The following is a 111,611-nucleotide window of genomic DNA, read 5'->3' as shown; positions in this document are numbered from 1 at the left end:
CTCTCTTGGTTAGCGTTCTTCGTTGACATGGGCGTACAATGAGATTTGTCTGATTTGAGCTTGGGGTACTTAGATTTGAAGTTCGTCATTTAGATCGTGAATTATGCCCCTGGTGATGTAAGCCGTACGGCCATCGGTGACATCATAAAGACGTCGTCGGTACTGATTAATGGTGTTGCTCGAGTTATCTATAGCTCGCGCATAATATGCACGGTACAATGCATGATCTTACGTGAGGTGGAGTGTAAAATGCGGTGAATAATATCATGATAAGTACTCTCAACCGAGCTGAGATCACAAGGCTGAAATTTTAACTCAGACGCATTGGGGATAATCTTGTGATAGAGGCAATACTTAATGAAACTTACGTGACTACAGAAGCGTGTCTTCGTAAATGTAGCCATGGCAAGTTCCAGCGAAGTCTCCATACAGCTGCAGGTGATGAAGTTGACAAGCTGTCTAACAATCGCCGGCGAAGGTGAAGCTTGGATATCAGATGGACCATATCCAATAGTGATTGACAAAATTCGCACCAGATATAATAGATCAGAGAAATATGAAAGGGCTGGTGATACTGTCGTGCAGGGTAGGCATCAGGAAAGCACCCATGAGCGCGGTGTTACGCTGCGGGAACCCGGTAGCCTGGTAGAAGAAGACTAGTGGAGTGGAACCGCCGTGGAGGCTGTTCATCTGGTTGTAACTCGGGAAGAGACGAGACTCTCCACTTCAGATCCCTCAGGTCAGCTACGAACTTCTAAGGTAGAGACTGAAAGTTTGGAAGACCGTCTGAAGGTAGCGCAGGTGGGGACCTCGTAGCGGTTCTCTCTTAAGATCTTGGTCTCTGCGGAGCCTACACCAGAGGGAGTGGCGTCCTGCTCGATGAATTGCGAATAAGAGTGAGTGTTGGGAACTGAAGTCGGCCCTCCCGAGGAGACTGCTTCTTCGAAGTAGACAAGGTACTCACTTGAAGGAGAATGAGTATCACTCCCCAAAATACGACAAAAAATGGAAGTTTGAGTCGAAGAAGAAGAATTAGAATTAGAAAAGCAATGGCAAATGGAACAAACAAGCCAAATTAAATCAACTTATTATGAGAAACAATCAATCAGCAATGCAATTAATGCAGAACGATCTCCCCTAAATTATCAAACAAATCAAGGCAACATACATGAGTACAAGGCAAAAAGTAACGAATCAATCAAAGTAACCAGTGCAGAAGGCAATTCAATCAAAATATTCCAAATAAAAAAAAAGTAGAATGACGGGTTAAACTGCAACTCAAGCCAATAAATACAGATTAAGCGTAGTTTAATCTGCTTTATGGAACGCGGTCCCCGAACTTGCGATCTGTAATTATGCAAGCAACGCGAGGCGGTGGCGCACGGTCATTGGCCGGTGAGTATCATGCCATGCCTGTCGATATGCGATGAGCGTGTATGTTGTTGGTGGAAAGTTTCGTTCATAAACAATACACGACAGGCGATGAGTTCAGTGCAGTGACAGCAGCACATTCGCCATTACATGCAGCCTTTCAGACAACAACGAAAATATCCCCCAACAACCCCCGAACGACCGCCCTTTTGTGGTTTTCTGTTCTTGGGGTCCCAGTATTCTCTAGGTAGTTGGGGAGGTATGTGGCCTAGTGGTTAGGGTTCGTAGCTTCTGATCATAGGGTCAGGGGCTCAAATCCAGCTGGTGGCAGCATTTTGCGATCCTGGATAAGTCACTTTACCCCTACGTGCCTCTCTCCAACCAGGAGTAAATGGCTAAGTGTGAGGGCGGACACGGTTATTTAGCCGTTTGCGCAGAAATGGCAGCACCGGGCCAGTATATTTCCCTGGGAGCTGAGATAGTTTCAGGAATGTTCAGATGATGTGTGAGGCCAGTGTGCAGGGATAATGATTCTACAGAGCCTCGGAATACAGTAGTTTGCTAGGTAGATGGCGCTTTACAGGTGCTTGTTGATATTATTATTATATATTATTGGGCAGACGTTTTAATATTTCCCCAGGACAGAGTATTACATTCAATCATTAAGATGTTTACTCCTAACTTGAATCTGATTGTTGTAACGACGGTGGAGTTGGAAGGGTTGAAACTTGTCAAGTTATTATAAGGCTTACCTGCACTTATATTTGGAGTTATTGTGATTATAGGTTAATAGCTAGCTCCATTTGTACATGATAAAGGGGAGTCGTGCAACTTCGCATGTCATTTTTCAAAAATTCTAAAACAGTGACATTGATCATGTAAAATACAAATTAGCACCTTAGCATTTCTGAAAATGATTATTCAGGGATAATTAGGCATAATATGTATTTTTTGGGACATTTGGTTGGCTACCAGTGCAAATCAAATGGAGTTGATTTCATTTACAGTTTTACATCAAAGTGTTTGCACCAGAGGACGTGATTTCAAAACGTCTTTCAACAAGGAGAATTCCGTATATTTTTTAGCTGATGTATTGTAAAGCATCTAAGGAATAATTTTAAAAAATAAGCCATGAAAAAGCACAAAATTGACGGAAAATGCTGACTAGTTTGGCTCTCTTCATTTTCTTGCTGTTTACAATCACTATTACTACACCACTTTATCTGCCAGGTTTTATACCTTTCAACCGCCAAAAATAATCATTACACACTTTTGGCTGCGTCAAAAGTGTACGGGTACGATCTTTCGTTTCCAATGTCATATTTGACGGAATTTTGATAACGTTCGGGAATTTTGCCCAAAATGCATGACGTTAGAGAATGCAGAAAACGCTGTCGGATGTAGTGCTTGAAAATTCCATGCACGATGTTCAATTTACCCCTCATTTTTGAAAATTAAATTAAAACTAAGAACTCTGAGCATTAAATTTTCATCATGAATCGTTTTTATGCCTTGGACGTCATTTTTTGCGAACATCATTCAGTAAGACAGATTTCTTTTATGACAGGCATCGATTTTGATTTTACTCGCTGTTTTTCCGACTTCGGGCCCTGATTACTTGTGAGAGTATTTTCAATTTCGTGATTATGGTTTTAATATGTGTGAATAGTATCACCTTTAGCCACATATAAATCTGTGTATAATTACCAAAGGGGTTATCATTCCCGGTAACTTTTATTGGCTAGGATTTCAAAAGGTTGTTCACGTCCGTCAATAATGCAGACAATCAAGACTTTAAACTCTAATTAATTTGAAAGGTGGGCATGGTCATTATTGCTCCAGGTATCAGCCATGACTTCCCTCATTACATCAGACCTCAGGAAAAATGAACCTCCAAAGTTGAACATTATCTAATGGTCCATATGTTGAGGAACCTGCCATATGTACAAGTGGATATAATTGTGCAAAATCAATGAATTATTAGATATTGAAAATATATTGAGAATAACAAATTTAGAAAACGGGTCAGCGGCATTCGGCAACTCGTAAGCATTCTAATATCGCTGACGTCACCTTTTCTGATTGGCCGATGGATTGTATCATAGAAGAAGAAATTTAAAATAATACAGGGTAACTTGGGTGAAACCACAAAATGATGGGGGGGTCTTTTTTCAGTCGCGCCACAATGACACCGGATTATATAGTGAATGTGTGTTTTTCGCTCTGTTTCGCTCTGCAATATTTTTTATATATTTATTTGTCTAGGGTGTATCGTTAATGGTTTATTGCACTGTGTTCTACTGATATTAAGTTCCTTCCTATCCCCGGATCTGATAAATTCAAGAACGCGATTCCTAAAAGCCAAATTATAAAATACACGACGAAATACCGTCAACTTATTCCAAAGACGACGGCCGTGGTTTTGCGGGTATCAATTTTCCAACGCCGTTGTCTCAAATTTCATGCATTGAAAAAGTAACATTACCATTAACGTGTTTGGATATGAATATCCGGAACCTGAAAAACAAGATCCCAAAGAAATTTTACCCGATCGTGGTTAATTTTTGTTATGAGGGTTTCAAAGAATTTTGTACTTTTAAAAGGACCAAAACTTCCTCACATAGACCTATTTTATATCGTGGGAGAAACAGACGTTCAACGTCACTATTGTTGGATCAAAGATAAATCGAAACTTTTAAGCACACAAATTAACCATCACGACGGTAAAAAGCACATTTGCGATCGTTGTAATTCACACTTTTAAATAAATGAACTATATATAAAAATAACAGTGTATAAAAAAAAACATGTCAAGTCAAGTCGATTGAAAAAATGAGAAAAAAATTCAAAACCTATATATAAATAGAGAAATGAACAACCCACAACACAGGCATCTATTATCGACCTTTAATCGGTTTAAGAAGGCGTTTTCAGAAGATTTTGTCAAGCAGTATAACATTCCATTGCCGTCACCCAAGCGTAAATTTCACACCAAACCTGAGCTCATTGAAGCCATCCGAACGGACCAAAGGCAATTCAGGTACCTCCCGCGTCAGTCATATCGCCTGCTGTTGAAAACGGTCCAAGAACACGGCATACCATTTACGCACAAGGGCAGGGTCGTCAAACAAGATCTGATTAAAGCGATTAAAGATTACACTCAACCCGAGAAAATTGCAGAAGTCGACATTAGAAACGTGAGGCGCTTTCAGGGTAACTATCGCAATTGGGAGTTGATACCCAGTTTCTTTGAATATGACCTCGTGCACTTTTTTGATTTTTACAAAACAAAGCGTTGGAGGAGTTAAAGGAAATTGGCTCTTCCAAATTACAAACCGCCCTCAAAGTGCAGTTTAGATTGGAAAAACCCGACCAAACCGACTTTGGTGTATTTACCTTCCCGAGCGAAAATAGATTAGTTGCAAATAAAGCCGACGAGGAGGAGGCTCATACACAACGTGGGTCGGGGTGGATCTTTGATAAAGTTGACACTTTTTACATCAACGTGGTTAAATATAACCCGGTGGGTGCCACGTATATTCCACTACCTGCGCAATTGGCGTATAAGAAAGCAATCATAAACGTCCAAAACAACGACCAGCAGTGTATCAGATGGGCACTGAGAGCAGCTTTAAAATTATATTCAGACTACGTCAAAAGTCAGTTGGAAACAAAACCAAATTACAAAATAAATAAAGAGCGCACCTCGACTTATACAGCAGCAGATGGTCTAATTTTTACAAACATAAGCTTTCCAACACCAATTTCACAAATCCCCGCGCATTGAATCGCAAAACAACTTAGCAATCAACGTGTTTGGTTACGACAAAAAAGACGGTCTTTAAATTTTTTACAAAAGTAAGCGCTTAGTTGAACCGATCAATTTACTTTATTTTGCCCAAGGTGCAAAGAGCCACTACTGCTGAATTAAAAACTTTTTCTCGGTTGACGGGGGATGTTGATAAGCACAACGGTAAGAAACACTGGTGCTTTAACTGCATGTCACATTTTCAAACAGAAGAACAGTTAACCGGACACAAAGAAGATTGCCAAGGGTTAGACGCGGTTCCCTGTAAAGTCGAATTACCCGCCGAAGGCAAAAACATTTTACAATTTGAAAACTATAAGAACAAACAAGATACACCTTTTGTCATTTACGCTGATTTTGAGTTAGTTTTAGAACACCTTTCAACGACTTCGTCTAACACGGTAAAAACCCAGATCCACAAACCCTGCGGCTACTCATACGCGGTCGGCAGATGCGACGGTAATTGCACTAGCCAAAAGACGTACAGAGGTCAAGACGCGGCAGTTAATTTTGTACAGTCGCTTTCAAGGGAAGTCGACATAATTAACAAAACATTTGCAAATCCAAAGCCACTTAATTGGTCTGAAAAATGACAAAATATTTATGAAAATTGTCACAGATGCTGGATATGTGAAAAGCTTATCGGCAAGACAAAAGAATCTCAGTGTCAGTGCTCAATTCCAAATGAACCAAAACAAAGAACGAAAAAGCTGCTTACAGTTCTGCAAAGAAAGCTGGGTTCAGAGAATTGCTATGTGTGACGTGTACAAAGCCCACCAACAAGTTTAGAAAGGTTAGAGATAACTGTCACGTGAGGGGTAAGTATCGAGGCCCCGCGCACGCCAGTTGTAATCTCAGGTTAAGAGTCGTCCCCTATCAAACGCTCATTCCGGTGATTTTACACAACTTGGAGAAATACGATGCGCACTGAATTATGCAAGGTGCTCACGATGGGGAAGAAATCAAATTAATTGCTTTCATTTGGCCAACTCAGGTTCTTAGACTCCTTTCATTTTATGGCGGCTTCGCTAGATCGGTTGGTTAAAAATTGTTCACCCGATGATTTTAACTTACTTCGAGAAAGATTTCCAGAAAACACGGATTTATTGTTGGAAAAGGGAATTTACCCTTACAAGTATATCGACTCCTTTGATCAATTCCAAGAGATTAGCCTACCCCCTAGAGACGCGTTTTATAGCACTTCGAGACAGTCCACCGTGGCCGATAAAGAACACGCACGAGCAGAAAATATGGCAAACGTTTAACTGCAAAAACCTAGGTGACTACCACGACCTATATGTGGAAACGGACGTGTTATTGCTAGCGGGTGTATTTGAGAACTCCCGCAAAGTCTGTAAACAGAACTACGGCCTTGACCCAGCTAACTATTACCCGTCACCGGGCCTATCGTGGGATGCATTGTTAAAGCACACGGGCGTACAATTGGAACTATTGACAAATATAGATAAGCATTTATTTTTTGAACGGCCAAAAGAGGCGGCATTTCTGGCGTGGGTGCAAAGTGTTATGCCAAGGCAAACAATACGAGTTTACCAGACTACGACCCCAATAAGCCAGAGTCTCATATCATGTATTTAGACGCAATAATTCATATGGTTGGGCCATGAGTCAATCGTTACCAGTGGATGAGTTTCAGTGGCTTAAAAACTTAGACAACTTTACCCCTGAGTTTACTCATTAAATTCCACCAAATGACACGCGTGGGTACATGTTTGAAGTGACTTCAGACTATCTGCAAGACTTGCACGACAAACACAACGACTTCCCACTAGCGCCTGAAAATATATCAATTCCCAAATGAATGGTTTTCAAGCTACCAGCAAAAATTAATTGACAACGGCGAGCTTCTATCACAAGTAGACAAACTCGTGGTCACTTTAGGTATAATATATAAATACGTAGTTCACTGTCGTAAGTTGCAAAAGTACCTGGAACTCGGCATCCAGTTAAAAGAGGTACACCGCGTCATGTCGTTTAAACAGTGGCCTTGGATGAAGAGCTATATCGATAAAAATACTGAGTCACGCAAATTGGCCAAGTCTGATTTTAAGAAAGACTTTTTTAAATTGATGAACAACTCGGTAAGACTCGTCTTTGGTAAGACGATGGAGAACGTCCGGTATCGTATGGACGGTCATTTATTGAGGAACTTACAAGACGCCGCAAAATACAAATCGACGGTACCATTTAAAGAGTGCGATCTTTCATTCGTGAAAATGTATCGGGTAAAGACCAAGCTAAACAAGCGTATTCATTTCGGTCTTAGTGTGCTCGACGTATCCAAAACTTTAATGTACGATTTCTATTTCAACGAACTAAAATCAAATTTTGGTGATAAAGTAAATTTACTTCACACGGATACGGATAGTTTACTCGTCGAAATCCAAACTAACGATTTAAACGGCTACTTGAGTAAAAAAGCGTGAACTATTCGACTTTAGCAATTACCCGCCCGATCATCAATTTTACGATTCAAAAAATGAAAAGGTCATAGGCAAGATGAAAGACGAATTTGGTGGTCAAACAATTTCAGAGGTCGTTTGTATACGCCAAAAATGTATTCAATCTTAACTACCGATCAAAATTTAAAGAAGGCAAAAGAGCCTGTCACCTTTAGACACTAAGCGTTACATATTACTAAATGGAGTTGACACGTTGGCTTACGGGCACTGTAAATTGAGGATTAGAGGATTTAAAGCAACTGACCTCGAGCGAGCTAAGCAATCTGTTAAGCCAAAAGAACAACGCGAATCGTTCATCTATCAAATTTTAAAGACAAAGAAAAGGCTCTCAATTCTGTTTTTGCGCAGTTAAGACTCGGGCAGTAATTCTGTATTCTTGGGTACGACTTGAAGTTCCTCTCTGACGAAACTCCTATTTGGTCCGTTTAATAAATAATAAAAAGTGGGACCCGTTTCTACCCGCCGAGAATTAACTCGTTTAAATTGGCTGGTTCGTTTTTCAATTTGATAGACGTCCGCGGACCAAACCGGATCGGTCGCTCTTCTGACGGTACCTCCTTCTCGCTCACCCGGGTAATAGAGGTACCGAACGACCAAGCTTGGAGGTAATTCTCGCTTGCTAACTCTTGGAGGTGCTCTAGGTGTTTGCTTCACTCGGTCTAATTTGATAGCTTCTGCGGGCTCTTTGTCGATTAAACGCGTTTTTTCCTCGTTTAACGATTTTACAACTTGAGGCAAATGTGCTTACCCATTCCACGTTTCGCTCACCCACGTTTAACATTTCTTGAGCGTATTGTGACCGAATAACCTTTCAGCTAAAGTACGGTTAAACGTTTCCACGATCCTCTGCGATCTGTGAACGCCCCGCTCTCCCACTTAAATTTCTACTTTATTTTTCGTCATTAACTTTTTAAACTCGCAGGGTAAATATAATACATCCATTTGATGCACGAATTAGGTTTGACCGACGTAATTTATCGCGGGTAAACATATTCGCCAAATTGCCTACTTTTTTAGCCAGTTTCTAATAACTGATTTGCCTGCATCCGTCTTTTTCTGTAGATGATCGACGGCAATTTCACCCCGCCAATAACCCTGTGGGCTGTAAAATAATTTTGAAAATTCTCGCTCCATTTAAAATAAAGTTACACAAATTGATAAGCTAAGAAACCAACTAAAGCCGTCCTGGATATAATCCATCCGGCGGCAGCGGCATTATATTTTTACCAGTCAAATTCGCTGTAGGCTCGAAACGCTTCGTCCACGTTTACAAACGTTTGCTGACTCGCGCGTTCTTGTCGCATTTGTTCGTTTAAAAAAATCTAACATATGAAACGCGGTTTTGCTCCCAAGATTCTTTCGCTTGCGCCAGTTGCTCTAGGGCTAAATTGTGACGCTTTCACCCCTCTTCGACTTTACTTTTTGATAAACTTCTAAATAAAAAATGTGAACCCGTGAACGCTAGTGCATTCACTATAGCTCCTCCAACCATCATCAAAGCACTAGCCATTTTTAGAATATATAATTTAAAAATGTGAATAGCGAAATTAAAGACAAAACGTTTAATTTGCTTTATTTTAAAAATGGAAAAAAGGAAGAAGAAATTAAAGACAAGTTGATAGACCTACAAACTGACCTAAGCAACATCGAGCAAATGCTGGGCGACATACGCGCAGATATCGATCACATTATTGATATCCAAAGTGAAACGTTTAGAAAGCAAAATAAATTAATGGAATACTGCCGGCATATCCTTTATTGCGTTTCCTTTCCTCTTTAAAATTTTTACGTAAATTAAAAATCATATATATTAAGAATATGTTCCATCAATACACGAGAAAACTAAATCCGAGTCGATTAAGGGTGAAAGACGGGAGGTAACCATCACCCATTATCCGAGTACCATAGCTGAGGGTCGTTAAACGTAAAATTTCCCCCTTTAGGCACCGACGACGTAATAGTACCCGGCACCGCCAAACTGGCTTTTGAACTCGATCTAGACGGAGCTACCTCTGTCGTAAACGAAAAATCTGGCGTACTTTGGTTTGGAAAGGGAAAACGTCGCAAAGTTACGACTCGGGGCAGGTGATAAAAACGCTGCAAACAACGGTAAAGATAAAGCAATTGCCGACGCTTTCAAAACTCGTTACGCGATTCCTTTAGATACGCCGATGTTGACGGATCACGGGCCTTTCTATCTGTCGGGGTTTAAAGAGCCTTCGACTTACCAGTTGACTTTTAACTCCTTAGATACCGTGGCTGAACATGCATTTTCGGATTTGACTTTAGAATATAGGTCGTTTCGAACCGAGACCTGGCGCAAGCCCTGCAGGCCAAACATAGAGGCCCGGTCTATTACCTATTCGACCGGATACACTCGTGGTAGAAGCAGGCGGTCAATAAGTCGGATACGTTATTGAATATTAACATCGACCAAACGATCAAGAGCTTGAAAGGCGTTTTGATTTTGTTCAGAGATCCCGCCGTTAAAAAATCCTCAACGATTTCATAACCCACATATTACTAAAACAGTAGTCACGGTCGAAGGTAAGCCAAATCAACTTTATTCTCAAGGGCTATTCGAATGTCAACATCGGTCAGAAATTAACAAGTATTTCGGCGAATCGGGCACGGAATTGGCCCGTGCGGTGGTGAAAGATCTATAACGATAACTCTCGAGGCAGAGACCGCGGGCCGTTAACAATGTACGTCTTTCTTTTTATGGACACGCAACTGACGGTTGGAGATGGAAATTTTAAACGTCTGGTTTATTAAGCAGCGTTTAAAGTAAATGAACCAGACGTTTAAAAGTCCTCACTGTAACTTGATTGTAGGCAATACTGGGAGCGGTAAGACTCAGTGGGTTTTAGATCTTCTAGAAACAGAGTATAAATTTATATTTGAGGCAATCGTGATCATCTGTCATACATTATTTAAAAATAAAACGTATTTAGAACGACTGTAGATTTATACCGGTGACGACGTTTATTTATGCGACCTTGATCGTGTGAAAAGTTGGAGTTAAAGGAGGCAAACAATTTGTACCAGAAATTATTTGACGGTGTAAATACATTATTTATTATTGACGATTGTGCCTCGGATCAAATTATAAAGTATCGTAAAAGATCAAAAGGGAGTAACTGTCACACCAGGGGTCCGACTTTCCCCTCAGTGGACCAAAAAAATAACTAACCAGTATGGTAGTAGGTACACAAGTTTTTGGAGGTCAAACAATCATACTTCAAAATCGATCCACCGTTTTTTTTTTTCCTAAGACAAGGAACATTTACTCTACCAACCTCCCCTACCAAAAAAAAAAAACACTTGTACCCAAAACCAGTTTCTAATCGAATTAGTAAAACATGTAAATACCTAATTATATCCCCCCTACGGCCGTTTCGTGAAAATAAATAAACAAATCTTTACCACTAATTAGTTAATTATTCAAGCCCCACCAGGCCACCTTCATAACAGTCAACAGTTTGCATGGGTGGAAGAATGCCCACGCCCGTGTACCATGCAGTTATCTACAATATGTCTGCCAGCTCCTTGGAGTAAAGCTGTCTCCAGGTGGGTGCAAGGATGAACATCAACGCCTGGGCTGATCTTCCAGGAAGGTCGAAGGATGGTTCTCCCTGCTGGCCTGATGGTCGGCCTTAAACCTCTCTGTACTGTTTCACCTCGAGCTGGGTGGGGTGGCTAGTTCACTAAGAACTGTGGAGCGATACTGGTGCTCGTTTATTCATAAAGATGTTTGTTCACTCAGAACAAATATAATGATCCCTTCGGAGTGACGGTTGTTCACTCAGAACAAATGACTCCCTCAGAATGAAGGTGGTTCACTCCGAACAAATGGTTCACTCAGAACCAGCAAGGTTTTAAGTTCCCCTCAGGGAAAACCCTTTGAAAAAGAATCCAAATAACCTTCAATAATTTTTGGCCATTTAAACACATCTTTTAAATGAGCTTACAATTATCTTATACAAAATAAGCATAAACATAAATAGAAACCAAGTAAAATTAACTTTCAGTTTGATTTCCAAACTGGCTTTTCTTCAGGGCCACGCCCTATGTACAGTACATGCATGACATGTACCTCACCACACAGGTGGACTACCCTTCCATACACCACTAAGGCTGCATTGGTAGTGCCTAATAGCACACACACAGGGGAGTGCCTTGGACTAAAGTTACTCAAGCATGATTAATTTGCATAACATTCCTTGCCACTATGTATTCTCTGACAAATTTGGTTTTGAATAGCCATCTACACTCTGCAGTAGGTGTGTGGGGACAAACTCAAATCTGAAAGTAACTCTTAGCCCAATAATTTTTCTTTCTACCAATATTTATATAACCACGGTTTTCACACATTTCCCAACTTGTGATGTTAATGTAATATAAACATGATTTATAAACTTCTCACATTGTGACAGTAACACCTGTTCGTTATCTAAAATGGCCTTTAGCGGTAGACATTATAATCATAGTTGTTTTGACTCCTCACGCAGAAGTATAACTCGGTTTTAAAAGACTTTGGGAGCAATACGGCATGGGTGGCCATTTTCTATTGTAAAGATAAGTCCTCATTTGATCAAATGTTGGATGAAAATGTCGTGGTGCCATATGACAAGCGCGATCGATTGAAGAAGCATTTACGAATTTTTAAGTTCAGTAAATTGGTCGTTAATACTCGACCACCTGTGAATTATGTACTTCGATAGCTACCTGATGAACTAGCTTGAAGTTTGCTTACCCGTACTCGATAGCTACATGATGAACTAGCTTGAATTACTTAACGTTTGCTTACATTTGCTTGAACTGGACTGTTTAGTTACACCCAATTTTAAGTTATAATCAAAGAACAGCAATGCTACAATTCATTCACGTAGTTACCCAGCTAGTTATTGCGATCAATTTAACGTACTATACAATTGAGTACCTACGCCTAAAGTAAACGTTCAACAATTTTAAAACGTATATATTAAAATGAAAGACATCAAATCTATACTCACCGATTCAAAAAGCGAATCAACCGAATCCAAACCAAACGTCAAAGATCGCCTTTGCTCGAGAGTGGCATCAGGCGAATCAAAGAAGTACCTAGGCAAGGAATTTTCTGTAAAAGACATCGAGTCACTTAGCCCCGCAGAACAAGAAAAGTTTTTTAACCTGTATGAAATTAGATTTGGTAAAGAAATTGTAAAAACTTTAGGCCACTCGATTTGCAGCTTATACGCACGTTTACTCGGATTAGTTACCCCGGTCGAACTCTTGGGCTTCAACCTCAATTAACATCTGAAGAAGCGCTGAAGAAACGACGACTCGATTATAAGTCAAACGATGAGGCATTTTTAAGCGAGAATTTTCATAACTACGGCGTGTACCTATCACCCCAGATAGCAACGTCAATAACGACTAAACATTTGGAGTTTAACAAAAGTTCTCTTATATTAAAAGAAGATGTCAACAGAAGAAGTAACTCCAACCCCAGCGAACAGCCCGGCAAAGACGCAGGTACAGACAGTAACTAAAGTAAAAAATTCGAAACGCGTAGAACAAGGTAAGAAATTAGCCGAGCATAACGAAAAGATGAAGCAACAGCTCGCAAAGATGAAATTAGGCGAGACGAGCGAAGCTAGTGAAAGTAAAGTTTATGCAAACTTAAAAGACAACAAGTACTTGATCCTAGGCGGGTTAGTCATCGGGGGAATTTTACTCGCGTTTTACCTGAAAAGAAAAGCTAACGAACCAACCCAAACAAAAGCCCCCGTAGCAACTCCAAAAGCACCTGCGCAAGTAGTTTTAGATATGGAATAAATTTAAAGATACTATATAATAAAAATGACTTACGCTAAATCAATCGACGTAAACGGAATCGCCAATACGGTTTACCACGGTGCCGTAGTCTCAGGAATTTCCATAGGTTATGCTATACTGTCGAGTATGCTATTCAAATTAAACCGCCAGATCTAAATAAATTTACAATCGAAGACGCGTTAAAATTGACCGCGCTGTCTAACGGTGCATTGGCTACCCAGGGTTGGTTAGTGGCGCAAGGGATATTGCCCGCGAGCCTACCGACCGCTTAAAAAACATAAAGTTGTTTTTGCATATAGTAACCACAGTTTAAATCGTTAAAGTAAAATGGCCGAAGGAGGATTTGATTTTTGGAAAATACCACTAGAGAGCAAAGAAGAAACCGATCAAGACTTTAAATCGGCTTGGGAAGACTTAATACTTAACTCGACGCAAACAGAAACGTCCTTTACTGGCTATCATGAAACGTCATTGTTAGAAGACCCTGATTTTACACATCCTATGACCATTGGGCCAGACGAAGAAGAAGGAATATATAGTGGTTTTGAGATCGAAAAGCGATATAATGAATTAGGTAAGACGTCGATCATGTACACGAAACGGAACTAGAAAGACAAGTCAACTTAATGGAGCTTAGGCAATTGTTACGCGAACGTAAAGTGAATAGCTATTAAAGAAGAATCTGGTTACGAAACTGAAATTAAAGACCCAAATATTTTTAATTTAGATAGTGAAGATGGCCTGTACGTAAAGTTCAAAGGCAAAAACGTTCTCTCAACCCGCGAAAACAATAGTGAAGTATTTCTTAACCTAAATACTATTAAGCAAAAATCAAATACCGATTTTATAAGATGCGTCCTAGGCTTACGCGACTACGTTTCTGGTAAAACAAAAGAAGAAGCCGCCCGGGTGTCTCGTAAACTCGCGGAACTTCACCCCGAGAGCATGGAATTAGTAGAACTGCCTCAAGAAGCAGATCTAGCGACCGACATCGTAGAAGACCAGACGTAGATTAGACGACTTACAAGTCGAAAGACGGGGTAGCTTAGAGGTCATCGATAGAAACACCAATTAATCAAGGAGCCAAATTAATTGCATTAAGGAAATGAATGAAAAGGCCATATATTCGGATTGGACATTGCGTAATAAGATTCGAACGATATTTACAGAGCAAGGGGTCACGATAGTAAGCATTTTAACGGTTTTTTCACTAGCCGTAAGTACGATCGTAAGTAGTATATCGTAGCTAGCGTCAGGGTTGCTGGAACGCCTACGCCAGAACCCGCGTCAAAACCTCCCAAACCACGGAATAAGGTTGACATAATCGATAGGATCAAAAGGCAATTGCGAAATTTGGCAAACGTATTGAAGAAACTCGGGTTGAAAGCTTTAGGCGCTTTCCACGGAATCATCGGCTGTTCAACGTGGCGAGTAAAGCGGTTGGATGGATCACAGATCACGTGTGGACTTTGTCTTTAGCGGTCGGTTATGTAGTTTTGTCTTTTGTACAAAAAACGTAAATCCGTTTTATAATAGTTTTAACTTAGGCAAAAAATTTAAACACTTGTTTTCCACGTGGAGAACAAGCGTTTTTTAATGCCTTTTACTTTTTCGTCTACTCTAAGTTAACTCTTAGTTATACAACATAAAACCGAGACCACCTATGGCGATAGCTCCCATAATTAAAGATAACTTCTCTTCGTTATGGATGTCTAATGGTTTTTTTTTCTGGTACTGGTTGCTTTGGTTGAGTGGGTATAAGTTCTGGTTGCTTTGGTTTGCTCGCTTCATCATTAAAATCATCTACAACCTTTGGTCCCAAACTTAAACTCGGTACTTAACCAGTTCTCATATCCGCAGTCGCGATTTGTGAATTATTGTTGTAACCGTCAAAAGTGCCGATGCGCAAGTCCATATTCGAGGGCACCAAATATAACTGCTGCAACACAACGAAATTTAAAGGCATTTTTGCGTATTGCAACGAATCTTGAAAATGGTCAATCGACTGTTCGAGATCGGGGGGTTGAATTAATTAAAGATTCCACGATCGTAATAAATTGCCGTTGCGCGTCTAATCTGGTGTCAGTGGTCAAAACGCTAGTCTTTGTTTGTGCATGTGCACAGAGTAACGCGTATACCTAAGCTCTAATAGATTCGTTTACCTTAGTGATTCCCACATCCGTCAAGCCACTCTTTTTAGGAATGAAATCCCACCAAGCTAAAGTGACCGCGTCCGACAGTGAAATCCAAATGACCGTGTAAGTACTCGCGTGACCCGAGCCTTTAGGTGGATCAGCCCAGCCAAAGCCCATAAAAGTAGATCCCGCGTATTTAGCATTGGTGACGTGTAAGTCGTGTGCATCGTAATTTTTATTAGGGACAGGTACACATAACCGTTGTTGTAATAATAGGCAGTGCCTAATCCGTTTGATACCTTATCGCGAGTTTGTTTTTTTTTTGTTTAAGCGATTTACTCGGATCAAACTCCGTATAAAAGACACGTGTCGGTAAACTTCCGATGATCGTAATTATTGTGTAACACGTCAAATACGTCGTTGCTCGGAATGGGCATTATGCAGTCGTAAAATTTATATGTATAATAATAATAATAATAATACGTATACGGTATAATATACGTGAAAATTGAATAAAGCCGACACGTATGGATTGGGGTCAGACAGCAAATAAAAACCAGGCCGTCGTGGCGCAATAGACCGCAAAATTAAATTGATTTTGATAAAACAAAATCGGTTCGGTCACCCAGCGATTGACGGCTTCGCCGTGGTGACTTTTGGTAATTTAGACGCGTGCTTAAATTTGGAACCTCGGCTAAAAATGAGTTTTCTTTGTTGACTATTATTGATAAATGACTAAAGTTGGCTCCCATTTATTTTATACGTTTTTATTTTTAATGCGCTACGCTTTTAAAGCACGTGCCGTCGGTTTGCTCGCTTGATAAGCAGGTGGTTGTTCCTGATACTTAACAAACTTTGTAAAACTTAATCGCCAAGTTTTTTCATAAGATCTTTTTTAAAAACCGCCGCCCATACATTGGCCAGCACTTCTGCTCTCTCGTTTACTTGACGTTCAAATTCCTCTTTACTCGTTGACTTGGTTTCCTGTAATTTTGTAGACGTACTTGACCTTATTTTTTCTTTCATTTCATTAAATTTTTTCAGCTCGGATAAAATCAGTACAAATTCCTCTTGTGATATATCACCGTCTTCAATCGCGTGAGATGCGTATTCCTCGATGGTGTTTAGCTTGGAGTCTGCCAACATTCGAATTTGATCGTGCTTTTTGGTTTTGTGAGTTAATCGGCGAGTGGCGTACTTTAGCACCGCGTAGGCACCGAACGCACCGATGGCAATGCCTTCCATCACAAGTCCGACGGGTCTGGTAACGACACCTAAAATAGCGGGAATTCCAACGGCTGCCGAGGTAGCGCCCAACGATTCCACACCGTTCTCTACGTAATCGAGTGCAGTATGTGTACGTTTGATCTTTTGTAGGTAGTTTCCCGCGCGTCGCATTCTCTTTGAATTTGGGATTTAATTTCTTCGATCTTTCTGAGTCTGTAAATTTAGTCTCCGCTTGTTCGGCCGAGTTTAAAGTCAAATATGGGTAAATATTAGTCGTCATCTTTTTTATTATATACGCGTTTTAAAAATGTCTAACTCGATTAAAATTTTGCCGATATTATTCAAGAGCTCACCTCGATCGTTTTTAACAGAAAAAGTCAATTCACTGATGTTTGTGTGTGTTAACTTTTTAGGCGTTTTACACGTCACGGGTGTTGTGGTGCAAGGCTCGGTAGCTATCATGTCAAATGTATTTAATTGTTTGCGATGAATAAACGCTAGTTTGAAGGTGGTTTAAATCATACTTGCCTTCATAAATAACGTTGGGTAAAAGTTTTATTTTGGGTAAGTTTAATAGCTTAGGTACTTCTTTATTTAGTCGCAACTTCAGATTGGGGTCCGTAATGGCCAAAGTCACCCTTTTAGATTCTGAGTGAACCTTAAAAGAAACGCCTGGGATCGAGTTTAACAAAAAGTCAAACCAGTCCATGTTATAATAACCGAGAGATACTACGATGCTTCCTCTTTGACCCTCGGGTAATGGTTGAGATGAGCTTCTAGAATGAAGTCTATCGTATATAGGTTCCCTTAGCCCCGTCAAAAAAGTCTTTTAGTTAATTCTATTTTGGGTCTCGTGGGTTGTACGGGGGAGTTTGTGGTAGGTCCAGTTGGGGATTCCCTTCATAAATTTCATCCAAGGCTTGTCTCCGCCTCTCGAGCAATGAAACTGATTTGACTTTTTTATCGTCAATATCATAAGCTAAACGAGCACGCGTTTCTAAAGGTTGTCTTGGGTTTAACTGCTCTTCTAAAGTTGCAATTTCTTGGTTTAGCTGCTCAATTTCCTCAGCAATGATTCTGATTTCTTCTGCTAAAGTGCCTTTTTTATTTTCTCGTATTAATCTGGGTTCAGCTGTTTGTACTAATTCTGAATTGGAAGATACTTCCGTTCTTTCCTTTGAAGGTATTCCAGGCGGTCGTTCGCCATGGGCCCACGTGCCTACCGTCCAAGTTTGTATCCCACTCAATTTCAGTCGCGTTTGTTACGTTAAAATATCCAGCTTCAAACTGAATATTCTTTACTCGGACCACTTTGTCGCCTTTGGTGTTTTTAATGACATCTTTCAATTCGAACGTCTGCTCGCTCTCGGTTAAGTAAAACGTGTGAGTCTCCATTTTATTATATACGTTTTCTTGAACAATCTTGTTTGGTCAATCTATACGTTTTGAGAAATCTTGTCTAGCAATCTATACGTTTTTGGAAATCTTGTTTTGCGGGGTTTAATTTTTCGACGGCGTTTTTCCAATACTTATCTGAAACTTGGAACAAATCTTTTACTTTTATATCGCCCTGCGCGGTTGCCTCTTGATAACATACCGCGATTAAAGCCCTCAACGGTCTTCCTCTGGATATCTTACCATCTAAAACTCGATTTAACACGTATTCGATGCGGCTCGATTGTTCACTGGGCAATTCAATGTTAAGTTCTCTCAAAGTATTCTCTGATTTTCGTGTGGGTTTTTTTTCCAAACGTGGTGATGGTAATATCTATCTCCAATCTCTTTAGGGGTGTATGAAGGAACCCACCCAAAAATTAGACCGCAATGTCGGCATACATATCCTTAGTCCATTTCAAATATGTCGTGTTCACACGTTTTTTCTGGTCGTGGTGCTGGGGTTGGCCATTTAGGTTCGTAACCGAGTAGGTGGCAAATCTCTGCGTATGTCATTTTTATTTATATGTTGTTTATTTATTTAAGGAACGAGTGACGAAAAACAACCTCAGTTATTCCGAAGAATAACCCAGGTTCAATCGACTTTTATTTACACGAGAAATTCAAATTCAGATGTACCAAACCAAAGATCAATTGATTCGTAATTTAATCGGCTTTCAATTTCACGGGAGATTCATATATGCTAAACGCTCGCAAAGCGGACTTATTTGAAATTAGCCCGTCGTTTCTAATTTTCAACATTGCCGCTGTCACTACATACCTAACGCTGGCGCCGCAAGACAGTGAACCTTGGGTACCGTAGTATACGTCTTTTGGACAAATAAATGATTGCGCAGGGTGCCTAAGCTTTTTATGCTACCGTCTACGAGCACCACGTGATCCATTCCTTCCAACTCGACACAATTTAAGCAGCAGGTGCAATATGTACAACCAAAACATTCGATACTATTGCTGCACTCGTAACAATCCTCGCAACTGTCCAAGGCATTTGAATTTTGACAGTTGTATAAATTAAAACAAACCACACAATTTATACATCTACCGCAATCGTCGCAAGTGGAGCAGTTATTACATCTGGCGCAGTCGTTACATTTGTGGCAATCGTGGCATTACAATCGGTACATTGAAACAAACGGTCGGAATTTAAACAACGAACGCAATCGTACGGATCTACCAAATCGATCGAATTTCTCGTGTCTTTGCAGAAATAACAATTAACGTTTGTTTTATGGTCTACCATATCCTTTTACATAATTTCTATTTATTTTTTCTCGTTTTTTTCTAACGATTTGACTTGACATGTTTTTTTATATATTGTTATTTTTATATATAGTCCGTTTATTTAAGGCGGTTGTAAACTGTGAGAAGTCACGAGTTCAGGCCGAAAAAGCGAGGGGAAGTCCCTTTTTCTTTGTTTGAGAGTCACGGGGTTAAAGGTCTAGGTTGTTGACAAAAAAGTGCGCCAGGGCCAAAAGGTCAAGGTGAGTGAAGTGGGAAACCCCGGCGCGGGTGGTGGAAAGAGGGTGAAAGGGGAGGTGCTCCAGAACTGTCCTATCCCTACTACTAATCGTGTTGAAAGCACTAGAGAAATCAATAAACATAGACCTAACATAAGATTTTGACTTGTCCAAATGACTGTACAGTTTATGAAGATAAACGAGTATCCCATCATCAACCCCCCGTTACTCCGGTATGCGAATTGAAACTTGTCCAAATAAGAACCTGCATCTCTAAGAAGAAAATTCAAAACAAACTTTTCCAGACATTTCATAATGTTTGATGTCAGAGCTACGGGGCGGTAGTCGTTCAAGACTGACGCCCTACTTCCTTTCGGGATAGTAACTATCATAGATCGAGGTTTTCCACAACTGCGGAGTGACCCCTCTATCTAAAGTCAGATGAAATATTTTTGAAATACTTTTGTAAAAATACCAGAGAGTTGATAGCTACATGTCTTCAAAATCTGATTACCTACACCATCTGGTCCAGAGGCCTTATTAATGTTCAGGCCTAAAAAAGACATTTCGTACATCAATCTCATCTATTAAAATAGTAGTGTCCTGATCAGCGCTGATTTTCAAAGAGTCTTTCAAGAATTCATTTTACCGAGAAAAATCATAATTATCAAATCTACAATAAAAATAGGTCAGTTCATTTGCAAAATCACTGTTACATTTCAGTAATTGGTTTTTTGTTTGGGGGGGGGCTGTATCCGGTGATCTAATCTAATCTAATCTAATCTAAACCCGTCTTCTATTCTTTAATGTGCGGGCATGTGTCTTCTTTGGTTTTTACATACGCTTCTGGTGGGGGTTTTACTTTAATTAAATTATAAAACTCTTCTACATCTGATGGCAGGTAATTATATAACATTGTCTTTTGTAAGTAGTGTTATCAATTTTTTGGGTTATGAAGCGATTAAAAACTTTGTGGGTATATACCCAACTGAAATTGACAGAGGTTGGTGAACATTTTTGGGGTTTAAGAAATTGGGGGGTTTTGAGAGGGGGTCGGGTAGGTACAGGGGGATCATGCCACTTTTCCGTCGGGTAGGTATAGGGGGAAGTAATGACTAGGACTGTCCTTTCTAATACTATTTCATTATAATGGAGATCAATTAAGAATGGGGATGATCAGTGGGTACGTGTATCGTTCGACTGACTGATTGGGTGCGCCAGCCTAAGGGGACGTAATTTTTTCCCAGGAATGTTTAGGGTAATAATCATATATAAGCGTGGTTAACTGCTAGTTTGATCAATTTGGTAGACACTTATGAACTTAAGTGCTTGGGTAAATGTTGGACTTTTCTTTCCTATTATAAAACATCCTCCAACCAACTATTCCCCACCAAGAAAAAATAATACACATAGAATCGACCCCTCGGGCTTGTTGGATCTAAGTGTAACGCTCTCCTAACTGGCATGGAAGTCGGCTAGAGAAGCAACTTTGTTGTGTCTTATACTTAAAAGTTTGTGAACTTCATGTACCCCCCTAGATGAAAAACGCCCATTTTACCCCCTAACCTTCCTGGGAAAAAATTACGCCGCCGCGCCGGCCGCTGTCTGATTCCCAGACCAAATGCATGCTAACTGAGTGTTTGGCATCGGTAAACGATCGGGAGTTTATCACTGCAGTATAAAACGAATGGTCCAAATCGAAACCATCATTTCACGGACTTCTTCAAACTGGAAGTCGCCCATATTATTACGTCGGTGGTTTGATGGGGTGAGTGATCCACACACGGAAAAGGGGTTTCATAAAAGGCGTTTTTGCGGAGTCTTCACTTTTTGGAGATTGTTACGGGCACAAGGATACGGAGGGAGTCCAGTAGACTGGCCCCCAGTCTGGGGCTAGCCGTAACGTTACACATAGTTTGAGTACCTAGCGCTTATCAGAACATTTTGGGGCGGGTGAGCGTCATCATTGTGCGGGACGCGTGCGGGACGGGGATTGAACGAGCGAACGATGTAAGTACCCGTTGTCGTGTACGCTCCTCACGCCCGATAAGTGTCCGACAACGAGTTCACACTCGCTCCCAAGCATAGTATATTTTGGTTCATCATTCATTTACGTTCTTTGGTTATGTCATGCTCTGGGGATCTACGTAATAACGCTGTCTGCAGATCTGGTTCCCAGACCAAACAGATCCTGACTGTATTTGGCATTGGTGAGTCAACGGTGCGGTCGGGAATCGAAACCAAAATTTCACGGACTCCTGCAAACTGGAATTCGCCCATATTTTTACGTCGATGGTTTGATGGGGTGAGTGATCCATAAACGGAAAAGGGGTTGCATAGAAGGCGTTTTTGCGGAGTCTCCACTTTTTGGAGACCGCTGTGGGCTCGAGCATAGTACGGAGGAGGGAGTTCAGCAGACTGCCCTCCCCCCATCTGGGGCAACGTTACACTGACAAGTACAGTGCATGTACATGTACATGTACATTTGTCAACGTACATGTATGATGTAGGCCTATGCAATATTATGACATCCGTTGTTTATACACCTCAACTTGCTGATGTTACCGTCAAAGCTTGTTGCACTGCATTTTTGTGAGTTTTCCACTTCAACTTGTCTGTTCTTTACCATGTTCACTGAAGAGGTAGGCTAAGTAAGTTGGGCTTACTCTACTCCTCACCTGGAAACCAGTACATGTAGGCTACATGTACATGTACCTCCGTAGCCATGTTACTGACGGTTTTGTAACCAACGCTCTGGTAGTATACAGTGTACCGGTACATTGACAATAAGTCCCTTAACCAGAGCTGGGATACTTTACAATTTTGGAGAACTTCTCCATATTGGGAGAATTCTCCTGATCAGGAGAAAAAGAAACCTGACAAACTGTCCCACTTGAAGTGTTGTCCTTATTGGGAGAACATTTGAAGAGACATAGGTAGGCCTCTGGGGTTGAATGTAGGCTAAACATGCTAGGCCTAAGTGTTGTAGGCTGATACAGTTACATGATGATGTACAATCATGGAGGAAGGAGGGGTACAATGTACATGATGTAGGCCTACATGTACTAGTTTAACATGTATGAGAAATGACAGTCATTGCAATACCAACAGTTTAACTCTTTCATTATAAATCTGGTTTGCTTTCAATATGCCAGTTTTGCAGTTAAGTTGTACATTTGTTGCTTGAAATACATGTACATGTACAAGGCACGTGAAACACTAATGCCAGTACCTGAAAGCCATGCAAGCATCGCGGTACATATACATGTAGGAAAGGATGATAGACTTCAGGCACCTGTCGACTTTACCTTGTAAAGCTGTAGCCTACTTTTGGGCCACAATTGTCAAGCTATCACAAACTAATTACTCCTGTGCATATTAGATTGGCCTCATATGTTAGGTGCAGTTGATTGATACGCTTGGTCACTTGATCTTTGCACAACCAGTAAATCTTACTGCACGATTTGTTGACAATTCCAGGATCTGCCAATGCCTTTTTAATTTAAGGTTGTGAGAGATTGTTTCAAAAAAGGATGTGAAGTTGGAGGTTCATGCAGTTGTGCTGGACTTGTAACTTAAATTATTGTACAGTTCAGCTGATCACACCAAACATACATGTATACCTACAATGCCAATTCATTTAATTAAATTGTATAGTGTTCGCAAGTGTACTTATTTTCCTTGTCAACTTTTTGACCAATGAAGTGGCTATCGTTACGATAGTCGTAACACATTTCTCATTTTCTGTCGTTACAGCAATGAACTGCGCAAGCGCAATGACGTAGCTGATCATTACGATGATTTATATATTTTAAAATTACGTGGATTGCTGAACGCTTGTGGCTGAGTGGTCAAGGTGGAAGGCTTCGAACCACTGGTGTGTGAGTTCAAATCCGCGTTTCGACCATTTTATTTTTTTTGGCCTAAATTTCATGTTTTATATCATACTTGTTTTTATTTTGGTTTCTAATTGTGTAGGCCTAAGCAGGAATCTTTTTCTTTTCTCATCGGCTTTGGAGGATTTTTTAAAGGGAAATAAAGTCCGAAATCTGTTCTTAAGTTGGCGCGCTTGCATAGTTGCAGTGTCGTAATGATAGAAAATGGGATATGTGTTACAGCTGCCATAACAACAGCCACAGCGTTTGAAAAAATGTGGCATTGGTTCTTGTTGAGCAGAAGCCTACATGTAACATCAAATTTATACAACTTTATATTTTGTAAAAATTTTACCGATAAAGAGATGTGAAATTTGAATCTGCCACCCATTTCATAAGCAACACTGGTTTTAAAGGGAAGTCAAGACCTGAACATTCATAATGGGCATGATGGGTGAACTACTTGCAAGAATACTTTTTTGTGCAACTATCTGTACGTGTACACATACAAATATGGTGCCATCTACATGTTCATGTACATGTATTTTCATCATGAATTTCATTATCACAAGCATTACCTGTTTTACTCCCATCTCCTCTTTAAGGGTGCACATACATGTACATGTACATGCACACACCTCACTACCTTTCTTGGAGCAGAGAGGTAGAGCAAGGAGTCCGTAGATCTTGGGGCTAAGCATGCACTAAAGCGGGAAAACTATTCCTGCACTGGGTATTGCCGTAACTTTTAATATTTTTTGAAAAATGTACTTTGGCAACTAAGCCCTGCTGTCAGTGTACATGTGCAGCTTGTACATGTACATGTATGTTCATAAAAATGGAAAAAAGTATGACCATGATACAAAACTACAGAACATTGCCTCCACCCAGTTAGCCGGTTCATACCCACCTTACATACATGTACATGTTAGTTATTTCAGAAATTAGGGGTCTAATTTTTTTCATGTTGCTGTCTCATCTGACATAACATGTATGATTTTGTAAGTTCAAAACACATTTTATAATTTCCAAGAGTGATGAATTAATGCATGTTACCTGCCAAACAAATAGTATCCCTGTTCCCTTTTGAGATACATGTATTTTGAGTATTTATTTATGAGTCATTCAAACAAACTTCATGTTGCAGGAAAATAAAATGCATGTATTGAGAAACAACTCAAAAAGAGTAATCGACCACCATGTCCTAATTAAGCACAATGCTGCCCTTCTTTAGTAGAAACTTTTGTTACTTCTAGCAGGACCATAATGGTGGAAAGACTACGGATAGGGCATGAACAGTTACAAACTTAGCAAAATTTCTAAGAATCAAAGGCCCAAAATGTCAAAATTTACATGTACAACATGTAGGCCTAATAGGTCTTGGCCTATTGCCTTTATCATGTACCCCACAGATTTAATCTGAAGATATAAATGTCTTGAAAACTCCATGGTAAAGTTTTCTGCAACTCTCGTGACCCCTAGCTAAAATTTGCTGTAGAATTCAAACCTGAGGTCAAAAACTTGCGCCATTGATCTATAGAGGGCGCCAGCATCATTTCTGTTTGCATTTCTCCTGATCAGGAGACAGGTCTCCCAATAGAGGGTATATTTTTCTCCATATCGGGAGAAATCTCCCAATATGGAGAAGTTCTCTGAAATCGTAAAGTATCCCTAGCTGTTAACGTGGCGTAACGAGTACGTACATGTACATGTACTTCGACGTTCGCTTAAATTTCATCATAGACTGTGTTGCCAAACCTCTTTGTTGAAGAACTTCAATCTACTTACATTTAGTTAATGATACAAACTTCTGAACCTCTGTGACAACTTCAGTGACAGTGTCATTAAACTTCGGCAGAAATTCAAACAAATTGGGAAATCGGGGACAAAGAATACACAGTGTCTCCTATTACATGTACATGTACATGTACATGTACTCTCCAGTCCGAGTAACTTTGACTAAACGAGTCGCCTTTTGAACATGGTATGAACAACACTAATTTTCCCTCAAAATGTTACAATGGCCATCGGAAAATGATGACATGTCATAAAAATGAAATTTAGCTAGGAAAATTCTGAAGCTTACATTTAGTTTTTTTTTTTCAGCCAAGTCTCATAGTACATTTGTGCACAGGGGCATTGAGTGTGCATACATGTACGGTATGTGGAACTCTTTCCAAACGTTCCTCCGGGTATATGTATAAATTTGAAATTTTCATAGTGGTTAATGTTTTTCCAGCCGAAGGGCTGTTTCATCAAGCTTAGTGCCTGACTGTAGAATGCTGTGATGGAGATCACTGACCATCACCAACCGGTACATACATGTACATGTACATGTAGCTGGAACACTGTTCGAGATATATGTTTGCTGAAGTTTGGGTTTTTTTGAGATATTTCCAAATTAATTTTCAGAAGACATGCATTATCAGGTTTGGATTTATTTCTCATGAAAACCAACTTCAAAAAATATAACTCATAAAGACAAAACTTACAAAGAAAATCTTCTAAAAATAAACTTGGAAAATACACGTTTATCTTACAAAACAATTTGTTTCCCCCCAAAAAACAACATTTGTATTTAAACGGTAGATCTTACGGGAATGAACTGTGGAATTCATATCTTGAACAAACTTGGGAAAATATCTCATAAAAGTGAACTTTGAAAACATATACTTCACTTTTTGAAAAGATATACATGATGGCACTCCAGAACTTTTGTACAAGTTATTACAAGTTGACTAAATGTAAGTGTCCCCTAACATGGCACAGTTGAAGATATCTCAGAAAATTCCACGTAAGCCCTCAGTCTTAGCAATAAAGAAGTTCTTAAAGTTAAATAATTCTGGTATATCATTATGTAACATAAATCATACCCAACTACCAGTACAAAGATGTCAGAAATTATTTTCATATTTTAATTTTCAAGAGCTAATTTTGCACTTCCAAAAAAGTTTGAAAGTCAGACCAAAATAAAATTTCATTGGAACTTTGTAGCTGGACGGCAGAATCTAGATTTATGAATCACAATGTTAGGAGTTTGAATTTTTTTCTGCAATGAGACACTAGAGACAAAATTTCAAAGTGCACTACTTGTACATGTATGTTAGGGCCACGTCATGTTTTGGCGCATCAGCATACTGTTTTGAAACCAGCCACTGAGGTATATTTTTTTCATCAAAACCACAAGTCTGGTATTGTTGGAAAGAGCAGATCAAGAAAAGTTCATTGGTGCTTAAATCACCTTCATACATTTATGTAACTTGAAATACATACATGAAGTTATGACTGAAATATGCTGGTATGGGTACACACCAAATGTGTTTGTCACCTACGTTTCATTTACTTTCGTTTCATTTGAATAAACTAAAACTGGCATAAGCTTACTTCAAAAAAGTACATGTATGTGCTTTAAGTTAAAAAGACAAACTGCAAAATGGACAAACTCTGCTGAAGGACATGTACTGTACGTGTATACATACATTATACTGTAAGGCAGGGGCTACAAAATGTACAAGCCATAACAATGAATTTGGGGGCTCTTATCTCCTGAAGTGAACAGCATTGAATTAATTCACAATTTGTGATGAAATAAGAGGAGTCATGACTGATATCTGGAACACCAGCGACCATGCTCATCTTTCAACTTAATCAGAGTTGATTAAGAAATTCTCAAATGTCATCATATTAGATGAATGTGAACAACCTTTAAATCCTAGCCATCTAAAAATATCAGGAAGTAATAATTCCCGCAGTAATTTTAGAACACATTTGTGGGGGGTGACAGATCATTATAAAATCACAGTCACAAAGTTTAAAAAAATGTCTTACAGATTGCCAGGTCCAGAAGTCAGAAGTAACGAAAGTAACGATTGACAATTCAAAAACAGTATACAGCACAAGCTTAGAAAGGGGAGTGCAAGAAAGCACCATGAGCTACATGTACATGTACAATGTATTATCCTTTTACAACTTGAATAAACATTTTCCTAAAGGCGTTGTGATCAGTATTTTGGACTGAGGTTTACATCCAAAATACTGATCACAGCGACTTCAGGACTCCTGTCAATATTTCAAAACATTGCAGAAATGTTTTGCTGTTTGTGGGCTGTGTGACCTTTGACATCAGCCCAGATAGTGCACCTTTTTTTTCATTCAATATTTGTGAGCCCCTCCGAGAAATTGTAACACAGTGGGATTTTCTCTTTGTACTGAGGTTTCTTGAAAGAAAATCAGTGAAACAAAATGACATTCTCAAAAAAAAATTGTGTGAGACATAAAATATGGTTCAAGGTGAAAATCAAATGCTCTGAGTTCTTTTGATGTAATTTTGAGCAGGGATCTACAAAGCCAGTGGCAAACTGAATGTCACACATGAAATTTTTGAAATCCACGTATGACAGCATTTTCGGTTATGCCACATGTCATGTTTCCATCAACACGAATAAGTTGTACTCGTATATTTTTTGATAAAGACAAAAGGTATGAGATCTGGCAGATGTATAGTTAGGGTAGTTTAAAACAGTAAGAACTTGAAGAGTTCCAAGTACTGGTACACTGTACAGACTTCTAACGAGTGCATGGTGTGCCGGCAGTACAGCAGAAAAGGACAGTGCAAACAGAGGGAGGTGATATACTAGTTACAAGTTAACATGCAAAGGGTGTGAAGAGAAGTACATTGGGGAAACGGCTTGAACACTTGGTGAGAGGGTTCAGGAACACGTGAGGGGGAAGTCATCAGCATTGCACGAACACATGCAAAAGAAACATGAGGGGCAGTCTCAAGAAGTTGAGGTAAAAATATTGAACAAGAGCCCCAGTGACGCGATGCTGAGGCAGGTGATGGAATCAGCATATACATTATTAAAGAACTTAAACCTGAAATAAACATAAAGGAGGAATGGACGGACAGCCATAGAGAGCTGAAGGATGAAAAATGGAAGACCCTGGTTTCCATGGGATTGGAAGCGCATCGACGCGTGCCTGGGGGTCCCGCGCATCGCGGCTCATCAAGGGAAACACTATGCACGTTGCATTGTTCTCCAAGGACACATTTAAGTATTCGCACCTGACGAGGGGCAGGAGATGCCCGAAAATTTGTATTTAAGTAAGTTCCCACAGGGTGATATGGCTTTAACTTAAGAGAGGTACATGTAAATCCATGTAAGTTGTCAGGAGAATCCCTGTACAAGGTCAGGAACATCGATAAGTGTATCAATTCCCCACCTGTTCTAATCTTTTTCAGAACACACCCACTGAATCTGGTAGAGGTGACGATGTACATGTAACGGGAGTCAAAAATTACACAGAAAAGTCATCTTTATGTAAAAACCAGCGGGATATTTAGGTTGACAATTATAAACCTCCTCCAGTGTTAACTAAACCAAATTATAACAACACTGACCCTAGGCTTTCTGCCTAGGATAGCACATCTGGGACTGAAAGTTGAAAACGTGAGTCACACGTAATGCGAATAACAGCATTTAGGGGTAGGGTAATGCGAGTCACAATTCAAGTTGACCTTCAGTCTGATGACATTGCGGTATGTATGAGGTACCGGTATGAGGAGAAATGTTGTCTAGGAGAAGTTCACAAAAAATTGGGAATGGTACTGTCCAGGTTTCTGTCATGGAGCCAGCAGGCTTAAATGTAGACTTGTCTACAAATCGTTAAATGTAGATAGTCATGTTCTGTCTGTGAACTTCAGTCGAGTCATGACTTATCAAACAACTTGACAAACACGTTCCTCCACAGTTATTGTGCTCTACACGTATGCATACATGAATACATGTATGCAATGATTTGTAGGGCGAGTTCCCATGGCAAAAAAGTATGAAATTGGGATGATTTATCCAATGTACCGGTAGTTAGAAGTACATGTACATGTAAGGGGATTTCTTCTCAGTACACTTTGTGTGAGAGAGGAATTTCCTTATTCATGCTGCTCGTTAACATAACAATAGCGAATACACAATAGGGATATTTAATGAGCTGGAGACTGCACCACATGTAGAGAGTGAACAGTTGACTTGGAAAAATGTGCTGTTGGGCACCACAGCGGTTGGCGGTGCACCGATTAAAATGTTATTGACATCGTGTCTAAGAGTTTTCATACACTGACGAAAACTACCAAGATGCAGAAAAATTCATCGCAGCTGCACTTTAAACTTACAGTGAATTCTGCAGCTTTGCATTTTGTGTAGGCATCATATGGCATGTTCTTGATAAAATGGACCAAAATGCAACTCTGGATGTCATTTTTCAAAACTTCTAAAAGAGTGACTTTTATCATGTAAAATACAAATTAGCACCTTCAGATTTTTAAAAAATGATTATGGGGATAATTAGGCATAATATGTACATGTACTTATGGTGGATATTTGGTTGGCTACCAGTGCAAATCAAATGGAGTTGAATTCATTTAAAGTTTTACGTCAAAGTGTTTACACCAAAGGAGAATTCAGAAGAAGGAGAATTCAGTATATTTTTCGACTGATGTTTTTTAAAGCACCTAAGAAATAACTTTTAAAAATATAAGCCACGAAAAAAGAGCACAAAATTGACGGAAAATGATGAGAAAAGTTTAGCTCTCTTCATTCTCTTACCGTTTATAATCACTGTCACTATACCAACATATTTGCCAGGTCTTGCATCTTTCGACTACCAAAAATTATCTTTTAGTTTGGCTGCCTCAAAATTTATAATGAGTACAATATGTTCGTTGCGAACCTCATATTAGACAGAATTTTGATGACATTCAAAAATTCTGACAAAAACTGCATGACGTTCAAGAATGCCCAAAATGCTGTCAAATGTAGGGCTCGAAAATTCCATGCGTGATTTTCATTTTGCCGGTTATTTTGGAGATAACTCCGCTGAAAATAAAATTTAACTTAACAACTCTGAACATTAGAGTTTCATCAGGAATCATATTTTGTGTCTCGAACGTCATTTTTTTGCGAATGTCATTCAGAGTGATTGTTTTTCTTTTGAGAAAAATTGTTCCGAAGAGAAAAATCGCAGAGAAAATCGCAGAGCATCCCCATTCCTTGGAGGGGCTCATGAATATCAAATAAAAAAGAGGGTACACTATCTGGGTTGATGTCAAAGGTCAAACAGGCCACGATGCAGTGAAATGTTTCTCTAATGTCACTGCAAGAGATTGATGGAAGCCGCAAAATCGCCACGATCGGTATTTTGGACTGTGGTTTTTGGGGACGTACTTGAAGAAAATATGATTCGTCCAGTCGTAAAGGGTTGATGGTTTGGTGGTGCTTTATTGCACCCTTTTTTAAAGCTTGTGTTGTACATCGGTGTATGGATTTTACTTGCTTTTTTTGCAGTCAATTTTTTTGACACTAATGACAGAATCGAATGACGTTGTCGTTCGTGACTGCCGACTTTGGCACCCGGTTAATTGTGAGAAATACTTTTTAATTTCGTGATCAGGGTTTTAATATGTGTAAATATTATCACCTTTCACCACAGATAAATCTGTGTAAAATAACCTCGGGGATTATCACTCCTCAGTAAACTCTGTTCGCTCGGATTTTAACAGGGAGTTCATCTCCCTCAAAATTGCTAACGTTCGAGACATTAATTAATTAACTCCAATTAAGTTGAAAGGTTGACATGGTCATCATTGTTCCAGATATCAGCCATGACTTCCCTCATTACATCAAACATTGGAAATTAATTCACTAGTGTTCACTTCAGGAAAAATGAACCCCCAAAGTTGAACATTATCTAATGGTCCATATTTTGAGGAACCTGCCATGTACACGTAGCCATATGCAGAGTTACCGTAGAACAGCACAGTATGTACATTGTACATGTACATGTAGAGTGCAATATGGATTGTGCACTATACACAAGAGTACATGTAGTATACTGAATTGTTTGTTGCCATGAATTGACCAAGAACAACTGAGGATTCATGTTTGCTTGAAAATAAGTGTGTACTGGTACATTGCAATGTAGTGCACATGATATGTGTATGCACTGAGTATTAAGTGAAATGTTTGTTTGTTCGCTGTATTTTGCAGGTTTTTCATGATACAATTCATATCAACCATGGAACAACTGCTGTAACCAATGGCCACCAGGACTACATGTACACGTATAGGAGAGACACTGGTCATCTTTACTTCTGCAAGTTAAAACAGAAGATCAGAGTTCAGTTGCTCAGAAGATCCGGGCCAATAACGTCCATGTACTGGATGACTACACATTGTTGACATTGAAACAGGAAATCAAGGGATACAGCAACTTAGCTTCTTCGTAAATAACATATGACAAAGTGTTCAAAATGAAAGAAGAAGATGTGGAAATAGCCATCAAGGTATTGTATACCCTGAACTTCAAGAGGTGCAGGTCCAAAAATATTAAAGGTTCATTAGGTACATGAATTAGAAGTTTTTCCAGGAAAATAATACTGAAAATTCCGCAATTATATAAAGATACATGTACATGTACATCAGCATTTTAGCTAGCATGCCTTGCAGCCGTGTTTTGCACAGCCAGATTTGTGAAATCATGGCCCATTTTTTCAAGCATGGCCTGGCAGTGCAAATCAAGTCATGCACTACTTAATTTGACGCTTGTTTAATTCTAGATCCCGAAAAATGTGAAAATAAAATCAGGGCTAAAATTTAGTCTTTTCCCTATACTTTATCCCTCATCAACCATTCCATATGCTGCAGTAAAGTACATGTACGCTGGAACTGATGGTTCGGACATTAGAACGGATCAATGCCGGCAGGCGGGTTTCCTTACTTATAAATAATGAACTATAACACCATATCTATCAACTTGTAACAAAATGAACACAGGGAGCCATACTTGTTCACCAGCGATCGATCATTCGTGTAATCAACCTCTTTCTCGTGGCGACCGTTAGCCGCCATATTGTGCTTGTTCTTACATGAGGTAGTCCATGGGGGTGAGCTTGGCATACAATCGTTTCGGGACTTGCGCTGCTTGCTCACTGTATCATCCAGAATGAGAAAAAAAGTAACTGATTTCTTCTGAAAGGGAAGGGTTGACCTACATGTACATGTAATCTTTGTTATTGTCAATAATCAGCTTGTTTAGGTTCTTCTTACCTTAACGACTGAAAGATGTCGATCTCTTCTGATGCCATGTTCAGACTCGTGCACAAGTGCGAGCACATGGCCTGCCAGTGGTATATGTGGGTGCATGTACATTGTGCATGTACACGTACTATGCATGTACATGTACGACATACATTTGTTCATTCACATTAAAGTCAAGTCTTGTACTCAATTTGCTTGTTTTTAGCCACAATGCATGTACATGTAGGAATATTTTATCAGCATTCTGCACATGACCATCAAGAGGGTCGGAGTGACCTCCAGACACCCCTGTCAAGAGCAAAGGACCAGCACTCATTTGGAGACAGCTGCACAGCATCGGCAACCTGCTTAAGCCAAGTGAGATGGGTATGGCTGCGGAGCCTCTTCCAGGTGGCAGGTCGCTGATCAAGATGGAATTGGATGGCTGCATTGAGGGCAAGATGAGCAGGAGCCAGGGCTTTGAGGTGCCGGACGTGACCAAACAAAGTTTGTTGCCTCCCTGCAACCTCCGAAACGATGTTATCGAGCCTGGTGTGCTGAGAGATGATGGCATTTGAAATGAAGTCAGACCCCTGGATGCCTAGTACATGTACGTGTATATGATGCATATGGAAAGCCTGAAGACACTGTTAATCTCTTTTTCTCAGTATCCAGGTTTCGGCCCTATAGAGGAGGGCAGAAAGCACACAAGCTCAGTTGAACCTTAGCTTGACGGGGAAGCTGGCCTTGCTTCTCTAATTTGCCCATGATGTTGCTGGCGATGCCAATTCTGCGTAGGACATTGGTACTGCATAGACCTGAGGTGGTGGTAGTGCTTCCGAGGTAGTGAAAGGACTCAACAGGATCTCCGACATTGGGGCCAAGGGAAACCGGGGTCGGTGAAGGTCCACCTACAGTACCGCCCACATGTAGGTCCGTTTCCTCGCGAGCAACGAGCGAGCGCGAGCGAGGAAATTCTGTAACGAGTACGAGGCGCCTCGCAAGCTAACGAGGGGCCTCGCAAGGGAAGCCCCTCACTCGCGAGTTTATAACTAGTGGATTACGATCTAAACGAGGGACTCGCTCGTTGCCAGGTTGCGTGCCGGAACACAGCGAGTAGCCCTCGCTCGTAAAGCTGTTCGTAGTTGGGCAATGCGGGTTATCAACGTCAGTCATGCAGTGCAAAGAACGGTGAAAATGTGCCAGCAGCCTAGCTGCCTGGGCGCGGCTTCAACGGACCGGAAATCGGTTGGGATAAAATAATACGCTCGTGTCTGACACATCGTAGTTAAGCTGAACGATTTTTTTTCACTTATATTACTGTTCCCATTTCGAAAACGGATCTGTCAATTAAAATTGTACATAAAATTAATTGTAAATTATATCGGTCTTTCTCTGGGTCAGAATTTGTTATTAACATTCTTCATTAAAAAGCGCTCAACAACCTGTATATTTAAGGAAATAGAATATTTACTGCAAATAACAAAATGACATTTCCTTCCCCCATCATTCAACTCTTCCAACTGCTTCAGATTTTTTCCCAGCTTTATCAAGTGAGTGTCTGTTGTGACTTTATCTGGCTCTTGGAGGTGTCAACAGAATATGTGCAGCGGTTGCTACTATGGGAAGTCAATTATTATCTACAAGATATTATCATGGACTCCATGACATTAAGGAGCCGCCTTCAGAAGTTCAGATCCTACACGAATTAGTTTATTTGTAACTTTTCTCATAATTACAGTCGGACAGCGGTCATTTGCCGAGCACTTATTATTGTGTTTGTCCGAACAAAACAAAAAATGGTCGGACACATTTTCCAAGCAACATCAAAACAGTATTTGGGAATATGGTGTCCGATTTATTGTTAGTTTTGAGTTAGAATAACGTTAATTATGCACCCGTCGATTGTAATCCCGGACTCGGGGGACCCAAGACTTTCGAAAATGTAGCGGGGACGTACCCGGGGATGTCCAAAAAAGGTGGCCTGGGTTGTACAATGGCTGCCCTGCTGACCCGGGACGATAGCAGGGATTGGCCGGGGTTGTACAATTTGTTACACCGTCTATCGTTAAAATTTTATAGCACTGAGCTTCGATATGAAATAAAAGGTGTTTCCCCTACCCTGACAGAGGAAAACCTGACAAAGATGACTCCTCATTTTCATGATTTTGGGATCAGTGCGTGCAAAATACAGACCTTTCTTTTTTTACAAACATTGCCGTCACTTTCTATGGACTGCTAAATGATTAAAACGTGTGGTAATTTAACCTTTCAACCAAGTACATGTAGCACTGATCACGTGTCTTTTGGCGATACATTTCAAATCATTGGTTATCTTGATCAATCTTTAATAAACGAATGATGTGTTGTGATAATTGTCTCATGGGCCGGCACTGGCCATGGCCACATGTACATAACGAGCGTTTCAATTGGTCAATTGGTCTCCACACAGCGCGTAACAAATTTTGCTATTGGATGAATTTCTGTAATTATTTCTGAGACGTCCGCAAAGAAAGAGTGTAGCAATTTGGGGTCGGCGGCCCCCAGCCTGATTCTAGTGCTTCAGATACGCGGACGAATGTTTCGACAAAATTTGGTGTAATTATAGCAGCTGCCCCTTGCTTTCCTTTATTTACTTTAAATACCACTTATATGGGTATATGTGAATACAAACATGTAGGCCTATACTGTAAATCTGAACTGCAGGTAAAAGGTAAAAAAAAAAAGCCTATCCTGTTTGCAATTACCCTCTTGGAAAACAGATTTACCAAGAAAGTAAACAAACTGCTGTAGAAATAGGCCTATTAAGTATTATTAAGTAGACCTATTCCACAAAATAATGCATGCATAGGCAGTTGTTATGACTGCATGTAGAGCATTAGATATGTAGCACAAAATTAAAAAGGTTGGACATGAGCCGCATAGAGCGAGTATTGAATATGCACGTCCATGACGTCAGCAGAAGCTCAAGCACTGTACCGCAACACTCTGACTCGACTGCAAGCAACGTTTTCGTTGTCCACGGGCACAAACGTACAGTAACGTCATGGTCGTCCATATTCATTGCTCGCTGACTGTTGATTGGTACCCGAGACAACCAGGGTCCTACAGGTACACGTGTGTAACATGGGACCAACTCAAAGTCAACTTGTCCAAATCCTTGAACCACTTTATTTTTCGTCAAAATCAGAAATTAGACATGAACAACATTTTTTTCTGGAAAAAAAAGTTAGCATGGTTTGTATTTATTTCAAACTTGTAAATCTACACATCACCCCGTATTTCCGACCTTGTCGCATTTGGTCCTCCTCCAGCAACAAATTTTGATCGGAAATACGGTAAGTTGAAGCAGCTCAAATCTACTACTGAATACAGCAGTCATCATGGCGGTGTGGTGTAAACGTTATGTACAGTCATGTACGTACATGTACAGTACAGTACATGTGCTGTACGTGTGATGGGGATGGTGTGGTGGATCGGAGTACATGAACCATGTTCTGATATATCGGAGCTGCCTTGGAAGACATTTTTGTGAAATCTCCAGTTTGGGCACGGAGCTACAAAGTTGTTTTTCGTTCACAGAACCATCGCAAAGCGGCGGATGGCTTCATTCAGACTTTCAACAGGTTCAGTGGACGATCGTCTGTTTTCATCATATTCATACTTAGTACCTGGACCGGACCAAGTTCATGTAACTCTCCCACCTTTTCGTTTTTGATCGTTGTGCAAAGTTTGGAAAGATAAGCTTTTCCTAATCATGGACATGACGGAAACAATAATAAGTCTGTTGACAAGCATTCTGACAGTTAACATTTACACCTTGTATCACCATTAGTCATCATCATTTTGCCACTATTCATCATGTTAATTACCATCATCAGTTCAGAGGTAATGCCTCATACAATAATATAATCATTTCAATCATGTCAGCCTATACAAAAAGCAGAGAAGACTGAGTTTGGTTAGCCAAACGTTTTCCAATTTTCTTGTGTATGTTTTTACTTGAAAATACCTTGATATGTGAAGAATGTTTCAGATTCTTGGTCTCTGTGGACAATGGATTTTGCACAAAACCGCTGAATAGGGTAAGTCCTATAACTCAAGAGTGTGCTAAATTTTAACTTATTCTCCCTCAGAATATTAAAAAAAAATTATTTTTTTAATAAGATGGCTTAAATAATTTAATCCTGGTTATGCTCACAATAAGGGGGCTGCTGTTTCTGCCTTGTCCTTCAGTGGGTGTGTGTGTGTGTGCACTTCCACAATTCTTGTCAGTGCAATAACTTGAGAATTCTTTATCTTGTCGACTTCAAATTTGGTTTCTGGAGTGTTCTCTGCGGTCTTAAGAACCCTATCGAATATGGTTGCAAAGCAATGAGGTCAAAGGTCAAGTAAGCAAAACAATAGAATACCTGTCAGCGCAATAAGATAAAAAAAGTTAATCTTACTGACTTCAAATTTGGTGTGTGGATTCTTCTCTATGGTCTTAAGAACTTTATTGAATTTGGTTGCAAAACAATGAGGTCTAAGGTCAATTAAGCTAAAACAATAGAATACCTGTCAGCGCAATAAGATAAAAAAAGTTAATCTTACTGACTTCAAATTTGGTGTGTGGATTCTTCTCTATGGTCTTAAGAACTTTATTGAATTTGGTTGCAAAACAATGAGGTCAAAGGTCAATTAAGCTAAAACAATAGAATACCTGTCAGCGCAATAAGATGAAAAAATTATCTTACTGACTTCAAATTTGGTGTGTGGATTCTTCTCTATGGTCTTAAGAACTTTATTGAATTTGGTTGCAAAACAATGAGGTCAAAGGTCAATTAAGCTAAAACAATAGAATACCTGTCAGCGCAATAAGATAAAAAAAATTAATCTTACTGACTTCAAATTTGGTGTGTGGATTCTTCTCTATGGTCTTAAGAACTTTATTGAATTTGGTTGCAAAACAATGAGGTTAAAGGTCAATAAGCTAAAACAATAGAATACCTGTCAGCGCAATAAGATGAAAAAATTATCTTACTGACTTCAAATTTGGTGTGTGGATTCTTCTCTATGGTCTTAAGAACTTTATTGAATTTGGTTGCAAAACAATGAAGTCAAAGGTCAATTAAGCTAAAACAATAGAATACTCATCAGCACAATAAGCTTGAGGAACTTCCACTTTGTTTCCCATCAGTTTCTCACACCTGAATTTTCCAAATACATGTACTCTTAGTACCCATGTTTTACTTGTTAATATTGAAATGTGTACACAACTGTTTCATGTTTACAATGGAAAATCAAGAGTTTGATTTTGTAAAATTAATGCCGGCCATCTTGAAAATAAAAAGCCCCTCCTGCCCCTTTCTCATAAATCCAGCTAAGCATGTTTGTTTGGTACATGTATTTACTTTAATTTGCAAGTTAGAATTTTTTGTACCTCACTGGGTCTTTCTAAATGTCTCCTTTGGGCTTCCTGCACAGCCTTCTACATCCTTCATCAATAGCAGTTACACACTTTTTGCTCCAATAAACCTCATACTCCTGCTTGGGTATGGAAACATACTTTTCAACTATATCCTTGACAAACGTCAATCTATGAGGATCTAACGTATCCTTCCCCCTGACCCCCCTACAGTTAGATCTCATCATCTCCGACTCTGTAAATAATTCCCTTATCAAAGTTAATGCAAAATTAGGAATTGAGGATCGTTTGTTGAAGATCTGCATGATTTTTTCTTGTGAAATTAATGACTCCTCAGTACCTGCCTGAAAACCCTCAATGTTCGGTATAGCCTGGATTTGAATGTAGTCTGAACTCGTAGTGTGAATACCAGTAGCGCCACTACTCTTTTCCTTCAGGAGGAGCTGAAGAAGCCTGTTGTTTTCCTCAAGCAACTTCCTGTTTCCAAGGGCCAGTTTTGTTAACTCCTCCACAGTCTTCAAGCAGGGGCATGAGTTACAATCAAGCTACACGTAAGTAAAAAAAGAGTACAGGTTTAAGTTAGTTTTCATCTTAAGCAAAGAAAAGTTACATCTTCATTGTGCATTTCAGCACCTTTTGACCTTTTCAGCACCTTTTGACCTTAAAAGCCCCTTTTTTATATCGAAGTTAATACAACACGCGCACAATTCTGTGTGTAAAAGGCATTACGGCAGAACCAGCGCGTGAACCAACATGCGCGCGTACTCCATTTGTTTGTACTGCACTTCTGGTTCACAGTGATGTCACACTTCGGTACTCTATATACTTTTCTACTAACCGCATTTTAACTTGGCTGTCTCACAAGTTACAATCCCAACTACATGCGTACATACATGTAATCAGTGAATGAGCGATTCATTTTGTTCTGCATAAAAACATCAGTGTATCTGCTGCAGATGGTATTGCCTTGGTGTTTAACTGACATGTCGTGTTTAAATGTCGTGTTTAAGTGTTGACATGTCGTGTTATAAAATGCTCATTTGAATTCAGAATGTCTGCACCCAGCTGCAAAGGATGAGCGTTCTATTAATTTAATCCAGCCCCGATGTTGGGCTTTCCATTTCCCATTCATGTAATCCTCAGTGATAAGAACTTCATTTGAGTTAATTAGTTTTGGCAGTTTGTCAAAGAATTTTAGAAAATGGTTTTGCTACAAAAAGAATACAAAAGCTAACAAGTGATTTACCTTTGATAGGTCGAGTGAACCCAATTGCACACTGCTTGAAGTTGAAGGGGAGGGTACTGGAGAAAATGGCCAGTCATGCTCTTCAGGTAGCCCAAGCATATCATCATGCAATGTTGACTGCCACTCCTGTTCTGCTTGGCCTTCTGAAGCCTGCTGGCCTTCTGAGGCCTGCTGGTCTGTGGGACCCTGCTGGTCTGTGGGACCCTGCTGATCTGTGGGTCCCTGCTGATCTGTGGATCCCTGCTGATCTGTGGGTCCCTGCTGATCTGTGGGTCCCTGCTGATCTGTGGGTCCCTGCTGATCTGTGGGTCCCTGCTGATCTGCGGGTCCCTGCTGGTCTTGGGGTTCCACCTCCATGGGGATTTCCTCATCAAGTCTTGGTGCAACTAAATTCCATACCTGCTGCAACAAAATATTACAGGACTCAAGCATGTCTCTTTGAAATGCATGTAACTAACTTGCAGAGGAGCCCCAGCATTGAATTATTTTCTGTAGTGTAGCATATCCCACCTGTTGTTCATTCTTTCAATAATCACATTCTACAGGTTGATGAGGAATTGTGGACTGTAAGCATGATCTTTATTTGAACGATTCTGCCCGAATGGTAAGTGGGGTATTTACATGCTAGAAGTGAAATGTGTGGATAGGAAAGCCGTAAAATTTGGTCCTTATTTTTTTTTTTCAGTAGGTGATGTAAAAAGCAACTGTAGAGTATTTTTTTTTGTCTTTTTCCTGTATCTACACAAGAAATTTACAAAGAATAATTCAGAAAACAAAATAACGTAAATAAACTGTATGTGTCCTTGCTCTTTAAAGTAAATTACTCAAACCAACCGTATTTGTTATGTCGCAGAGTGGTTCCAATGGCCCGGCCCCTCTGCATACAACTCTTGCAGCCTGGGTTGGAAAGGGAAAATGAGTAAATACTTAGTTTTGAAGATGGCCCAATAAATCAAAACATGCATCTTTAAATAGTCCAAACAGTGTGGAAAGAAACATGTAACGTAGTTGCAAAGAGGCTTAATTTTGACTTTTATGATTTTTTTTCTTTCATGAATGAATTTTTATTAGCTCATAAATTAAAACGATCTACTTATACCATCATACCTCCTTCTTCTTTGCCTTAGTTGCATTTTTCTCCTGGACCACAACCTTCGCTGTCTTTATTTTCTTTGCACATGCAGTTTCCTGTGAAAAGGGCAAGAGATATATATTTAATTTCACATTTCAAAAAAAGAAGAGTTAAGCCAAAATCAAATTTTTATTACGTGTTCCTATTTACTTATTAAAACATACCGCTGTGTCCTTGCGCTTAACACTGCAACCCTTTTGCTTCGTCACTGTTTGCTTGCATGCCTGGAAAGAAATGGCCACGAAAAATGTGCATTAAGCGTCCATTCTACGGTTATGCATGTTAGATTTTAAATAACGAATGACAGCCAACAGTTTAAAGAAACATGAAATCGCCAAATGCATATAAATCTCCTCTCGTCAAGAACTACTTTTGACGCCACATTTGCGATTGATTTTGGTGGTTGCAATGACCCAGTAATGCATTAACTAAGATTCATTAATTAAGATATTTACGTTTGTCTTTCTGTTTCCATTCTGGCTCCCTGTCATCTCGGTTGAATTCTCATTCATACTGACGTCACTACCCGACGTTGTGACATCCTAGTCAGAGTGAAATAATTACGGTTAGATATGCATGAGTATTGATACAGTTTTCACAGAAGGGACGTAGATTCTCACAAACTCGTGTGTATTTACGCTTTTTGATACTTAAAGGTGTGACGCATTCAGCGTCAGCAAGTTGGGTTTGAGCTTTCAGAATAAAAAAATGACAGGAAATCCAACTGATATACTAAAATATCTAATTAAGTATAAAATACAGCAGTTTGCAGCAAAAGTGCGACGAAAAGTCATTGACAGAATGAATACCAAGGTGCTTGCCATGTTTGCATGATAATGAATATCAAGAGAAAACATGAAGTAAAATTTAGTGAAAAAGTGAAAATTTAGATGCGGCTGATAAATAGTACGGATAAAATAACTGCGAGGTAACTGTTTGGAATACGAAAAAATTTTGATTCCACACTGCCACAACAGGTTTTTGAAAAGTACACATATCGATAATCAGTGGTATAAACGCACTTACCAGACAGTTTTTTGAAAGCTGAGGTACTGTCATCTCTCGTTGAGCACGGAGGAGCTCGGAATGGTCATCTTAAAAGAGAGACATTTAAAGACTTGCATTAAAATACATATACTCTTGAAATGCTATTGGCAATTCCAAACATTAAACTTTCGATATCTCATAGTTGTATCACCAAGTCATCCGGTTCACTTGATCCGAGGGATCTTGTTAATTGGAACCAACACTACCTTGGACGCATCGCACTCGTGCCAGTCGGAAACTAAGTTGAAATTTCAACATACATGTACACTGTATGTTGGTTGACATAAATCATTCTTTACATTAAAGATTTGTTGGCTATCATATACATTGTGTTAAAGTTAACATCTGTCTCTTTTCCCCCCAGTTATTACACTCACCGGAAAGCAGGATGATTTTGCCAGGAACTACGCTGTTTTCCCAGCACACTTCCACAGTTTCTCCGACTTTTAGCATTGCTTGCGCTGTGCCTCTTGTCAACTTAGTGGGAAGGACGGCAGTTGTGCCTTCGTCAATAAAATGTATGAGGGCTTCACGAAAAACTTTCAATTGACGTCGAATCGACATGTTGGAACGTTTGGTGACTGAAGTGCAAGGAAGACAACTTCAAAATGCGATGATTTTAGCAAGCCATACGACGTGGCGTCAGCGTTTCTCACTGACGCAACCTATTGTTCTTGTGAATTGGATATGAAATAAGCAGAGGCTCGTGGACCTTTCAACCATCAAACCACGCCCGACGTAACCCCCCCTCCTCCTTTATTGTTAACCGACGATAGGCGGTCCGTTTCAACTCCAAATGTTAAAGATTAGGTGTTCCCACACCGTGAGAGGCTTCGATCGATTGTAATCTGGATAGTGAAGAAGTTCTCACAACGGAGACTTTGATGTCTTTGAAACAGTGATTTGCGTGGAGAAGAAACTTAACTTACTAATCAATAATCCGCTGATTCATGCAGCGCTGTTCTAATGACTGTGCATCGCGGGGAGGGGGGGTTACGAGGAAAATGGACAATAGATGGTACTTACTGGTGTCGCGCCGCCAGAGGTTTCAATGGCGGTGATTTTTTTCGAACGGAACAATAGGGACTTGGAACTTCACAAATCATAAAGGGACACCCAAATTAAGGGGCTGCAGTCACTTTTCTGTCAATTTATACGGATGGGAGAAATTTTGCCAAAGTTATGAAGAATTTTCTAGGTCATGAAATCAATTACAGAAAACTTCATCAAAATTGTAGTTTTAGTTTGTAAGAGGGGACAGTACCGGTAGTCGTTTTTCTCGTGAAAGCATACCTTTACGTGGGGTACAAAGCGCAAAGGGCATATCCACAAGACCTTGCAAGGCCCAATGTCCGTTTGTTTTAATCTGAGTACGTTTTTAATTAAATGCCGTAGATCCCAACCAATTGAGAAGTGCTTACAGTAGTTAAGATTATGGCCGCTGAAACGTCGATGGAAGTAAAACATTTTCGCGAGCAGAAACTACTCCGTAAGCCTGCCACCCATATACCAATACATGTACATGTACGAAAACGCTAACCCCTCAATGCCCACATGAATGCTCATGTACATGCTATCCATTTCTCTTTTTAACCCCATCCGTGGCGGTTTAACACATGTTTTTGTTTCGGTATTATTTTTGCCGCGTGTACCAAGTCTAACTTTGTTAAATCTTTCAAGCAGTTTGGAAAGTTCTGTATTTTTAATTTTATGCATCAACATGTACGGCTATTACGCCCACAAATTGATTAAAAATCCAGTTATTCGGATCTACCGGAATTTGAATTCCTATAGTCTGACATGAATGGAAATTAATAGCAAGCCATTTATTAGGTCTATCTCTTTTATAGATATGGCGGCCCTGAAAAGAGCCGTTGGTATGAATGGGTGTTAATACCCAGATGCGCAGCCCTTCCTCTCCACCACTACCGGCATAACCTTCTGTAGGTGGTGTATGTACTTCTTGCACAGTTCTCGGGTCGGTGTCGTACTCCAAAATTCCAGGATACCTGCCTTCAGCTCTTCAGCAGTCTTGGGCTTCACTCGCCTTCGAAGGTGGTGCTTGAGCTGATGCCACAGGTTTTCGATGGGGTTGAGGTCTGGGGACTCAGCGGGAGTTTTGAACCAATTTATCCCGTTTGCTTTCATGAACTCAACTGTGGCTTTACTAGTGTGTTTGGGATCATTGTCGTGTTGAAATCTGTATCCGTCAGGGAACACAGTGTTTGCAAATGGAAGAAGTGTATTTTTCAGGATCTCTTCTTGGTAGAATTGACTATCCATGATTTTCTCGAAAATGAGCACTTGAGTAACGCCCCGTGTTGAAATTCCCCCCCAAACATGGACCTTATAGGGATGCTTTGCCTTTGGTTTAAGTTTTCTTGGATTGCCAATTTTTCTAAACGTAAGTTTACTATGGGACTCCATCTGTATCGAACACTCGTCCGTAAAAATGACATTGTCAAAGGTCTCGTTCCGAGCCAATGCAGCTCGGCAAAATTCGAGCCTTGACTGTCTGTTGGGGATGCGAATCAATTGACAATACTTAGTCCCCGTTTTGACCCACTGAAGTTTTTTCCTCACTCGCTTTACTGTTGAAAGGGAGACCTCAACCCCTTCGTCCATTAAGGCTCGCTGAATGTCTTGGGCTGTTAGCTCGTCATCGTTCTCATAAAGGGTATCTATGAGGTCGAGATGCTGCGGTTGGAGTCTTGAGCTTCGCCCGGGCCTTGGCTTGTCGGCAAATCTTCCGTGCACCTTGTAGCGCTGGAGAAAACGCCGAACTGTGCGTGTCTCTGTTCGGAAACCATCACCTAAAAGTTTTCGGCGAATGGCCGCTGGAGAGTGCCCATCTTTATCAAGGCAGATTATCTGGTGTTTGACGACTAGAGGCAGGCGTGACATGATGGTCAGTGTTAGATGCTGCAGCCGGTAGAACTCATGTACATGTGTTATGGAAACTAGCTTGCTACATTCATTCCCCCACACTTTATACCCTAGCTTAGAATCTGTTGCACCACAGTAATTACAGGCGTTGACTCATCCAGTCACTGGGGAAGAAAATTAACCGGCAACGCTTACCAGGCTCAGTTAGGTGGAGTCTATAGGGTGAAAACTTCCTATTCACCATATCTTTAATCCCCTTGGCTTAGCGGCCCCTTGTAACACTCATCGTGGTGAGCTGTCGTCGGTCACGAGTACCCCTATGCCATTAATAGTTCCATCTGTATACACTGCGTGTATATATTGCTTAGTACTAATAAATGTGGTGTTTGCTTTTTTATAGAAAACACTTGTAAAAGTATGGAAATGTATCTGGTTTTCTTGGCTGAAATCATCAAAACAACAGTCAAATTTATTAACATGCTTTATCATTTAAACGATATTTTTGGGTTCGTTGCCCCCATATTCTATTTAAGATGGTACACATTACAGTGACTGAAAGAAAAATCCTTTAGAAAGACGATTGTTATTTACTCAATGAGGAATACTTGTGCTAATTTAGATTATTCCAGTAGTTTATCTTCGTCATTGTTAAGAGGTTTCCTTTTTCAGGGGACATTATTATTATTTCTAATTTATACTGGGTGACTCATTCAGTTCTTAAAAAAATAAACTGTTCTCCCATGAGTCCTAGTGAACAATCATAAGATATAAGACAAAGCGGATTAAAATGGAACCAGGTAAAACTACATATCTGTAGATAAAAATACTGAGAATAATTTAAATAATATGAGTAAAGAAAACTAAGAATATAAAGTAAGCAGAGTATCAATTATAAATTTACAATAAAACATTACAGGGAGCTGATTTTTAAAATTACTTAAACTTGTTGGGACGGGATGCTTTATCGCCACAGGCAGTTTGTTCCAAGCCTGCACACCTCGAAATTGGAATGTTCTCTTCCTAAATCCTGTCCTTTATTGAGGGAGACAGAGATTTTCCTCCACACAATGCCTAGTATGATAAGAGTGCCGATTGCTTACATAAGAAAACAAAGTGCTAAGGTAATCTGGAACAAGGCCACTTAATCATTTATAAACCATCATATTCAGATGGCGTTCACGTCTGACGTGTAAGCTCCCATCCCAACTTGTTATAAACGAAAACACGAGGTGTTCTTGGTGGAACCTTCAAGATGACCCTTCCTGTTCGATTGAACAAAAATCGAGACGTTGCACTAAGGTATTGGCTGCCTTACACCCCACAAGGTCACAATAATCAAGTCGAGTAAAAATAAGTGATTTCGCAAGAAGGTTAAGTTTCCTTACGGGCAAATAGTTCCGAACACGTAGCAAAATTCTAATTCTGAGACGCAAGATTCAAGACATAATCGGGGGTCAATCCATTTGTCAAAATTAACCATTCCAGATCCTTCCCCGTTTGCTGGATGGCCCTAACTTGCATCTGAAGCTATTTCACGCAATGAAAGAATAGTCGGGGCCAATCAGTGGCTATCACATTTTACTCCTTAGGCCCACCATGTCATTTATCCCCTCTCAAAGTATATGATGTTTATAAGGCAACTACGGTGGAAGATTTTACCCCCTTAAAGTTCACATTCACTGGCTTGTGCCTAAGGTACATTTACAATTACAACTACGGAATTGGTCGGCACGGCATGTCAAGTTCATGCCAGCACACGTAAATGAAACAGATATTTTTGTTTTCAAATTATGTATTATTTTGTCTTGTGCATTTCTTTAGGGTTTTGAAAACTGTTTATAATTTGTGTGAGTTCCAGTTCTCATTGACGTTTTTTCTAAAGGCCACTCAACAGCAATTTTTCAAATTTTCATTCAGCTACTTTGTATAAGTGCACGAAGTTCCAATTTTCATCGTGTTACATTATTCGAAAGTGAATTTTGGGCACGGACTTTTCGTCTCTATCAGGTAAGGCTATTTTACTTCAGCTTATTTAAATTATTACATCTTTAGAACGGAAAAGACAATTCCAATAGTCACGTCACGCTTTCGCTAGCGCTGATGACGTTTGGGGAGCGATGACCCAATTCGTAAATGGTCATCGGAGTGCAAACTCCCGGCTCTACGCGGATCTCCCTCGCGCACTACTCCGTTTGCGAGTCACTCGCTCGTTCCTCGGGAGAGTCACGCGAGGCCTGTAAGCTACCCGACTCGCCTCGTTTGACACGCGCTCGTTCCTCGCACACACGCGAGTTTTAAGGGAAGGCCCTCGCCCGTTCCTCGCGTGTGGATCGAGGGCCCTCGCTCGTTAAAGGAACTAGATGTGGGCGGTACTGTAGGGATTGAACCTTAGTCTTAGCCCAAGAGGGTCTGAGGCCGTAGCTTCCCATTCAAAGGTTGCAAGATGTTCCCGCCCCCGTCTATCTGGGTTGTCAATAAAAGGTGCAGCATCATCAGCATATTGGAGGTTGGTAAACCTGTGGGTGCCTACATCGATCCTCAGTGATGCCTTACACTGTGACAGAATGGTGTCCATAGCGGCACATAATAGAGTGGGGGCTAGCACACAACCCTGCCAGACTCCTGAGGAAGTTGAGGAGGAGGGGGATACGTCATTGCCTGTCCTGACCTTGGCTTTGGTGTCGAAGTGCAGAGCTTTGATCAGATTCAGAATGGTACATGTATTTGAAATTCCCTTTGAGGAGAAGATATCCCAGAGCTGGTTTTGGTCAACAGAATCAAAGGCAGCCTTGATGTCTATGTAGGCGACATTAAGCAGGCGATTGTACTTGTGATGGAGTTCAGCGAGAAGACATAATGCAAGAATTGCGTCAGACGTCGAGCGGCTGGGAGTGAAACTTGACTGCTGTGGTCTCTGCAGGGAAACATGTAGGATCCAAACACCAGGCTCGCAAATTTTTTGATTTTGAACGTAAAGAGCATTAAATTAGCGGTGTATTGTAAGAGTGATTTTCTTTGTTGCAGGCTGCCCTTGCCACTTGATGCACATTGCTGCCAGTTCGAACATACATCAAGGAACATGGACGGGAGTGCAATATGAAAAAGTTTTTAATACTGTACAGTACGGTACATAAGTGTCCGAAATTATTATGTTGCAGCTTGTAGCTACACGATCAAAGCATACCCTTTCCACGAGAAATTGCTGGATAATGCTGAAGTGTTGAATGAAGATGTATCAAAGAGAGAACAGATCAGTGTGCAGCAGTGGCTCTTCTTGCAGATAGATATCCACAATTTTTGTCAAATCAGGAAAAGGAGCAGGTAGAGGAAGAATTCTGAAGATTTCAGGCAGACGTTTTTGATGACATAAAGGATTGATACTGTATGGAACGAAATTTCAAAACTGAAGTCACCAGCAACTGGCAGTGCCAGGTATCCTTCACTAGTCAAGTTGGCACAAGTAGTGCTGGTTATGTACATGTACCACAGCAATGCAGATTGCGAAAGAATCTTCAGTCTTGTTAATAAGAATAAGACAGAGTTTACCGGCAAGTCTAGTTTGTCTACCAAAGTGCTAGGCAATCTCATGACAATAATGTGGCCCCTATTGAAAAGAGGTTAGCAGCGCACTTTGCCAGGTGGTGAACAAAAGAAAATTACATAACACCACACAATCTCGGCTCTTTTTACAAGGCTGCAGGCCAGGCTGAAATAAATTTTGTCCGTCAGACTAGAGTGGCCACCAGACAGAAATTTGTGTGGGTGTAAACGTCCATTAACCCTAACAGTCCTCAGTCCTCCAACAGGTGAAGGATTGAGGACTGTTTTAATTGAAATGATAAATTTTGAAGAATTTTGAAAACTGAAAATTTTGAAAAAGTCCCGCTTATGTGCGCTGCATTTTTCAAACCACCTGGCAGCAAGGGGTTAAGACGACTAGTGCTGAGATACATGTACATGTATATGGGGATTTTTACCATCACTTCTTTGAGAGTGTATTGCAAAATGAGCTTCAAAAGGTTAGATTAGATTATTTCACAAGTGATGATAGACTGTAAAGGCATTAGTCTATCCAGAATTGCATAATAAAACATGACATTTAAGCATTGGCAAACAATGTGGAAATTTTAGCATTTCTTGTTATATTTTTTACCTTTTCTCCCCCTCAAGTTTCTCTCATTTGTATTGCCAAATTTATACATGCACACACACATTTCTGAAACATTTGGTACCTACAATGTACAGGTAGCTGTACATTGACTGATAAGAATGATTGGAGCATATGTACATGTATGTATTACAATAGGTAGTTGGGTTGGCAGGGGTCTCTTACTCCCTCTTACATGTACAATTTCTGTGATGAATTTATCAAGGGAATAAATACCGTATTTGTATTTAAGACTGGCTCAGGAGAATGGTCGCGACTAATACCCAAGCCACAGGAAAGTGCATTATCAGCGTTCAGTCTCCTGAGCTGGTCTTAAACTAATAAGACCGGCCAAGTTCATGTACATGTACCTTTGTTCCAAAAGTTTGCTTTCATTTTCCCGAACACCCCCGTCCATTTTATGGTGTATTCCTTTTGCAAGTTGTCCAATAGAATTTCCTTGTACAAGTGTATATGGACTTGGTGCATGCATGGTGCATTTTCCTTCTTGCGTTGCACTCGGACTCATTACTATAAGGGATGGAGTAAACTGTCTTGTATCCAGGTAACAGCGCATGTTTAAAGTAGTGGGTATTATTATTTCCCAATGGGCATTATCAAATGCTAACGTACAGTCAAGTTGTACGTTGTTGAATAGGGAGACAGTCTGAGGTATTTATGAATCAATTTTATGTTTCCTTTCTAGAAATCTGTATCTCTGTTAATTTCAGAAAACACTTTAATTCTTATGCTTGTACATTTTGGTAAAATGGTGATAAGTACAAAACTACACTTTCTTGTGCAAATGAAAATGTTGGAAAGGAATTGACAAGGACAAAAGCACCTACTTTTATTTTGTATCAGAGAAATTTAAATTGCAACATGGACAGTGAGAATCTGTACATGTACACCTTTATTTTCAAGCACTACACATGTTCTGCTTTGAAGTTCTAATAACCTGTACATGTATACATGTACTTGTAAGTGTAAAAACAGTTTTGGATTCTGCCATTTTGCTGTTGTTGTCCAATGCACGTCATGTTGTAATGCCTAAACACCTAGGGAATGTGTGGACAAAGAACTATTTCATGTGATTTTTTACAAGAAAGAACTTTCAAATTGAAACCAGCAAATATATGCTTGTCAGTAATGATTTTGATGATATTCTACAGGTAGTTATTGTTGGCAATGGAGCAGTGGGGAAATCCAGCATGATCCAGCGTTACTGCAAAGGCATCTTTACCAAAGATTACAAAAAAACCATCGGAGTTGACTTTCTCGAAAGACAAATTCAGTAAGTAGAACTTTGAATGTTTAAAAATATGTACTTAATTGCACCAGTATAACCTTAAGGTTCCTGGTCACTAATCAGTAATGCCCTGACCCAAAAGTGAGGTGTATTAGTCACATCTAGTTAAATAAGGCCAATATAAGTTACAAAAGTGCTCACCAGAAAATGAAGGGGCTGATTTCTTGGCCCCACTAGGCCTCCAATCTGAATGCAAAGAATTCCAGATTCCTCCCACCTGATGTGAGCGATCCAAGCTTGTACATGTAACTCGTGCACTGCCCCACCTCTAAATGCCAAGAGTTACATGTAGATACAATCTTGGTCAGAATGCGTGCATTGTCACATGTGTGCAATGGCGTTTAGAAGTGGCACTCAACAAGAGGTCTGAGGAGAAGGAATCAGGTACTTTGAAGGTGCTTAGTTTATCAGTAAGCCAAACAGTGCCCTGTTTCATTAATCATGTGGACACTGCATTTTTTGCTGGGGAGCAATACATACGGTAAAGGTGGTTGACCTTTAAAAGTCAACCGTAAATGTACTCCAAAAGTGTCAGTCACAAATGTAACCCACAAGTTCAAACCAAAAATTATTGTGTCAGTGCAACAAGGTCGTAACTCTCTTTTGGGGGAAAATGAGTTTTGTGGAAACTTGTACTCAGTCAGGTAATTTTCAATGTAATGGATTTTTTTCTCCAAAAGAAAAAATTCAGTGTGAATCACTAATTATAGTTAAAAGGTGATCGAAATTGGCATGTTTATTGTAAAAATATTGTGTTTTTATATTGGAGTTTACCAGCTTACCTCCAAATCTTGGCAAACTACCTTGATGGTCCACACCAGTTCCTCGTGAACAAGTGCACCAGACTTCTTTGAAGAAAGAGATTGTGTCACTACTACTAAAGAGCGCCATCCCTTTTAATCCCAACAGAGGGCTTCACATTGACTTTTCTCCTGACTTCAAAGAAAGAAGTCTTGGTGATTACTATCACATCATCAATCTCTGCCCTCTCAATACTTTCATTTGTCCAAAACACTTTTACATGGATACCCTGGCTACAGTTCTACATTCACTTCTTTAGGGCTGGTAGGCTGCGTCTTTTGACCTGAATGATGCTTATATGTACCTTCACATTCCCATTCTCTGGGAACATCAGAAGTTCTTCAGTTCATTTATGGAAACACTAGATACCAGTTTTGCAACCTTTTCGTGGTCCTATCCACAGCCCCTTGGGTCTTCACAAGGATCGCCAGAGTGCTGGCTGCAGCCCTTTGCTGTCAGCACTTTCAGATATATGTTTATCTGGACGATTTGCTGATCATAGACTCGTCTTGCAGGTATCCAAGCTTTGTCAAAGATCATGCAGCTCACCTTGACCCTGGGTTTTGTTATCAACTGCAAAAAGTCCTCTTTGGTCTTCTCGCAGCACCCTACCTTCCTCGGGTCTTTTCTCAACATGCAGGCTTGCATGGCATCCTCCTACATGGAACACTGCTTAGCCCTTGAAGAATGTGTTCACCTTTTCCTGGCAAATCTATGCCTCCCAGCTCGGGTACATGTATGGCTTCGCTTCTTGGCTTCATGGCGAACTTGGCGGACATCATACCCTACTGCTTTGTGCACATGTGCCCACTTCAGCTCCACTTTCTTTATCACTGTTCTCCTCGGAAGGATGCTATCTCTTCAGTTGATGCATCCCCATTGGATCACTCTGCAGGCAAGCCACCCATCAAGAAAGAACAATGTCATTGCGGATACTCTTTCTAAGGGCCAAGTGATTCCCATGAGTGGTCCCTTCATTGCTTAAGAGTGCAGCAAATTTTCAGTATCTTGAGAACTTCACACATGGATCTGTTTGCTTCTCACCTGAACTGCCAGTTAAAAACATTCTGCTCCTGGCATGCCCATCCCAAAGCATGGGAAACACATCACCATCATCAGCTGGGAGGGATTCTTGGGGTATGCCATCCCTCCAATTTCCCTGCTACCTCAAGTGTTGGCCAGAATTTATCAGGAAAAATGCAACATAATCCTGATTGCCCCATTGTATGACAGGCTTGGTTTCCTCAGCTGCTGGATCTGATTGCTGAGTCAGAACTCACCAATCCATTGTCCTTTCAAAACGTCCAGACCTTCTCGCACAAACAGCTTCCAAAATACTCCATCCAGACCCCAATAGTCTTCATCTCACTGCCTGGAAGCTTTCCAGCTACATGTATCTTTCAGAACAGCAAGCCCTTTGGCGGGAGCCAGGAGTAGATGATAACGATGATAAGCTTGAGATGAACGCTTACAGCTCTACTTATTGGTGTGTGCAGAAATTTGTTGATCCTCATTCTGCATCTACTGTACATGTACATGTATAGTAGTTACTGCGGATTTTTTACACTAGCTTTTCCATTTTGGGCTTCAAGTCTCCACCATTCATGGCCACAGGTCAGCCATAAGGGCAGTGCAGTTCAGGCGTAATTTTTACAGTTTGTTTAGTCCATTAAGACTGTATGATCCAGGCTAAGATTTTACAATTTCCAACTCCAAGGTACAAATCCATAATGTGTATATGGCTGTGCAACTGGAGCCAGCCTTCTAATGCATGTGTCAAAAATGTGTCCTTGGCATTTAGTTTATGCATTGAAGGTGTGTGAATATCATTAGAAGCCAGCGAGGTCAAACCAACCGCTCACCCCAACAAATGCAATGATGAACTTGTAATATTGTTTTTTCAATGTTTTTCTAACTTGCCGATAAAATTTTTTGGATTGTGCTGAAAAATTAGGGTTGGTTGAGAAACTGGAAGCAGAACTACTTTTTTTGGGGGGGACCTTAACTGTCATGGCCTTTAGAATAAACTCCCAACTCACCTGGTAATTCAACTACAACTCATAGGTAATTCAGTATCGTGTGATGGGATTACACTTTTCCATTATGAAAAAGTTGTCATCTCTGTAATTAATAGCATGTTTGTTGAATGACCCCCCCAGACTCTTATTCCAGGTTGTCATCTTGGCACTGTTCTTCAAACGCACCATGTCTTCTTCCCTTCATAACTTCACAGTCAAGACGGCGGCCTTCTTACTGGTGGCCTCCACAGCATGTCGAAAGGGTGAACTTCATACCCTGTCCGTTGCAAGAAGTCACCTTCGCTGTGAACCAGGGGCTGTATGTCTTATCCCTTGGGCTAAATTCTTAACTAGAAATCAATCACTCAGTTTTTTCTTCCCAACATCTTTGTTCAAAGTCGTACATCCTTTTCTAGCATGCAGGAGAACCAGTGAGGGTGTCTTGTTAAAATCCTAAAATTCTACATTGCTCGCACCAAAGAGCTTCGAGGTGATGGCACATAACTGTTTGTTGAAACAGTTCATCCACATCACCCAGCCTCAGCTTTGACTATTGCAAGGTGGATTGTGGAGGTTCCAACATCCTTCTCGTCCCACCCTTGCCAGTAATAGCCATTTGGGTCACAGCCTGAAACACCAGCTTCCCCAACTGCACCATACTACTCAGGCTGATTCTATGCATCCTCGAGGTCACCAAGTTTTGACTTTGACCCACTAGAGCCCTATACCCTGTTTGAGGCAGGCGAGGCTCACCTACAGTTGCCACAGATGTTGCATACATATCAGGCTCAAATTCATGCCCATCAGAAATGAAGCATGCCAACATCATGGGCTCTCTTTTTACATGTAAGTGTGGCTGTTTCAGATTTTATACTGTCACCTTGAAGGAAAAATCAATCAGCTTTCACATGATGCTACCTGAAAGATGTTGTCCAAGCTGAGTGCCTGGTGGGTGGGCAAGCTCTCCAGACAACTGCATAATCATCAGTCAGAAATCCACAAGTAGTTGCTGCATCTTCATAAGATATTGGACTCGTAAGATATGGGTATATCTTGACTGACCTCTGGTTCTCAATATTTTTATTTCATTGTAGGCATGCTTTGTCGTGGCTGTTCTCCTGGTTCACATATTGCTCTTTTCCACCCCATTTCAATACTTTGCAGTGCTATTCTGCATTTGTAGATATCGAAAATTACAAAGTTTCTGTAATAGAGCCTTGAGACGTGCAGGGAAACATCATGGTCAGTGTTATTATTATTTGGAAAATGCGTTTGTAGGTATCAAAAATGAGTATTTCTTAATAGAATAGAAAATCCCATTAGATTTTTGGGAGAATACATGTAATAAGCATTTTTATGGAAAAGCCGATACTTTAATTAAACTTAGAAAAATGAAGTGCATTATTGCAGATTTTTAATGCATAAATGCCTTTGCAAGAGACCTGTAAAATCTAACCATGGAGAAACAGAGGGTGCTAACATTGAATTACAAGTCCTATTCGAAAGGACCTGCCGTGATCATTGCTTTTTGACTAGCATAAATGTATCTAATTTATGTACAAGGTACATATACAACAAATATTGTACAAAGTACATAGGGTACATGTACGTGTGTATCAAATAAAATCTCCCAAGAAAACAGATGTGGCAGCTTGGCCAGGATTGCTAAAGGTGTCTGTAGGTCCAACCATGATTCAACCATTTGGTATGCAATTTATATAACATAGAATGCCTTTTTTTCAGTTCCTTCGACTGAGGTCAGCCTAAAATGGGACTGCCTTTAACCACTTCGGACCGGGGCATTTTTCAATGTTGAGGATGCTGGGCCGGCATGACTATCATTTTTTCCATTTTCAAAATCCTTCAACAATTCATCATTCCATTTAACAGTCGTTTATAGCCGCACGGAGTAATCTTCAGGCACTACTCTAAGTTGACAGCTGACCTTTATTGATGCCCGAATATTTCAGCCAGGCCTGCAGCCTTGTAAACAGAGCCCAGATTGTGCGGTGTTATACAGCTGTCTTTTGTTCACGAACCTGGCTCAGTGCACTGCTGACCTCTTTTCAATAGGGGCCAGATTAGCATGCAGCAGTGCTGTGTGGCTCATCGCTGCGGTGGTGGAGAGCTTTTGTCCCCGGTGGTAATCCGCTTGCTCTAAATACCCCAAACCCTGGTATACGGTTTCTAAATAACGCTGGATTATCACCACTTTTGAGAGCGAAAAATGCCGGTCATGCCCTGCAGCCTGGTCTTTTGTTCGGAGTACGGTCTTTTGTTACAGGGCCCTGTTTCCTTTGTCCGAGTTCGGAGACCCCGGCCACACATATAAACCATACGGCTCCGATCCCGGAGTCCCCGGCTGGTAGTGGTTAAACTGCAGTTTGACCTTTTGGACAAATTCCCAAACAGCAGTTTTCTTATTTCTCATTCCGAACTTTCAAAAAGAGACTTTGAGGAAAAAGTTCATTTCTTTTCTTATCTTGCAGGGTAAAAGAAGAAGATGTTCGATTAATGCTGTGGGATACTGCTGGCCAAGAAGAGTTTGATGCCATCACCAAGTCTTATTACAGAGGTAATACAATCATAGGAGCTTGGTGTTCCTCAGTTTACAACAATTTTCAAAAATTGACACAATTTTTGTAACTGTTTTGTTTCGCCAAAAATGGTTTTGCAGTTCACATGTTGAGATTTGGAAAAATGTGAAACTTCTGCAAAAACTGTTTGAAAAGGTGGGAAAAGTGGTGCTAAATCTTTGTGATATTATTGCAATTAATGATGGAAACTGGTGTGAATATCATTTGAAAAGGTGCCCAAGGCAAGGACATTGAGTGTGACATTTTTCTTTTATCAGACCCACAAGAATGACAGTTGTTTAAAATATAAGACGGATGGCACTTGTAACTTTCTTTTAAGTGAAGATTCAATGTTTACCAGGTTAATTGTCCCTTGAAAAGTTAAATCTGTTGATTTTTATGAGATAAAAACATTTGTGCCATTTGCAGTATAGCGAAATGATTGGTTCACACAAACCACATACATGTATACCGGTACAAAAGATGTCAAGATGCAAGATGCATGCACCGGTAGTAAAATCAGTCAGGTAAAATTCCTTGGCATTTGAAATGGTGCAAACTCCATAGATGTTGAACATATTTTGTACTGTATAAATCTCACGCGGTGCAAAAGTAAGTTAGTTAATACCACGTCGTTGTTTGATTGCCTCATGGAAAGATGAGATGTTTGTCCATTAACCATAGAATTATCATTAAATACAAATGATTCTGTATTAAACAATAAATTCATCATTTTTTCCCTTGTTTGCAAAAATTACATACATGCATGTTTACCAGGTACTAGACCCCCACTTTCTGCTAACAAAGTTGTGGAATTTTTTTTCAGTTAAATATCGGTGTCTTGATAACACCTTTTGTGGAAAAAAAAGTAGAAAATGAACACCCAAACAGCCATGATTGTCATCACTGCACACTTTTGATACTTCCTGAACTACCAGTACAGTGTAAATGAATCCTACCATAAACAGAAACATCTTCTTTGGCTTCACAAATAATGATGGAATGATGTTAGCTTAACCTTTTTTTGGGGGGGAGGGACTTTTTGAAAGGTTTTGTTATGTGGATACATAGAGACATGTACATGATCATGTACATGTACATCTATCAAATGTGGGTCAGTGTCCCTGTACATGTACAAGTATGCTCTTTATGTGTGGAAGTCGAAAGGACATACAGTTTCTGCCTCATCTTCCATGTGAGTACTAGTTAGTATGTGTCCATAAAAATCAGGTCAGTGCGATAAGTTGAGATGCTATGCTATGCAGGAACTTGAGATTTAGCTTGTGGTTTGAGGAAGATCCTCTTCCTTCACAGTAGTTGCACTTGTCACTCAGCTTTTTGCCGCACACCACCAAATTATCTGGCATAGGTAGACTGTCAATAGTAACTCTTACTGCAGAACTCAATAAGCCCTTGGTAGGTTGTAGATGATCAATTTCCAAGTCAGGTCACTGTTTTCAGCTTCCAGTGGATTGATAAACTGTCCTTGTTTAGCAAGCAGGGTTTGCCCTTAACTTTTTTTCTCACTTGCCAGCCGGACCAGCAGTGATGGCTTTTTACTAGTCTGCCAGCATTTTCACTAGTCCGCGTCTACCCCCACATTTCAACATTCTTTTTTGGCACTAGTGTTTTCTGCTCCAACTCTATGCATAACAGTGTGCACTCGGTGCTGACTGTTATTTAATTGTTGATGAGTAATCATAAATGACCATGGGAATTATGAATTTCCAGAATATTCATGAGTAACTCTACTCAAGCAAATTAAACACACAAAGTGGTTACCTGGTGAAAATGTTTTGTTTTTATTCACAATCCAAGAGTCAGAAAAAATATTATGAACAGTTTATGTTCATGTATGTTTTATGCAGTATGCACATGTACACGCACATACATGTACATGTACATACTCCCGGCAAAATGTAAATACAGTACATGTACATGTACATACTCCTGGCAAAATGTAAATACAGTACATGTACATGTACATACTCCCGGCAAAATGTAAATACAGTACATGTACATGTACATACTCCCGGCAAAATGTAAATACAGTACATGTACATGTACATACTCCCGGCAAAATGTAAATACAGTACATGTACATGTACATACTCCCGGCAAAATGTAAATACAGTACATGTACATGTACATACTCCCGGCAAAATGTAAATACAGTACATGTACATGTACATACTCCCGGCAAAATGTAAATACAGTACATGTACATGTTCGTTCTCGACTGTGTCCAGTACCCTTGGGGTGCATTCCACCAAATGGTTGCATTTCTGCAACCATTTGTACATGTAATGCTAAATCTGAATACATGTATACATGTATAAGCACAATTGGATGTAGTGAGAATTTAGAATTATTGTGCAGCATTAATGTCGTACTTTGCTTGTTCTCAGTTGATTATTCGTGAATTCTCACCACATGGTTTTTTTAACCATCGCGTGATGTGGGTCCATCGTAAGTTTACTGTGTACATATATACATGTATGTACATGTACAGAACATTTATCTGGTTCGTACATTGTAAGTGACTTCGTCACAAATGCAGACACGGCACAATTATCAGGCTCCCATTGAACGATCACTGAAGTTGGACGTTAACTTCCTGTTTCATGGTTGCATGTAAATGGCGATCAATGCATGTACTGGGTAACCCTATGTGCATTGCACACGTGCAGTGGGCGTGGTTTAAACTGAAGTAACGTCACACTTACGAACCGGATAGTGCGAGTGTACACACATATGTGCCAAGCACTGGTGCAGCACAACTCGTTATCCATTTTTTGTTGTGTTTGCTTCTTTTTCATGTTATTTTGCGTGCCGTCCTTGTGCCATGCCATGCCATATTAAAGCCGAATGTCTGAACCGACCACTTTTGGTTCGGTTTGGTTCAAAAGTGCTATGTTCAACGATTTTTGGTTTGGTTCAGCAGTATAGCAAATTTAACTGCCGAACGTTTTTTGGCATGTTGAATAGCGCCCTCTCTTGTCTAACTGAAGTGCACCCTCTTGTGATACAATGGTTGGCTCTTTCGTGATGTTTTGCCATTGCATTCCAGTTTAAGGTTTCTAGAAATGTATCTGTTAATTGTTTTTGTTTTTTATTTAATCTTGAGTCACAAAAATGATATCAAGTTTATCCTAAAACTCATGAAGCTTCTGCTCAGGATCAATCTCTGATGCATGCTGTGGCAAATCTCAGTTGATTTGCATATCAGCGGGCGCCCTCTTTAGACCATTGTTAGTGCAATGCTGCGGTGCGCGTACGAGCAGTTTTCTTCCACATGCGGAGACGCAAAACCAGTGTCTATAGAATACCATTGACAACTAGTGGCTTTCTCTTCTAATCCTTGGGGAAATAATGGCCACTTGTCACTTTCCAACATAAAAAACACCGACTGTTATATCATGTTGACGTTTGGGAATTACAAACGGCAGCTGAATAGTGTTCGGTAGGTTCTGTGCACAAAATATTGGGAGCCAAGGACGGTGTTCGGTACAACCAAATGTTTGGTATAGCGGTGTTCAGTATAGCAGCGTTCCACTGTATAAGGAACATCATCAACAGCATCCCTAACGATGGCCTGAAACCCAATTGGTCCCAGTTTGGTTCCTTGTGGGAGAACTCTGATAAGCATCTTTTTATGTTGACAGAGTCTGATTATAATGAGCACTCTGCATCCGGTTGCTGAGAAAGTCGTACAACCATGGGACGATGGATCTGTGGACCCCAAGTAAATGAACTTTTCAATCAACAATTTATGGTCCACCATGTTAAACTTTGTAAAAGTCCGTCAGGACCACCGTTCCAACGTTGCTCCTGTTACCCGTGCCCTGATGCAGAAAATGAAGAGTTAATGAGACTAACCAGATAATGAGCAGTGCTTATACTTCTAATGTTACCAAATTGGTGATGGTCAATCTTACTATTGATGTCATCCAGAACCCATTTTGTAACAAAACTCTCTGCAATTCTGACAAAACAATCAGTGAGTGAAATGGGGCATAACTTGTTGACACTAGGTGGATTTGATTTTGGTATCAGCACAACATTGGCTTTTTTCCACTGCTTTGGAAATACACCTTCATTGTATGAAGAGTGTAAAATGTCACAAATGGGAGTAATAAACTCTTAAAATTTCTTGATGATTTTTTGAGAAATGCCATCAGAGCCGCTCAATTTACCAGGTTTGACCCTTATAATAATAATAATAATGTCATTGTTATTGTACAAAATCCATAGAAATGCTCTAATGAGCATTTAATTAAAACCATACAGTAAACTAAACTAAAAACTACAACACAATACAATTGTGAAGTAATATAGCACCTACATGTATATACGTGTACAATCACAATTTAGTGGACAGATAAGGAAAATTCCAAATATTAAACATCAAAACAAATTAACGACGTGTAGGTACACAATTACGTAAATGCCTGCTTAAATAAAGAAGTTTTCACTTCCTGTTTAAATTCAGAAAGTGTTTCCTGACATCAAATGTGATTGGGTAACTGGTTCCAAAGCTGAGGACCAGCCACAGCAAATGCCCTCTCACCAAAGTTATTAGAGGTCATGCAAAATGGAACCTGTAACTTTAGTTGACTTGATGATCTACATGTAAGAGAATATGAGCCTAAAGACTCACATACATGTAATCGAACAAGAGTATTTTATGGATGCATTTAAAAATAATTTCAATCTTAAACCAGATGTACTATTTAACTTGTAACTAATGTAAATTTTTGACAATTGGGGTGATGTGACAACATTTCATTTCACAACACACCAGCTGTGGCATTTTATACTCTCAGAAGTTTTAATATTTCACACCGAACAACACTGTACAACAGGGCTGTTGAGTGAACCAGTGCTTGAGTGTCCCAGCGAGAATGATATTTCGGAATACTGTGAATGTTATACATCTGATAAAAACAAGCATTGCAGTTTTTATTTATTGCAATTTTCATAAAACCAAAAGCTATTAGATTATTTACACAAGAGACAGGAGTGATGCAATTATTGTCGACGATTGTATGATCGATATTAATTTTAGATAATTGTTGCTTCGTACCAATGACCAAAAAATCTTTGCATCGTTAATCATCAATTTATCTTTGAACATCCAGTTACAAACCACATGTACCTATACACAACCATTTAATGTCTCTAAAACTGTTGCTTGGTCTGTAGCTAATCAAGGCATAAATGCTACCTACATGTACATGAGTATCATTAGCGTGTGGATGGACTTCCGGTAGGCATGGTTCTATGATTTCAAAAAACTGAAGTAAATTACAAACAGTAAAGGTCCAAAACATGAGCCTTGAGGAACACCACAAGGTAAGTTAAAATTATCAAAGAGCACTCCGTTTACAGATATTCATTGAGAACTTCCTGATTAATAAGACTGAAACCAATCGATTGCAATGGCATTGATGCCATCCTGATCCAGACACGTACCGTATGCTTTATATGTGTGGTCGGGGTCTCTGAACTCGGACAAAGGGAACAGGGCCCTGTAACAAAAGACCAGGCTGCTGGGCATTACTGACATTTTTTCACTCTCAAAAGTGGAGATAATCCAGCCTTGTTTTGAAACAGTATACCACGGTTTGGGGCATTTAGAGCAAGCGGATTACCACCAGGGACAAAAGTGCTCCACCACCGCAGCAATGAGCCACACAGCACCACTGCATGCTAATCTGGCCCCTATTTAAAAGAGGTCAGCAGCACACTGAGCCAGGTTCGTGAACAAAAAAACTTATATATCACCGCACAATCTGGGCTCTTTTTACAAGGCTGCAGGCCAGGCTGAAATACTCAGGCGTCAATAGATTATGTCTGTCAGGCTAGAGTGGACACCAGACAGTCCTTCACGTGTTTGTAAGTGTCCAGTAAATGAAGATGGTGTGTTGTTTTCTATAGGCCAACTGATAAGGTGGGTACAGTGAATGTGACGCCATTTGTTCATTAACCTATTCAACCACTACCTTCTCAACTTGTTTAGATATGAAACTAAAGCTACTTTTTTGACCAACCGCATAATTGCTCAGAACACAATCTAATCTTGGGTTCTTCAGCAATGGCGACACAGCAGTGTGTTTCCAACTGTCAGGAAAAACATCGGTTTGACAGAATGCATTAACCATAACAGTGCATCAAAAGTTTCTTTGAAATGGATCCAGGCCACATGATACACTCAATCACATTTCTAATATTCTTAGCTGCACATGAATATCCCATGGTTAGAGTTTTGGAAGGGGGCTGGGAGCAGGAAGGGAAGCTTCCAAGGTACCAAGATCAAGTGGTGAAATATGAGGACATTTGAAGGAAGGCCTCATTTATAAAATCAGCGATTTTATCTTTTAAAATAATTTTAGCTGATTAAGACACACAGTTTGGATATGTACATGTATCGTCAAAGAGTTGATTGTAAACCAATATGGAAATATTCCATCAAAAGAGCTGCTTTGCTTGTAGGATCAGATGCAGTTACATGCGATGCTCCATTTCGCAGAGCTGAAGGGTTTGAGTGCTTTTGAGATCTAGCCTTCACAAAGTTCCAGAAGCATTTTGGATTTTTCCCAAGTCGCCAGCTGAAGACTTCAGGTAATCAACACCTTTCCAGGAAGCCGAGTTAGATCTTCCTAACTTAAATGTAGTGATATTTACTTCATAAGGAAGGGCATGTTTCCATCTGAAAGTTCTCTCCTTCTTTTTGATGGCTTGCATACTTCGGCATGAAACCAAGGTGGAGATGGAAAGCAAGGTTGAACTGTAGGCACAACATCAATTAGAGCAGCTTCCATCAGGTCATGTAACAATGATGTTGATTAATCACAGTTATCTGTTACCTCTAGTAAACACCAAGGAATACATTTTAATGTCCTGCATAAATCATTCGTGTCTGCTTTACGAAAGAGTGAAATTTAGTCACTTTGATTTGGGCCGTTTAGCCATTGAAGGGGTAATACTGGTACAAAGCGCAATACTGAATACACCATGGTCCAAATCGAAAGTACCATTTTTCGGATATGTACATAAAACAAAGAACAATTACCACTTTTACATTCCATGTTATGTGGTCACCACGTCAGTAATCGATTCGTGTTGTTTATAAATAGTGCATTTAACCTTAAACTGAAGGGAAGGCCAGTCAATCCTTTGTTGTCATAGTACATGTAAATGTGTACATACATGTACATGTATTTCACATTTAGTCTGTCAAACGATGAGATACATGTACACTGTACCGTATTTACTCCACATTGTACATGACAAAATGTTACTTCAGGAAAACTTGCCATCCAATCACAATATTCTTAGTGTCTTTCGATGGTATTGACTAAATTTGAAGGAAAATTTATGTGTACATGTACATACTGTAGATGCAACACATCATTCCTTGCAGTTCTGCTCCTGCCACATCACTCCCAAATTTTGTTACTGGTGACCATACATGTACATGTAGCCTTTATTATTCATGGTGTTAGTGCTTTTCAACCTGTCCACTGACAGCACAGAAAAAAAGGCCAATGGAAGCCACCCTGTTGAGACAGCTACTGGGTACATGTACCAGGCCTTATCAAAGCGCCTGTACATGTGTTGCTTGGAACTTGCTATAAACAGCCCCTACTTTGTGGTCATAAACTTTGTTTTAATAGCCATGAGCCTACTCTCCATGATCTTTTACAGATGCATACATACATGTATGTAATACTGCCATGCTATGGAAGTGTTCATACAATGCATGTACACATGCAAACTGTGTGATCGTCAACATACGGTTTATTTTTTCTATGGTAGATTTGAATATAAAAATTTGGCAATTACTGTAACGTCCTTTTTAAGTGTAGTGTAGTCACAGATGGATGTTTCATGACAAATTGGATTTTAAGATTTTATCTTTCTTGAAAAAAATCAAACAATGTGAACATTTCTGTAACAAAATTTGTCGGCTTGGATTATGTCTTTCAATGAATAATGCTTATGCCTCATTTAGGCATCAAAATACATGTACATGTATGCGTGGAGTGATATGCCACCTGCACAGCAGCATGGTTATTCTAACCCTGTTGTGCACCCAGCAGTTTGAGGTGCAGGTCAGTATAGTTCAGTTTAGTTTAGTTTAGTTTTATTTCCATATCCTAAATAAAATATTAACACGAATTTAATATCAAAATAATGGAAATGATATGAGGATTCCAGAGCAGATGCAAATGCTTGTACAAGATCTGGAACCCATTTATAATCATTTAAATACATGAAATGAACTATTATGTATTACTCTACAAGATCAGAAACAGAATAAGCTATCCACATTTGCATCAGTAATCCTATTTCATATTAACTAAATAAATGACTATGATAATAACTACAAGGGAGGGAGTGAACCACTCAAATAAAAAAGAATAAGAAAAAAGAGAGGCAATAGAATGACAAACAATGACGGAACATACCGGTATGAGAAAGAATATTTATGAAAAAAAGGAAGTAGCTAGAGATGATAATGATAAATTTTCAACAGTGTGTGGAATGATATGATTATACATGTACATGTAAGTTATTTGATTATCAGTATAATGTGACAACAGCAATATTTTAAGGTACGTTTTAAAAAGCTCAAGTGACCTAAAAGTAGGTATTGTTTGAGGTGGTTCTATACAAGAGGCACTTGATTTCTGACTGTGGATAAATAAAAAATATCCGTGCTTCATGGAGGTGTAGATTTGCGGCTGACCGTGTGTTGTGAGAATGAATATTTGAGTTTTTGCCAAATAATAAGTGTATATTTACAGGAAGAGTTTTCATTTCAAATTTGTACATCAGTACAGTGTACACTAAGGTGGTATTTATAGAATTAAAGACTGACAAGGTTTTGTATAAACCAAATAACGGCGCAGAATGTTCTGTAGATTTAGCATTATTAATTTCTCTTAATGTTTTCTTTGGCATAATATACAATTTATTCATAGAGGAGGGTTAACTGTTACCCCATGCTAAGACACTATACTGAAGGTGTGGTAGGGACAAAATATTATAAATTAAAAATAAGGTTTATGAAGGTAAGTCATGTCTTAGTTTTTTTTTAGGATGTTTTGGTTCTGAGAAAGTGACATGAGTACCTTTTGCTTTTGGCCATGTTGCTTCCAAGAAAGTTTATTGTCAATAGTTACACCTAAAAATTGATAGGTATCAACTTGTTCTGTTTTTGTATTATTTAAGTGAACAGTGATACTCTTAGTAACTTTACAATAAAAAACAGCATTCATTGGGTTTTGTTTAAGTTAATGGATAATTTATTACATTTAAGCCACTCAGAGAGTTTACATAGTTGCAGATTAATAGTGTCAATTGCCTTATCATGTCCTCCATTGTTTTTACTCGGAAGCTTTTTTTACAATTGTAAAGTTCATCAGTTGTTACTGGCATAAGGAACAAGGAATTAGGGAAGTCCTCACTAAGATAATCAAGTGGGTGTACATTGGATTGAAGGATCCTTTGAGGTAGTTCAGGGCCTACATTCGTGAAAAAAATTGTTAAATTGGTCAGTAATTGTTTTGGGATCTACATGTACAATGCTGGCGTTTATTTCGAACACAGTGGGAGGCTGGATGTTTATTGTGTTTTTCTTCAGAATACCATTAACAAGTTTCCAAGTATTATGTTATTTTTTTTGTTGATCATCTTGGTGTAGAAATTTTTTAGCTGTTCTGATGACGCAAGTTTGTTCATTTGTAACATACATATATTTATGCTTACTGGTATCCGTAAGATTACTGAGATGTTGTTTGTATAATGTTCATTTCCGCGTTATACATGTAGATTTGAATAGCCCCATTTCATCCATGAGTTAACATAGACATTTTTACGTTATGTTCTGTCTTATAAGGTACATGTTTGTCAAATAAATAATTAAGCATTTGTGTGAAGTATAAAATCCATCAACATTATCCGTCAACAGTACTGAGTTCCAATAAGTGTTAGTTAATTTATTTTTAAGGTTATTCATATTTGAGGGACAAATATTTCCAATTAAATAAATGTTTTTCTTTGGTTTTGATCAAAGTGGGCCCAAATGTTAAAATACATATAGGTAGATGATCACTAAACTCAGATTATACGATTCCAGTTGAATGAGGTTCAGTGCTGTTGATGAAAATATAATCTGTTAGGGCATAGAGGAAGGACACTGAAGGAGTTTGAACTGCCCGGGCTGTAACATCTGGCCACTTACCTCTTTCTGGCATGCCTGATATGTCCATAGCGAGAGCGCAGGGAACGCTTGCTACGCACCATCTGTTTCACAACCACAAAACTCCTTTATACCCTATAATAGCCGCAGCAATTTGTTGCTGATAATCTACATCCTTAAAACTTTGTGCACTGAGGTGTAGGAAATTGAATATTCATGCCTTTGTTGGTGCTTGGTATGGTCTCATGACAACATCAAATTTAATGCTTGAGCAATTGCTTGCATTGTGCTGTGTCCCCTAAATCTATACGTGCAGTCATTGCCCTTAATGAGCACTTTCTTTTGGAATTATTTTGGGAATAAATAGCTGGGTTGTTTACAAGATTTTTTTGTTTTGTTGAATCATTTTCATTATGGCATTTGTACAAAAGCGTATTTTAGGAGATTTCATGATCACTTGCTGTGGTGAAATAGCGCATTTTGTTACAAAAGTTTATGAACTTAGCTTTCCAGTAAAAGACAACATTTTGTTGACCAGTCTTAGCCAAATTTGTACCAAGTCTTTGAAAACTGATGTATTGGAGGGAGGAGAAAGAAATTAACAACTTTGCATGGATAATGGAACAGTGTATCAAAATTTAGAAAGTTTATTTAGGATGGCAAAAGTTGGTCTAACATCAGAGATTTTTCTCTCTGTAATTCCTGGTCACAGCAATACATGTTATCTGTATTTAACAGCAAGAAAAAACTAAAAGTATGGCTAGGATATTACTGGCCCCGCTTGTCCGGCTAAGATGCAGGCAGTAATCAGGCATTTTTAGGATGTTTTCTATTATCCATCTGACTCAGCGGCAACCACCATTGAACACTTTGAAGTGCCAAAGTTGCTACTCCTGTGTCCTTCCTCCATGGAAAGGAAGACCATATTAATTGTTATTCTGGTAGGTTTGTCAATTGTCGGCCGGAAAGCATGACTGTAATTCATTCAAGAAATCATTACTTTGAGTGCGAGTTTCATAAGTCTGTCAGTTTTCGTCAAAATCACCCAGCAAATAAGTTTTTCTCAGATGTAATTTTCCCGTCTGTGGGAAATGGATTAAGACAGATCCCATCCAAGAAAATTAATTTGAAGTCCATTTAAATCTGGATTTAATTTCACTTGTCTCACCTATTCCAATTAAATTAGCCAGCAAAAAAAAAATGAAATAAGCCCTTTATTGTGTGAAACTGAAAATCATCCCTACAAGGCACCATTTGTGCATGGCAATTTGTATGTGAGAGTACAATCGCTGTTCCTTCAACTTGTTTGTGTACTCTTGACAGTCATCATTTACATTTTTATTGTAAATATTTAAGACATGTTTACAGTTACAAAATAAACTTAATAATAAATTTAATATGTAGTAGCCCACGTGAACACATTATTCATGCATATGAAAACAGTGCATGCATGGTCAGTTGGGAAGTCAGTGCTCTGCTTACGATAAAACAAATATTTTAGCTTGTTCCTGCAGATTTCCAACTGATGGGAGTTAACCCTTAATGAAGTATGAAGTTGAATTGTCAATCATTTTTACCTTTCCTTATTGCAGGAGCCCAGGCTGGTGTTGTTGTGTTTTCAACTGTAGACAAAGCATCCTTTGAAGCAGTGGAAAAATGGAAGCGAAAAGTTGAAGAAGAAGTGGGGTGTATACCACTGGTGCTTGTACAAAACAAAATAGATCTAGTGGATGAAGCAGTTGTAGCTCCGTGAGTACCAATTTAGTCACTCTGTGCCACCCCTGATTTTACACTGTACACCTTGTAGGAACTTCTATTAAGTTGCTGTAGTCTCTACTGATCAAGTCTCAAAATTAACGCTTACCCACTTCCAAGCGGTAAGTGGATTTTCCTTAGCGGTAAGTGAATTTCAACAGTGGGTAAGTTAATTTGTATAATGGGTTTTGCCCTTACCCAACGTATGTTAATAAGCACTGTATGCTCAGTGCTTATTAATATACGTTAAGTAAGGGCAAAGTCCATTTAAATTAACATCTCCCCAACGCAAAAATACATCTTGAAAATAGGTCGCGGTACCATTTGACTCCGACCAGCCAGCCGAACCCAGCAAGCTCGGTGGTCGAGTGGTTAAGACATTTGCACTACATGTACATGTAGTATGCAGGAGGTCGTGAGTTCAAGTCCCACCCGAGTAAGCTTGTGAGGTTTTTTGCAAGCTCTCCGACAAGCACTGAGCATATGTTGGGTAAGGGCACAACCGGTTATATAAATTAACATCTCCCCAACACAAAAATAGATGTTGAAAATGGGTAAGTTGCTAGGTTAGTGTAAATTAACGCCATGGTGGAGATAGAGTGAGATTAATGATGAATAAATGTATGAATATATCATTCATAAACAAAGAAAAACTTGTGTGAATGTTTCTATTTTCACTCACACATATCTCCTTTAACTTATTACTCTGGGTTTCACACAGACGTCCTGGCCTAGCAGTAAACAAAGTTTATAACACTGCTCTGCATATTGTTACTATCGCATACAACCTCAACAACACTGTACATGTACATGGCCAGTGTTTGTGCACCCTCAATGAGAGGTCAAGCACATGGGAACAAGGTTGGATCACATCAATGAGTTGGATCGCATACATTGTTCAGCAAGTCTCATTGGATTCATGATTTGATATCTTAAATTGCTCTAAATTGGTGCCCGCTGGCACTGACACACTTCAGATGGATAAATGTTCATGCCTAATTCAGTTACTTGTACATGTGATCTGTTGATAAACCAAATACTACGACCAAAGCCATCTCCAAATAAGCTATAATGAGCATTCAATTCTGCAATGACACTGTAGTTTTGGACTCACTCAACTTAACCTCCATACCCGATCTTTGAGCCAAGGCGCAGGTCAGTAAACACGTCCCATGCAAAGATGCACATTCAAGATTCAGCAAACTGTGGTATTCAAACTACTACGTAGAACAATGTGTAGAGCGAGCATGAAAAGGATTGTCTCTTGAAAGTGATTACCAGTTCCATTAAGAACAAAAGTAAAAGGTCAATCACGTGTCAACAGCTTTCAAACTACATGTACTACAGAGAGCTTGTTTTTTGGTTAATTCCAAAGATCAGAAGCAGCTCTTTGAAGTTACTAAGCAATTACTCCACCAATGTCTTGTATTGTATATCCTCTCCCTGAAAGCCAGAATGAGCAGAAACCAGGCAACAAATTCTGCTGTTGAGCTGAGAAGATCTAGGAGATTCGCAGTGGTTTCCAGTATGATAATTTGTTCCACAGAGATGAAGTCTGTGTTAATTAACATCTTACATCATTCCAGCAGGTGACAGATAATGATGTGGCTGTTATTCTCATGGAATCCTCATCTATGTACATGTATGTGTAAATCCTGCAAACTAGACCCCATCCACTCTCCTTGGCTGTTTAATCAATGTTTAACTTCACTTAACTTCACCCTCATTAAGGAGAGTTTACTGTGTGATTCTGTACCTAATGTTATGAAAGTTGCCCAGATTGACAAAGAAGTTCAGTCTAAATAAAGATGATATGAAGAAATTATAGACAAGTGTCTAACTTGTCACATCTGAGTAAAACTCTTGAAGGGTAGTCTTAATGAAAATACATGTACCTTCTTTTTTAAGAACACTCTGCATTACCATTATTAATTTGCTTATTTAATTTGTGACCTATGGAAACCTGCAAGAGATCATTTCTTATGGTGCTTGACTTAGCATTTGACACAGATGAACAGGCCATTTTTCCAACTGCCCCAAATCTTGTATTGAGATAGGTGATGCTGCATTAGACTCGTTTAAATCCTGTCTTAATGACCGACCATATTTGATATTTATATCAAACAGTGTCACCATTTTGTTTACCTTTTTTAGCATTTCCACAACATGTCACCGTGTAGGTTAAGTCTTTGTAAAAAAGGACATGTACAAGTCAAATGATTTGACTGGACCAGCAGAACTTGCTGGGTTCTCATATATTCTTCCTCCCTGTCACCATTACCCACATCACCTTGACGATTCTTTATCAGCATGAAGTTTTTCACACTTCAACAAGAGACTGATCTCCAACAAAATTGTCCCAATTTTTGCAGTGCTGTGTGCATGTAAATATGAATGCTGATGGTTCCATAGCTGTGTACTCCCAGATGTAACCACATGATGTTGCTTTCATAATTTAAGATTTTGATTTTTTTTTTTAAAGATCTGAACAAAGCCTGGATATCATTCTCTCGAATATCGACACAAACATCCATGAAATGCATTCATCACTCTCCCAAAAAGTAACAAAAATAAAAGACCTACCTACAGGTACAAAATGTAGATGAGTCTGGCCACTGCTGGCATCATTTGAGTTGTGCCTGTAGCAATATTGTGCTTTGTTCTACTCATGGGTGGTACTTTTGGAAATAGGCTGCGACTTGTCAACTTATTATTGACAACTGCCATGACTATTAAATATCTCAAAGTCACCCACACCTACAAGGAATGATACCCAGTGGCACATCCCCACTTTCTGATCTGGGAAAACATCCAACTGCTTATGCTCTACAACATGGTCAGTCTAAATGTTGAAGTCCCACACAACCTTCACTTCTTCCGTTTCCAGAACTTCTTCAGAATGTGTTTGCTCCACTTGTTTCCTACCTTGATTCCTTCCAGCAAACATCCCAGTGGATCACCCTGGCTAACTTTTCATGCTTCCCTTTGTATACTTTCTGTGCCATCTTGCTACATCAACAATCCAATTGAAATAAGTGTTCTCTTTCTCGCCACATGTCATACACGTTAAGAGATACATTAGCTGGCTCTACCCTCACCTTCATCACATTCATCCACAGTGACTGGTCCTGTGCAACAGTTATCAAACCTTCTGTCTCCTTCAATTTACCCCTTGGACCATTCCTACCTGTAGGTCTTGTTCCCTACTGCCTCTTCCATGTCTCTCAGAAATATCTAGAGTGACATTCCTTCCCAATTTCTAAACCTTCCTCCTGTATGTAGTCTTCAGCAATGCATCCTCTGCCCAAGAATCATGCCCTGGAAAACCTCTCCTCTCAATGGTCACACAGTTCGTCATGTACATGGTGCACATACATGTACATAGTGTTTGGTGGGGGCTTAATATTGCTACTCAAATAAAATGTACATGTTGCGTGGTTTCCTCAGATGTTGGGTGTTTCACATTTTACATTGATTACATGTCTTTATTACAACAAAATGAGTTTGAACTTCACGTACATGTACATGTAGCTCTCTTAATTAGACATGTCAGTGAATTTGTGAGAAAATACAGATTTAAAAATAAGTGGCAGTTTTAAAAGACATTTGGCGGTATACATGTATCTTTTTATGTACAGGTACATGTATCGGCATTGTACATGTAGGTGATTCGTCTTTCTAAAGAGAACTGTTGTATTCTTAGGAATTAAAGGCTGTGGATATTTAGCCATCGCTGGCAAATTTAATTCATGATATATTGCTGGACACACACACGGTGACTGTTTTTTGGGGGACTGAAAATTCTTACCATGACAAATCTTAGTCTAGTTTTGTGCCAACCTAGGCCTGACTTTGTTTTCATGAGGTGGAAATCAGACCATTTTACAATGTCAGATGTTTAAAAAAAATCCTCCTGTGGAGGAAAAGAAACTGTAATACATGTACTTTGTAGTTACATGTTAGAGTTAATTTTAAAATAACAGTAGAAGAATATTCTTAATTTTTGGCAAAGAAAAAGAGGGAGGACAATGGCTGGGGAATCAGACCCTGGGCCCAATGGCTGGGGAATCAGACCCTGGGCCCAATGGCTGGGGAATCAGACCCTGGGCCCAATGGCTGGGGAATCAGACCCTGGGCCGAGAGCGTATCAGGTGATCTCAAGATGGGAGCACTTGTCCCCACACTGTGAACCATACTTGGCAATTAGTGGTAATTTCATAATTTTCATAGCTTTATTTGTATGTATCAAAGAGGGTTCTGTCTACTTGTAGCTGGCTAAATACTGTTTACTTGAATTTGCTGGCAATGGCTAAATATCCACTGTTTCATTTTATTGTCTAGTTCTACATGTGAAATACTCAAAGAGTTTTGGTTTTAAAACATCTTTTGCCATTCTTAAATGCTTTCTGAAAGGAAGCCTTTATTTTCTTTGAAAGGATTTAAATAATTGAACCACTTGTAGCTAAATGCAACTGAAAAATTTACTCAGCAAGCAATTGATCGAATAGCAAAAAACTTTTTCAACCCTACTTTAAATTACATGGTTCCTGTACCCCTGACCTGGAGTGTGCAAAGTACATGTATTAGCTAGCGAACTGCATTATTCAAGTACAGATTTCTTTCACATAAAATTGTTGGTAGGTGACTCAGAACTCTATTTTGCCTGTTTGCAAAAGTAGTTCACTCAGTTTCATGTAATTTTGTAATACTAGTTCATTCCTTCATTTTCACAGAGAGGAAGCAGAGGCCTTAGCTAAAAGACTGAAGCTACGTTTCTACCGAGCATCTGTCAAAGAGAATCTAAATATTGATGAAGTGTTCCTTTATCTACTTGATAAATATATGCAAAAGCTTCAGACACAAGAGGCAGAAGACAATGCTACAACAAACACCAAAATTGGTATGTCATGTCATGATTACATTATGTAAACAGAAGTGTAGCTATAAGCAGTTTGCATGTACCTTTAGTTGGTCCATTCGTATACCGGTAAACCATTTTCAAATCAGGAATAGCTTTCCATGTGTGTATATGCATATATTCTACGTAAATATTCCCAAGTTATATGTAATATGTATTACATGCACAGTTGTACACATAGTTCAGCTCATGCTCCTCAGATATGCATCAGTGTTGATACATGTATGTACATGTCTTTTTCCCTCTTCACACTCAATCAACTTACATCAGGGATATACATGTATGTATATCCATCACACAAATAAGAATTTGCATTTCTAATTGTGATTGTTTCCATCACCTTTTTGAATTCAATAGGCATTTTCAACACCACAGTGCCCCCTCCAAGCAACGATGGAGACAGTAATGGTGGGAACGACCAGGACCAAACAATACAGCTTAGACCAACTAAACAGAGAACAAAGGGAAAAAAGCAGCAAATGAAATGCCAGATACTTTAATTCAATGGTATATGTATGCATTTCAGGCAAGTTTGTGGTCAGGTGTTCTTCATTGACCAGGATATTTCTGTTGGTCTTTGCTGCTCAGCATTGTTATTAACACTCCTTTTATTCTTGTCATAACAATCTTAACAGAAACACAATTTTTATGGTGTGAAATATCTATAAAGGTGATCTTTGTCATAAAAACTACTTTGTTTTGTTTTCAAAGACTAGGAAATAGTTTTTTCCAAAGACAAATGAGATGAGGGGGGCAGACTAGAAAAAATGCACATGTAAAACAGTTTCAACCATGTCTTCAGAGCCAGACCTGCAGTAATTTTGTGCTCAATAGTTCCTTGATATAGTTGATATAGCCCATCTTTGTTTCCCGCAGAAACAAAGAATATCTCAGAAATGGTTTTCCTCATATATTGCATCAAGAAACATGTAGTTCTTGTTGGCCACTTTGCAGAGTTGCAGAGCATAGCGAGAGAACACAGATTTGTCACATATTATTGTCACTTTGCTAAGGTTACCATGCCTCATTGAGGAAGTGATAATATCCCAACAGCAAACAGTTTTTGTGTTACACATGTATTTTGGCAACAATCACAAAATACTTAAAATTTGTATCCTCGTGGAGAGCATTCTTTGTGAACAAGGTACATGTACATGTGTTTGCTAACACTTGAACATGTAGTTATCAGTTACACAGAAAGTGTATGCTTGACCATGCATTCTTGATGACGTCTATGTCCTTTTAATCCTGTACATAAAAATTGATTTTTGAGAGACTATGTAAGGATAAATCAGCATCGTGATGGACATGGTTGATGTTTGCATGTATTTCCTGCATGTCTGTTGAAGGAGAAAGAATGCAACATGCACACACATAGTTGGTCCATAGTTTTTTGGGGGCTACACATATGATGAACACCCCTACCCCCCAAAAAAAGTCCATACAACTTTATCTTAACTTTAGAAATGGTCCCTTCAGCATGGTAATGGCTTAGGCACGTATAGGAGTACATGTAGGCCCCCCCAAAAAAATCATCGTAGAATGTATTTCTTTATCACCGACATATGCTAAACCCTCCACTTACTCATTTTGCTGATAGGTCTTTTTTTGTAATTAATTGCTTGTTTATATATTTAGATATATATACTAGCATTCAAGGAACAATGGAATTTCTAAAATTGGTTTAATTTTGTTATTTGAGTGTAAGTACTTACATATACCGTTATCTCAGAGTATTCATACATTTGTATTGTTTTAAGAAAAGCTTGATTCTTTTGGCCTGTGAGATGTACATGCATTTGCATATTGTTCTATTTGCATTCCATTTTTCTGCATATTTGTGTTCATGTTGAAATTCTGTTGAGTTCATTAAAAGCTGCCACTATATACTGCCCTTTTCAGAATGCAGTTGTCTGTTCTGAACAGACATCACACACACATTTACTTGGAGCTTTATATATACATATATTTACATTCAAAAGAAACACTCTTGCGATAGTTCAAAGTACATTTACAATGTAAAGGAGCCAATGGATTCCTCACGTTCTTCTACCAGCCCCTGATGTAGAATGACTGATTAAGTTAGAGCATGCTGTGTATACATGTTTTTCAAGGGCTGCCTGCCCCATACACACTTGCGCTACCTCTTACATGTCATGCCAGGTGTGATGATTTCTTTTTTAAGACTAAAATGTCTCTGTAAAATAGAAAAACTGAAAGAGGCTTTTTGTCCCCCAAAATCAAAATCTTGTGCAGAAAATAGGGAGGCCTTGGGGTGAGTTGAAGTACATTCTTAAAAGAAAGATAAGTCATCATTTTTGTTCTTCAGTCATCACCTATGAGACATGACTCAGATGGATATCACATTTGCATATTCACACCTGTAAATAACAATTCTAAGTGTTAAGGGAAGATCTGCATCTGGAAGGTGTTCGTGGTGCTAAGAAGTGGGGATTTGCAATAATTGCATTGATTGAAATTCTATGCCATTAAAATGAGTTTTCACATTGGTGTTCAAAAATGCTACCATGATGTCCAAAATCAATTTTGAATATGATGTCCTCACTCATCTTTTAAAGCACGGTGACAAATTCATTTGAGATATGATAACAACTTAGTTCTGGGGGGATGAAGTCAATGATGTTTTATACCTGTGTCCTGGGCATAGGCTCTGCCCACAGCCTCACAGAGGGACACTTCACCCACAAATACACGTACATATATCTAAAACCCATGTTGTTCCAACACTACGTGTACATTCTTTTACACGGAGACTAGTGCATGTACTCATCTTGTACTTCTGGGAACAATTGAAATGCATTGATAGGTGGTGTGGGGACAAACAACATGGGAAAAACTGCACCCACAACTCGGTCTCAACTTTCCTAACAAGAGAAACTGTCCCTTCTTTGTGGTAATGGCCTGGGCACAATTACACGTATATCCAAATTAAAGTGGATCTTGACATCCTGAGAAAATACTTGACGTTTAATTTCTTCCTGGCCAAAATAAAGCTCCATGAATGAAAATGGTGTCTGTCAGACTTTGAAATGAAAAGAGACTGCTGTATTCTAAAATATATACATGTGCCACGGTATGTATGTGGCAATCATTTATGTACATTTTATATTATAAAGTTAACTGAAGATGCTCACTGACTGTCCATATATTAGCTACAGAATGTATGGAATCATTTTATTTTCCTCCACAGGTAATGTGGTAAGCATTGATAAGATGGTCAAATCATTGGTAGGGCTAGATGTGTCCAACCAAGCTTGCATTATTTAATTCAACTGGGAATAATTGCAATTCCTGATCGAATTTCAGTCTCTAATGTGGAGTTACTAAAAACCAACACTGTACTAGTGTACAACAGCAACCTCTTTATGTATTGTTACCTCAATTGTATACCCTACAGCTCAGTCAAGTTAATAATTTGAGTTAAATAATTGTCTGGATTACCCATACACATAACTGTTAACATTTTTTTTTGAAAGTTGGTGCTCAGATCTGCTGATCTTCCAATTCATAACTGGAAAAAAATGTTTTTGTTTTGAGAAGTCTCAGATCCGCCCTCACAGTTTACTGATATAAATAAAAAAAAAAAAGGGATTTTGGTCTGCTGTCTGACTGATGGCAAGGTCCCCGATTTCAAGTTTGCGAGCTTTGGTCCTCTTTTGTTATTGGTAACCTTTTGTTGTTTTTTTTTTGGGGGGGGGGTAGTTTTTGTATTCTCCTCTCTGACTTGACGCTTTTTTTTTCATGAGACCATAGACAATAATTTTGTTTCGTCTTTATTTGTCCTTTAAAATTTGCCTTCAAAAAAATCTGTGCACCAACTTATAAAAAATGCTGAATTAGACATTTTAATGTCTTTGCTGATATTTAAAATTTCTTTATCTTCAATTCATCGTTATCAGGCTGAATGATCGAATGTGTAACTACAGTGGACTGGCATCTACATGTATGTGTACTGTACCATATCCAGTGGAAAGCATGTTTTCCATTCATTAAGTTTTAAGCATTTTGGAAACTTACCACCTGGGGGTGGTTGAGGGTTTCCTTGCAATTGAAAAAAGTACTGTATTATCCCCCTCCATGCAAAACCTGAATACGCCTCTGTTTGCTGTTTTTTAATTGGCTGAGAGCTGACATTTTTAAACATGTTACCATCAATGCATTTTATGCCAAAGAGTAAAGACTGTTGAAGTGCATCTACATCTGTTCCTGAGTACCAAGCTGACTGCTAAAACTAGTCACAAAACAAAGAGTATTGAGATTTAATGTTTTAGTGTCACACCTCAAAATAAATTCATAACTGGACAGTAAAGAATCTGTAAAAGTGAAGTATTCTTGACAAAATCCTCAAAATATAAGAATATCTTGTAAATTAAAAACTCCTAATGGCAATATTGAACTCCACGTTAAGTACTTAATGGAACCAACACAAACATGGGGCTGGCAAGTTTGGGTCATGGATCACATAACCTAAAAAGAATCATTTAAAATGTTATTGAAAGTACTGCTTTAGATGGATTTTTTCCTGATTTTTTTTTTCAGTATACAAGTAAACATATTCACAGGTCTAATATTAAAAAGGAGCCACATACTGCACATGGTTTCAATTTATACATTCAATTTTAACATTTTACACCGTCCAAATAAAAAGACCATGTGCAGGCACCAATTTTTATGGTGAACCGATTTAGATAAATTACATGTATCACGCCTGTATTTATTTGTTTGAATAGCAAGTACATGTATGGGTAATCAGAGATCTTGCGTCAATGAAGTGGGAAAACAAAAATATTTACATGTATAAATAAAAAGATATACCCATACTAAATGGAAGTTGCTAGCTGCGCACTCATGACTCTAATTACCTTGATCATCACCCATTGCTTTGGTGGAAGCAGACACTTTTAATCGGGCAAAACAGTGCCATCTGAGGAATGTGTATTTGCTGAAAACATGTACATTGTCCCATGGATTGCTTCCTGATGTCAGGGGAAGCTCACATTAAAATGTGTACAAATCATTTGAAGTTTTTCACGGTGTTTACAAAAATGTAGCTCCAGTCTTAAATAGATCAACAAAAAGGTCAAAAGAGCTATGCAGAGTACGTTACTTTTTGTGATATAAATATTCATTATAGTGCATTGTTACTGGTACTTTCCATGTACCGAAAGTTTGCATGTACATAGCTACACATACAGTGTACCTAGATTTTTCTTTTAAAGAGTTATAGATCAAAGTATTCACAACTAACCAACTTCCATTTATTTTGTTTAATATGTTTTGCTTTTGTAATGTTTCGTTTGTGAAACAACTTCCAGTCAGTTAGTTTTTGTTGTACACACATGTACATGTATATCAATATGTGCAATTCATAGTGTAGGTGCCTTCAAGAGTTTGTAATGCACTGGCCAATCACAATGTACAAAATCTTTGACCCTTTCCAAAGGCGCATCGGGTCGACAGATTTCACGCATTATGATTGGCCAACGCATTGCAAACTCTTGGAGGCGCAATACTGTGAAACGCGCATATTGATAGACTGTACTGCGTTGATATGAAAAAGCACTGTACATGTATTTCTTGCTGTGATATTCAAATAATTAAACTAGCAAGTCCTCCTGTAATCATTTAATAATTTTGGGTGATTCATATAAAAAAAATGTAGTGAGTTGACTGCAAACCCTGGGAGAAATAAGCCAAGTACTTCTGGTTTTGTAAACCTTTACAAGAGAGATTTCACGGACAGTAGACAGTTGAATTACATGTACTATTAAACTTAATCAAAATAAATTTAACTGAATCAACTTCATGTTTATCCCATGGCTACTGAAACCTCTCATCACAATGGGGCATTTTGCAAGGAATAAATGATTTGGGGAAAAAACATTCAACTGAGATGTACATGTAACCAGTGTGTTCATAATTACTCCAATATCAAGTACATTGTAAGTGGATCAAAGTGTACAATGTGTAAAATTACATAGATGTACATGTACTGTACATGTATATTTAACACAAAATGACTGCATGGGGTTTGTCAGGAGGTATGCAAAACCTCATCCAACTCTGCCATTTAGCACACACTTTGGAACAAATCCTACACACTTAACTACTGTAGTCTTTCTTCACTCTTCTGTTCTTCCATCTCGTTCCATAAAATCATCAAACCAATATGGCTTGCGCAGTGATTTATGAAAGCATGTACATTTTGTACCCTCATCACATCCTGAACACACCAGTTTTTTCAGGTCAGTGGTTAAATGAAATTTATTTATGGAAACCCAACAGAAATTTTCCTTCGTAGGATTAAATGGTCAAGATTACTACCTATGTGTATACATGTACATGAGTTCCCAGGGGTAGTGGATTAACCATACAAGTATGTTTCACGGGAGAGGTATCTTGTCTCGTACACGTACATACATTAGTATTTGTGGAATGAACAAACTGTGGGTTCTGAATACTGGGTAACACGAATACTTACATGTAACATACATGTACATACAGCCATTTTCAAATTCAGAGTTTAATTCAAATGCTGGAGAAAGTGTGCAGATGTGCCAGTCCACACACCATCTAACCCAACATAAGAAATTTTGAGTAGATGACCATACCTCAATGTACAACGTATGTATGCCACACTTAGTGTTTTCCCCTCTTGGAGAAAAGGGGGACTTTTGTGGACAGCGGTGTATTCCTTGTCCAGTTGGCACGCGCATGGCAATCCACATGCACACAGACTCTTGACCAATCAGAATCAACTAAACTGTCTCGTCTCCAGGCTCCAGTGAGTGATTTACACAGAGGGCATTATCACTTCCTGGAGGGCATTATCAAATGTTAATACACGGTTAAGTTGCACGTTGTTGAATAGGGAGACTATCTGAGGGTATGAATGCACAATCATGAAACAAGCCCCCTTTATTCAAAACTCTGTGCTATGAAGTGTCTGTCCGTGAGGGCTGCCAGTGCCACATACAGTTCATATCACAAACTTCAAGGACAGCTGAGAAGTCTACTCACCACACAACTCAAACAGTGGCAGCCTATTGTGCACGAGGCCAGCATTTTTTAAAATTTGGAACACAACATGACAGAAAAAGGGAAAAAAAGTAAAATGAAATTCTAAAGACCAATAAACTCCCTACAATTACTTTACCTAGGGTCAGAAGAGGAAAACACAAAAGGAAATAAAATAAAATAATGTTGATCCCTTTTGCATTTCATTTTTTTCTAAAATTGTATTATTAAAGGTCCACCAACCCTCAATAATTGTATTATTGAACCCACCAACTCTCAATGACTGTATTATTGAGAGTTGGCAGGTTTCCAACTTACTAAAAAAAATGACTTTATAGCATCTTGCATTGTGTTCTTGCAGTTCAGGTGCAAAAACAAAACCATTTCAATCCAAACTAAGCCAAGTTCATTGGAGAAAGAACAGCCAACTGTCTGTCTATATCACCCCTTGCCTCCCACATCAATGTGAGCATCTTTCTAATTTCTTTCTGATCTTCTACTGCACAACCCAACAGTGCTCCTTGAAATGCATCATCTACTGGCCCACTTGCTTCTGCCATGCAGCTGTTCAGGTATCTGCGAGTCATGCTGGGATCGGTTTCTCCTTGCATGAGGTTTTTCTGAAGTTTCCCCAGAAGGGTCTTTACAAGATGAAATGATTCTTCTTGAGGGGGAGTGCGGAAAATCTCTACTGAAATGTTAACTGTAAGAAGTCTATTGGTAAGGCGATCCATATAAAGCTCCAGTTCATCTCTTTCACCTTAAAGACAAAAATACAAAAATTGGAACATGAATCCAGAAAAGACAATCAGCATTTCATGAAAAGTTCCATTCATGGGGCATTGTACAGTGTACATTTTCACCTATCATATTTATTATGAACTTGCATTAGGCCTACATGTAATCAGATATTTTCATTAATTGCATGTCATTTTCATTTTCTTAGCATTATTTACTTTCTAAGACCTGTTCAATGTACACATTTGTAGGCCTACATTGAGCTTCTGTACCAACTACGGAAGCGTGTAAGGGCCACTTGCAAGTTTTTTTTTCTTGATACTATCAAGATAGGTCAATCTTCATATGTGTATTTCACCACAGCAAGTTACAAGATCTTGTCATGGCGTCAAATTAATCGTAACTTGATGCGGTGAGAGAGTAACTCGCTGTGGTGTTTTGCAAGTTGCCCTTATACGCGTCCGTACTCAACAACAAGCCTACAAACTACAATCCTGTTTTCACAAATTTTTTCATGCAACTGTACTAATTTTAGCACTTGAATGTTTTTACTGCTTAAGTCACATGATCTGTCCATCATACATGTACATGTACCAACCAGCAGCAACAAGAGCTTGGCTCTGCATTAACGTGTTGAGTGATTCAAGAAGATGCAATCTCTCTGTCTCTGCCTCTTTGACTGTCTGTCGTAACTTCTCAGTCCTTTTTTCCATTTCATCCAAAGTTTTCAGTAGGTAGTTGTCCATGCATGTACATGCACCTCTTAGTCTTACATTATCGTCATGATGCAACTCGTGGCAATTTTCATCCCGACAGTCATCTCCTGGGAACATGTGTAATGACTTAACTTGTTTAGGTCGCTCCTTTCCCATGTTTTCACTTGGATGAATAGATGAAGGTGAACTGCAGCACTTCCCTCCATCATTTTTAGGAATCACGTTAAACCCCTTCTCATCCTCAGCATCTTTTGTCAGTAGTGTCCGTGACATATCATATGAGGCCTCATCACTCTTATCGCAACCATCAGCCATTTTCTGCAAATTAGTGGTTGCTTATCTCCAACCAATTAAAAAGAGACATCCTTCTATATAATCATGGATGAAGAGATAGACTTAGAAATAGAAGATCATCACGTTGCCTTGATGAACCATGGCCGAGGCGTCCAGAAGCGTCAAGGCAGTACATATCACAACCGGCATGGAAAAGGTACATGTACACTTGTGATATTTATGCGTCACCCTGAAACATGGGTACCAGTAGACTTGAACCAAGTCGGTCCTCGCGCGTGTCACGTCTTTTTCACTAGCACTGCCATAGGCCGTGTGGACATCTGCGGTCGCGCATGCGCAGCAGCGTTCAGTGTGCCGGCAGCTCGCAAAATATACCAGACGACGAAAGCGATATTTTCTTGTATACATGGGAGGTCCCATAATTAATTGTTTGCCACTTAATAACAAACCCACCGGAAGGGGTGAAATTCTGCAAGTGTGTGAAACAATTATGAAATTGTTCTGTCTGAAAAGAAAATATTTGAAATGAGCAAATTAAAAGAAAAGTGAATTTTCACGAAAGAAATCTAATCGAAATCATGTTCAAATTTTGTTGGACAACGCAACATTTAAAGCTCCTTTTTGAAATATTTCTCCAGTTTTCCCAATGGAAATTGCCATACTGCCTAAAAGACAAATACTGGCATCGTTAAGGGTATTTTTCTAGACTCCCCAATAAGTAGTGTTTACGCCAGTGGTAGGGATTGGAGAGTTCTCCGGCACAGCTCCTTTCAACCCGTTTCTCCCTCTTTCACCCCTATACCTACTCGACCCTTTTTTCCACTCAAAAAAAACCAAAAATGCGTTTTCAAGTTTTTATAATTCTGGGTACCTCATCGACTATTTTATCAACTCGAAAAAAAGGTTGCAAAAGGGATTTTAAAAAGGCACGATTCCATCACCTCCGCCTTCACCCCCTTTCACCCCGCTTTCACAATTTAGACCTCTACTAACGACCTTTTACCGGTTCAAAAAGGGGTTTTTAGAAGATTTTACCAAGCAGTATAACATCTCGGTACCACCTCCCAAGCGTAAATCTCATACTAAACCCGAGCTCATTGAAGCCATACGGGCAGACCAGAAACAATTTAGATACCTCCCGCATCAGTCATATCGCCAGCTGTTGAAAACGGTTCAAAAATACAACATTCCTATTGCACACAAAGACAGATATGTCTTATATACATGTACGCTGACAAGACTTTATTGAAGCGATTAAAGCTTACACTTAACCCGAGGAAATTGCGGAAGTTGACATTAGAAACGTGAGGCGCTTTCAGGGCAACTACCGCAATTGGGAATTGATAGCCCGTTTCTTTGAATACGACCTCGTGCACATTTTTATTTTTACAAGCCTTTCATCGAGAAGAAAGCGTTGGACGAGTCAAATGAAGTCGGTTCTTACAAATTGCATACGGCCCTAAAAGTGCAGTTTAGATTGGAAAAACCCGAAAAAACTGAATTTGGCGTAGGCTATTTACCTTTCCGAGCGAAAATAGAACAGTTGCAACCAAAGCCAACGTGAAAAATGCACTCGTTGAACAAAGGGAAAAACAGAGAAGACGTGGAATCTCACACACAAAAAAGATCGGAATGGATCTTTGATGAAGTAAAAGCTTTTTACATCAACGTGGTTAAATATAACCCGGTGGGCTCCACGTATATTCCACTACCTGCGAAATTGGGGCACAAAAAAGCGATCATAAATGTACAAAACAACGACCAGCAGTGTATCCGATGGTCACTGAGAGCGGCTTTAAAGTTATATTCTGACAACGTTGAAAGTCAAATTGAAGTTAATCCAAAATATGATATAAGCGAAAAGTGCACCTCGACTTACACAGAAACAGACTGTCTAAATTTTACAAACATAAGCTTTCCAACACCCATTTCACAAATCCCACGTATCGAATCGCTAAATAATTTGGCCATTAATTTAATTGGTTATGATGAGAAAGACGGTCTTTATATTCTTTATAAAAGCAAAAAATTCTCCGAACCGATCAATTTACTTTATTTTACCCAAGGTGAAAAAAGTCACCACTGTTGGATTAAAAACTTTTCTCGGTTGACTGGCGGTATCGATCAACACAACGGCCCAAAACAGTGGTGCTTTAACTGCATGTCACATTTTCAAACAGAAGAAAAGTTAACCAGACACAAAGAAGATTGACAGGGTTTAGATGCGGCTCCCTGTAAAGTCGAATTACCCGCCGAAGGCAAAAACATTTTACAATTTTGAAAACTACAAAAACAAACAAGATGCAATTTTTGTCATTTACGCTGATTTTGAGTCGGTGTTAGGAAAATTATCGCCCACAGATACAAACACAGTCAAAACACAAATCCATAATCCCTGCGGTTATTCATACGCGGTCGTCAGATGCGACGGTCAATGCACTAGCCAAAGGACCTATAGAGGCCAAGACGCGGCAGTTAATTTTGTACAATGGCTTTCTGAGGAAGCAGACAAGATAAACGAAACGTTTAAAAGTAAAAAGCCGCTGATTTGGTCACCCGAGTTACAAAAAAATTTACGAAAATTGTAATCGCTGTTGGATCTGTGAAAAGCTTATCGGGAAGACGTCAAATACCCAGTGTCAGTGCCCATTTCCAAATGAACCAAAAACAAAGGACGAAAAGCTGAAAACGGCTTTACAAACAAACCCGGGTTCAGAGAATTTTTATGTATGACGTGTGAAAAGCCAATCAACAAATTTAGAAAGGTCAGAGATCACTGTCACGTGACGGGTGAGTACCGGGGCCCTGTGCACGCAAGTTGTAACCTAAAGTTAAGAGTCGTCCCGAATCAAACACCTATTCCGGTGATTTTTACACAACTTAGAAAAATACGACGCGCATTTAATCATGCAGGGCGCTCACGAGTTTAACAGCGAAGAAATAAAATTTATTGCTAAAAATACCGAGACCTATGTTTCCTTTTCCTTTGGCCAACTCAGGTTCTTAGACTCCTTTCATTTTATGGCGGCTTCGCTAGATCGGTTGGTTAAAAATTGTTCACCCGATGATTTTAACTTACTTTGCGAAAGGTTTCTGGAAACTACAAAAAAATTGTTGGAAAAGGGAATTTTCCCCTTACGAATATATCGATTCCTTTGACTTTCTCTCTCCATTCTCTCCATTACCCGAGTTCGATCCCTCTTAAAGAAGGCTCCGTATGTTCGATTCTGAAAAAGCAAAAAGTGTCCAGATCTTGCAATCGTGGTGTCATCTGAAAGGGAACATGCTCCACTTTCGATTGATGCACCTCTCATATCTCTATGTGCTTTACTTTCGGAAATAACCGCAAAAGGAGGAAAACGTTTGTGTGCAACTGGTTGACTTGTTTGCGTAAATCTGCCATTCTCTCCATTACCCGAGGTCAGCTCCACTCAAAAAAGGCTCCGTATATGCGATTCTGAAAAAACAAAAATTTTTCCAGTTCGCACAATCGTGGTGTCATCTTAAAGGGACAATGCTCCTCTTCCCATTCATGCAAGTTTCGTATCCCTATGTGCTTTACTTTCGGAAATAACCGCAAAAGGAAGCTAAAGTTCGTAGGCAACATCTTGACATGTTTGCGTAAATCTGCCATTCTCTCCATTACCCGAGGTCATCACCTCTCGAAGAAGGCTTCGTACAAGCGATTCTGAAAAATCAAAAACTGTCCAGATCTTGCAATCGTGGTGTCATCTGAAAGGGAACACGCTCCACTTTCGATTAATGCACCTCTCATATCTCTATGTGCTTTACATTCGGAATTAACAGCAAAAAGAGGCGAACGTTTGTGTGCAACTGCTTGACTTTTTTGCGTAAATCTGCCATTTTCTCCATTACCCGAGGTCAGCTATGCTCAAAGAAGGCTTCGTACAAGCGATTCTGAAAAATCAAAAATTGGCCAGATCTTGCAATCGTGGTGTCATCTTAAAGGGAACATGCCCCATTTTCGATTGATGCACCTCTCATATCTCTATATGCTTTACTTTCGGAAATAACCACAAAAGGAGGCGAACGTTTGTGTGCAACTGCTTGACTTTTTGCGTAAATCTGCCATTCTCTCCATTACCTGAGTTCGATCCCTCTTAAAGAAGACTTGGTATGTGCGATTCTGAAAAATCAAAAATTGTCCAGATCTTGCAATCGTGGTGTCATCTAAAAGGAAACACACTCCACTTTCGATTGATGCACCTCCCATATCTATATGTGCTTTACTTTCAGAAAAAACCGCAAAAGCAGGCGAAAGTTTGTGTGCAACTGCTTGACTTTTTTGCGTAAATCTGCCATTTTCTCCATTACCCGAGGTCAGCTATGCTCAAAAAAGGCTTCGTACATGCGAATCTGAAAAATCAAAAATTGGCCAGATCTTGCAATCGTTGTGTCATCTGAAAGGGAACATGCTCCACTTTCGATTGATGCACCTCTCATATCTCTATGTGCTTTACTTTCGGAATTAACCGCAAAAGGAGGCGAACGTTTGTGTGCAACTGCTTGACTTTTTTGCGTAAATCTGCCATTTTCTCCATTACCCGAGGTCAGCTACTCTCAAAAAAGGCTTCGTACATGCGATTCTGAAAAATCAAAAATTGGCCAGATCTTGCAATCGTGGTGTCATCTGAAAGGGAACATGCTCAACTAATGATCGATGTACCTCTCATATCTCTATGTGCTTTACTTTCCAAAATAACCGCAAAAGGAGGAAAAGGTTTGTGTGCAACTGCTTGACTTTTTTGCGTAAATCTGCCATTTTCTCCATTACCCGAGTTCAGCTCCCTTCAAAAAAGGCTTCGTACATGCGATTCTGAAAAATCGAAAATTGGCCAGATCTTGCAATCGTGGTGTCATCTGAAAGGGAACATGCTCCTCTTTCGATTGATGCACCTGTCATATCTCTATGCGCTTTACTTTCGGAAATAACCGCAAAAGGAGGCGAACTTTTGTGTGCAACTGCTTGACTTTTTTGCGTAAATCTGCCATTTTCTCCATTACGCGAGGTCAGCACCGCTCAAAGAATGCTCCGTATATGCGATTCTGAAAAACAAATTTTTTTCCACTTCTCACAATCGTGGTGTCATCTGAAAGGGAACATGCTCCTCTTTCGATCGATGCACCTCTCATATCTCTATGTGCTTTACATTCGGAATTAACCGCAAAAGGAGGCAACAGTTGTGTGCAACTGCTTGACTTATTGCGTAAATCTGCCATTTTCTACATTACCCGAGGTCAGCAACGCTCAAAGAAGGCTCCGTATATGCGATTCTGAAAAAACAAAAATGTTTCCAGTTCTTGCAATCGTGGTGTCATCTGGAAGGGAACATGCTCCACTTTCGATTGATGCACCTCTGATATCTCTATGTGCTTTACATTCGGAATTAACCGCAAAAGCAGGCGAACGTTTGTGTGCAACTGCTTGACTTTTTTGCGTAAATCTGCCATTTTCTCCATTACCCGAGGTCAGCTCCGCTCAAAAAAGGCTTTGTAAATGCGATTCTGAAAAATCAAAAATTGGCCAGATCTTGCAATCGTGGTGTCATCTAAAAGGGAACACGCTCCACTTTCGATTGATGCACGCCTCATATCTCTATGTACTTTACTTTCCCAAATAACCGCAAAAGGAGGAAAAGGTTTGTGTGCAACTGCTTGACTTATTGCGTAAATCTGCCATTTTCTCCATTACCCGAGGTTAGCTATGCTCAAAAAAGGCTTCGTATATGCGAATCTCAAAAATCAAAAATTTTTCCAGTTTTTGCAATCGTGGTGTCATCTGGAAGGGAACATGCTCCTCTTCCGATTGATGCACCTCTCATATCTCTATGTGCTTTACTTTCGGAATTAACCGCAAAAGGAGGCGAACGTTTGTTTGCAACTGCTTGACTTTTTTGCGTAAAGCTGCCATATTCTCCATTACCCGAGGTCAGCACCGCTCAAAGAAGGCTCCGTACATGCGATTCTGAAAAATCGAAAATTGGCCAGATCTTGCAATCGTGGTGTCATCTGAAAGGGAACACGCTCCACTTTCGATTGATGCACCCCTCATATCTCTATGTGCTTTACTTTCCAAAATAACCGCAAAAGGAGGAAAAGGTTTGTGTGCAACTGCTTGACTTATTGCGTAAATCTGCCTTTTCTGCATTACCCGATGTCAGCACCGCTCAAAGAAGGCTCCGTATATGCCAATCTCAAAAATCAAAAATTTTTCCAGTTCTTGCAATCGTAGTGTCATCTGGAAGGGAACATGCTCCTCTTTCGATTGATGCACCTCTCATATCTCTATGTGCTTTACTTTCGGAAATAACCGCAAAAGCAGGCGAACGTTTGTGTGCAACTGCTTGACTTATTGCGTAAATCTGCCCTTTTCTCCATTACCCGAGTTCAGCTCCGCTCAAAAAAGGCTTCGTACATGCGATTCTGAAAAATCAAAAATTGGCCAGATCTTGCAATCGTGGTGTCATCTAAAAGGGAACATGCTCCACTTTCGATTGATGCACCTTTCATATCTCTATGTGCTTTACATTCGGAATTAACCGCAAAAGCAGGCGAACGTTTGTGTGCAACTGCTTGACTTGATTGCGTAAATCTGCCATTTTCTCCACTACCCGAGGTCAGCTCCGCTCAAAAAAGGCTCCGTATATGCGATTCTGAAAAAAGAAACATTTTTCCAGTTTCCACAATCGTGGTGTCATCTTAAAGGGACGATGCTCCTCTTCCCATTCATGCAAGTTTTATATCTGTATATGCTTTACTTTCGGAAATAACCACAAAAGGAGGACAAAATTTGTGTGCAACTGCTTGACTTTTTGCGTAAATCTGCCATTCTCTCCATTACCCGAGTTCGATCCCTCTTAAAGAAGGCTCCGTATGTTCGATTCTGAAAAATCAAAAATTGTCCAGATCTTGCAATCGTAGTGTCATCTAAAAGGGAACACACTCCACTTTCGATTGATGCACCTCCCATATCTCTATGTGCTTTACTTTCAGAAATAACCGCAAAAGCAGGCGAAGGTTTGTGTGCAACTGCTTGACTTTTTTGCGTAAATCTGCCATTTTCTCCATTACCCGAGGTCAGCTACTCTCAAAAAAGGCTTCGTACATGCGATTCTGAAAAATCAAAAATTGGCCAGATCTTGCAATCGTGGTGTCATCTGAAAGGGAACATGCTCAACTAATGATCGATGTACCTCTCATATCTCTATGTGCTTTATTTTCGGAAATAACCGCAAAAGGAGGAAAAAGTTTGAGTGCAACTGCTTGACTTATTGCGTAAATCTGCCATTTTCTCCATTACCCGAGGTCAGCACCGCTCAAAGAAGGCTCCGTATATGCGATTCTGAAAAAACAAAAATTTTTCCAGTTCTTTCAAAAGTGGTGTCATGTGGATGGGAACATGCTCCTCTTTCGATTGATGCACCTCTCATATCTCTATATGTTTACTTTCGGAAATAACCGCAAAAGGAGGCGAACGTGTGTGGGCAACTGCTTGACGTTTTGCGTAAATCTGCCTTTCTCTCCATTACCCGAGTTCCACCCCTCTTAAAGAAGGCTCCGTATGTTTGATTCTGAAAAAGCAAAAATTTTCCAGATCTTGCAATCGTAGTGTCATCTAAAAGGGAACACACTCCACTTTCGATTGATGCACCTCCCATATCTCTATGTGCTTTACTTTCCCAAATAACCGCAAAAGCAGGCGAAGGTTTGTGTGCAACTGCTTGACTTTTTTGCGTAAATCTGCCATTTTCTCCATTACCCGAGGTCAGCTACTCTCAAAAAAGGCTTCGTACATGCGATTCTGAAAAATCAAAAATTGGCCAGATCTTGCAATCGTGGTGTCATCTGAAAGGGAACATGCTCAACTAATGATCGATGTACCTCTCATATCTCTATGTGCTTTATTTTCGGAAATAACCGCAAAAGGAGGCGAACTTTTGTGTGCAACTGCTTGACTTTTTTGCGTAAATCTGCCATTTTCTCCATTACGCGAGGTCAGCACCGCTCAAAGAATGCTCCGTATATGCGATTCTGAAAAACAAATTTTTTTCCACTTCTCACAATCGTGGTGTCATCTGAAAGGGAACATGCTCCTCTTTCGATTGATGCACCTCTCATATCTCTATGTGCTTTACATTCGGAATTAACCGCAAAAGCAGGCGAACGTTTGTGTGCAACTGCTTGACTTTTTTGCGTAAATCTGCCATTTTCTCCATTACCCGAGGTCAGCTCCTCTCAAAAAAGGCTTCGTACAAGTGATTCTGAAAAATAAAAAATTGGCCAGATCTTGCAATCGTGGTGTCATCTGAAAGGGAACATGCTCCACTTTCGATTGATGCACCTCTCATATCTCTATGTGCTTTACTTTCCAAAATAACCGCAAAAGGAGGAAAAGGTTTGTGTGCAACTGCTTGACTTATTGCGTAAATCTGCCATTTTCTCCATTACCCGAGGTTAGCTATGCTCAAAAAAGGCTTCGTATATGCGAATCTCAAAAATCAAAAATTTTCCAATTTTTGCAATCGTGGTGTCATCTGGAAGGGAACGTGCTCCTCTTCCGATTGATGCACCTCTCATATCTCTATGTGCTTTACTTTCGGAATTAACCGCAAAAGGAGGCGAACGTTTGTTTGCAACTGCTTGACTTTTTTGCGTAAATCTGCCATATTCTCCATTACCCGAGGTCAGCACCGCTCAAAGAAGGCTCCGTACATGCGATTCTGAAAAATCAAAAATTGGCCAGATCTTGCAATCGTGGTGTCATCTGAAAGGGAACACGCTCCACTTTCGATTGATGCACCTCTCATATCTCTATGTGCTTTACTTTCCAAAATAACCGCAAAAAGAGGAAAAGGTTTGTGTGAAACTGCTTGACTTATTGCGTAAATCTGCCTTTTCTGCATTACCCGATGTCAGCATCGCTCAAAAAAGGCTCCGTATATGCCAATCTCAAAAATCAAAACTTTTTCCAGTTCTTGCAATCGTAGTGTCATCTGGAAGGGAAAATACTCCTCTTTCGATTGATGCACCTCTCATATCTCTATGTGCTTTACTTTCGGAATTAACCGCAAAAGCAGGCAAACGTTTGTGTGCAACTGCTTGACTCTTTTGCGTAAATCTACCATTTTCTCCATTACCCGAGGTCAGCTCCGCTCAAAAAAGGTTTCGTATATGCAAATCTCAAAAATCAAAAAATTTTCCAGTTTTTGCAATCGTGGTGTCATCTGGAAGGGAACATGCTCCTCTTTCGATTGATACACCTTTCATATCTCTATGTGCTTTACTTTCGGAAATAACCTCAAAAGGAGGCGAACGTTTGAGTGCAACTGCTTGATTTATTGCGTAAATCTGCCATTTTCTCCATTACCCGAGGTCAGCTCCACTCAAAAAAGGCTTCGTACATGCGATTCTGAAAAATCAAAAATTGGCCAGATCTTGCAATTGTGGTGTCATCTGAAAGGGAACACGCTCCACTTTCGATTGATGCACCCCTCATATCTCTATGTGCTTTACTTTCCAAAATAACCGCAAAAGGAGGAAAAGGTTTGTGTGCAACTGCTTGACTTATTGCGTAAATGTGCCATTTTCTCCATTACCCGAGGTTAGCTATGCTCAAAAAAGGCTTCGTATATGCGAATCTCAAAAATCAAAAATTTTTCCAGTTTTTGCAATCGTGGTGTCATCTGGAAGGGAACATGCTCCTCTTTCAATTGATGCACCTCTCATATCTCTATGTGCTTTACTTTCGGAATTAACCGCAAAAGGAGGCGAACGTTTGTTTGCAACTGCTTGATTTATTGCGTAAATCTGCCATTTTCTCCATTACCCGAGGTCAGCTATGGTCAAAAAAGGCTTCGTACAAGTGATTCTGAAAAATAAAAAGTTGTCCAGATCTTGCAATCGTTTTGTCATTTTAAAAGGACGATGCTCCTCTTCCCATTCATGCAAGTTTCGTATCCCTATGTGCTTTACTTTCGGAATTAACCGCAAATGGAGGCGAACGTTTGTGTGCAACTGCTTGACTCTTTTGCGGAAATCTGCCATTTTCTCCATTACCCGGGGTTAGCTATTCTCAAAAAAGGCTTCGTACATGCGATTCTGAAAAATCGAAAATTGGCCAGATCTTGGAATCGTGGTGTCATCTGAAAGGGAACATGCTCCACTTTCGATTGATGCACCCCTCATATCTCTATGTGCTTTACATTCGGAATTAACGGCAAAAGCAGGCGAACGTTTGTGTGCAACTGCTTGACTTTTTTGCGGAAATCTGCCATTTTCTCCATTACCCGAGGTCAGCTCCGCTCAAAAAAGGCTTCGTACATGCGATTCTGAAAAATCAAAAAATTGGCCAGATCTTGCAATCGTGGTGTCATCTGAAAGGGAACACGCTTCTCTTTCGATTGATGCACCCCTCATATCTCTATGTGCTTTACTTTCCCAAATAACCGCAAAAGGAGGAAAATGTTTGTGTGCAACTGCTTGACTTATTGCGTAAATCTGTCATTTTCTCCATTACCCGAGGTCGGCACCGCTCAAAGAAGGCTCCGTATATGCGAATCTGAAAAATCAAAATTTTTCCAGTTCTTGTAATCGTGGTGTCATCTGGAAGGGAACATGCTCCTCTTTCGATTGATGCACCTCTCATATCTCTATGTGCTATAATTTCGGAAATAACCTCAAAAGGAGGCGAACGTTTGAGTGCAACTGCTTGATTTATTGCGTAAATCTGCCATTTTCTCCATTACCCGAGGTCAGCTATGGTCAAAAAAGGCTTCGTACAAGTGATTCTGAAAAATCTAAAATTGGCCAGATCTTGCAATCGTGGTGTCATCTGAAAGGGAACATACTCCACTTTCGATTGATGCACGCCTCATATCTCTATGTACTTTACTTTCCCAAATAACCGCAAAAGGAGGAAAAGGTTTGTGTGCAACTGCTTGACTTATTCCGCAAATCTGCCGTTTTCTCCATTACCCGAGGTCAGCTCCGCTCAAAGAAGGCTCCGTATATGCGATTCTGAAAAAAAAAAAAATTCCAGTTCTTGCAATCGTGGTGTCATCTGAAAGGGAACATGCTCCACTTTCGATTGATGCACTTTTCATATCTCTATGTGCTTTACTTTCGGAATTAACCGCAAAAGCAGGCAAACGTTTGTGTGCAACTGCTTGACTCTTTTGCGGAAATCTGCCATTTTCTCCATTACCCGAGGTCAGCTCCACTCAAAAAAGGCTTCGTACATGCGATTCTGAAAAATCAAAAATTGGCCAGATCTTGCAATTGTGGTGTCATCTGAAAGGGAACACGCTCCACTTTCGATTCATGCACCTCTCATATCTCTATGTGCTTTACTTTCCAAAATAACCGCAAAAGGAGGAAAAGGTTTGTGTGCAACTGCTTGACTTATTGTGTAAATGTGCCATTTTCTCCATTACCCGAGGTTAGCTGTGCTCAAAAAAGGCTTCGTATATGCGAATCTCAAAAATCAAAAATTTTTCCAGTTTTTGCAATCGTGGTGTCATCTGGAAGGGAACATGCTCCTCTTTCGATTGATGCACCCCTCATATCTCTAAGTGCTTTACTTTCGGAATTAACCGCAAAAGGAGGCGAACGTTTGTTTGCAACTGCTTGACTTTTTTGCGTAAATCTACCATTTTCTCCATTACCCGAGGTCAGCTCCGCTCAAGAAAGGCTTCGTATATGCAAATCTCAAAAATCAAAAAATTTTCCAGTTTTTGCAATCGTGGTGTCATCTGGAAGGGAACATGCTCCTCTTTCGATTGATACACCTTTCATATCTCTATGTGCTTTACTTTCGGAATTAACCGCAAATGGAGGCGAACGTTTGTGTGCAACTGCTTGACTTTTTTGCGTAAATCTGCCATTTTCTCCATTACCCGAGGTCAGCTCCGCTCAAAAAAGGCTCCGTACATGCGATTCTGAAAAATCGAAAATCGGCCAGATCTTGCAATCGTGGTGTCATCTGACAGGGAACATGCTCCTCTTTCGATTGATGCACCTCTCATATCTCTATGTGCTTTACTTTCCAAAATAAAAGCAGAAGGAGGAAAAGGTTTGTGTGCAACTGCTTGACTTATTGCGTAAATCTGCCATTTTCTCCATTACCCGATGTCAGCTCCACTCAAAAAAGGCTTCGTACATGCGATTCTGAAAAATCAAAAATTGGCCAGATCTTGCAATCGTTGTGTCATCTCAAAGAGAACATGCCCCACTTTCGATTGATGCACCTCTCATATCTCTATGTGCTTTACTTTCGGAAATAACCTCAAAAGGAGGCGAACGTTTGTGTGCAACTGCTTGACTTTTTTGCGTCAATCTCCCATTTTCTCCATTACCCGCGGTCAGCACCGCTCAAAGAAAGCTACGTATATGCGATTCTGAAAAATCAAAAATTGGCCAGATCTTGCAATCGTGGTGTCATCTGAAAGGGAACACGCTCCACTTTCGATTGATGCACCCCTCATATCTCTATGTGCTTTACTTTCCAAAATAACCGCAAAAGGAGAAAAAGGTTTGTGTGAAACTGCTTGACTTATTGCGTAAATCTGCCTTTTCTGCATTACCCGATGTAAGCACCGCTCAAAGAAGGCTCCGTATATGCCAATCTCAAAAATTTTTCCAGTTCTTGCAATCGTAGTGTCGTCTGGAAGGGAGCATGCTCCTCTTTCGATTGATGCACCTCTCATATCTCTATGTGCTTTACTTTCGAAAATAACCGCAAAAGCAGGCGAACGTTTGTGTGCAACTGCTTGACTTTGTTGCGTCAATCTGCCATTTTCTCCATTACCCGAGGTCAGCTATGCTCAAAAAAGGCTTCGTACATGCAATTCTGAAAAATCGAAAATTGGCCAGATCTTGCAATCGTGCTGTCATCTGAAAGGGAACATGCTCCTCTTTCGATTGATGCACCTATTATATCTCTATGTGCTTTACTTTCGGAATTAACCGCAAAAGCAGGCGAACGTTTGTGTGCAACTGCTTGACATTTCTGCGTAAATCTGCCATTTTCTCCATTACCCGAGGTCAGCTCCACTCAAAAAAGGCTTCGTACATGCGATTCTGAAAAATCAAAAATTGGCCAGATCTTGCAATCGTGCTGTCATCTGAAAGGGAACACGCTCCACTTTCGATTGATGCACCTCTCATATCTCTATGTGCTTTACTTTCGAAAATAACCGCAAAAGGAGGAAAAAGTTTGAGTGCAACTGCTTGACTTATTGCGTAAATCTGCCATTTTCTCCATTACCCGATGTCAGCTCCACTCAAAAAGGCTTCGTACATGCGATTCTGAAAAATCAAAAATTGGCCAGATCTTGCAATCGTGTTGTCATCTCAAAGAGAACATGCCCCACTTTCGATTGATGCACCTCTCATATCTCTATGTGCTTTACTTTCGGAAATAACCTCAAAAGGAGGCGAACGTTTGTGTGCAACTGCTTGACTTTTTTGCGTCAATCTCCCATTTTCTCCATTACCCGAGGTCAGCACCGCTCAAAGAAGGCTCCGTATATGCCAATTTGAAAAACAAAAATTTTTCCAGTTCTTGCAATCGTGGTGTCATCTGGAAGGGAACATGCTCCTCTTTCGATTGATGCACCTTTCATATCGCTATGTGCTTTACTTTCGGAATTAACCGCAAAAGGAGGCGAACGTTTGTTTGCAACTCCTTGACTTTTTTGCGTCAATCTGCCACATTCTCCATTACCCGAGGTCATCTCCGCTCAAAAAAGGCTTCGTACATGGGATTCTGAAAAATCAAAAATTGGCCAGATCTTGCAATCGTGGTGTCATCTGAAAGGGAACACGCTTCTCTTTCGATTGATGCACCCTTCATATCTCTATGTGCTTTACTTTCGGAATTAACCGCAAAAGGAGGCGAACGTTTGTTTGCAACTGCTTGACTTTTTTGCGTAAAGCTGCCATATTCTCCATTACCCGATGTCGGCACCGCTCAAAGAAGGCTCCGTATATGCGAATCTGAAAAATCAAAAATTTTTCCCGTTCTTGTAATCGTGGTGTCATCTGGAAGGGAACATGCTCCTCTTTCGATTGATGCACCTCTCATATCTCTATGTGCTTTACTTTCGGAAATAACCTCAAAAGGAGGCGAACGTTTGTGTGCAACTGCTTGATTCATTGCCTAAATCTGCCATTTTCTCCATTACCCAAGGTCAGCTATCGTCAAAAAAGGCTTCGTACAAGTGATTCTGAAAAATAAAAAGTTGCCCAGATCTTGCAATCGTTTTGTCATCTTAATGGGACGATGCTCCTCTTCCCATTCATGCAAGTTTCGTATCCCTATGTGCTTTACTTTCGGAATTAACTGCAAAATCAGGCGAACGTTTGTGTGCAACTGCTTGACTTTTTTGTGTCAATCTGCCATTTTCTCCATTACCCGAGGTCAGCTACTCTCAAAAAAGGCTTCGTACATGCGATTCTGAAAAATCAAAAATTGGCCAGATCTTGCAATCGTGGTGTCATCTGAAAGAGAACATGCCCCACTTTCGATTGATGCACCTCTCATATCTTTATGTGCTTTACTTTCGGAAATAACCTCAAAAGGAGGCGAACGTTTGTGTGCAACTGCTTGACTTATTGTGCAAATCTGCCATTTTCTCCATTACCCGAGGTCAGCACCGCTCAAAGAATGCTCCGTATATGCGATTCTGAAAAAACAAACATTTTTCCAGTTCTTGCAATCGTGGTGTCATCTGGAAGGGAACATGCTCCTCTTTCGATTGATGCACCTTTTATATCGCTATGTGCTTTACTTTCGGAATTAACCGCAAAAGGAGGCGAACGTTTGTTTGCAACTGCTTGACTTTTTTGCGTCAATCTGCCACATTCTCCATTACCCGAGGTCAGCTCCGCTCAAAAAAGGCTCCGTACATGCGATTCTGAAAAATCGAAAATTGGCCAGATCTTGCAATCGTGCTGTCATCTGAAAGGGAACATGCTCCACTTTCGATTGATGCACCTCTCATATCTCTCTGTGCTTTACTTTCCAAAATAACCGCAAAAGGAGAAAAAGGTTTGTGTGAAACTGCTTGACTTATTGCGTAAATCTGCCTTTTCTGCATTACCCGATGTCAGCACCGCTCAAAGAAGGCTCCGTATATGCCAATCACAAAAATTTTTCCAGTTCTTGCAATCGTAGTGTTGTCTGGAAGGGAGCATGCTCCTCTTTCGATTGATGCACCTCTCATATCTCTATGTGCTTTACTTTCGGAAATAACCGCAAAAGCAGGCGAACGTTTGTGTGCAACTGCTTGACTTTGTTGCGTCAATCTGCCATTTTCTCCATTACCCGAGGTCAGCTATGCTCAAAAAAGGCTTCGTACATGCAATTCTGAAAATTCGAAAATTGGCCAGATCTTGCAATCGTGCTGTCATCTGAAAGGGAACATGCTCCTCTTTCGATTGATGCACCTATTATATCTCTATGTGCTTTACTTTCGGAATTAACCGCAAAAGCAGGCGAACGTTTGTGTGCAACTGCTTGACATTTTTGCGTAAATCTGCCATTTTCTCCATTACCCGAGGTCAGCTCCACTCAAAAAAGGCTTCGTACATGCGATTCTGAAAAATCAAAAATTTGCCAAATCTTGCAATCGTGGTGTCATCTGAAAGGGAACACGCTCCACTTTCGATTGATGCACCCCTGATATCTCTATGTGCTTTACTTTCCAAAATAACCGCAAAAGGAGGAAAAGGTTTGTGTGCAACTGCTTGACTTATTGCGTAAATCTGCCATTTTCTCCATTACCCGAGGTTAGCTATGCTCAAAAAAGGCTTCGTATATGCGAATCTCAAATATCAAAAATTTTTCCAGTTTTTGCAATCGTGGTGTCATCTGGAAGGGAACATGCTCCTCTTTCGATTGATGCACCTTTCATATCGCTATGTGCTTTACTTTCGGAATTAACCGCAAAAGGAGGCGAACGTTTGTGTGCAACTGCTTGACTTTTTTGCGTCAATCTCCCATTTTCTCCATTACCCGAGGTCAGCACCGCTCAAAGAAGGCTACGTATATGCGATTCTGAAAAATCAAAAATTGGCCAGATCTTGCAATCGTGGTGTCATCTGAAAGGGAACACGCTCCACTTTCGATTGATGCACCCCTCATATCTCTATGTGCTTTACTTTCCAAAATAACCGCAAAAGGAGAAAAAGGTTTGTGTGAAACTGCTTGACTTATTGCGTAAATCTGCCTTTTCTGCATTACCCGATGTCAGCACCGCTCAAAGAAGGCTCCGTATATGCCAATCTCAAAAATTTTTCCAGTTCTTGCAATCGTAGTGTCGTCTGGAAGGGAGCATGCTCCTCTTTCGATTGATGCACCTCTCATATCTCTATGTGCTTTACTTTCGGAATTAACCGCAAAAGGAGGCGAACGTTTGTTTGCAACTGCTTGACTTTTTTGCGTAAAGCTGCCATATTCTCCATTACCCGATGTCGGCACCGCTCAAAGAAGGCTCCGTATATGCGAATCTGAAAAATCAAAAATTTTTCCCGTTCTTGTAATCGTGGTGTCATCTGGAAGGGAACATGCTCCTCTTTCGATTGATGCACCTCTCATATCTCTATGTGCTTTACTTTCGGAAATAACCTCAAAAGGAGGCGAACGTTTGTGTGCAACTGCTTGATTCATTGCCTAAATCTGCCATTTTCTCCATTACCCAAGGTCAGCTATCGTCAAAAAAGGCTTCGTACAAGTGATTCTGAAAAATAAAAAGTTGCCCAGATCTTGCAATCGTTTTGTCATCTTAATGGGACGATGCTCCTCTTCCCATTCATGCAAGTTTCGTATCCCTATGTGCTTTACTTTCGGAATTAACTGCAAAATCAGGCGAACGTTTGTGTGCAACTGCTTGACTTTTTTGTGTCAATCTGCCATTTTCTCCATTACCCGAGGTCAGCTACTCTCAAAAAAGGCTTCGTACATGCGATTCTGAAAAATCAAAAATTGGCCAGATCTTGCAATCGTGGTGTCATCTGAAAGAGAACATGCCCCACTTTCGATTGATGCACCTCTCATATCTTTATGTGCTTTACTTTCGGAAATAACCTCAAAAGGAGGCGAACGTTTGTGTGCAACTGCTTGACTTATTGTGCAAATCTGCCATTTTCTCCATTACCCGAGGTCAGCACCGCTCAAAGAATGCTCCGTATATGCGATTCTGAAAAAACAAACATTTTTCCAGTTCTTGCAATCGTGGTGTCATCTGGAAGGGAACATGCTCCTCTTTCGATTGATGCACCTTTTATATCGCTATGTGCTTTACTTTCGGAATTAACCGCAAAAGGAGGCGAACGTTTGTTTGCAACTGCTTGACTTTTTTGCGTCAATCTGCCACATTCTCCATTACCCGAGGTCAGCTCCGCTCAAAAAAGGCTCCGTACATGCGATTCTGAAAAATCGAAAATTGGCCAGATCTTGCAATCGTGCTGTCATCTGAAAGGGAACATGCTCCACTTTCGATTGATGCACCTCTCATATCTCTCTGTGCTTTACTTTCCAAAATAACCGCAAAAGGAGAAAAAGGTTTGTGTGAAACTGCTTGACTTATTGCGTAAATCTGCCTTTTCTGCATTACCCGATGTCAGCACCGCTCAAAGAAGGCTCCGTATATGCCAATCACAAAAATTTTTCCAGTTCTTGCAATCGTAGTGTTGTCTGGAAGGGAGCATGCTCCTCTTTCGATTGATGCACCTCTCATATCTCTATGTGCTTTACTTTCGGAAATAACCGCAAAAGCAGGCGAACGTTTGTGTGCAACTGCTTGACTTTGTTGCGTCAATCTGCCATTTTCTCCATTACCCGAGGTCAGCTATGCTCAAAAAAGGCTTCGTACATGCAATTCTGAAAATTCGAAAATTGGCCAGATCTTGCAATCGTGCTGTCATCTGAAAGGGAACATGCTCCTCTTTCGATTGATGCACCTATTATATCTCTATGTGCTTTACTTTCGGAATTAACCGCAAAAGCAGGCGAACGTTTGTGTGCAACTGCTTGACATTTTTGCGTAAATCTGCCATTTTCTCCATTACCCGAGGTCAGCTCCACTCAAAAAAGGCTTCGTACATGCGATTCTGAAAAATCAAAAATTTGCCAAATCTTGCAATCGTGGTGTCATCTGAAAGGGAACACGCTCCACTTTCGATTGATGCACCCCTGATATCTCTATGTGCTTTACTTTCCAAAATAACCGCAAAAGGAGGAAAAGGTTTGTGTGCAACTGCTTGACTTATTGCGTAAATCTGCCATTTTCTCCATTACCCGAGGTTAGCTATGCTCAAAAAAGGCTTCGTATATGCGAATCTCAAATATCAAAAATTTTTCCAGTTTTTGCAATCGTGGTGTCATCTGGAAGGGAACATGCTCCTCTTTCGATTGATGCACCTTTCATATCGCTATGTGCTTTACTTTCGGAATTAACCGCAAAAGGAGGCGAACGTTTGTGTGCAACTGCTTGACTTTTTTGCGTCAATCTCCCATTTTCTCCATTACCCGAGGTCAGCACCGCTCAAAGAAGGCTACGTATATGCGATTCTGAAAAATCAAAAATTGGCCAGATCTTGCAATCGTGGTGTCATCTGAAAGGGAACACGCTCCACTTTCGATTGATGCACCCCTCATATCTCTATGTGCTTTACTTTCCAAAATAACCGCAAAAGGAGAAAAAGGTTTGTGTGAAACTGCTTGACTTATTGCGTAAATCTGCCTTTTCTGCATTACCCGATGTCAGCACCGCTCAAAGAAGGCTCCGTATATGCCAATCTCAAAAATTTTTCCAGTTCTTGCAATCGTAGTGTCGTCTGGAAGGGAGCATGCTCCTCTTTCGATTGATGCACCTCTCATATCTCTATGTGCTTTACTTTCGGAAATAACCGCAAAAGCAGGCGAACGTTTGTGTGCAACTGCTTGACTTTGTTGCGTCAATCTGCCATTTTCTCCATTACCCGAGGTCAGCTATGCTCAAAAAAGGCTTCGTACATGCAATTCTGAAAAATCGAAAATTGGCCAGATCTTGCAATCGTGCTGTCATCTGAAAGGGAACACGCTCCACTTTCGATTGATGCACCCCTCATATCTCTATGTGCTTTACTTTCGGAAATAACCTCAAAAGGAGGCGAACGTTTGTGTGCAACTGCTTGACTTATTGCGTAAATCTGCCATTTTCTCCATTACCCGAGGTCAGCTCCACTCAAAAAAGGCTTCGTACATGCGATTCTGAAAAATCAAAAATTGGCCAGATCTTGCAATTGTGGTGTCATCTGAAAGAGAACACGCTCCACTTTCGATTGATGCACCCCTCATATCTCTATGTGCTTTACTTTCCAAAATAACCGCAAAAGGAGGGAAAAGTTTGTGTGCAACTGCTTGACTTTTTTGCGTCAATCTGCCATTTTCTCCATTACCCGAGGTCAGCTCCGCTCAAAGAAGGCTTCGTACATGCGATTCTGAAAAATCGAAAATTGGCCAGATCTTGGAATTGTGGTGTCATCTGAGAGGGAACATGCTCCACTTTCGATTGATGCACCTTTCATATCTCTATGTGCTTTACATTCAGAATTAATGGCAAAAGCAGGCGAACGTTTGTGTGCAACTGCTTGACTTATTGCGTAAATCTGCCATTTTCTCCATTACCCGAGGTCAGCACCGCTCAAAGAAGGCTCCGTATATGCGAATCTGAAAAATCAAAAATTTTTCCAGTTGTTGTAATCGTGGTGTCATCTGGAAGGAAACATGCTCCACTTTCGATTGATGCACCTCTCGTATCTCTATGTGCTTTACTTTCGGAAATAACCTCAAAAGGAGGCGAACGTTTGTGTGCAACTGCTTGACTTTTTTGCGTCAATCTGCCATTTTCTCCATTACCCGATGTCGGCACCGCTCAAAGAAGGCTCCGTATATGCGAATCTGAAAAATCAAAAATTTTTCCCGTTCTTGTAATCGTGGTGTCATCTGGAAGGGAACATGCTCCTCTTTCGATTGATGCACCTCTCATATCTCTATGTGCTTTACTTTCGGAAATAACCTCAAAAGGAGGCGAACGTTTGTGTGCAACTGCTTGATTCATTGCCTAAATCTGCCATTTTCTCCATTACCCAAGGTCAGCTATGGTCAAAAAAGGCTTCGTACAAGTGATTCTGAAAAATAAAAAGTTGCCCAGATCTTGCAATCGTTTTGTCATCTTAATGGGACGATGCTCCTCTTCCCATTCATGCAAGTTTCGTATCCCTATGTGCTTTACTTTCGGAATTAACCGCAAAATCAGGCGAACGTTTGTGTGCAACTGCTTGACTTTTTTGTGTCAATCTGCCATTTTCTCCATTACCCGAGGTCAGCTCCGCTCAAAAAAGGCTTCGTACATGCGATTCTGAAAAATCTAAAATTGGCCAGATCTTGCAATTGTGGTGTCATCTGAAAGGGAACACGCTCCACTTTCGATTGATGCACCTCTCATATCTCTATGTGCTTTACTTTCGAAAATAACCGCAAAAGGAGGAAAAAGTTTGAGTGCAACTGCTTGACTTATTGCGTAAATCTGCCATTTTCTCCATTACCCGATGTCAGCTCCACTCAAAAAGGCTTCGTACATGCGATTCTGAAAAATCAAAAATTGGCCAGATCTTGCAATCGTGGTGTCATCTCAAAGAGAACATGCCCCACTTTCGATTGATGCACCTCTCATATCTCTATGTGCTTTACTTTCGGAAATAACCTCAAAAGGAGGCGAACGTTTGTGTGCAACTGCTTGACTTTTTTGCGTCAATCTCCCATTTTCTCCATTACCAGAGGTCAGTACCGCTCAAAGAAGGCTACGTATATGCGATTCTGAAAAATCAAAAATTGGCCAGATCTTGCAATCGTGGTGTCATCTGAAAAGGAACACGCTCCACTTTCGATTGATGCACCTCTCATATCTCTCTGTGCTTTACTTTCCAAAATAACCGCAAAAGGAGAAAAAGGTTTGTGTGAAACTGCTTGACTTATTGCGTAAATCTGCCTTTTCTGCATTACCCGATGTCAGCACCGCTCAAAGAAGGCTCCGTATATGCCAATCACAAAAATTTTTCCAGTTCTTGCAATCGTAGTATTGTCTGGAAGGGAGCATGCTCCTCTTTCGATTGATGCACCTGTCATATCTCTATGTGCTTTACTTTCGGAAATAACCGCAAAAGCAGGCGAACGTTTGTGTGCAACTGCTTGACATTTTTGCGTAAATCTGCCATTTTCTCCATTACCCGAGGTCAGCTCCACTCAAAAAAGGCTTCGTACATGCGATTCTGAAAAATCAAAAATTTTTCCAGTTGTTGTAATCGTGGTGTCATCTGGAAGGAAACATGCTCCACTTTCGATTGATGCACCTCTCATATCTCTATGTGCTTTACTTTCGGAAATAACCTCAAAAGGAGGCGAACGTTTGTGTGCAACTGCTTGACTTTTTTGCGTCAATCTGCCATTTTCTCCATTACCCGATGTCGGCACCGCTCAAAGAAGGCTCCGTATATGCGAATCTGAAAAATCAAAAATTTTTCCCGTTCTTGTAATCGTGGTGTCATCTGGAAGGGAACATGCTCCTCTTTCGATTGATGCACCTCTCATATCTCTATGTGCTTTACTTTCGGAAATAACCTCAAAAGGAGGCGAACGTTTGTGTGCAACTGCTTGATTCATTGCCTAAATCTGCCATTTTCTCCAGTACCCAAGGTCAGCTATGGTCAAAAAAGGCTTCGTACAAGTGATTCTGAAAAATAAAAAGTTGCCCAGATCTTGCAATCGTTTTGTCATCTTAATGGGACGATGCTCCTCTTCCCATTCATGCAAGTTTCGTATCCCTATGTGCTTTACTTTCGGAATTAACCGCAAAATCAGGCGAACGTTTGTGTGCAACTGCTTGACTTTTTTGTGTCAATCTGCCATTTTCTCCATTACCCGAGGTCAGCTCCGCTCAAAAAAGGCTTCGTACATGCGATTCTGAAAAATCTAAAATTGGCCAGATCTTGCAATTGTGGTGTCATCTGAAAGGGAACACGCTCCACTTTCGATTGATGCACCTCTCATATCTCTATGTGCTTTACTTTCGAAAATAACCGCAAAAGGAGGAAAAAGTTTGAGTGCAACTGCTTGACTTATTGCGTAAATCTGCCATTTTCTCCATTACCCGATGTCAGCTCCACTCAAAAAGGCTTCGTACATGCGATTCTGAAAAATCAAAAATTGGCCAGATCTTGCAATCGTGGTGTCATCTCAAAGAGAACATGCCCCACTTTCGATTGATGCACCTCTCATATCTCTATGTGCTTTACTTTCGGAAATAACCTCAAAAGGAGGCGAACGTTTGTGTGCAACTGCTTGACTTTTTTGCGTCAATCTCCCATTTTCTCCATTACCCGAGGTCAGTACCGCTCAAAGAAGGCTACGTATATGCGATTCTGAAAAATCAAAAATTGGCCAGATCTTGCAATCGTGGTGTCATCTGAAAAGGAACACGCTCCACTTTCGATTGATGCACCTCTCATATCTCTCTGTGCTTTACTTTCCAAAATAACCGCAAAAGGAGAAAAAGGTTTGTGTGAAACTGCTTGACTTATTGCGTAAATCTGCCTTTTCTGCATTACCCGATGTCAGCACCGCTCAAAGAAGGCTCCGTATATGCCAATCACAAAAATTTTTCCAGTTCTTGCAATCGTAGTATTGTCTGGAAGGGAGCATGCTCCTCTTTCGATTGATGCACCTCTCATATCTCTATGTGCTTTACTTTCGGAAATAACCGCAAAGGCAGGCGAACGTTTGTGTGCAACTGCTTGACATTTTTGCGTAAATCTGCCATTTTCTCCATTACCCGAGGTCAGCTCCACTCAAAAAAGGCTTCGTACATGCGATTCTGAAAAATCAAAAATTGGCCAAATCTTGCAATTGTGGTGTCATCTGAAAGGGAACACGCTCCACTTTCGATTGATGCACCCCTCATATCTCTATGTGCTTTACTTTCCAAAATAACCGCAAAAGGAGGGAAAGGTTTGTGTGCAACTGCTTGACTTATTGCGTAAATCTGCCATTTTCTCCATTACCCGAGGTTAGCTATGCTCAAAAAAGGCTTCGTATATGCGAATCTCAAAAATCAAAAATTTTTCCAGTTTTTGCAATCGTGGTGTCATCTGGAAGGGAACATGCTCCTCTTTCGATTGATGCACCTTTTATATCGCTATGTGCTTTACTTTCGGAATTAACCGCAAAAGCAGGCGAACGTTTGTTTGCAACTGCTTGACTTTTTTGCGTAAATCTGCCACATTCTCCATTACCCGAGGTCAGCTCCGCTCAAAAAAGGCTCCGTACATGCGATTCTGAAAAATCGAAAATTGGCCAGATCTTGCAATCGTGCTGTCATCTGAAAGGGAACATGCTCCACTTTCGATTGATGCACCTCTCATATCTCTCTGTGCTTTACTTTCCAAAATAACCGCAAAAGGAGAAAAAGGTTTGTGTGAAACTGCTTGACTTATTGCGTAAATCTGCCTTTTCTGCATTACCCGATGTCAGCACCGCTCAAAGAAGGCTCCGTATATGCCAATCACAAAAATTTTTCCAGTTCTTGCAATCGTAGTGTTGTCTGGAAGGGAGCATGCTCCTCTTTCGATTGATGCACCTCTCATATCTCTATGTGCTTTACTTTCGGAAATAACCGCAAAAGCAGGCGAACGTTTGTGTGCAACTGCTTGACTTTGTTGCGTCAATCTGCCATTTTCTCCATTACCCGAGGTCAGCTATGCTCAAAAAAGGCTTCGTACATGCAATTCTGAAAATTCGAAAATTGGCCAGATCTTGCAATCGTGCTGTCATCTGAAAGGGAACATGCTCCTCTTTCGATTGATGCACCTATTATATCTCTATGTGCTTTACTTTCGGAATTAACCGCAAAAGCAGGCGAACGTTTGTGTGCAACTGCTTGACATTTTTGCGTAAATCTGCCATTTTCTCCATTACCCGAGGTCAGCTCCACTCAAAAAAGGCTTCGTACATGCGATTCTGAAAAATCAAAAATTTGCCAAATCTTGCAATCGTGGTGTCATCTGAAAGGGAACACGCTCCACTTTCGATTGATGCACCCCTGATATCTCTATGTGCTTTACTTTCCAAAATAACCGCAAAAGGAGGAAAAGGTTTGTGCGCAACTGCTTGACTTATTGCGTAAATCTGCCATTTTCTCCATTACCCGAGGTTAGCTATGCTCAAAAAAGGCTTCGTATATGCGAATCTCAAATATCAAAAATTTTTCCAGTTTTTGCAATCGTGGTGTCATCTGGAAGGGAACATGCTCCTCTTTCGATTGATGCACCTTTCATATCGCTATGTGCTTTACTTTCGGAATTAACCGCAAAAGGAGGCGAACGTTTGTGTGCAACTGCTTGACTTTTTTGCGTCAATCTCCCATTTTCTCCATTACCCGAGGTCAGCACCGCTCAAAGAAGGCTACGTATATGCGATTCTGAAAAATCAAAAATTGGCCAGATCTTGCAATCGTGGTGTCATCTGAAAGGGAACACGCTCCACTTTCGATTGATGCACCCCTCATATCTCTATGTGCTTTACTTTCCAAAATAACCGCAAAAGGAGAAAAAGGTTTGTGTGAAACTGCTTGACTTATTGCGTAAATCTGCCTTTTCTGCATTACCCGATGTCAGCACCGCTCAAAGAAGGCTCCGTATATGCCAATCTCAAAAATTTTTCCAGTTCTTGCAATCGTAGTGTCGTCTGGAAGGGAGCATGCTCCTCTTTCGATTGATGCACCTCTCATATCTCTATGTGCTTTACTTTCGGAAATAACCGCAAAAGCAGGCGAACGTTTGTGTGCAACTGCTTGACTTTGTTGCGTCAATCTGCCATTTTCTCCATTACCCGAGGTCAGCTATGCTCAAAAAAGGCTTCGTACATGCAATTCTGAAAAATCGAAAATTGGCCAGATCTTGCAATCGTGCTGTCATCTGAAAGGGAACACGCTCCACTTTCGATTGATGCACCCCTCATATCTCTATGTGCTTTACTTTCCAAAATAACCGCAAAAGGAGGGAAAAGTTTGTGTGCAACTGCTTGACTTTTTTGCGTCAATCTGCCATTTTCTCCATTACCCGAGGTCAGCTCCGCTCAAAAAAGGCTTCGTACATGCGATTCTGAAAAATAAAAAATTGGCCAGATCTTGCAATCGTGGTGTCATCTAAAAGGGAACACGCTCCACTTTCGATTGATGCACGCCCCATATCTATATGTACTTTACTTTCGGAAATAACCTCAAAAGGAGGCGAACGTTTGTGTGCAACTGCTTGACTTATTGCGTAAATCTGCCATTTTCTCCATTACCCGAGGTCAGCACCGCTCAAAGAAGGCTCCGTATATGCGAATCTGAAAAATCAAAAATTTTTCCAGTTGTTGTAATCGTGGTGTCATCTGGAAGGAAACATGCTCCACTTTCGATTGATGCACCTCTCATATCTCTATGTGCTTTACTTTCGGAAATAACCTCAAAAGGAGGCGAACGTTTGTGTGCAACTGCTTGATTTATTGCGTAAATCTGCCATTTTCTCCATTACCCGAGGTTAGCTATGCTCAAAAAAGGCTTCGTACAAGTGATTCTGAAAAATAAAAAGTTGTCCAGATCTTGCAATCGTTTTGTCATCTTAAAGGGACGATGCTCCTCTTTCCATTCATGCAAGTTTCGTATCCCTATGTGCTTTGCTTTCGGAATTAACCGCAAAAGCAGGCGAACGTTTGTGTGCAACTGCTTGACTTTTTTGCGTCAATCTGCCATTTTCTCCATTACCCGAGGTCAGCTCCGCTCAAAAAAGGCTTCGTACATGCGATTCTGAAAAATAAAAAATTGGCCAGATCTTGCAATCGTGGTGTCATCTAAAAGGGAACACGCTCCACTTTCGATTGATGCACGCCCCATATCTATATGTACTTTACTTTCCCAAATAACTGCAAAAGGAGGAAAAGGTTTGTGTGCAACTGCTTGACTTATTGCGTAAATCTGCCATTTTCTCCATTACCCGAGTTCAGCTCCGCTCAAAAAAGGCTTCGTACATGCGATTCTGAAAAATCGAAAATTGGCCAGATCTTGCAATCGTGGTGTCATCTGAAAGGGAACATGCTCCTCTTTCAATTGATGCACCTCTCATATCTCTATGTGCTTTACATTTGGAATTAACTGCAAAAGCAGGCGAACGTTTGTGTGCAACTGCTTGACTTTTTTGCGTAAATCTGCCATTTTCTCCATTACCCGAGGTCAGCTCCACTCAAAAAAGGCTTCGTACATGCGATTCTGAAAAATCAAAAATTGGCCAGATCTTGCAATTGTGGTGTCATCTGAAAGGGAACACGCTCCACTTTCGATTGATGCACCCCTCATATCTCTATGTGCTTTACTTTCCAAAATAACCGCAAAAGGAGGGAAAAGTTTGTGTGCAACTGCTTGACTTTTTTGCGTCAATCTGCCATTTTCTCCATTACCCGAGGTCAGCTCCGCTCAAAGAAGGCTTCGTACATGCGATTCTGAAAAATCGAAAATTGGCCAGATCTTGGAATTGTGGTTTCATCTGAGAGGGAACATGCTCCACTTTCGATTGATGCACCTTTCATATCTCTATGTGCTTTACATTCAGAATTAACGGCAAAAGCAGGCGAACGTTTGTGTGCAACTGCTTGACTTATTGCGTAAATCTGCCATTTTCTCCATTACCCGAGGTCAGCACCGCTCAAAGAAGGCTCCGTATATGCCAATTTGAAAAACAAAAATTTTTCCAGTTCTTGCAATCGTGAAGTCATCTGGAAGGGAACATGCTCCTCTTTCGATTGATGCACCTCTCATATCTCTATGTGCTTTACCCTCGGAATTAACTGCAAAAGGAGGCGAACGTTTGTGTGCAACTGCTTGCCTTTTTTGCGTCAATCTGCCATTTTCTCCATTACCCGAGGTCAGCTCCGCTCAAAGAAGGCTTCGTACATGCGATTCTGAAAAATCGAAAATTGGCCAGGACTTGAAATTGTGGTGTCATCTGAGAGGGAACATGCTCCACTTTCGATTGATGCACCTTTCATATCTCTATGTGCTTTACATTCAGAATTAATGGCAAAAGCAGGCGAACGTTTGTGTGCAACTGCTTGACTTATTGCGTAAATCTGCCATTTTCTCCATTACCCGAGGTCAGCACCGCTCAAAGAAGGCTCCGTATATGCGAATCTGAAAAATCAAAAATTTTTCCAGTTGTTGTAATCGTGGTGTCATCTGGAAGGAAACATGCTCCACTTTCGATTGATGCACCTCTCATATCTCTATGTGCTTTACTTTCGGAAATAACCTCAAAAGGAGGCGAACGTTTGTGTGCAACTGCTTGATTTATTGCGTAAATCTGCCATTTTCTCCATTACCCGAGGTTAGCTATGCTCAAAAAAGGCTTCGTACAAGTGATTCTGAAAAATCAAAAATTGTCCAGATCTTGCAATCGTGGTGTCATTTTAAAGGGACGATGCTCCTCTTCCCATTCATGCAAGTTTCGTATCCCTATGTGCTTTACTTTCGGAATTAACCACAAAAGCAGGCGAACGTTTTTGTGCAACTGCTTGACTATTTTGCGTCAATCTGCCATTTTTTCCATTACCCGAGGTAAGCTCTGCTCAAAAAAGGCTTCGTACATGCGATTCTGAAAAATCAAAAATTGGCCACATCTTGCAATCGTGGTGTCATCTGAAAGGGAACACGCTCCACTTTCGATTGATGCACGCCCCATATCTATATGTACTTTACTTTCCCAAATAACTGCAAAAGGAGGAAAAGGTTTGTGTGCAACTGCTTGACTTATTGCGTAAATCTGCCATTTTCTCCATTACCCGAGGTCAGCACCGCTCAAAGAAGGCTCCGTATATGCCAATTTGAAAAACAAAAATTTTTCCAGTTCTTGCAATCGTGGTGTCATCTGGAAGGGAACATGCTCCTCTTTCGATTGATGCACCTCTCATATCTCTATGTGCTTTACCCTCGGAATTAACCGCAAAAGGAGGCGAACGTTTGTGTGCAACTGCTTGTCTTTTTTGCGTCAATCTGCCATTTTCTCCATTACCCGAGGTCAGCTCCGCTCAAAGAAGGCTTCGTACATGCGATTCTGAAAAATCGAAAATTGGCCAGATCTTGGAATTGTGGTGTCATCTGAGAGGGAACATGCTCCACTTTCGATTGATGCACCTTTCATATCTCTATGTGCTTTACATTCAGAATTAACGGCAAAAGCAGGCGAACGTTTGTGTGCAACTGCTTGACTTATTGCGTAAATCTGCCATTTTCTCCATTACCTGAGGTCGGCACCGCTCAAAGAAGGCTCCGTATATGCGAATCTGAAAAATCAAAAATTTTTCCAGTTGTTGTAATCGTGGTGTCATCTGGAAGGAAACATGCTCCACTTTCGATTGATGCACCTCTCATATCTCTATGTGCTTTACTTTCGGAAATAACCTCAAAAGGAGGCGAACGTTTGTGTGCAACTGCTTGATTTATTGCGTAAATCTGCCATTTTCTCCATTACCCGAGGTTAGCTATGCTCAAAAAAGGCTTCGTACAAGTGATTCTGAAAAATAAAAAGTTGTCCAGATCTTGCAATCGTTTTGTCATCTTAAATGGACGATTCTCCTCTTTCCATTCATGCAAGTTTCGTATCCCTATGTGCTTTGCTTTCGGAATTAACCGCAAAAGCAGGCGAACGTTTGTGTGCAACTGCTTGACTTTTTTGCGTCAATCTGCCATTTTCTCCATTACCCGAGGTCAGCTCCGCTCAAAAAAGGCTTCGTACATGCGATTCTGAAAAATAAATAATTGGCCAGATCTTGCAATCGTGGTGTCATCTAAAAGGGAACACGCTCCACTTTCGATTGATGCACGCCTCATATCTATATGTACTTTACTTTCCCAAATAACTGCAAAAGGAGGAAAAGGTTTGTGTGCAACTGCTTGACTTATTGCGTAAATCTGCTATTTTCTCCATTACCCGAGGTCAGCACCGCTCAAAGAAGGCTACGTATATGCGATTTTGAAAATTCGAAAATTGGCCAGATCTTGCAATCGTGGTGTCATCTGAAAGGGAACATGCTCCACTTTCGATTGATGCACCCTTCATATCTCTATGTGCTTTACTTTCCCAAATAACCGCAAAAGGAGGAAAAGGTTTGTGTGCAACTGCTTGACTTATTGCGCAAATCTGCCATTTTCTCCATTACCCGAGGTCAGCTCCGCTCAAAAAAGGCTTCCTACATGCGGTTCTGAAAAATCAAAAATTGGCCAGATCTTGCAATCGTGGTGTCATCTGAAAGGGAACACGCTCAACTTTCGATTGATGCACCCCTCATATCTCTATGTGCTCTACTTTTCAAAATAACCGCAAAAGGAGGAAAAGGTTTGTGTGCAACTGCTTGACTTTTTTGCGTCAATCTGCCATTTTTCCATTACCCGATGTCAGCACCGCTCAAAGAAGGCTCCGTATATGCGAATCTGAAAAATCAAAAATTTTTCCAGTTCTTGTAATCGTGGTGTCATCTGGAAGGGAACATGCTCCTCTTTCGATTGATGCACCTCTCATATCTCTATGTGCTTTACTTTCGGAAATACCTGCAAAAGGAGGCGAACGTTTGTGTGCAACTGTTGACTTATTGCGTCAATCTGCCATTTTCTCCATTACCCGAGGTCAGCACCGCTCAAAGAAGGCTCCGTATATGAAATTCTGAAAAATCAAAAAATTTTCCAGTTCTTGCAATCGTGGTGTCATCTGGAAGGGAACATGCTCCTGTTTCATTTGATGCACCTCTCATATCTCTATGTGCTTTACTTTCGGAAATAACCGCAAAAGGAGGCGAACGTTTGTGTGCAACTGCTTGACTTTTTTGCGTCAATCTGCCATTTTCTCCATTACCCGAGGTCAGCTCCGCTCAAAAAAGGCTTCGTACATGCGATTCTGAAAAATCGAAAATTGGCCAGATCTTGCAATCGTGGTGTCATCTGAAAGGGAACATGCTCCACTTTCGATTGATGCACCTCTCATATCTCTATGTGCTTTACTTTCGGAAATAACTGCAAAAGGAGGCGAACGTTTGTGTGCAAGTGCTGGACTTATTGCGTCAATCTGCCATTTTCTCCATTACCCGATGTCAGCACCGCTCAAAGAAGGCTCCGTATATGCCAATATGAAAAATCAAAAATTTTTCCAGTTCTTGTAATCGTGGTGTCATCTGGAAGGGAACATGCTCCTCTTTCGATTGATGCACCTCTCATATCTCTATGTGCTTTACATTCGGAAATAACCGCAAAAGGAGGCGAACGTTTGTGTGCAACTGCTTGACTTTTTTGCGTCAATCTGCCATTTTCTCCATTACCCGAGGTCAGCTCCGCTCAAAAAAGGCTTCGTACATGCGATTCTGAAAAATCGAAAATTGGCCAGATCTTGCAATCATGGTGTCATCTGAAAGGGAACATTCTCCACTTTCGATTGATTCACCCCTCATATCTCTATGTGCTTTACTTTCCAAAATAACCGCAAAAGGAGGAAAAGGTTTGTGTGCAACTGCTTGACTTATTGCGTAAATCTGC

At 40.1% G+C, this 111,611-nt stretch overlaps 3 protein-coding genes and 1 long non-coding RNA gene across 10 annotated transcripts; 2 read left to right on the top strand and 2 right to left on the bottom strand.

Annotated features, from left to right (window-relative positions):
• The first annotated feature begins 21,656 nt into the window (after positions 1 to 21,656).
• Positions 21,657 to 77,796, top strand: rab23 (RAB23, member RAS oncogene family). 4 transcript variants are annotated; one of them, XM_087148345.1, is made up of 8 exons: positions 21,927 to 22,061; positions 23,513 to 23,633; positions 31,674 to 31,969; positions 49,740 to 49,861; positions 55,185 to 55,270; positions 67,074 to 67,230; positions 71,970 to 72,136; positions 72,512 to 77,796. In XM_087148345.1, exons 3-8 carry the CDS (start codon positions 31,937 to 31,939, stop codon positions 72,652 to 72,654), a joined length of 708 nt encoding a protein of 235 aa, XP_087004471.1. In that variant the 5' UTR covers positions 21,927 to 22,061; positions 23,513 to 23,633; positions 31,674 to 31,936; the 3' UTR covers positions 72,655 to 77,796. The 4 variants fall into 4 exon arrangements, with proteins under 4 accessions (XP_022107792.1, XP_022107791.1, XP_087004471.1 ...); XM_022252100.2 differs by lacking the exons at positions 21,927 to 22,061; positions 23,513 to 23,633 and adding an exon at positions 21,657 to 21,766; XM_022252099.2 differs by lacking the exon at positions 23,513 to 23,633 and having other exon boundaries at positions 21,909 to 22,061.
• Positions 36,189 to 43,319, top strand: LOC147796164 (uncharacterized). Of its 2 annotated transcripts, none has more exons than XR_015428234.1 (5): positions 36,189 to 36,328; positions 36,729 to 36,787; positions 38,547 to 38,660; positions 39,901 to 39,959; positions 41,899 to 43,319. It is a non-coding gene; the product is annotated as an uncharacterized LOC147796164 (long non-coding RNA). The 2 variants fall into 2 exon arrangements; XR_015428233.1 differs by having other exon boundaries at positions 36,254 to 36,393.
• On the bottom strand, positions 36,811 to 42,098 carry LOC147796165 (uncharacterized). Of its 3 annotated transcripts, none has more exons than XM_087148342.1 (8): positions 41,912 to 42,098; positions 41,514 to 41,581; positions 40,943 to 41,029; positions 40,652 to 40,711; positions 40,463 to 40,543; positions 40,190 to 40,252; positions 39,356 to 39,757; positions 36,812 to 38,654 (listed from the first exon to the last, which is right to left on the bottom strand). In XM_087148342.1, exons 1-8 carry the CDS (start codon positions 42,096 to 42,098, stop codon positions 38,139 to 38,141), a joined length of 1,464 nt encoding a protein of 487 aa, XP_087004468.1. In that variant the 3' UTR covers positions 36,812 to 38,138. The 3 variants fall into 3 exon arrangements, with proteins under 3 accessions (XP_087004470.1, XP_087004468.1, XP_087004469.1); XM_087148343.1 differs by having other exon boundaries at positions 39,356 to 39,754; XM_087148344.1 differs by lacking the exon at positions 40,652 to 40,711 and having other exon boundaries at positions 36,811 to 38,654.
• On the bottom strand, positions 75,847 to 81,199 carry bag2 (BAG cochaperone 2). Its single transcript, XM_022252103.2, has 2 exons — positions 80,529 to 81,199; positions 75,847 to 79,952 (listed from the first exon to the last, which is right to left on the bottom strand). Exons 1-2 carry the CDS (start codon positions 80,959 to 80,961, stop codon positions 79,588 to 79,590), a joined length of 798 nt encoding a protein of 265 aa, XP_022107795.1. The 5' UTR covers positions 80,962 to 81,199; the 3' UTR covers positions 75,847 to 79,587.
• Positions 81,200 to 111,611: the final 30,412 nt, after the last annotated feature.

Source organism: Acanthaster planci, linkage group LG18, assembly GCF_054643075.1.
Source record: "Acanthaster planci isolate LZ-2023a linkage group LG18, COTS_SCS, whole genome shotgun sequence".
Taxonomy (NCBI): Eukaryota; Metazoa; Echinodermata; class Asteroidea; order Valvatida; family Acanthasteridae; genus Acanthaster; species Acanthaster planci.
This window is presented reverse-complemented; position numbering and strand designations above follow the sequence as displayed.

What these genes read in the sequence shown, in the direction of transcription:
- rab23 (XM_022252100.2), top strand. Translation starts at nt 31,937, where the DNA reads ATGAAAGAAGAAGATGTGGAAATAGCCATCAAG. An exon ending in GATGAAGCAGTTGTAGCTCC is followed by an intron (nt 67,231 to 71,969) that starts GTGAGTACCAAT and finishes TCATTTTCACAG; the next exon opens with AGAGGAAGCAGAGGCCTTAG. An exon ending in TACAACAAACACCAAAATTG is followed by an intron (nt 72,137 to 72,511) that starts GTATGTCATGTC and finishes TGAATTCAATAG; the next exon opens with GCATTTTCAACACCACAGTG.
- bag2 (XM_022252103.2), bottom strand. Translation starts at nt 80,961, where the DNA reads ATGGCTGATGGTTGCGATAAGAGTGATGAGGCCTCATATGATATGTCA. An exon ending in CCAAGCTCTTGTTGCTGCTG is followed by an intron (nt 79,953 to 80,528) that starts GTTGGTACATGT and finishes TTTGTCTTTAAG; the next exon opens with GTGAAAGAGATGAACTGGAG.
- LOC147796165 (XM_087148342.1), bottom strand. Translation starts at nt 42,098, where the DNA reads ATGTCGATTCGACGTCAATTGAAAGTTTTTCGTGAAGCCCTCATACAT. An exon ending in AGCTTTCAAAAAACTGTCTG is followed by an intron (nt 41,030 to 41,513) that starts GTAAGTGCGTTT and finishes CACTCTGACTAG; the next exon opens with GATGTCACAACGTCGGGTAG. An exon ending in GTTCACTCGACCTATCAAAG is followed by an intron (nt 38,655 to 39,355) that starts GTAAATCACTTG and finishes ACTTACGTGTAG; the next exon opens with CTTGATTGTAACTCATGCCC.